Below are 125,990 nucleotides of genomic sequence, written 5' to 3' on the forward strand. Positions count from 1 at the left end.
GGAAAGGCAACATGACCAGGCTGCCCCGCCTCCTGGTTCTGCCCAAGTAAGTCACAACCGCTATCTCTCCCACCCACCCACCCACCCCTCTCTCCAGGCTCCCCAAAGTCGCTGCCCCCCAGGTTGAATTTCCCCGATCTGTGACGTTTGCAGGGCAGGGACATGCATGTGTGGGAGGCTGATGGGAAACTGTAGCCTGGGTTTGATTAGGAGTCTTGCAATCATCCCTCCCCCTGTTTCTGCTGGAGGGCAGGGGACAGCTCTTCCCGACCACACCTCCACATTGACTATCCCCCCAGAATACTCAGCAAAAGCCCCCAAAAGGAGAGCCAGAGAAATGAGGGAGGTAGGGGCCCAATCAGTCCACATCTACTTAAGGTGGCCCCACCAGCACTCCTATCCCCCACCCTTTCAAGTCAACATCCAGACAAAAGAAATCACTTCCAAAGACAGAGCAGCTCAAAGCGCAGCTTCTAGCTGGGGTTCCAAGAAAGCAGATTTTTCGAAATCCTTCTGCAGAAGGAAGCAAAGAGATTTTTCGAAATCCTTCTGCAGAAGAAGGCTGGGGCTGGGGAACTCCAGAATTATAGGGAAGCCTCCCACCACGCTCATCCCAAATTTCCAGATGCTACAATGCCAGGCTTGGGGAAAGACGAGAATGTAGTTGGTTAGCTGGTGCATGCTCTCTCACTTGCATCCTCTCTCTTCCTCTTTCCCCACCCACCCCTCGGCTCATAAAAATCGAGGTAATTAGTCGTGCCCTAGTGAGAAGCAGAGAGTGCTCAAAGGCCCCCTGCTTGGGTCCTCTTCAGCGTTAGCTCTCAGAAACACAATCTGCAGAACAGATTTTTGTTCCAACATCCTTGCAGGAGAATTTGCCCTTAGCTTCCCCCGCCCCAGCCAGGCTGAATAAAATTATGCTGAAACTACTGTCTTATTTGAGGAAAGTAATTAGTCATAGGTGGGAGGGGGCGGGGAGATTGCAGAAGAATGTTCATGAATATTAGGATTTCCAGCAATAAGGAGGACTTTGTAAACAGCTTTAGAAAAAGAACGAGGCCGGCTGGGCGCTGTGGCTCATACCTGTAATCTCAGCATTTGGGGAGGCCAAGACGGGTGGATCACTTGAGGCCAGGAGTTCAAGACCAGACTGGCCAACATGGTGAAATCTTGTCTCTACTAAAAATACAAAAATTAGCCGGCCATGGTGGCAAGCGCCTATGAGCCCAGCTACTCGGGAGGCTGAGACACGAGAATTGCTTGAACCCGGGAGGCGGAGGCTGCAATGAGCTGAGATCACACCACTGCACACCAGCCTGGGGGACAGAGCAAGACTCTGTTTCAAAAAAAAAAAAAAAAAAAAAAAGAAAGAAAAGAAAAGAAAAGAAGGCCGGGCCCTGTGGCTCACGCCTGTAATCCCAGCACTTTGGGAGGCCTAGGCGGGTGGATCACGAGGTCAGGAGATCGAGACTATCCTGGTGAACATGGTGAAACCCTGTCTCTACTAAAAATACAAAAAAAAATTAGCCAGGCATGGTGGCGGGCTCCTGTAGTCCCAGCTTCTCAGGAGGCTGAGGCAGGAGAATGGCGTGAACCCGGGAGGCAGCGGAGCTTGCAGTGAGCCGAGATCGCGCCACTGCACTCCAGCCTGGGTGACAGAATGAGACTCCGTCTCAAAAAAAAAAAAAAGAAAAAGAAAAGAAAAAAAGGAAAGGAAAGGAAAGGAAAGGAAAGGAAAGGAAAAGAAAGGAAGAGGAAGAGGAAGAGGAAGGGAGGGAGGGAGGGAAGGGAAGGAAAGAAGGGAGAGGACCAGGCCTCCCTCTCCAACCTTCACCTCCATTCCTATTCTGGCCACTTGATTTGGGGGACACCTGGTAGGGGACGGGGAAAGGTGCAGGCTGCCAGCCAAAGGGGACCCCAGCTTGAGCAGCCTCTTACTGCTATCCGCAGGTTCTCCCTGGAGACTGAAGTTGACCTCAGGAAGCCCCTAGAGAACCTGGGAATGACCGACATGTTCAGACAATTTCAGGCGGACTTCACGAGTCTTTCAAGTAAGAGGACCTTCCTTTGCTTTTTCTTACCCCAGTGGAGTGCGGGCCCCTAAGAGGAAAAAGGAACCTCTCCTTGAGAGTGGCAGCTGATCTAATCCTGTGTCCACATCTGTTTCAGACCAAGAGCCTCTCCACGTTGCGCAAGCGCTTCAGAAAGTGAAGATCGAGGTGAACGAGAGTGGCACGGTGGCCTCCTCATCCACAGGTGAGTCTGGCTCAGGTGAGGCTCCATGGGCCTGTCACCTCCATCACCCTTCAGGATAACTGGTCCCCAGACCCAGGAAGGACCCCGCATCCCTCTCCACACAGATCTCTCTGCACAGAGCGGCTCGGTCTGTGCTCAGCCATCACCCGTTCCCCACCTGTTTCTCAGCCTGGAAAACAGGCTTGGGACCATGGAACCCTGTTTCCTCACCTGATGGCTCCTAAGTTCCCTGACTGTGAAAAGGCCTCCTAAAGGAAAACCCAAGTTGTTCCCACAGTGGGAAGTAAACTTAAGAAATGTGCTTATCAGGCTGGGCGTGGTGGCTCACACCTGTAATCCCAGCGCTTTGGGGAACCAAGGCGGGTGGATCACTTGAGGTCAGGAATTCGAGACCAGCCTGGCCAACATGGCAAAACCCTGTCTCTACGAAAAATACAAAAATTAGCCAGGCCTGGTGGCGTGTGCCTGTGGTCCCAGCTACTCGGGAGGCAGAGGCAGGAGAATCACTTGAATCCAGGAGGCAGAGGTTGCAGTGAGCCGATATCACACTGCTGCACCCCAGACTGGGCAATAGAACGCAACTCTGAAGTAAGAGAGAGACAGAGAGAGAGAGAGAGAGAGAGAGAGAGAGAGAGAGAGAGAGAGAGAGAGAGAGAGAAAAGAAAAGAAAGAGCTTATCAATAAGCCCTTAAAGGATTTAGATAAATGTGTGTAAGGGAAGAGCTGATCCATTGCTACCAAGCTCCTGGAGGAAACCAGGTCTCAGAGGATGTCCCTAAACTTTTAAGGTTCATATTCAGGAAAACAACTTCCAGCTGGGCTCAGAGGCTCACACCTGTAATCCCAGCACTTTGGGAGGCTGAGGCAGGAGGATCACTTAAGCCCAGGCATTTGAGACCAGCCTGGGCAGCATAAGGAGACCCTGTCTCTATAAAAATTAGAAAAAAAATTAGCCAGGCATGGTGGCATGCACCTATAGCCCCAGCTACTTGGGAGACTGAGGTGGGAGGATCACTTGAGCCCAGGAGTTCGAGGCTGCCGTGAGCCACGAAGGCACCACTGCACTCCAGCCTGGGCAACAGAGGGAGACCCTGTCTCTTAAGAAAAATGGTGGGGGGTGCCAGTGCCAGCATCCCTCTGTTCTAAGGCATTGTCCCTTCTCTTGCAGCTGTCATAGTCTCAGCCCGGATGGCGCCTGAGGAGATCATCATGGACAGACCCTTCCTCTTTGTGGTCCGGCACAACCCCACAGGTGAGCCTGGAACCCATCATGTTCCACATCCTCCCACCCATCCTTTCTCTTAGGAACTAGTCCCGACAGATGCAGACATCTCTCTACCCCTGAGAGGGCTCTGGGCAGAGAATCCATAACCCTACCCTGCTTCCTGTCCCAAGAGGAGGCCACCTTTTATCACCCACAGAGAGTGCCGGGCCACCATCCCTGCTCTGTCACTCAGGCAGCTGAGACTCCAGACAGCTCACTCATCTGCCCAGATCTCAGTCCTTCCACCCACATCCAGCCCGATGAGCTGTCCCACTCCTTCCGCTTCTCAACTCCCACGGTTCTTCCATCCTCAGGAACAGTCCTTTTCATGGGCCAAGTGATGGAACCTTGACCCTGGGGAAAGACGCCTTCATCTGGGACAAAACTGGAGATGCATCGGGAAAGAAGAAACTCCGAAGAAAAGAATTTTAGTGTTAATGACTCTTTCTGGAGGAAGAGAAGACATTTGCCTTTTGTTAAAAGATGGTAACCCAGATCTGTCTCCAAGACCTCGGCCTCTCCTTGGAGGACATTTAGGTCAAAATCCCTAGTCTCCACCTGGAACCCCGGGAGAGAAGTTTGAAGCACAACTCCTTTAAGGTCTCCAAACCAGACAGTGACGACTGTGGGACCATCTGGGGCACCTGCTTCCGCCTCTCTCTCTGCCCACTCGGGTCTGCAGACCTGGTTCCCACTGAGGCCTTTTGCAGGACGGAACTATGGGGCTTACAGGAGCTTTTGTGTGCCTAGTAGAAACTATTTCTGTTTCAGTCACATTGCCATAACTCTTGTACTGTCTGCCACTGTGGAGGAGGCTGGTGACAGGCCAAAGGCCAATGGAAGAAGCACCCTTTCATCTCAGAGTCCATTCTGGCACTGGCCACCCCTCCCCAGTACAGGGGTGCTGCACATGGCAGAGTGAATGTCCCCCATCACGTGGCCCAACCCTCCTGGCCTGGCTGTCTCCCTCCCCAGAAACAGTGTGCATGGGTTATTTTGGAGTGTAGGTGACTTGTTTACTCATTGAAGCAGATTTCTGCTTCCTTTTATTTTTATAGGAATAGAGGAAGAAAGGTCAGATGTGTGCCCAGCTCCTCACCCCCAGTCTCTTGGTGGGGAGGGGTGTACCTGAATATTTATCATATCCTTGCCCTTGTGTGCTTGTTAGAGAGAAAGAGAACTATTAAGGAAAATAATATTATGTAAACTTGCTCCTAGTGTTTCTTTCTGGTCTGTGTCACCGTATCTCAGGAAGTCCGGCCACTTGACTGGCACACACCCCTCGGGACATCCAGCGTGATGGAGCCCACACTGCCACCTTGTGGCCACCCGAGCCCCTCGCGCCCCTCTTGTCCTCGTCTTTCTCCCCTTGATGGAAATTGACCATTCAATTTCAGCCTCCTTCAGGGGACCAAAAGGACGGAGTGGGGGAGAGAGACTCAGACGAGGACAGAGTGGTTTCCAATGTGTTCAGTAGATTTAGGAGCAGAAATGCAAGGGGCTGCATGACCTACCAGGACAGAACTTTCCCCAATTACAGGGTGACTCACAGCCGCATCGGTGACTCACTTCAATGTGTCATTTCCGGCTGCTGTGTGTGAGCAGTGGACACGTGAGGGGGGGTTGGTGAGAGAGACAGGCAGCTCGGATTCAACTACCTTAGATAATATTTCTGAAAACCTACCAGCCAGAGGGTAGGGCACAAAGACGGATGTAATGCACTTTGGGAGGCCAAGGCGGGAGGATCACTTGAGCCCAGGAGTTCAAGACCAGCCTGGGCAACATACCAAGAGCCCTGTGTCTTTAAATATATATATTTTAAATATATTTAAATATATATTTCTAATATCTTTAAATATATATGTATATATTTTAAAGACCAATTTACGGGAGAATTGCACTTAGATGTGAAATGAATGTAATCTAATAGAAGCCTAATCAGCCCACCATGTTCTCCAATGAAAAATCCTCTTTCTTTGGGGTTTTTCTTTCTTTCTTTCTTTTTTGATTTTGCACTGGACAGTGATGTCAGCCACATACAGGATCCACAGGGGCGGTGTCAGATGCTATTGAATTGTGTTGAATTGTATGCTTTTTCACTTTTGATATATAAACATGTAAAAATGTTTCAAAAAATAATAAAATAAATAAATATAAAAAATATTTCGGGACAGTCACTGCCCTCACCTTCTCCATTTCACACCATACAAGAAATCAGAAGCCTAGGCCAGGTGCTGTGGTTCACGCCTGTAATCCCAGCACTTTGGGAAGCCGAGGTGGGTGGATCACCTGAGGTCAGGAGTTTGAGACCAACCTGAACAACATGGTGAAACCCCGTCTCTACTAAAAATACAAAAATTAGCTGGGCATGGTGGCATGTGCCTGTAATCCCAGCTACTCAGGAGGCTGAGGCAAGAGAATCACTTGAAGCCAGGAGGCAGAGGTTGCAGTGAGCTGAGATTGCACCACTGAACTCCAGGCTGGGTGACAGAGCAAGACTCCCTCTCAAAAAACAAACAATAACAACAACAACAAACCCAGAAATCAAAATCCTGTTGGTCCATAGAGCTTATGGGTGGAAGGGAACTTCCTACATCCAGGTTGACCCAACATGGGGGTGTCCATGAAATGGTCACCTCAGCTCTACCACAAGCCCCAAGGATACGTTGATTCTCTGCCCCTGGGAATCATCTTCAAAAAGGAAAAAAAATGCTCCCCTGCCATAAACTTTCCACTTATCCAGATGGGCCTGCTCATAAGTCACCGTCCCTGTGGGTTCCCAACTCTGTTCATGCCACTTCCTTCCAGCACCAAATGCTTCCCACTCCCCATTCTTCAAACCCAGCTCAAGTTCCAGTTCCTCCACCTAGCACTTCCCATGGATCCAGCCAATATCATTACTATCAGGCCCGGAGCAGTGGCCCACACCTGTAATCCCAGGACTTTGGGAGGCTGGGGCAGGAGGATTGCTTGAGGCCAGGAGTTTCAGACCAGCCTGGACAACAAAGTGAGACCCTTTCTCTAAGAAAAGAAAGAAAGAGAAAGATAAAGAGAAAGAGAGAGAAGAAAGAAAGAAAGAAAAAGAAAGAAAGGAAGGAAGGAAGGAAGGAAAAGAAAGGAAGGAAGGAAGGAAGGAAGGAAGGAAGGAAAGAAGGAAAGAAAGAAAGAGAAAGAAAGAAAGAAAGAAAGAAAGAAAGAAAGAAAGAAAGAAAGAAAGAAAGAAAAGAAAGAAAGAGAGAGAAGGGAGGGAGGGAGGGAGGGAGGGGAGGGGGGGAGGGAGGGAGGGAGGGAGGGAGGGAAGGAAGGGGATGAAAACATCATCACTCTCAACTTGACACTGAGTTTTCTTCTCCCTGGTCTGTAACAGTGCTTGGATTGTCCAGTGTTCTTTAGCTTTGCCTGTGTGTGTCTTACCCTCCCCAAACCCATCAAGGTATCAGGTTTCTTGAAAACAAGGCTCTCTTGTTATATATACTCTAGCATCTTCCTGAAAATGGCTTCCTGAAAAGTCTTTTATTATCTTCCTGTAGCATCTTGAAGGCTCTTGGCAGAGGTACACTTCCCTCCATTAGTTTCTGTTCAAATATTCAAAAATAATTTTTTAAACTGAAAAAAGACCAATAACCATCTGCCAAACTTGTATACTGTCTAACTCCAGAACCCTGAAGATAGGATTCAGAGATGTGGCCCTCTGAACACCCAGCTCATTTCTATTGCTTTTTAAACTTTTTTTTTTTTTTTTTTTTTTTTTTTTTTTTTTTTTTTGTAGAGACGGGGTTTCACCATGTTTTGAACTTCTGGGCTCAAACAATCCTCCTGCCTCGGCCTCCCAAATTGCTGGGATTACAGGTGTGAGCCACCATGCCCAGCTTGGCCCAGGTATATCTTTCAACCTCCTTATACCCTGTAAATATGACTAATTCCAGGCCCTAGGCTAGTGGCTGAAAAGTTACCCGTCTGTAACAGATTTGCTTGGAAAGCTAAACAGCCTCTTTTTGCACAAAATGCTTCAAAAAGCAGAACAAATTAGCCCCAACTCTGCAGTATACAGTTCAAACACTGCCCGCCCATGCTGAGATGGCTCTAGAGGAAAAAGAGTTCTTCAAAAAGCCCCCTCACCACAGAGGAGGCTTGTTCCAGGAAATACCCCATGTAACAGACTGTCAGCTATTGTGAGGATAAAAATGATGTAGACTCACAGCACGAGACCTGCCCAGCCCTGTTTGACTTTGCCTGGCCCTGTTCCTTGCCTGTTCTAAGTTTGTCTTCCCTTCTCTATTTTTTTTTTTTTCTTTTAAGACAGGGTCTTGCTTTGTTGCTGAGGCAAAAGCACAGTGGCACAATCTCAGCTTATTACTGCCTCCATCTGCTGGGCCCAAGCCATCCTTGCACCTCAGCCTCCCGAGTAGCTGGGACCACAGGTGTGCACCGCCAAGCCCTGCTAATCTTTGCATTTTTTGTAGAGATGGTGTCTCACTGTGTTGCCTGGGCTGCTCTCAAATTCCTAGGCTCAAGCAATCCACCTGTCTCGGCCTCCCAAAGAGCTGTGATTACAAAGTGCTGGGCCACCGTGCCTGGCCTGCTATTCTTTAGGGATGAGAAATTAACAAGATCTCCCTCCAGCCTCCGTTATTGTAGATTTCTTGTAAACCTTAAACAGTGGAATTATTTATCTGCTCCTGTGTGGGCAAAGAGTATGAATGTTGTAAATCCCTTGATGGTAAAAATATTCTATCAAAGGAAATTTGTCAAGGAGACACCATCTGTTTTTGAAATCATTTTTTTAGGTGGTTTCTCAAGTAAGGTTTGTTGAAATAATAGTAGCAAGTGGCCAGGCACGGTGGCTCAGGTTAATCCCAGCACTTTAGGAGGCCAAGGTAGGTGGATCGCCTGAGGACAGAAGAGAAAGAAAGAAAGAAAGAGAGAAAAGAAGGGCTCAGATGTGGTCGAGTATAAAGGTGCTGGCTGTGTGGTGGCTCATGCCTGTAATTCCAGCACTTTGGAAGCCCAAGGCAAGTGAATCACTTGAGTCCAGGAGTTCGAGACCAGCCTGGGCAACAGGCGAAACCTTGTCTCCACAAAAAAATACAAAAATGAGCCTGGCGTGGTGGTGGGAGCCAGTAGTCCCAGCTACTCTGGAGGCTGAGATGGGAGGATCGTCTGAGCCAGGGAGGTCGAGGTTGCAGTGAGCCAAGATCATGCCACTACACTCCAGTCTGGGGTGACAGAGCAAGACCCTGGCTCAAAAAAAAAAAAAGAAAAAAGAAAAAAAAGAAAAAGAAAGAAAGAAAAGAAAAGAAAAGTGCTGCCCTCATGTGCAGCAGCAGCTTCTGCATTGCCACCAGCCGCCTGGCCAGCCCGAACACTCGCTTGCTGAACGGGGTCTTTGATCCACTCGCCACCAGAGGTCGCTTTTGCTCCAGTGGAAAGCTCTTCCCTGACGCAAAGCAGCTGTGGCTTCCACCAAAATCTTGCCAAGTTGGAACTCCATTCAAATTAATGAGTATTTATTTAAAAGCTGACCTTTAGACCGGTACTGGGAAGCACTAAAAAGAAAGTGCCAGCTATTCTTCTTCTTCTTTTTTTTTTTTTGAGACGGAGTCTTGCTCTGTCGCCCAGGCTGGAGTGCAGTGGCGACATCTCGGCTCACTGCAAGCTTTGCCTCCCGGGTTCAGGCCATTCTCCTGCCTCAGCCTCCCAAGTAGCTGGGACTACAGGCGCCCGCCATGACACCCGGCTAATTTTTTTTTTTTTTTTTTTTGTATGTTTAGTAAAGACGGGGTTTCACCATGTTAGCCAGATAAGTCTATCTCCTCACCTTGTGATCCACCCACCTCAGCCTCCCAAAGTGCTGGGATTACAGGCGTGAGCCACCGCGCCCGGCCAGCTATTCTTCTTAATAGCAGATATCTAAGGACAAAGGACATCAAAAAGCTGGGCAAAAAAGCTATGCTGGCCAGGTGCACTGGCTCATGCCTGTAATCCCAACATTTTGAGAGGCCAAGGTGGGAGGACCACTTGAGGCCAGGAGTTTGAGATCAGCCTGGACAACATGGCGAAACATTGTCTCAACTAAAAATCAAAAAACTTAGCCAGGCATGGTGGTGCATGCCTGTGATCCCAGTTACTCCGGAGGCTGAGGCCAGAGGATCACTTGAGCCCTGGGAAGTCGAGGCTGCAGTAAGCTGTGATTGCATTACTACATTCCAGCCGGGGCAACAGAGCGAGACCCTGTCTTGAAAAGAAACGGAAGAAAAGCTATGCAAGTCACTGCAAAAATAATTGAAAGGAACACAGTATAAATGATCACTATAGTCTGGACTAGAATGTAGACTCATTAGAGGAGGGGCTATTTGAAACCATAAAGGATAAATCAGATGGGTTTGCGTCTATAGGGAGGGAATGGCAGGGCATTCCAGAAAACAGCATGAACAAAATCCCGAAGGAAAACGTATAGCAACGCAGATGCAAGGGACACTTGAGAATGAAGTCTCAGATCTCCAGCTGGTTTCAGCCTGTCCCCTCGTCCCTCCTCTGATAACCCAGCCATTCCTCTCTAGGCCCTCTCCTAATCTAGTCCAGCAAGTCTTCCCTAGGGCCCTTGAATAAGCCACAATTTCGTGTCACCCGTCTCATGTCCCAGGCTTACAGCTCACAAGGCTAGAAAAAGGCAGTGACATCAACCACAGTGGGAAACCAAGAGGGGATAATTTCAGGGGAAGGAAGTGGCAGCACGTTTTTGGCAAGTGAAGTTTGAGATGACAATGGAATACTTACTTTATTTCATTTTATTTTTTAAAAATGGAAACTGGCTGGGTGCAGTGGCTCACACCTGTAATCCCAGCACTTTGGGAGGCCGAGCAGGTGGATCACCTGAGGTCTGGAGTTTGAGACCGGCCTGGCCAACATGGTGAAACCCCATCTTTACTAAAAATACAAAAATTAGCCCGGCATGGTGGCGGGCACCTGTAAACCCAGCTACTCGGGAGGCTGAGGCAGGAGAATTGCTTGAACTCTGGAGGCGGAGGCTGCAGTGAGCCAAGATCATGCCATTGCACTCCAGCCTGGGCTCCAAAAAAAAAAAAAGGAGAAGGAGGAGAAGGGAAGGAAGGAAGAAAAGAAAAGAAAAGAAAAGAAAGGAAAGGAAAAGAAAAGAAAAGAAAGGAAGGAAATTGGGCAAATCAGAAATCGCCAGGGCAGCCAGAGAACCAAACTGGAGGGAGGTCTCACACTATCGCACTAGGAACAATGCTCCACATCATACCTGTGCCCCTACCTGTCCTGTGGACACAAGACACTGCCATTAGCGCCACTCTACTGCCACCCTAGGAACTTGATCCTCTGTCCTTCTGCCAGGGTCTTAACTACCCTCCATCTCCTAATGCCCACCCCAGTCTCTCCTGGAGCAAAGTCTGGGAGGTGCACAGATGGGCAGAGTCCAGCTGACATGCCCATGCTATGCCCAGAAACAATGCTGCGAAAGTGAATATCTGGAAATTGCAAATGCTACTCTGGGAGGTTGGTCTATCTCCTCCCTAGATTCGTAAGACAGGGGATTCCCACACTCCAAGAAGCAGGGTTAGAACCTGAGTGCTGAAAGAATGACAAACATCAACCACAGAGAGTGTTCCAGCCGGGTGTGGTGTATGGGATTACGCCTGTAATCCCAGCACTTTGGGAGGCCAAGGCAGGAGGATCACTTGAGCCCAGGAGTTTGAGACCAGCCTCGGAAACATAGCGAGACCTGGTGTCTACAAACACTTTTTTTTTTAGACAGAGTCTCACTCTATTGCCCAGGCTGGAGTGCAGTGTCGAGATCTCAGATCACTGCAACCTCTGCCTCCCGGGTTCAAGCAATTCTCCTGCCTCAGCCTCCCAAATAGCTGGGATTACAGGTGTGCACCACCACACCCAGCTAATTTTTGTATTTTTAGTAGAGACAGGGTTTCACCATGTTGGCCAGGCTGGTCTTGAACTCCTGACCTCAAGTGATCCACCCACCTCAGCCTCCCAAAATGCTGGGATTATAGATGTGAGCCACCGCACCCAGCCCTACAAACAAATATTTAAAAATAGCTAGGTATGGTGGTGCGTGCCTACAGTCTCAGCTACTTGGAAGGCTGGGGCAGGAGGATCACTTGAGCCCATGAGTTTGAGGCTGCAGTGATCATGATCACAGCACTGCACTCCAGCCTGGGGAACAGAGCGAGACCTTGACTCTTAAAAAAATGGGAAAAAAAATGGTGGGGAGGAACATGGATCATAGACTCACAAATATGAGAGGCTTCAGAAGCCATCTGGCTACCCTCTCAACCACCACAGGAACCACCTCTACAACCACATGAGTAAAGGCATGGGGAGGTGTCAGTGTGGTTTATAGAATGACAGTACAAACACCATTCCTAATGATGAAGATAAATCTCACCTTTTCAACCAGGTGCGGTGGCTCAGCCCCGTAATCCCAGCACTTTGGGAGGCCGAGGTGGGTAGATCACTTGAGGTCAGAAGTTCAAAACCAGCCTGGCCAACATGGTGAAACCCCACCTCTACTAAAAATACAAAAATTAGCCAGGTGTGGTGGCGTGCGCCTGTAATCCCAGCTACTGGAGAGGCAGAGGCAGGAGAACTGCTTGTACCCAGGAGGCAGAGTTGCAGCGGGCTGAGATCTCGCCATTGCACTCCAGCCTGGGCCACAAAGCGAGACTCCATCTCAAAAACAGAAGAAGAAGGAGAAGAATAAGAATAAGAATTCACCTCTTCCATGTTTCCGTTTATACAAGTGGCACCACTAACCCTCCAGGATTTTTCTCCTTTCCTCTCTACTTAGATGATGATCAACTTCAGATCACCAGCTCCTTTGAGGGATCTCTCTAATTTGTCCCTCCCATTTCATCCTGGAGCCAGGATTCCCAAAACTCTCAGACAATCTTTCAGCTCTCCAGTTGTCCTTTCAAATTCTCCTACATATGACTATAAGATTTTTTTTTTTTTTATTCTGAGACAAGGTCCTGCTCTGTCACCCAGGCTGGAGTGCAGTGGAAAAATCATGACTCACTGCAGCCTCTACCTCCTGGGCGCAAGCGATCCTCCCACCTCAGACTCCTAAGTAGCTGGGACCACAGGCACGTGCCACCATGCCTGGTTAATTTTGTTTATTTTTTTCTAGAAACAGGGTCTGTGTTGCTCAGGCTGGTCTCAAATCCCGAGCTCAAGCAATCCTGCCACCTTAGCGTCCCAAAGTGCTGGGCTTACGAGCATGAGCCACCATGTGCCTGGCCAAGATTAACTTTCTTAACACTGTTTTCACCAAGTTATTCACTAGTTCACACAGCCATAATGACTCTCAACTGCCAACTGCATCAAATCTCAATTCAGCTCCATGCACAAGCTGTATCGGATCCACTAACTCATAGATCCTCCACATTCATCATTCGCTAACAAAGAAGAAATCCCAGTTGGGTGTGGTGGCTCATGCCTGTAATCCCAGCACTTTGGGAGGCTGAAGCAGGTGGATCACTTGAGGTCAGGAGTTCGAGACCAGCCTGGCCAATATGGTGAAACCCTGTCTCTACTAAAAATACGATAAAATTAGCCAGGTGTGGTGATGCACGCCTATCGTCCTAGCTACTCAGGAGGCTGAGGCAGGAGAATCACTTGAACCTGGGAGGCAGAGGTTGCAGTGAGCCAAGATCGCACCACTGCACTCCAGCCTGGGAGACAGGGCAAGACTTTAGTTTCAACCACTTGAATTCTATGACTCCCTACAAGCAAAACCCATATTTCTTTTTCATTTGTAACTTATTTAATTTTTTGAGACAGGTTCTTTCTCTGTCATCCAGGTTGGAGTGCAGTGGTGAGATATCGGCTCACTGCAACCTCCACCTGCCAGACTTAAGCGATCCTCCCACCTCAACCTCCTGGGACCACAGATGTGTGCCACCATGCCCAAGTAATTTTTGTAACTTTTGTAGAGACAGGGTTTTGCCAGGTTGCCCAAGCTGGTCTTGAACTCTTGGGCTCCTGCAGTCCTCCCACCTCAGCCTCCTGAAGTGCTAGGATTATAGGCGTGAGCCACTGTGCCTGGCTGCAAAACCCACATTTCTAACAATTCTCTCACGAAGCCTATCTTTCCTGCAGTTACGCATATCACATTGAGGCAAGGAATTTTAAAGAGTGTCGGCTTTCCAAGAAGTGTAGGAGTTGATATCTCTAGAGCTTCCAAACTTCTGCAAGCTGCTGCCTGGCCCTCTGCTTTATTTCTTTTTCTTTCTTTCTTTCTTTCTTTTTGAGATGGAGTTTTCTGCTCTTGCTGCCCAGGCTGGAGTGCAGTGACGCAATCTCGGCTCATCGCAACCTCTACCTCCCAGGTTCAAGCAATTCTCCTGCCTCAGCCTCCTGAGTAGCTGGGATTACTGGCAGGTACCACCATGCCCGGCTAATTTTGTATTTTTAGTAGAGACGGGTTTTCTCCATGTTGAGGCTGGTCTCGAACTCCTGACCTCAGGTGATCCGCCCGCCTCAGCTTCCCAAAGTGCTGGGATTACAGGCGTGAGTCACTGTGCCCAGATTTTTTTTTTTTTTTTTTTTTTTTTTTTTTTTTTTGAGGCATAGTCTTGCTCTGTAGCCCAGGCTGGAGTGCAGTGGTGCGATCTCTGCTCACTGCAGCCTCTGCCTCCTGGGTTCCCGCGATTCTCCTGCCTCAGCCTCCTGGGTAGCTGGGATTACAGGTGCCCACCACCATGCGTGGTTAATTTTTGTATTTAGTAGAGACGGGGTTTCACCATGTTGGCCAGGCTAGTCTCCAACTCCTGACCTCAGGTGATCCGCCCACCTCAGCCTCCCAAAGTGCTGGGATTACAGGCATGAGCCACCAAGCCTGGCAGCTAAGGTGGAGAGAGAGGAGAAAAGGAAACAAAAGCAAAAGGAAGAAGAAAAAGTAAAAGAAGAAAGAAGTTGGGGCCGGGCACGGTGGCTCACACCTGTAATCCCAGAACTTTTGGGAGGCCAAGGCAGGCGGATCACTCGAGGTCAGGAGTTTGAGACCAGCGTGGCCAACATGATGAAACCCCCATCTCTACTAAAAATATAAAACTTAGCGGGGTGTGGTAGCAGGTATCTGTAGTCCCAGCTACTTGGGAGGCTGAGGAAGGAGAATTGCTTGATCCGGGGAGGTGGAGGCTGCAGTGAGCCGAGACTGTGCCACTGCACTCCAGCCTTGGCAACAAGAACGAGACTCTGTCTCAACAACACCAACAACAAAAAAAAAAAAAAAAAAAAAAGAAGAGGCTGGGAAGAGGAAATGATAGGTACCATTATGAAGTGTTTACAGATACTTTCTATAATTACCTCCAATCCTCAGAACCAGAACCACCTTGCAAGATAGGTACTGTTGTCCTCTTTTTTTTTTTTTTTTTTTAAGACAGAAGACTGAGTCAGGAGGCTGAGTCAGAAGAATCACTTGAACCCAGGAGGTGGAGGTTGCAGTGAGCCAAGATTGCGCCACTGCACTCCAGCCTGGGCAACAGAGCGAGACTCCATCTCAAAAAAATAAATACATAAAATAAATAAATAAATAAATAAAGTGGAGACAGGAAGTGAGGCCTTACCAACAACTGCATCAGATGCTACTAAAAAATAACAGCACGTTAGTTGCCAACAATGATCTATCATTAACTTTTCTGCATGACAAAATTTAAGATTTTCCCTTATCCTTCTATCCAGACCTCTTTGCTTTATCACTTGTGCTAGGGAAGCAGGGGCCTCAGAGAGCCAGTCTAAAACCATTTTAAGTTCAGCTCCATCTTGAAACTAACAAGGCACATTCCTTGTCAGTCACAACCCATACCTGTTTACAGTTGGGTAAACAGTTTAAAGATACCTGCAAGGACAGACTCCTCCAACTACAGAAAATCCAGATGTCCCAATACCCATAACAATATATGCTTTTAAGATAATTATAGTTCTGGCTGGGGGTGGAGGCTAAGGCAGGAGGATTGCTTGAGGCCAGGAGTTCGAGACCAGCCTGGCCAACATAGCAAAACCCCCTCTCTACTAAAAATACAAAAATTAGCTGGACATGGTAGCACATGCCTATAATCCCAGTAGTGAGACCCCATCTCTACAACAAAATATTTTTGTAATTAACTGGATGCACTGGTTCATGCCTGCAGTCACAGCTACTTGGGAGGCTGAAATGGAAGGATGTAACTGTAATCCAGCTACTAGGGAGGCTGAGACACAAGAATGGCTTGAACCCAGGAGGTGGAGGTTGCAGCGAGCTGAGATCACACCACTGCACTCCAGCCTGCGCGACAGATCAAGACTCTGTCTCAAAAAAAAAAAAAAAAGGAAGAAAGATAATTATAGTTTTGCTTTGATGTACTTACCTACTAGAATGTCAAGGATAGTTAAATCAACAGAATAATAAATTTTGTCATGCCATTGGCCCATCTGCACATTGACTCAGCTTAGTTTAGTCTGTACAAAAACAAGACCCCTATATAAGAAAAACTTGGCGGGCCGCGGTGGCTCACGCCTATAATCCCAGTACTTTGGGAGGCCGAGGTGGGCGGATCACGAGGTCAGGAGACTGAGACCATCCTGGCTAACAGGGTGAAACCCCGTCTCTACTAAAAATACAAAGAAATTAGCCAGGTGTGGTGGCGGGCACCTGTAGTCCCAGCTACTCAGGAGGCTGAGGCAGGAGAATGGCTAAACCCGGGAGGCGGAGCTTGCAGTGAGCTGAGATCGCGCCACTGCACTCCAGCCTGGGCGACAGAGCAAGACTCTGTTTCAAAAAAAAGAAAAACTTAAAGGTCAGGGGCGGTGGCTCATGCCCGTAATTCCAACACTTTGGGAAGCCGAGGAGGTTGGATAGCCTGAGCCCAGGAGTTCCAGACCAGCTTGGGTAGCATGACAAAACCCTGTCTCTACAAAACATACAAAAATTAGCTGGGTGTTGGGGGGGCACGCCTGTAGTCCCAGCTACTTGGGAGACTGAGGTGGGAGGATCGCTGGAGCCCAGGAGGTGGAAGCTGTAGTGAACTATAATCATGCTACTACACTCCAGACTGGGCAACAGAGTAAGACCCTGTCTCAAAAAAAGAAAAAAGAAAGAAAAGGAAAAATTAAGACAGTGTGTTCCTCTGTTTGCTTTCTGAGGACGCCCTACTCCGTAAGGGGACAGCTTTCAATAAACTCTCTCTTCTCATAGCACTCTGCGGCTTGCTTTGAATTTCTTCTGCATGAGATACAAGAATCCTCTCTTGGGGTCTGGATCAGGACCCCTTTTTCCAGTAACACGTAGACACACACACACATTCAGTTTAAAAGCCCATATTACAATGTACATCCACCTCATCTTCACACTGAGATTTGGGTTACATCTGTCCCTTTTTGAGTTTTGACCCAAGTTAACCTTTTAAGACGCTCTTTATTTCTTCCCCTTTTGCCTCAATTCACTTTCCTCCTCCTTCTCCTTACATGCCTTTTATAGCAGCCTCTCCTTTTCTCTTTTATTCATTTTCTACACATTTCTCTTACTTTAAGATCAGAAGTCAGGCGCGGTGGCTCACACCTGTAATCCCAGCACTTTGAGAAACCAAGGCGGGAGGGTCTCTTGAACCCAGGAGTTCGAGACCAGCTTGGGCAACATAGTAAGACCCCTGTCTCTACAAAAAAAAAATTTAAAAATTAGCTGGGCATGATGGTGTGCGTCTGTAGTCCCAGCTACTCAGGAGGCTGAGGCGGGAGGCTCGCTTGAGGCCAGGAGTTCAAGGCCGCAGAGAATCACGATCTCACCACTGCACTCCAGCCTGGGTGACGCGACCAGACCCTGTCTCTAAAAAGAAAAAAAATAGAGGGGTGTATCTATCACGCTCTCAATAGATATTTAGCTTGAGTTCTATACTTTTTTCATGACCGTTTGTCTCCTGTTTTTCAGGTCCTTCCTCCTCCCCTACACTCAATTCCCACCCTGCTCCCTCTTCACAGCTCACGCCCCTTCCAGGGGTCCTGCCTGCTGCCTCGAACTCCAATGATCGTCCCATTCACCTCTCACCCCTTTTCCCGCCTTTTTGCCCCACAAGGCTTCAAAGCGCGAGGATCTCATTGTCCTCCTCCCCCATCCTCCAACCAGCCCACAGGACAGCCGCGTTACCATGACGACCGGGCTCCTAGAAGCTGCAGTCAAGGACCTGGTTGCCATGGTTTCCGCTTCTCCGCCTCCAGCCCCGCCCGCGCTCCCCGCGGCGTCGGCGCCTGCGCAGTGTGTGGCGTGTCGGGAGTCAGAACCTGGGCGGGACGGGGCGGGGCTTCGGCCGAGAGGGAGGGAAGCCGGAGAAAGGATAAGAAAGGGAGTGGGACTGGCGCCTACGGTGGCCGAAGTGGGACGCGCCGAGCCGGAGGCTGCAGGATGGTAGGCTGTGCGAAGAGGGAGGGGAGGGGGAAGCGAGGGGCGTGGGCTGCACCTGCGGGGGTCCTCGGGGGCCGCCCTCGGGGTGAGCCTCTCTGTCTTCCCTCTGGTCCTCAGAGGCCTCCCTTGCCTCAGCTGGTGGGCGAGCCGGGCTCGGGAGGAAGAGTGGGAGGTGGCATTCGGGAGAGGGGCGGGGAGGGGGTGCATTTGCAGGGCGAGCGTGGGCTGACGAAGGGGCGGCGGGGCAGTCCCGAGCCGGGAGGGGCGCTTGGGTCTTGGCTCCCGGGGGTCCCTCGATCCCCGCCGCAGGGAAGCAGCCTAAAGCAGAGGGTTGTGGGGGTCTCTTTGCGGAGGGAGGGAGTGGGGGTCACCGAGAACCCCTTCCCGGGCGGCACGGGCGGGAGCGGGGACCCCGGTGGGGAAAGGGGTGTGGGAGGGGAGTTTCCGGGTCGGAAAAGAGAGCGCCCTATTGGGTTCGTGGCGGTGCTTGCCTAGAGGCTGGGCCCAGGTAAGGAAGAGAGGTGGACTCGTGGTTTTGCTCCGAGGGACCCAGGCTTTGGGATCCCGGGCTCCAGGGCTCTCTGCCCCCAATCCCACTCTGTTTCCGGAACCCAGGCCTTCCGTCTTCCTGCTCGCTCCCCACCCCCCTATCTGAGCGCCGCACGAGGCTCCCCGGCGCCCCTCTTTTCCCCTCCACCAAAAAAATCAGTTCTCCTGAATTCTGATTTTTCACCTACTAAGCTATACAGTGCCACACACCCAGGGATTCCAACCCTGGGCATGTCCATGAATAGGAGAGCTGCTGGGGGAAGGAGAAGACTCCAGGATGTGGCCCAGACCCCCTGGAACTGGGAAGCTGGGGTGCACTGGGCAGTGAGGGTTCTGTCTTCCATCCCACTTGACCCAGCTTGCTGTCTGTTCTGCAGACATTCTTCAGGGGAACCCCCTGGGTGGCGGGGCCCTGAGGGAGATTGGTCACCTGGTGTCTGGGGAGGAGTGGGCGCTTAGCAGGAGGCACCCTAAAAGGGAGAAAAGTTAAAGAGAAATGTCAAAGACATCTGGGTACCCGCAGAGAGGAAGGTGGGATTTGGGCATCTCCATACCCTGTGTGGTGTTGGAAATACATACTGCAGAGGAGGATACCCCTGGCACTGGAGGGTGGTGTGTTTGGGATATCATTAAGATCTTATGGTTATGATGGGGTGGAAAATTGAGGTAGCTTCTCCAGGGACAAAATACCAGATTTCAGCACGGTGGTGGATAGAGAGAGGGTGGAAGAGAACAGGCATTTCTTTGGCATTGGTTACTGGTTTCTTGTCGCTCTGCTAGGCATTTTACTTACCTTTAGAAAGCAGAACCAGTAAGCAAGAGGTCAGGGAATCATGGTAATAATAATAGTAACTAACAACCGGGTGCAGTGGCTCACACCTGTAATGCCAGCACTTTGGGAGGCCGAGGTGGACGGATCACCTGAGGTCGGGAGTTCGAGACCAGGGCCTGGCCAACGTGGTGAAACCCCGTCTCTACTAAAAATACAAAAATTAGCTGGGTGTGGTGGCACATGACTGTAATCCCAGCTACTCAGGAGGCTGAAGCAGGAGAATCACTGGAACTCAGAAGGCGGAGATTGCACTGAGCAGTGATCGCACCACTGCACTCCAGCCTGGGTGACAGAGAGAGACGACAGAGAGAGACTTTGTCTCAAAAAAAATAATAATAGCTAACATGTTATACTGCCTGCCTGTGCTAGGGACTTGCATATATTAACTCATTTAGTCTCAACAACTGTGCAAGGCAGGTACGATGTCCATTTTACAGATAAGGAAACTGAGGCCCAGAGACTTACAGTAGTAATTGGCCCAAGGCCCTGCATAACTAGTAGAGCCAGGATTTGAACCCAAATGATGGACTCAGAAGCTCTGACTTCCCCCTGCTGGTGGAAATACCCAGCATTGAGAGCAAGGGGCTGGATGTTGGAAGAAAGTAGAGAAGAATTAGCCGGGATGAGTTTGGGGAATATGTGTTTACCCTTGGTTCTGCCCTCCCATCCCCCGCAGATGCGATTCATGCTGCTATTCAGCCGGCAGGGAAAACTGCGGCTGCAAAAATGGTACCTGGCCACTTCGGACAAGGAACGGAAGAAGATGGTGCGGGAGCTTATGCAGGTTGTCCTGGCTCGCAAGCCCAAGATGTGCAGCTTCCTGGAGTGGAGGGACCTCAAAGTTGTCTATAAGAGGTGACTCCCCACCTACTTTCAGACCTGCCTAGATTCGAGTTGGGCAGTGGGTTAAAATGGCTGAGAAATGGTCATCCTTTAGGTCAGGGAGACCTGGGAGCTGAGGACCTCTGGAGGACAGTGATGAATGTCAGCTTCCTTTTTTTTCCCCCCCAAACTCTTAAATAAGTTCTTGTTTACCACTTGGTTTTGCTCACGCGCAACACCTGCCTCACTCACGTGTCCCTTTGGGCCCTATCTTGCCCCACCGCACATGTCCCTTGCAGTCGGTCCTGCCCTACTTTTCCTAACACACACACGCACACACCCTTTCCAGTTCCTTCTCTTCGGAGCAGGTAAATTACTTGGCTCAGGTTTTTGCTGAGTCAGACTTAGGAGGTCAGAGGGCAGGAAGGAAAAAGTGTGCATTCTTTGAGTGTTTTAAAGACAGCACAAAGAGGCAAATGAGTTACTCTTTACATGCCCTGGGGCCACCCCACCTGTGGCCAGCCAGGGCACAGACCACCCCCAGGCTGGTGGGAGGTTTGAGCCCAGAATGCCTGGGTCCTGAAGCAAGCTTGTAGCATGTCTCATGCATTCCTCTCCGCAGATATGCCAGCCTCTACTTCTGCTGCGCCATCGAGGGCCAAGACAATGAGCTCATCACACTGGAGCTGATCCACCGATACGTGGAGCTCTTAGACAAATACTTTGGCAGTGTAAGTCTCCTCTGCCCACCAGTTTCCATTCCCAGCAATCCCCTTTGGTAATCTACCAAACTTTGAGGCACCTCCAGTCTCTGCTCTGGAAGTCTCAGGGGAGAGGTGAAGTTGGAGCAGTAAGAACAGTAATTAATTTCCCTTTTTAAGCTTTAAGCCTATTAACCATGTCCCATAATCGTCCCTGAGTGGGGAGAGTGGGGGCAGGATCAGGCAGTTAATCTCCACTTAGAGCTTAGCTCGGACTTTTCACACAGAGACCAAGTTCAGATTTTTTGTTTAGTTTAAATTTTTATTTTTTTAGAAACAGAGCCTCACCCCGTCACCTGGAGGAATGCCTCCTATGGCTGGAGTGCAGTGGCACAATCATAGCTCACTGCAGCCTTAACCTCTGGGCTCAAGCCATCCTCCTGCCTCAGTACCCTGAGGAGCTGGGACTGCAAGTGCACACCACTACGCCCAGCTAATTTTTGTATTTTTTTTTTTTTTAGAGATGGGGTCTCGCTATGTTGCCCAGGCTGGTCTCTGGGGCTCAAGTGATCCTCCCACCTCAGCCTCCCGAAGTCTGGGATTACAGGCGTGAGCCACTGTACCTGGCCCCATATTCAGATTTTTATCACTGGTTCCTGATCTTGGATTTGCATTGGAATTTTCTGGAGAATTTTTTTGAATAGCAATGTCCACGTTCTACTATCAGAGATTCTGAATTAACTTATCTGAGGGATAGCTCAGATCTTAGATGGGGTGTAGTAATAACTCCATAATTTGTGTCCCACTTAACAATTTATAAAATGCTTTTGGGTCCTCTTGTTTGCTCCTTATCCCATCCTAGCAGTAGGTGTTGGTATCTCCATTTTTGAGGCCAGAAAACTGAGACTTAGAGATGTTTAAGGACATGTTTAGCTAGATGGTTAGTGGCAGAGCCCTGCTTGGAACTCAAGTCTTCCACCCCATGATCCAGAATTCTCTCCTTCCCTGCCCTGTGGTGTCTAGGAAGCGGGGCTACTGCAACCTTTGGTGGGAACAACGTCACAGATTTTGTGGGGAAGGCAAGGGGAACCACAGGCAAGGGTAGATAAAGCAACTAATGTTTCATGATCAGGAAGAAAGAGGCAAGAGGAAGAGGGAAAAAACTGATCCAAGGCAAGGTGCGGTGGCCCATGCCTGTGATCCCAGCACTTTGGGAAGCCGAGGCAGGTGGGTCACTTGAGGCCAGAAGTTCGAGACCAGCCTGGCCAACATGGCAAGACCTTGTCTTTACAAAATATTTTAAAAATTAGCTGGGCATGATAGCGTGCTCCTGTCATCCCAGCTACTCAGGAAGCTGAGGCAGGAGGATCACTTGAGCCCAGGAGTTCGAGGCTGCAGTGAGCTATGATCATGCCACTGCACTCCAGCCTGGAAAACAGAACAAGAGACCCTGTCTCTAACAAAATAACGAAACAAAACAAAAAAAGTGAAAAAGCTGAACCAACTACTAAGGCTTGGGGGTTGAGGGCAGAACCCAAGGTGGGAGGCATTGTCTAGAAAAGGAAGTGGCTCCAGTTGACCCTCCATGCTCAACTCAGCCTCTCCCCGCCCTCCCAGGTGTGTGAGCTGGACATCATCTTCAACTTTGAGAAGGCCTACTTCATCCTGGATGAGTTTTTGATGGGGGGGGATGTCCAGGACACCTCCAAGAAGAGTGTGCTGAAAGCCATCGAGCAGGCTGACCTACTGCAGGAGGTATGGGCCAGGGACAGTGAGGAGGAGGAGGAAGCTCACAGTGGTGGACAGGGCCTTCCCTCCCCTGGACGCCCTGCCTGTCCTGCCCATCGTCACCAAGGGCCCCCCCTCCCTGTGGTATCTGACCCCCACTACGCCCGGCTCTCCAGCTTACCCTCAAGCCCTGACCCCATGGGGTGGGAGGTAGGGTGGCAGATAGCCCACCTGTGCACCCCTCATTCCAAGCTCTGTCCTTCCCCCAAGCCCCCAGATGTCTCATGGCCACCCAGTCTCCTTTGTCCAATTCTCTGAGCAAGGCTTAACGCCAAGGGGTTAAGGGTTTGCTTTGGAGTTAAGGGTTGCTTGGAGAATTGGAGAAGGAGCACCTGGTAGGTCATTCTTTTCTTCCCTGGTTTCTTCCCCTACCCCTCTTTTTTTTTTTTCAACACACACATACTCCAAAGCCTCTGCATCTCAGGAGGAAAAGGCTATGGGGATTTGGGGGCTGGGGCAGAGGGCACCTGGATGTTGGTTCTCCCTGCTCCCCAGCGCCCCCGCTCTCACCCCATTACTGCCTGCCCCCTCTCTGCTGTGCCATCACCGAGCCCTGGTGCAGGGAGATGAGTCACCGGAATCTGCAGTGATGAGCGAGCCCGGCCTGAGCTGGCTCTGAGGAGGGGGAGAGATGGGGGGTGAGGGGGGGGCTCATCTCTGCAGTGGGAGAGAGGGCAGAGCTGAACTTGCCACCTCACTGGTTGAGCTTCACCTTCCCACACACTCGCATATACGCACCCTGGCACACACACACACGGCCTGGCACACACACCCACCGTGTCACCAGTGTTGCGCTCAGACCCTAATGACGCATCTCCCTGCTGCCTCGTTCACCTTCCCTCAGGGACCTGGCACTCACCTCCCACTGCCTCAACCGACTCTGAAAAACAGGACCCAGCCATCTGTACCCCCCAGGGCCCCAGAAAGATCCCCCACCTCCTTGTCCCGGCTTCACTCCCTTTACTCCCAGGTGTCAAGGCGGGGCCCCTGCTCACCAAGCTCCCAGCTTTGGGCTCTCTGGGTGGTGACGCCCCCTGAAGGGCTCGCTGGTCCAGCCTTGGGCTCACATTGGCTTCTCTCCCCCTCCCCCGTGTCTGTGCCTCCCCCGTCTGACTCTTCCTCGTGACTGCTGTCTTGCCCACCCTGTCGGCCTCTCCTGGTGTCTGTGCGTCACCCTCTGTCTGTCTCTGCCTTAGGAGGATGAGTCGCCGCGGAGTGTGCTGGAGGAGATGGGTCTGGCATAGCCCCCGCTGGGCTGGGGCATGGCGATGGGGTCCTGGCAGCATGGCGGGAACGGCTGCTTCTCCTCTGCCCAGGGCCCTATTCTTGGTGGGACTCGGCTGCCCCTCCTCTGCTGCCTCACCTTCTTTCAGAGTGAGCTGTGGGCTCAGGCCCTTCAAACATTCCCTCCCTCCACCCCCTACCTCCACTTTCCCCTTTACCCACCAAAGGTTTTAGGAGCTAGGAGGCAGGAAAATGTGACCCAGATGGGGGTGCTATTTGGCTTTTATTCCCTGCCTTTGCAGAACTGATGTCATCCCAGACGTCCTTCCCTCCCTAATAACTGTAAATATATAAATATGTCAGGTTAAAGGGAAAAGGTTTTCAGGGCACTTCTCTTCCTCTCTGCCCCGTAACCTACCTCCACCCTCCCCCTAGCCAGCCAGGGCGGCTTCTCTGCCTGGGAGGGGAGCCAGACCCCTCTCTTTCTCCTTGGCTGCAGTGGGGCTTCTATCCAGTGCCAGGGAGGAACAACATAGTTAATTTTTTTCTAACCTTGCCACTTTGAGGGAAGGAAGGGTTGGGGGAAGGGCGAGCTTTATGGGACCCTGGTCCTGGCCTTGTCCCTCTTTCACTCCAGTTCTGGGTGAGGCAGGAGCTGGGAGGGGTGGGGAGGGGGAAGTGTCTGCCTTTATTTCCTTTCTTCTGAAATAAAAGGAAAAGCATTTCTGGACTTTGCTGGCCTCGGGCTCCATGAAGGAAGGCAGGGCTGCTGGCATCATCGGGAGGCCAAGGGGATCCTGCCAGCCTTGGGAAGAAAGGGAGAGCACGCAGTTAAATGAGAATTTCAGATACACAAATCATTTTGGGGATACATGTGTCCCAGCAATGTTTGGGACACATTGAACTCTAAAACTTCATCCGTTGTCTATCTGGAATTTCAAATTTCCATTTCCTGTATTTTATCTGGCCACCCTACCTTAAACGGATTTTAATGCCCAATGAGTCTCCAAACAGGCTGCCCCCAACTCCCTGAGCTGCCTTTACGGAAGGAGGAACAACTCTTCAGGATGCGGGTCTGTTATGGGCGATTTCATTTGCCCGGTTTAGTTTTATTTGAATCAGTTCACAAGTACCTGTGATTAGAAAAGGCTTAAGATGGGAGGCCAAAGTGGGCAGGTCGCTTGAACCCAGGAGTTCCAGACCAGCTGAGCAACATGGCAAAACCCCATCCCTACAAAAAAAATACAAAAATTAGCTGGGCATGATGGTGCACACCTGTAGTCTCAGCTACTCAGGAGGCTGAGGTAGGAGGATCACCTGAGCCCAGGAAGTCGAGCTTGCAGTGAGCTGTGATTGCACCACTGCACTCCAGCCTGGGCAACAGAGTGAGATCCTGTCTCAAAAAAAAAAAAAAAAAAAAGCTAAGAAGTGGCTTTAGCCAGGGTGTCCCTGTGGCTGCCACCCCCTCCTCCCCGCATTTCTTGCAAAGTACCTAGGACCGGGAGTTTAGGGAGCAGTAGAGGGAGGTGGGTGGGTGAAAACAGGAAGCTCTGGCATTAAACCCGTGTGGCCCCAGGATCTTGGGAAGAAGGAGCCGAGTGGCACCCAGAGCTGTGGCACCTTCTGCGGGTCGCCTTTTTCTTTTGAATCAGAGGTGGCTGGACTCATCGCAGACAATTGGCTCTTTTATTGCATTCCGCTGGGCCTCTCTCTGTCAAGCCCTGGGGAAAGATGACTTTCCCACCATCCCCCAAGCTGGAAGTGGAATTTCGGGTTTTTTAATGGGTGCAAGCCATATCCTCCTCTAAAAACAGTTTCAGACTTTCCCCACTTACCCCTCGCCTTAGTTTGGGGGCAGGAAGCAGGAGGACATGGGGACTGTGGCTGGCGCTTCCCTCACCGCCCCTTGGGAAGGACCACACAGGCCCAAGGGGACGGGTGAATAACCGAGAACAAAGTCCTAATAAAATAGTCACTTTTATTTCTTAGCAAAACTATTTCCTCCGTGAGGGGTATTTACAACAGAGAAAGGAAAGAAGGGGTCAATTCACAGCGATTTGGAGAGGCTGGAGGGGCTCGTGGGAGGCCCGAAGGGCTGGAGACAGACACTTCACACAATTAACTGGAACTGCTTTTTTCCGGTTTCGGACGGGGACGTCCCCAGAGGGACTTGATGGGGCTGGGGCCCCGCGTGGGGAGGGAACTCGCACAAACCACCCGCCGTCCTGGGCTGGCCCCGGGTCACCCGCAGGTGAGCTCTGGGAGTTCGGGCTCTGGACCCGGGAAGGGGGTCTGGCAGGTCCCGGCGCAGCCCGGGGACGGGGGCGGGGCCGAGGGGCGGGGCCGGGTCGCATGCAAACACCGAGGGGGAGCGGGCGACACGGAGGGGGGCGGCGGCGCGCGCGGCGGGGGCGCGCGGGGGCGGGGCCGGGGGGGCGGTCACGGGCGCCGGAGCAGCACGTGCTCGATGTAATTCTCCAGCTCTTCCTGCTCCTGCAGCCGGCGCTCCTCAGCCTCCGCCTCCTCCTGTGCGCGCCGCGCCTGGGCCTCCCGGCCGGGATAGTGGCGCGAAGGCGGCAAGGCGTGGTGGTAGTGGCGGCGGCGCAAGGCCGAGGGCGGCTGCAGTGTCCGCGGCCGGATGTAGTTGGGGAAAGGGTGGTACGGCCCTGGCGGGTACACCTCGTCCTCCTCCCGATCCCAGGGCGGGAGCACCTCGTTCCAGTCCGGTAGCTCGTCTCTAGCGGGGGCGGGGGCCGGGGGCGGGGGCTGCGGGGAGCGGACGTGGGTGGGGGCGGGGGCGGCACGGGGGGGCGGCACGGGCTCAGGAGGGGCGTTCTTCTTCCGCTTCCGCTTCTCCTCCACCTCCTCGATGATGCTGACCACGTCGTCCGCTGGCAGGTGGAGTTTGGTGGACAGCTCAATGAGGCTGTCGATCGTCTGCGGGTCCATCTCCTCGTCGTCGTCCTCCTCCCCGCCCTCCTCTGCCCCCTCGGCCTCCTTCCGCCGGTGGCCCGGCGTCTCCTCCTGGGAGCGCTTGTCCTCGGCGCCGGCTTCCCCGTCCTCCTCCTCCGCGAACAGGAGCGCGTTCTGCCGCGCCCTCTCCGCCTCCTCCGCCTCTGCCTCCGCCTCCGCCGCCTCCTCATCCTCTTCCCCCACCCTCTCCTCCCCGCCGCGTCTCTCCTGCTCCGCCTCCTCCTCCTCCCTTGCGCTCTCTCGCTCCTCTGCCGCCTCCTGCAGCCCCCGACCCCCGAGGCCGCGCTGCCGGGCCCCGCCCTGCAGCAAATACTGGAGCAGCAGGTCCGAGGCGAGGTCGGCCAGCCGCTCTTCCTGCGCCGCGGCCTGCCGCGTGGCCTCCGCCTGCCGCCGCCCGGCCTCCACCTGCGCCAGCCCTTGCTGGAGAAGGCGCTCGCCCGCCTCGGAGCCGCCAAGGAGTGCGCTCTCCGGCCGGCGCGCCTTGGGGAACGGGGCGGCCAGGCCTTGGTACGCCTTGGACAAGGGTGCCAGTGCCTCGCCTAGGTGTGTTTTGGGGGAGGACACTCCTTCCCCGAACTTGTGGGTTTCGGGAAGGGGCCCGCTCTCGGGCATACGCGCCTGGAATTGCGAGGGGGCCGGGGGCGGCAGGGGCGCGCGCTCCGGGACACGCGCCTGGAACTCTCCCCAGGAAGCACGCCACACGCGCTCTGGCCCCGGGCTCTCCAGATTCACTCGGGTCAGCGTGTGCGTGCGGGTTTCCGTCTCTGCTGCCGCCGTCTCCTGCTGGCGCTTGGCGCTACTTGGACTGAAATCTCGCAGTTCCTGGAGCAGGGACGCTAGCGCCTCGAGCTCCTCGGAGGGATCGCTCGCCTCGGGCCCATTCTCCGGAGTCTGAGGGCGAGGCGGAGCCGCGGGCTCCGGGCTCTCCGGCGCCGGGAGGCTGTGGGTCTGGCTGCGCACGGTCTCGGTCAGCAGAGCTTCAGCGGCTTCTTCCGCCGGTCCCTGCTGGGAGCCGCTTGGTGCGGGGGGCGAGGCGGGGCGGTCGAGTGCCTGCAGCAGCACCGCGGCCAGCGCCCGGGGATCCACGCCCTGGAAAAGCTCTCCCTCGTCCTGCGGCTCGGAATTCCGAGCGGCTCGGACCTCTGGGGCGCTGCCATCCTTTGGCCCGGGCACTGCGTCCCCGGCTACCGGCTCTTTATGCTCAGAGCTGAGGGGAGGAGGCTGCGCCTCAGGGCGACCCGGGGGTGCTGCCCCTAACCCCTTGATCAGCAGAAGGCAGAAGAGGGCCGAAGCCGACAATCTGAGGGCTTTCATGACCAAGGGGCTGCCGGAGACTGAAAAATAGAAGGGACCAAAAAAAGAGGATTTCTGTAAGAATTCCCCTCTCTAGGTCTACGTTCCCTTCCCCCACCTTTCAGCAGGAAACCCGGGGCTTCCCTGATCCCCCAAACCTTACCCAGAAGAGGAACGTTTAGGAGCAAAGGAGGAAGATGTTGTGCCGATCTCTGGAGCCGTGTAAATGGGAAAATAACCACTGAAACCCTCGCTTACCCAGGGTCTCCTCGCCCCCTTCCCTGAGCCATCTCACTGCCATCGCCCACGTACTAAGCAGCAGCAATATGGGGGAAAAAAAATCTCTGCTCCCTCCCCGTAGGACTCCCCGGATGGTGCGTGGGCGACTTCAGCAGCGAGAGAAAAAGCTGCGACTCCCCCGTTTACCGGGGACCCTTACCAGGGGGCTCCCTGCTGTGTTTGCAACACCCGCATCGAGAGGAGAGAGAACCCTCCCTCACGCCCACGGCTGCCGAGGGTTTGAGGGACGGACAGCGGAGTATTTACCAGCTGGTGTCACGACGCGAGAGGTGGAGAGGAGGGTCGGGGCGGGGTGGGGACAGGGGAAGATCGGGACGCGTCCGCCTCGGCTCGGAGCGGTGGCCGGGATACGAGCGACGGTCGAGGTCTGGCGTCCCGTGGGCTGGGCTCAGCTGGGTCGGCGCGGCTTCGGGCGGCTCGTTCGCTCCGGCTTCAGCACGCTGGACAGCGCCCGCGCCTCCACCGCCTTATAAAGGGGAGCGCGCGGGGTCACGTGGGCGCGCCCCTCCCCATTGACGTCAATGTTCATTCATGGGGAAGCGGGCGGGCGCCCGGCGGAGGGAGGACGCCCTATGATTGGAGGGTGCCTGCCTCTCCCGGCCTGCGCCTGCGCGCTCGGGCCTTCGGCTGAAGGGGTGTGCGCTAGCGGAGCTCCGGGAAATGAATGAATGAATGAATGAATGAATGAAATGCTGAAGCGGGCAGGGCGGGGGGCTATGAATGAATGAAGGAGGGACGAAGAGAAAAGGATGAATGAATGAATGGGAGAATGAATGGAAGGGTGGATGCAGAGGCGCTGGAAGGCGGGAGGGTGGGTTGCAGAGCAACTTGGAGCTGCTGGATGGAGCCCGCGTTGCTGAGTGGAATAGAAAAAGGGCAGCCCCAGCGTCTGACTGGACACCAGTGGGAGATCAATACTGGGGAGGGGAAGGATAAAGATTCAAGAGCCGAGGAGGGGGCGGGTTCCCTACCCCAAGACCACGCGCCCAAGGACGGCATGAACCTGAGCGCGGAGGGACAGATCTGCGCGCCTGCAGGCGCTGTCCGCGGATCAGCGGTGCGGGTGGCAGCCCCCTGGCAGGGTCAGATGGGTGGATCTTGCGGTTTTGGTAATCCCATCGGGAAGGGTCCGAGTCGGAAGAGAAGGGGGAAAGAATGAGCATGTGTGTGCCTCTGGGTCGTGTCTGTTTCACGACCCGTGCTGTGTCTGGAGAAAAAGGTGTGTCTGTCCTTCTGTCCCCTGACTGCCGCTTGTGTCAAGGCCCCCTGCTGTGCCTCCTTAGCCCATCTCTTCCCACCCTCCCCCGTCGCTTTCCCTCCTGCCGCTCCCCTCCCCCAAGGACGTTTGGAGGGCGAGACCAGACCAGGTGGGGAGGGGGTTGCGCAGGTGGGGGGTGACTCAACTCCAGCTCTCTCCACCGCTTAAAGGGAAGGTTTGAACGCGATGGGAGGGGGGCCTGCAACGTCAGAGATAGCCCCTCTCTGCCGCCAGCCCCTTCGACCGTATCTCCTGCCAGAGAGGTTGGGGCTGGGGGCTTGGACAGCTAGAGGTTCCGGGGGTGGGGGGCGATGACGCACAGATTTGCGCAAAGAGAATCCATCAGCGAGCTGGGTCCGGTGAAGGGAGACCAGCCGTGGGCGGGGGTGGGGGGGAGGACGGAAATGGGGAGGGGGCAGGGGAGAGGAGAGGGTGGCAAGGGGGGCAGCCACTGCAGGAATGAAGGGGAGGGAGGGAGGAAGCCTGGAGGGGGCTGCGGTGCTGGCAGAGAGCGGTGCGGGGGCGTGGGCAGGGAAGGGGGGAATGACAATGACACACGCCAAACACACACGAACTGCGGACACAGGGGTGCTCGTGGGCACACGCAGGGCACCCGCACCCTGAGACTCTGGAAACCGAGGTCAGGGCTGCCTGTCAGGGGCTTAGAGACTCTTTCAGAAATGGTCCTCGCCCCCCTCCTCACCTCTTCCTGGCACTGACCCTCCTTCTAACCTCCCCCTCCCTACACACACACTCACGTGCTTTCTCTCTATAACCAGCAGTGGCTTCTCGCTTCCATCAGTGGCTCGACTTTCCCAGAAGAAAGCCCATCAGCTCTGCGGGGAAAGAAATGGGGAGGAGTGGAGAGGGAGAAAAGAGAGAAGAGATGGCAGGGGAGGAGGAAGGAATGAAGGGATCTGGAACAGGTAGAAGGAGCAAGCTAAAGGAGAAAAAAAAAACTGAGAACCAAGGTGACAGTGGAAATTCCAAAGAAAGGAGGGAAAAGAGGGGATAGGAGACCCCGAGGCAATGCCTCCCATCCCCACACACAACTAGCCACGGCCTCCCCTCCTTCCTCTCCCTGCCCCCCATCTCCCCTTCATCTTCCCAGCCTGGATACAGAGAGCAGTGGGATGGGGAGGGGGTCACGTTACCTTCCTGAGGAGGATGAATCAGAGAGAGATGGCTCAGACATCTGGAGAGGGGGAGGGGAAGCCATCCAAGAGAGAAGGGAGAGGGGAGGGAGCCAGCCAAGGGGGCTGACTGAGTAGCTGATGGGGATTAGAGACCAAGTTGCAAGAGGAGAGGAGACAGGCACCTAGAGAAACTGTATTTGCCTGTGGGCTTGTGTGTGCACACACACCTGCGTGTACATGTACATGGCTTGTGCATGTGTGTTTATGTGTGTGTGGAGATGAATGAGATACATGGCTGGGAGTGGGGAGAAAAATAAAGGGAATTGGGGGAAGCAATTGTGCATTTAATCAGATCAAGAGTGGATGGGCATGGTAGTGTTTCCAATTTAACTACGTGATGTTCTCTTCCGGTCTGTGTGGCTGTGATTGTGTTTGCTTCCAGGTGTGTGTGCATGTGTGTGTGTGTTGGGGGGTTCTTATCTCTTCTGCATGCCTGTATGCCCGTGCAGTTTGGAGTCTTTGAGCACACCCAGTTCTGGGCATCCGTTGGTGTCCAAAAAGTGTGCCTGGCTTGGTGGCACACAACAATGTATGTGTAAGCACACACACGGCCCCACTCCCCATCCCTCCCTTCCTGCACTTAAGTTCAAAAGCCCAGGAGAACTTCTCAGAAATCAGCATCCTCAAGGCTCCAGTCATCCTGTGGTGAGGGACGGGGTGGATGTGAATGCCTGGGGCACCAAAAGCTTGGAGATTCCACAATCTGGGTCTTGACTCTGTCTGCATGGTCTCTGGACTCATTCTGTTTCTGCCACTCTCCATCCCAGTTCCCTACTGGGTCAGCTCATTCACACACTCCCCCCCTCTACTGGGGGTGAGCTGTGCCCTTCATACCCTGCTGCCTCTAGGGGCTTCTGGACTGGGCACAGGTTCTTGGGATGGGGAAAGGAGGGAGACAGTAGAAAAAGAGAACTGAAGAGAGTGGGAGAGACAGAGTGCTGGAAAAGGCAGAGCCGATATGGGGACCTGGTTGGGGATGCCTGGTATTGGCTCTGACTTGTTTGTGTGAATCCATCATCTCTCTTTGTATTTGTTTCTGAATCTCTCTCCAAGAGGGTAGCTGGAGAAGATGGGATCCAGCATCATAGGAATCCAAGCTGAAGATTTGGGAAACCAGGAGAGTGAGGAAGAGCACTGGGTCTTTCCTCTGGGAAGGTCTGGGAGAGAAAGAGAGAGCAGGGGCTTGTGGACCCCGAAGCTCACCGTTCCCCTCTTCTCCTCCCCCTCCCCCCAACCGGTGACTCACCTCTGCAGCCTTTAACTGCGTCAGCCATGGTGGAGGGGCAGGCAGGAAGGGGCCACTTTATGAGAGGGGAAGGGGTCTCCACTTTGAACTTACAGAAGATGCTGAAGGCCCCCTGAAAATTGCCCCATTTAAAATCTTGCCCTATCTCCTCCCCATCCCAGAGCTGGGGAGTCCTGGGGAAGGGACTGAGGGGTGGGCTGGGGGCTATGGGAGGGTCTGGAATTATGAGTGATGGGAAGGCGATGCCCACCCTGATTTTTAGTCCCTAGGTCCCACTCGCCCTCAGACCCCCACCCACTCCTGAGTGGGGGAGGGGAGACCCAGCAAGCGGGGGAGGGCAACGCCGCAGAGATGAGTCACCAAGAAAGAGAGAGAGAAAGAGACAGAGATGGGGAGAGACACGAGGAGAGAGCCACTGGAGAGACACACACACACACACACTCAAATACACACAGAGACACACACACACCATCAAGGTGGTACCCACCAAGAGAAAGAAAACCACTTCAATCATCCTGAACCAGCCTCTTGCAACTTCTACCTGTCACACACACAACACACTGTCCTACAGAATCACACTGAGATTCGGAGACACACCCACTTACACAAACACAATGTCACACCTAGCCTAGCAGTTACACAGACCTAGGCTGGAGATGTGTGCAGGGCAATGGAGATGTGCTCTAAGTGTTCTCATTCATTCCTTTTACCAGGTGGAGGGAGGGGCGCCAAAAACCCTCAAGGAATGCGACTTCAGAAATGCAAGACGCGGTTGCAGGGACTCACAGGCTGCGCTGTGCACACTCGACAATACACACAAGTCGCCTGCCTCCCCGTCCACACGTACATAGTAACATATCAAGCATCGTCCTCATCAAAAAACAAACAACAGAAAAAAACCACTTGAGGTACCTGATTCTGGGGTACACCAGGCACGTTGTCCCGAATCCATCCCACCCAGACACCCCCTGACTCGTGCACACATGTACAGAAACGCAGACACACAAAGACGCCCACGAACACACTCACACGGACGAAAACCACCTTGTGCTGCCTCGCCCGCGTCCGCGCACGTCCTGGCGCCCCCGCGTGTTACTTTGGGGGATCGCAGTCTCCGCAGATCCAGAGCAGGCTCGCGGGGGCGGTGCCCAGGCTCTCTCCACCTCCTCCACCCACCACGGGTTGCCCACCTAGAAAAGGGGAAAGCAAGCCCGGCTGGCCACGGGCGAGTCTGGAACTGGGGGGTTAGAGGCCTGGATCCTGGCTGATGGAAGCTGGTCTTGGATGCCAAGAGGGACTTGGATGCCACAGAATTGGGTAGCCGCCGACTCCCAGGTCCAGGGAAAAGCGAGGCCCAGGGCAAGTCAGGAGGCCGCGCCGCTGCCCACCTCGGTCCTGAGCAGCGGCTTCTTTCCTCCACTTGGCAGGGGTGGGGTAGGGGCGCACAGCCGGCAGCCCTCCCCAGAACCCCTCCCCACCTCGCCCCTCTCCCTGGGGAGTCATTAGCCCCATTGCCACAGGGCTTAGAGATCCTCTCTGATACAGGCTGCTGGGGAAAAGGGAAGATAATGTGTCTCATTCCTCTTCACTGGGAAGTGAAACAGACACAGAGGGTGACCAAAAGGTCCATTTTATTGTCATACAGTCATGGTCACCTTGACAAGGAGGGTGGCAGCGTGGCCAGGCACAGGAGGCAGCCAAGCAGAGCAGCACAGTAGCAAAACCAGAGCTGGGGCAAGTGGTGAAGCGCGGTTGCCCCTCCTCCCCCACCTTGTCTACATTCTTCCACCTGCTGGTGTCCACCTCTGCCCACATCTTGGATCCCATCCCCAGCGAACCCCGAACTCACTGCCAACATTCTCCTAGCACCTATGCATTGCTCAAGCTAACATCATCACACAGAGTGAAGTTCTAGGTCATGCTCTAGGCTTGGGACACCTGGGTTCTTTTCACTGGGAGGCTCCTAGCTACTATGAATGACTTAGAAGTCACTTTGATCTTTCCCAGCCTTCTGTTTTCTCCCTCTGCCTTTGATGTGGGGAACCAGTATTGGAGACAGCGCTGTGCAGATGCAGCTGTTACTACTTGCAATTAAATAGAAGACTCTCAAAGTTCTAAAAGCATAAATGATCCAGAGGAAGGGAGTGGTGTCCAGAAATACCAGGAGGTGGGGATTCCAGTTGCACTAGAAGGCGGCCTGGTTGGAACCAGGAGACAGCCCCTATGCCAGGCTGAGGGACCTGCCCTCCACTGTACCAAACTCTCCAGCCAGAACCACACCACCCCCGCGCCCGGGTGAGCTGGGGCACGGGGGAGCCTGCGAAATAGCAACGTTGTGCAAAGCTGGAGGGAACCCCAGTGAGAGAGGCAGGCTCAGAAAGTGCATCACAAGATGAACAAGGACTCAAATGGGGGAGCAATCTAAATACATTTCATTTTACAGGATCTCTCTCTCTCTCTCTCTCTCTCGATTGCACACTAGGCTGGTGATAGGAAGAGAAACAGGGACAGAAAAATGGGCACTGTGATGTTAAGCATCGTAGAGATCCAGAGAGGATGAGGATGGGAGGCTAGAGAGAATTGGGGAGAGGGCACTGATCTCTGGCACTTGAGCGGGGGGAGGGGCTTGAGGTGGAGAGGGCAGTGCAGGGCCAGTTTTTAGGGCTTTAGAAAGGGCAGGAGGAAGAAAAGAAATGTGAATTGGCATCCCACACAATCCTGAGCGCTTCCACCCAGGAGGGGGCAGAAGGGAGAAGCCAGGAAAGGGGGAGTTCACGCCCAGGCTGAGGTAATGGAGAAGGAAGGAAGGACTCTGAAGCCTGTGCAGGGACCAGTTCTTTGGGAAAAGGGTGGATAATAGCAACTCAAGGCCCCCACCTCCACCCCACACCCAATAGTTGGCAAGTTCAGGTCAGGGAATGGGCAATGGTGTTTGGGGGAGCTAGAGGCAAGATAGTGAGGGGAAAAGGGACAGAGTAGGGGGACCTGCGCCGGTAACGGCAGGAGGGCAAGACTCAGAGGGGACTTCCCAGGGGATGCAGCGTCGGAAATGGCAGGAGAGAGGCTGGTGGGGGAAACTGTGGAAGGGGGCGAGTCCAAAGTACTTCTTTTTCCCATTCCCCGCCAGAGGAGAGGCCTCAGATGTCGGCCTCCAGCAGGTACTGTTCAGTATAACCCTTCACCAGCTCCAGCCCCAGCCCGGCCTGGCAGAAGTCAGCCAGCTGCGACCACAGCTGGGGCTCCAGGAAGAGCTGGCACATGACGTTGAGGCCGGCGAGGCGCGGGGCCTGGCGCTGCAGGTGCCACAGCAGCTGGCTCTGCACCTGCGCGCCGTCGCTGCCGAAGGCGTCGATGTTGAGATAGCGCCAAGTGCCGTCCCCTCCGTGCGGGATGGGGAAGGGGCGCGTGCACAGTGTGAGCACGCGCGGGCGCGCGCGGCTGTCCACGCGCCACTCCAGGCCCTTGGCCGCCAGCAGGCGCAGGTTGCTCTCGCTAGGCCGGTAGGGCTGCCAGTCCTGGATGATGGTCCCGCCCGGAAGCACTTCACGCTGCACGGAGGGCGACAGCAGGAGGCGTGCCACGTCGCCGCCTGCCTCGGACACGGCCTCGGTGGGCAGCGGTGAGAAGGTGCCGGAGGTCCGCAGAGCAGCCAGCCGCGCGCCCAGCCCGGCCAGCAGCGCGGACGCGTTGAATCGGACCAAAAGGATGCCCTGCGGGGGGCACGAGTGAGCGCGGGGCCGGCGCGGGAGGGCTAGCGAGCCCAGTGCCTCTCGGCAGGCATCTTCACTCCCAAGTTCACGGCCACAGGCTCCCACCTGCGTCCCTCCGGAGGAGCGACTGTGAGGGCTCCGGGCCGAGTAGGGTATGGGAAAGCCTGGGTTTCAAGGGTACCAGACAGGGACCAGGGTCACAGGCTCCCAATACGTGGATCCCCAAGAAGAGGTGGGATCAGTATGGAGTAGCCAGGGAACCGAGGGTGCGGGTCCCCGAGTCTCCAGGGACTTGAAAGCCAGGGAGGCCGATCAGTCAGTAGGATTGGAGAGGCGCAGAGGGAGGACAAAGGCTCAGAGGAGGATGCTTGGGTCCCTGAACAGAGGCAGGATCCTAGGGGAGGCAGGGTGCCCGAAGTTGGGAAGCGAGGACTAGGGTTTCAAGCTGGGAGTCGGGAGTTTGGCTTCCCCTGGGTCAAAAGGTCTGGTGAGGACTGGGAGTCCCAGGGCAAGGCTCAGGGGCCGCGCCACTCGGTAGAGCCCACAGAGAAGGCAAGCCCGTGTTCTGCTGGGGGTGGGGAGGGTCTCCTCGTGTGCCCCAGCAGAGAGGCCCAGCCATCGGAGTTCCCCGTCCTTCTCACCTGCTTGGTGATTAGGCGGTATTTCTTCAGCTCCCGGGGGCCCAGCTGGTCGTCCCGGGTAAGCCGTGCCACCTTGACCCCCGGGTGCTGTCGCTTGACCAGCTGCGAGCAGAAGCGCTGCAGCAGCCCGGCCACGCCCTTCCCGCGCTCCCAGGGCGCCACGCGCAGGCCCTCCACCAGCGCCGTCTCCCCGGCGTCGATCACGTTCACCGACTCCAGCGCGATCTGCGGACCGAGGCCGTTAGCCGGGGGCCCTCCCCGCCTCCGCCCCTGCCAGGGCTGTCGGCTCACTGGGCTCTCCACTTCCCACACGCTGAGCACTCCGTCGTCACCACTCGGGCACCAGGCCAGGCCTGAGTTGGCACGGCCCTTGGGCCTCAGATTACAGAGCCGGCAGAACAGTCAATCGCCAGGGCCTCGTCCAATTTTTTTTTTTTTTTTTTTTTTTTTTAATTTAGGACAGGGTCTCCTCACCCAGGCTGGAGCGCAGTGGTGCGATCACAGGTCACTACAGCCTCAAACTCCTGGGCTCAAGCGATGCCCCCCACACCCAAGCCTTTCTAGTAGCTGGGACCACAGACACGCACCCCTACTCCCGGCTTTTTCTTTATTTTTATTTTTTAGAGCGGAGGTCTCCCATGTTGCCCAGGCTGGTCTGGAACTCTTAGCCTCAAGTGATCCTCCAGCCTCGGCCTCCCAAAGAGCTGGGGTTACAGGCGTGAGCCGACGCTCCCGGCCCCTTCTACCTTGTGAGATGCTCCAGCTCCGAGTGTGTCATGGACCGCTAGCCACGCCCCTTCTCTGGCTCCTTCCGGGGGAGTTTACCACGCTCCACCTCCTCTTAGCTCCTCCCCCAGCCCAACTCTAAGCTCATCCTGCTCCCACCCTTAGCCTACCCTGTCTCTCCTGCTCCCCACCTCTTTTGCTTTTACCCCCAGAAAAATCCTCCAGTGGATCCTCAAACTTCCAAGTGCTCACCTGTCCCTCTGGTTCCTCTGCTTTAGGAGTCCTCCACCCCACCCTCACTGACATAGCCCCTGGATCCGCGCTGCAAGCCCTGCGCTTCCTCAGCATCCGGACGAAGGCTGGGGAGAAGCTCTCATCCTCCTCTTCCTAAGGTCCACGCACCCGCAGGTGGCTTCACCCCATGTCACCTGGGCCCTGCCCCCGGGCTCACCACGCCTCCGTTGCGCTTGGCCAGCACCACCGTGCGGTCGGGGTCCCGGAGCCAGCTGTGGTAGCGGCTGGGAAGGTAGTCCAGGCCGCCGTAGATGCCCCCCGAGATGGCCAGCACTTCCTCAAACTCCCGTTCCGTGGCTACCACGAAGTCCAATGGCTCGGCCTCAGCCTCAGGCCCCGATCTGGACCCAGGCTCGGCCCCCGACAACTCGGCCTTGGCCTCAGGCCCTGACTCGGCCCCCCGGGGCTCAGCCTCAGCCTCAGGCCCCCATCCGGACCTGGGCTCGGCCTCCACCTCCTGTGGCCGGGTTTCAGAGCTTGGCTCTGCATCTCGGGCAGCCTCCTTTTCTGGCTTAGTGACCTCTGAGGTGGCTGTGCCACAGCTGGCTTCCAGCTTCATGACCCTGCAGAAAAAAGAGAATGCAGCAGGTGGATCAGAGCCCTTCGTTTCCACATCTGGGCCCCTGCACACAAACGGTCCTAATGCCCCTTCCTACACAAATACCCTTTCTTTTTCTTTTCTTTTCTTTCTTTCTTTTATTTTTATTTATTTATTTATTTATTTATTTTTTGAGATGGAGTCTCGTTCTGTCTCCCAGGCTGGAGTGCAGTGTCGCGATCTCGGCTCACTGCAATCTCTGCCTGCCAGTTTCAAACTATTCTCCTGCCTTCGCCTCTTGAGTTGCTGGGACTACAGGCACGGTGCCGCCATGCCTGGCTAATTTTTGTATTTTTAGTAGAGATGGAGTTTCACCATGTTGGCCAGGCTGGTCTTGAACCCCTGATTTCAGGTGATCTTCCCACCTCAGCTTCCCAAAGTGCTGGGATTACAGGCATGAACCACCACACCGGCCCCTTTCTTCACTTCTTCTTATTATTTTTAAATACAGATAGGGATCTCGCTATGTTGCCCAGGCTGGTCTCAAACTCCTGGGCTCAAGATCCTCCCACCTTGTCCTCCCACAGTGCTGGGATTACAGGTGTGAGCCACTGTACCTGGCCCACAAACACCCTTTCTTTTCTGCTGTCCACACAGACCCTGGGAATGGAGGGCTCCCAGCTCCCTCCCTCTTCCCACCAGTTTCCAGAAATCTCAGCTCTACCCACTCCACTCTTATGGGATGCTCCCTAACAGTCAGAAACTTAGAACCCTGTGAGCTCCCCATAGACCAGCCCCAGATCTCCTCCAGGCCCAGCCGGCAACCAGGGACCCAGGCAAAAGAAAAAAGGCATTTGGGGGTAGTTAAAAAAAAAAAAAAACACAAAACAAGAAGGCCGGGCACGAAGACTCATACCTGTACTCCCAGCACTTTGGGAGGCCAAGGCAGGTGGATTGGTTGAGTCACGGAGTTTAAGAACAGCCTGGGCAATATAGTGAGACTCTGTCTCTACAAAAAATACAAAAAAATTAGCCGGGCATGGTGGTGCCGTGGGCCTGTAGTCCCAGCTGCTCTGGAGGCTGAAGTGGGAGGATCATTTCAGCCAAGGAGGCAAAGGTTGCAGTGAGCCATGATCATACCACTGCACTCCCGCCTGTGTGACAGAGAGAAACCCTGTCTCAAAAAAAAAAAAGAAAAGAAAAGAAAAAGAAAAAGAAGGAAAAAAAAAGAGGCACACTCCTTCAAGGACCCCATAACCACTCTAAGACCTCTGCAAGGACAACATGAGAAAGAAACTCCCCTCTGTACACAAGAAAGTTCCCAGAGAACAGTGGAGGATTCACCCCCACCCCCATTTCCTGCCACTGCCAGTTACAATCCCAGCCAGGGCAAAGGGAGGAGAGTGTAGACCCCAAATATCCTCCATATTGCTGCCCCAGTTCCCCATCCCCCCACCTCCACCTCTTGACATACACATTCAAATATAAGCAAGATAGACAGCTCCACTAGAAAATGTCAAGGCAGCCTAGCACGGTGGCTCAGCCAAGGTGGGTAGATCACCTGAGGTCAGAAGTTCGAGACCAGCCTGGCCAGCATGATGAAACACCATCTCTACCAAAAATACAAAAATTAGCCGAGCATAGTGGTGGATGCCTGTAAGCCCAGCTACTAGGGAGGCTGAGGAACAAGAGTCACTTGAAGCCGGGAGGTGGAGGTTGTAGTGAGCCTGAGCCAAGGTTGAGCCACTGCACTCCAGCCTGGGCAACAGAGACTCTGTCAAAAAAAAAAAAAGAAAGAAAAAGAAAAAGAAAATGTCGAGCCATTCCTTCTAAGCCAATCAACCCCCACCCCCACCCTCCTTTCCTTCCTTCTGCCCCTCTTCCCCATAGGGAGACTTGGGCTCTGTCCACTCCAGGACTAGGAACCATTTGAAAAGGGTTCTGTCCGAGTTCCATCAAAACGAAAGAGAAAGCCCCCTAACCAAGTCCCAGCGACTTCTATTTCTGGGCCTGTCTCTTCCAGATCAGCCAAATCGACCAATCAAATCCCCCCTCTCTCTTTCAGCCAATGATAATGCTCACCTCAGATAACCTACATTAAGCCTCATTAACCAACATCCCAAGGGCACAAAGACCAGCTACTCTGTGGGGGTGATACTGACTTAACTGGAGTTTTATTTTGGTTTTTTTTTTGGTTTTTTTGTTTGTTTGTTTGTTTTTTTACAAAAGCCTGACCTAGGTTCCTAGGTTTGGGGAAGGTTGACCAGCAGTGGGACCAAGGAGTGGTTTGCACTTCCAAGTCATAAACAGAGCTTGCCTAAACACGGTATGCTCGCTATACAAACCAAGCTTCAAGACAAGAGTTCCATCTCCCTCTTTGCTTTCTGATTCTTTCTCATCTGATTCCAATACCTGGAAGTTACCAGGATATGGAGCCAGAATTATCAGAGGAGAGGAGGAAGCCAAGCTCAGAGGATTTAGATCCCCTGCTGGGGCCATTAGAGACCATCAGTTTCAACCCATTGTTTTCACAATCAAGGAGATTACCCTTGATTTCACAATCAAGGAGATTAGCCTTGCCTGAGGTGACTCAGTCTGGGTAGAGCCAGGCTAAAAGTTAAGTTTCCTTGGCTTCCAGGCCAGGGGAGAAGACCTCTTATTATTATTGTTGTTGCTTTTTTGTTTATTTTATTTTATTCTTTGAGTCAGGGTCTTGCTCTGTCGCCCAGGCTGGAATGCAATGGCATCATCATAGCTCACTGCAGCCTCAACCTCCTGGGCTCAAGCGATCCTCCCACCTTAGCCTCCCGAGTAGCTGAGACTACAGGCGTGTGCCACTACACTTGGTTACTTTTTTAAATGTTTAATTTTTTTAGAGATGGGGTCCCACTATGTTGCCCAGGCTGGTCTTGAACTCCTGGGCTCAAGCGATCCTCCCACCTCCACTTCCCAAAGTGCTGGGATATTAGGTGCGAGCCACCATGCCCGGCCAAGATCTCTTTGTAGTGTATCTGGATCTCTGAACTCAGCCTGAAGAGCAAGGAGGGGAACTACTGGGTCCTTGAATAGGAGTTGAAGGGCCCAGGTGGGATAAGATGATGAAGAACCAGAGATGGAGTTGCTGGGAACTCCCTCACTGTCTGACCCACAAGGTCAGCAATCCCTATGCCAACACACAAGCCTCCACGCCTGGGACCAACCCAAGCCCCAGACCTCTTGCACCACACTCTGGGGACAATGCGACCCAAAGAAGAGCAAGTTAGCTTCTGACTCCATCTGCAGCTCCAGGCAACATGAAGCAGCTCTTCATGGCTCCCAGGAAAATGCAAGCTGGTGGTTCAGTGGTGCCTCCAGCAATACCCTCGCTGCCCCCAAAGGTGATGAGGTGTGAGCAACGGGTAGACTGGAACCCACCGGACTCATTCAAGACATTCGGCTCCAGTCTCCTTCCCTTGCTTACAGTGGGGAGACCTTTTCCAAATGGTATTTCTACATCTCAGATAAGGTTGTTTGTGGCAGGAGGTAAGGGTAGGGGTGGACATGGGGAGTTCCCAGAGTCACGGGGAAGGAAGAACTTTCCAACGCATCCCCCATCTTTCAACCTAGGCACCACCTCTACCCCATTCCCTTTTTGGGGACATGAACAAAGCTTCCCAGGTCCTTAAACCTTGGAGGAGGTGAGTAATAAAACAGGTCAGGGATTCCAGACCAAGCCAAACCTGTGGGCTGGCCCGTAACCCTTGCTTCACATGCTGACCGCTTCCTACCCTCCAGTCCAGCACCCTCTAGCCTGGTTCCATGGAACTCTTAACTCTCATCAGATGTCTAGGCAGAGGTGGAGGCAGCTGGTGAGTCTAGGGCACTGTCGGGGACGTAGTCCAGGTATCTCCTGGACCAAACACCCTCCTAAAAGAGGAACAGCATTTCTTGGCCCGGCAAGGTGGCTCATGCCTTTAATCCCCGCACTTTGGGAGGCTGAGGGAGGCGGATCATCTGAGGTCAGGAGCTGGAGACCAGCCTGACCAACATGGAGAAATCCTGTCTCTACTAAAAAAAAAAAAAAAAAATTAGCCTGGCGGCTGGCGCATTCCTGTAATCCCAGCTACTCAGGAGGCTGAGGCAGGAGAATCGCTTGAACCCGGAAGGCAGAGATTGTGGCGACCCGAGATTGTGCCATTGCACTCCAGCCTGAGCAACAAGAGTGAGATGCCGTCAAAAAAAAAAAAAAGAGGGACAGCATTTCTTTCTTCATCCCTATCCCCACATCCTTGGGGACATTCTTTAAATCTCATAAATATGAATGATTGCTTTGGGGAGGGGGTGATCCGAGTCATAGCTGGGCATGATCGGAGTCAGAGCTGGGAATGCCGGGAGCCCACCCACCCGCACCCCACTCCCACCGCACCCCCACACACCTGAAATATCGATGCCCTTGAGGCTGATGGCTTCTTGACACTGGGGGAGGGAGCAGAGGGAGGGAAGGGAGAGCCCAGTCGCCGGGGAGGCGGAGACAAAGAAGGCGGCTGCACAAAGCGCCCAAAGATGAGAGCGAAAAGAACGGGAATGGAGGCAGAGAGCAAACAAAAGCAGACAGGAGATGCGGCCGCAGGGGACAGGCCGGGAGGCTTCGACACTGAATCACAGACATGACACCTCGTGACTCCGGGCCCAGCAGATTAAAAAAAAAAAAATCCTAGCACGCACCCCCTCCCCTGGGACACTGTAAATAGAAAGGAGCGTGACACACCCCCTTCGCCCCGGGGTGTGGAGGGCGGGGATCCGGGGGCGGAAGGGGTCAAGGGGAAAAGAAAGTCAGAAAAAAGGCTGGAAGAGAACAACCTTGGAAACAGAGACAAGGGAGAGGCGATGAAGTGGAGGCGGAAGGGAAGGCCTAGGGAGTGGGCAGAGGCAGGGGCTGAGGAAGTTGGCCCAGCGAATAGGGGTGGGGACCCCAGAGGGCCATAGTCGTGGAGGAGGGGGGCTGTCCTGGAGGGTCTTCCCGAGTGAGGGTCATCCCCCTGCCTCTATCCCGGAGTGGGGGCTTGGGCTTGGGCGAGAGGAAGACTGCGAAGGGAGCGGTCTGTTTGGCGAGGGTTCCCCTGGGCACCGGACCCTGGGGACAGGTGGGAGCGACATGGCAACAGAGGGGGGCGGGGGAGCCCTTCTGGACACCTGAAGCGCAGCCTCTGACTCAGTTTTCTGGGTCACCGGACTGGGAGGGGTGGGCAGAAGGGGGCGCAGCCCCTTGGTACCCCTGGGGGGCGGTGGCCTTCTGCTGCCCCATTCTGCGGTGAAGGAGCACGCTAGCCCCCTCCCAAGTCCCCAGGCCCGGCCGCCCCCCTACCTCGCCGGAGCCGGAGCTGGAGCCAGGGCCGAGATGCCGCAAAGCCAATCGGGGCGGGCGGCGGGCGCAGACACCCCCGGTGCCAAGCGAGAGGTCCCTTTGGAGCCCCCAAGAGTCAAAGGAGGATGATGCTCGGGGACTCCGCCGCGCTGTCGGAGCCCGACTCGAACGTCGAAGGTCAGCTCCGGGGCTGCGCCGCAGCACCGTTGGCGACGCGGGCCGGGGCGCCCAGCGGTTCAGGGGTTCGGGTGGCACGCGTGGCTCCCGCGGCGACGCTTCGGCGGCAGCTTAGAGGGGCGGAGACCCCGGCGACACGGGAGAAACCCGGGACGGATCCGGAGCGGACTCGTGCCCTGCTGGCGGGCCGGGGGTCGGGGTGCGCCCTGGGCAGCTGGGTGGCCTCAAGCCCTACTGCCGAGACTCCGCCCCGTATCCCGGCTGGGGAGTGGGACTGGGGATCGGGATGTCTCGGGTTTTGGTGGTGGTAATGCTGGAGTTGCTGGCTTAGTTATCTCTCCACCCCACGCCTAGCACCTCTGTTCTCTGTCTGGGGGGTCCCCCATTGCCCCGAAGTCCCCCTCCTCCAAGAGCCACCCCTCGATGAAATCTCCTGCCTCCATTGTAAGAGCGGCTGGGAAGGGGGACTCGAGCCTTCGTCCCCGGAAACTGATCGAGGGAATCAGAAACCTTAGAACACCGGGAAGGCGAAGAGACATCAAGAGACAGAAGTTGAGAGGCTAAGGGAGGCCAAGACCTCTCCATCTTCTCACCACGGTGTGGGCGCCCGAGCACCCTGGTCCCCCAGGTGCACAAGGCCCCTCAGTCCACAAAGTACCCCGCGGGGCAGCAGGCAGAAAGACCTCCAGGTAGGCAGCGCACACTGTGGCACATTCACACAGACCTCTGCACGCAGGAGGCTCTGCACTCCATGCTGATCCTGGTAGCTGGGGAGGAAGAGGAAAGTGTGGAGTTGGGACCCGGGTGGGTGCAGCGCTGCCCCTGGCTCTAATAAGCTGGTGGCCCAGGCTCTTAACTCCTACAAGGTTCTCCATCCCACCTATAAAGTGAACTTAAGGCTGGGTGCGGTGGCTCGCGCCTGTGATCCCAGCACTTTGGGAGGCGGAGGCGGGCGAATCACTTGAGGTCAGGAGTTGGAGATCAGCCTGGCCAACATGGTGGAACCCCGTATCTACTAAAAATACAAAAATTAGCCTGGCCTGGCCGGGCGCGGGGGCTCACCCCTGTAATTCCAGCACTCTGGCAGGCCGAGGTGGGCGGATCACCTAAGGTCAGGAGTTCAAGACCAGCATGGCCAACATGGCGAAACCCCGTTTCTACTAAAAATACAAAAATCAGCCGGGCACAGTGGCGTGCGCCTGTAATCCCAGCTACGCGGGAGGCTGACGCAGGAGAATCGCTTGAACCCAGGAGGCAGAGGCTGCAGTGCACCATTGCGCTCCAGCCTGGGCGGCAGAGCGAGAATCCAACTCAAAATAAAATAAAATAATAAATAAATAAAGTGAGATCAGAACACCTTCAGTTCTACCCTGTAAGGAACCAAGAAAGTGATGGACAAAGTAACTGTAAACTGGGTAATGGACATAGTAACTGATGGAAAGATGATGGGAAGTGATGGACGTAATAACTGTAAACTGCTTTGGAGATGCAGGGAAAAATGTTAAGGACTTTCAAGGTCTGCTGGAGTCCTCTCTCCAGGGGCTGCCCAGCTCTCATGCTCCCCCTACCCTCTCCCCCACCCTGAAATTCATTGTTCACTCATCTTATTCCATTTTTTTTTTTCTTTTTTTTTTTTTACTTTCGGAGGTGATAACTTTATAGCCAGGCAAACTGACCCCATTGGATGTGCCAATGTAATAAGAAGAAAGGTCATGTTCCTGGAATCCCACATACAGGAATTCCAACCGAGGGTTAAAGGGCTAAACAGAAATAACACCAAGGGTTAAAGGGATGAGAATCAGGACTTCTAGGCTGAGGCAGGGCGAAAGGCAACTGACAAGTTATTTAACCTTTTGATAATAGGACTTCCCCCATTTCTGATTTCTGAAAGGGCTAACACACTGTGCGTCTCACCAAACTGCAGATTGCAGTTAAGGTGCCATATGCTTCACAGTGGGAAAGAACTTCAAAAAGTTACAGATTTCAAGGAAAAAATCACTAGTGGCCAAAGGGAGAGACCATCATATGCTAATCCCGCCCCTTTAGCCAGAAGCCACACCTTCCACCAACAGAAACTCTTGGATTGGTCCAACACTCACACACTTCCAGTTCCATCAGCCAATCAGAATCAAAAGTTTCCCAACGTTTCGACCCCTCCCCTTAATCCAAGCCACTCAGAAGCAACTTGTCGCTGTAAGTCCCGCCTCCAAACCGCTCACTGGACCAATGGAAAGCCATCTTGTTCCAGGCTTCATTCTCAGACATCTAGGAGAGCCAGTTTCCCTCTCAAAGAACAAGTGGCTTTCAGCTTCTTAAGTGTTCGGAGGATGCAGGGAGGCGGCCTACTCTGGGATGGAGGAGAGCTCTGGCTGAGAGGAGACAGCCCTGGAGTGGCTGGCCTCGGTTCCAGGACTACCCTCTACCCAGTACTGGTGGTGATGTGGTGAATGTTTACTAAGCACTGTAGCTGAATCTTCATAACGCTGTAGGGGAGGGGGGATTGTTTAGCCATTTTACAGAAGAGCAAAGTAGCTTCTGAGAAGGCTATGGACTAGATCCCATAGGATTTATTTTATTTTATTTTATTTTTATTTTTTATTTTGAGAAAGAGTCTCGCTCTGTCGCCCAGGCTGGAGTCCAGTGGCGCGATCTCGGCTCACTGCAGCCTACGCCTCCCGGGTTCAAGCGATTCTCTGGTCTCAGCTTCCTGAGTAGCTGCACCACCACGCCCAGCTAATTTTTTTTTTTTTTTTTTTGAGACGGAGTTTCACTCTTGTTGCCCAGGCTGGAGTGCAGTCTCTTGATCTTGGCTCACCGCAGCCTCCGCCTCCCGAGATCAAGAGATTCTCCTGCCTCAGCCTACCGAGTAGCTGAGATTACAGGTATGCGCCACCACGCCCGGCGAATTTTTGTATTTTTAGTAGAGACTGGGTTTCTCCATGTTTGTCAGGCTGGTTTTAAACTCCTAATCTCAGGTGATCCGCCCGCCTCGACCTCCCAAAGTGCTGGGATTACAGGCGTGAGCCACGGCACCTGGCCATGCCCAGCTAATTTTTGCATTTTTAGTAGAGACACGGTTTCACCATATTGGCCAGGCTGGTCTCAAACTCCTGACCATAAGTGATCCTCCTGGCTCAGGCCTGTAATGCCAACACTTTGGGAGGCCGAGGCAGGAGGATCTCTTGAGGCCAGGAGTTTGAGACCAGTCTGGGCAACATAGTGAGACCTTGTCTCTACCAAAAATAAAAAAATTAGCCGGGCACGGTGGCATGCACCTGTGGTCCCAGCTACTCAGGAGGCTGAGGCGGGAGGATCGCTAGCGCCCTGGAGTCTGGAGTTGCAATGAGCTCTGAAGGTGCCACTGGGTGACATCCTGGGTGACAGAGGGAGACACGTCTCTCTCTCTCCCCCCCCACACGTATGTATATATATATATACACACGTGCATCTCTATGTATATGTATATATATGTGTATCTACGTGTGTGTATGTGTGCGTGTATATATATACATACATATATATACACATACATATATACATATATACACATACATATATATATATAGAGAGAGAGAGAATAAAGCACCAATCAAGTATTAGTGCCATTAATACTGGAGACAGGCTGGGTGACGTGGCTCACGCCTGTAATCCCAACACTTTGAGAGGCCAAGGCGTGTGGATCACTTGAGGTCAGGAGATCAAGACCAGTCTGGCCAACATAGCAAAACCCCTTCTCTACTAAAAATACAAAAATTAGCTGGGCATGGTGGCACGTGCCTGTAATCCCAGCTACTCTGGAGGCTGAGGCAGGATAATCACTTGAGCCCGGGATGTGGAGGTTGCAGTGAGTCAAAATGGTGCCACTGCACTCCAGCCTGGGCAACAGAGCGAGACTCAGTCTCAAAAAAAAGAAAAAAAAAATTTTTTTTAAGAGACAGGATCTTGGCCGGGTGCGGTGGCTCAAGCCTGTAATCCCAGCACTTTGGGAGGCCGAGACGGGTGGATCACGAGGTCAGGAGTTCGAGACCATCCTGGCTAACACGGTGAAACCCCGTCTCTACTAAAAAATACAAAAAACTAGCCGGGTGAGGTGGTGGGCGCCTGTAGTCCCGGCTACTCGGGAGGCTGAGGCAGGAGAAGGACGTAAAAACCCGGGAGGCGGAGCTTGCAGTGAGCTGAGATCCGGCCACTGCACTCCACCCTGGGCGACACAGCGAGACTCTGTCTAAAAAAAAAAAAAAAAAAAAAAAGAGACAGGATCTTGCTCTTTCACCTGGAGTGGAGTGGAGTGGCACAATCATAGCTCACTGCAACCTCAAACTCCTGGGCTCAAGAGATCTCCCACCTCAGCCCCCTGAGTAACTGAGACTACAGGCACATGTCACCACACCCAGCTAATTATTGTATTTTTTGTAGAGGCAGAGTCTTGCTATGTTGCCCAGGCTGGTCTTGAACTCCTAGCCTCAAGCCATCCTCCTGCCTTGGTCTCCCAAAGTGCTGGAATTACAGACATGAGCCACCTCTCCAGGCCATAATAAGCCACCTTGAATCTTCATACTCAGCAAGCTGAAAGCCTTGGCATCTCAGGATTCTGGTGAACACTTCTTCCTCTGGATTTTTGCTTTTGAGTGTTTTCCTCTTAGACCCTGCTTCTCCCTGTCCCACTGTGAAATCAATGCTAAGTCTTCTGCCATCCCCCTTAGCACACCCTATCCAGTGACCTCTCTCTCTCGACAATTCCCCAATCTACAAATCAAGTCTTGACCTCCCAGGCTGTCTCCAGCTATCTATGGAACATCTATGCTGTGATGACAGCAGTGAAATAAAAGATGTGAATGATTTACAGGAAATGACCTGGACCTGGATCCCTCATAGGCTTTTTCTCTTTTTATTTTATCTTTTAAAGTTTTTGTAGACACGGGGTCTTGCTACATTGCCCAGGTTCGTCTCACACTCCTGGCTTCAAGTGATCCTCCCACCTTGGCCTCCCAAAGTTCTGGGATTACAGGCATGAGCCACCACCTCTGGCCAATACCTTGTATGCTTTACAACCTTCACAATCAGCTCCTCTTGCAGACAAAGGAAGGAGACCAGAGATGAAAGGGTTAAGTAATTGGCCCCAAGTCACAGAGCCAGTGAGCGCCTAAAAGGCTTACTCAGAATGATAGACTAACAGGAATCATCTAGATCATCCCACAAGGCAGATATCAGAGATGCCACACTTTCCTGGTGAGTCATGAAGTCACGGCTTTCTCAGTCTCAAAGAGGACATAGCACCCAACTTCCAGTAAAGATTAAATAAGGTAATGTGTGTAAAGTGCCTGGCAGAGCATTCCTGGCACAACATTTCAATTGACGGTAGGTATTATTATCCAGCCAACTGGAGCAGCAATTCTCACATGGGGTGTATAACAGCCTGTACTTTGGAATTCAGGCATAACTGAAGCCTCTTGTTTATTCTGCAGTCAGGACTGTCAGGGCTCGAGGAACACCCACAGGAGCTTCAGGAATCAGGCAAGAAGAGAAAGAGGGAAAATCACTACGCGTGATCATGAACTGTTTCATTTGATTTTTGGAGACAGGGTCTTGCTCTTTTGCCCACGCTGTAATGCAGTAGCACAAACACAGCTCACTGCAACCTCAACTCCCGGGCTCAAGCGATCTTCCCGTCTCAGCCTCCTGAGTAGTTGGCAGCACAGATGCACACCACCACGCCCTGCTAATTAAAAAAAAAAAAAAAAAAATTTGTAGGGCCGGGCGCGGTGGCTCAAGCCTGTAATCCTAGCACTTTGGGAGGCCGAGACGGGCAGATCACGAGGTCAGGAGATCGAGACCATCCTGGCCAACACGGTGAAACCCCATCTCTACTAAAAAATACAAAAAACTAGACGAGCGAGGTGGTGGGCGCCTGTAGTCCCAGCTATTCGGGAGGCTGAGGCAGGAGAATGGCGTAAACCCGGCAGGCGGAGCTTGCAGTGAGCCAAGATCCGGCTACTGCACTCCAGCCTGGGCGACAGAGCGAGACTCCGTCTCAAAAAAAAAAAAAAAAAAATTTGGCCGGGCGCGGTGGCTCAAGCCTGTAATCCCAGCACTTTGGGAGGCCGAGACGGGCGGATCACGAGGTCAGGAAATCGAGACCATCCTGGTTAACATGGTGAAACCCCGTCTCTACTAAAAAAAAAAATACAAAAAACTAGCCGGGCGAGGTGGCGGACGCCTGTAGTCCCAGCTACTCGGGAGGCTGAGGCAGGAGAATGGCGTGAACCCGGGAGGCGGAGCTTGCAGTGAGCTGAGATCCGGCCACTGCACTCCAGCCTGGGTGACAGCGCGAGACTCCGTCTCAAAAAAAAAAAAAAAAAAAAAAAAAAAAAAAAAAAAATTTTGTAGAGGCAGAGTCACACCCTGTTGCCCAGACTGGTCTTGAACTCCTGGGCTCAAGTGATCCTCTCGCCTCGGCCCAAAGTGCTGGGACTACAGATGTGAGCCACCGCACCCAGCTATAAACTATTTATTTATTTATTTATTTCTCTATTTCTCTATTTATTTATTTAACAGAGTTTCGCTCTTGTCGCCCAGGCTGGAGTGCAATGGCACTATCTTGACTCACTGCAACCTCTGCCTCCTGGGTTCAAGCAATTCTCCTGCCTCACCCTCCCAAGTAGCTGAAATTACAGGCATACACCACCACACCTGGCTAATTTTGTATTTTTAGTAGAGAAGGGGTTTCACCATGTTGGCCAGGCTGGTCTCAAACTCCTGACCTAAAGTGATCTGCCCACCTTGGCTTCCCGGCCTGTTTTTTTTTTTCTTTTTGAGACAGTCTTCCTCTGTCCCTCTGTCCCTCTGTCGCCCAGGCTGGAGTGCGGTGGTGGTGGGATCTCTCAGTTCATGGCAACCTTTGCCTCCCGGGTTCAAGCGATTCTCCTGCCTTAGCCTCCTAAGTAGCTGGAATTACAGGCACCCGCCACACACCGAGCTATTTTTTTTTTTTTTTTAAGTAGGGACGGAGTTTCATCATATTGACCTCACATGTTTCATCACATTTAGTAGAGACAGGGTTTCATCATGTTAATCATCACCTGATCTCAAGTGATCCGCCTACCTGGGCCTCCCAAAATGCTGGTATTACAGGCATGAGCCACCGTGCACCCTGATTCCCAGTATCCTAATCCCAAACCAGTCCACAGCCCAGCCTCACACTACACTTCTGAAGGTTAGAAGTGTGTGACTATTGTGCTTGGATGTACGTGAAGTTTCACATCTGTGCTCCCCCAGTCGTCAGCTTCCTGTTTCCCATGCACATAAACCAATACTGGCTACAATGTCTGCTCATTTATTCAGCAAGCATTATTGTCATCTTCTAAGGGCCTGGTTAATTCCACTTCTTACAAGTAGCTCACTTTAGCTGGCTATTAAACATACACTGTTTTGGGCCAGATGCGGGGGCTCACGCCTATAATCCCAGCACTTTGGGAGGCCGAGGCAGGTGGATCACGAGGTCAGGAGATCGAGACCATCCTGGCTAACATGGTGAAAACATGTCTCTACTAAAAATACAAAAAAAAATAATCCGGGTGCGGTGGCGGGCACCTGTAGTTCCAGCTACTCGGGAGGCTGAGGCAGGAGAATGGCGAAAGCCCAGGAGGCAGAACTTGCAGTGAGCCAAACTCGTACCACGGCACTCCAGCCTGGATGACAGAGTGAGACTCTGTCTCAAAAAATATATATATACAGTTTGATTTTTTATTATTTAATTTAATTTAATTAATTTTTTTTTTTTTTTTGAGATGGAGTTTCACTCTTGTTGCCCAGGCTGGAGTGCAATGGCACCATCTTGGCTCACTGCAACCTCCGCATCCTGGATTCAAGTGATTCTCCTGCCTCAGCCTCCTGAGTAGCTAGGATTACAGGCATGCACCACCATGCCCGACTAATTTTGTATTTTTAGTAGAGACGGGGTTTGTCTATGTTGGTAAGGCTGGTCTCGAACTCCAGACCTCAGGTGATCCACCCACCTCAGCCTCCCAAAGTGCTGGGATTACAAGTGTGAGCCACCATGCCTGGCCTAGGCTAGACCAGCCTGGGCAACATAGCAAGACTCTGTCACTACAAAAAATTTTAAAAATTAGCCGGGTGCGGTGATGCACACCTGCAGTCCCAATTACTCAGGAGGATGTTGTAGGAGGATCTCTTGAGCCCAAAAAGTCAAGGCTGCAGTGAGCCCTGATCATGCCACTGCACACTGCAGCCTGGGTGACAGAGTGACATTCTATCTAAAAAAAACAAAACAAAAACAAACAAACAAAAAAACCCACTTTTTTATCTGGAGAATATTTAACATACACAAAATCAGAGAGAATACATATTTCAAAGCATCACTTTGTATATGATAAATATATATAATTTTAGCCAGGTGTGGTGGCTCATGTCTGTAATCCCAGCACTTTGGGATGCTGAGGCGGGTGGATCACTCGAGACTAGCCTGGCCAACATGGTGAAACCCTGTCTCTACTAAAAATACAAAAATTAGCTGGGCATGGTGAGGCACACCTGTAATCCCAGCTACTTGGGAGACTGAGGCAGGAGAATACCTTGAACCTGGGAGGTGGAGGTTGCAGTGAAAATGTACAGGACAATCTCATTTCTTCCACAAATAAGTTGGAAGAAGAGACAGAGAGAGATGGAGAGGAAACCTACAGATTAAAAGAAAATTAGGCTGGGCACGGTGGCTCACACCTGTAATCCCAGCACTTTGGGAGGCCGAGGCAGGTGGATTGCTTGAGATCAGGAGTTCGAGACCAGCCTGGCCAACAGGGTGAAAACTCATCTCTACTAAAATTTTAAAAATTAGCTGGGCCGGGAGCGGTGGCTCATGCCTGTAATCCCACCACTTTGGGAGGCCAAGGCGGGCTGATCATGAGGTCAGGAGTTCGAAACCATCCTGGCCAACATGGTAAAACCCTGTCTCTACTAAAAATACAAAAATTAGCCAGGCATGGTGGTGCGTGCCTGTAATCCCAGCTACTCAGGAGGCTGAGGCAGGAGAATCACTTGAACCCGGGAGGCGGAGATTGCAGTGAGCCAAGATCGGGCCATTGCACTCCAGCCTGGGTAACAGAGTGAGATTCCATCTCAAAAAAAAAAAAAAAAAAAAAAGGCCGGGCGCGGTGGCTCAAGCCTGTAATCCCAGCACTTTGGGAGGCCGAGACGGGCGGATCACGAGGTCAGGAGATCGAGACCATCCTGGCTAACACGGTGAAACCCCGTCTCTACTAAAAAATACAAAAAATTAGCCGGGCGAGGTGGCGGGCGCCTGTAGTCCCAGCTACTCGGGAGGCTGAGGCAGGAGAATGGTCTAAACCCGGGAGGCGGAGCTTGCAGTGAGCTGAGATCCGGCCACTGTACCCCAGCCTGGGCAACAGAGCAAGACTCTGTCTCAAAAAAAAAAAAAAAAAAAAAAATTAGCCAGCCGTGGTGGCATACACCTGTAATCCCAGGTACTTGGGAAATTGAGACAGGAGAATTGCTTGAACTCGGCAGGCGGAGGTTACAGTGAGCCAAGATCCCACCATTGCACTCCAACCTGGGTGACAGATCAAGATTCAGTGAAGAGAGAAAGGAAAAAAGAAAAGAAAGAAGGAGAGAAAGAGAGGGAGGGGAAGGCAGGGGCAGGGAAGAAGGGAAGGAAGGAAAAAGGAAGGAAAGGAAAATTTAAAAAAGAGACTCCTGTGGCCAAATGTGTGGGGTTTTTTTCCCCACACACCAAGTAAGCAATCAGTTCTGCAGCCTGGTGTCTCAACCCAGTCCAATCTGGACACTACCTGGTGTAGTGACAGATCCCACAGGTGGAGGCTCAGTCCCACAAGACTGTCCCCTACTACCCATGCCACTCACAAGCCTCAGGTCATTCTACCTGCTCTTCTGACTGACTGGCTATATACTGGGGGTCCCATGACCCCCTTTTGGGTTCAATTAATTTGCTAGAGTGGCTCACAGAACTCAAGGAATCACTCATTATATTCACCTGTTTATTATAAAGGATATTACAAAGGATACAGATGTGCCAGGTGTGGTAACTCATGCTTGTAATCTCAGCACTTTGGGAGGCTGAGGTGGGAGGATTGCTTGAGGCCAGGAGTTAGAGACAAGCCTGGGCAACACAGCAAGACCCCATCTCTAAAAATAAAACAAACAAACAAAAACAAAGGATACAGATTGGCTGGAGGCAGTGGCTCAAGTCTGTAAGCCTAGCACTTTGGGAGGCCAAAGAGAAAGGATTACTTGGGCTCAGGAGTTCGAGACCAGCTTATGCAACATGATGAAACCCTGTCTGTACAAAAAATACAAAAAAAATTAGCCAGGCATGCTGGTGCAAGCCTACAGTCCCAGCTACTTGAGAGGCTGAAGCAGGGGGATTGCTTGGGCCAGGGAGGTGGAGGTTGCAGTGAGCTGTGATGGTGCCACTGCACTCCAGCCTGAGTGACAGAGTGAGAGCCTGTCTCAAAAACAAAAACAAACAAACAAAAACAGAGCTGGGATCATGCCTGTAATCCCAGCCCTTTGGGAGACCAAGGCAGGAAGATCACTTGAGGCCAGGAGTTCAAGACCAGCCTGGCCAACATGGCCAAACCCCCTCTCTATTAAAAATATAAAAATTAACCAGGTGTGGTGGCACATGCCTGTAATCCCAGCTACTTGGGAGGCTGAGGCAGGAGGATTACTTGAACCCAGGAAGCGGAGGCTGCATTTCAGCCTGGGTGACAGAGTGAGACCCTGTCTCAGAAAAAAGAAAACAAAACTATACAGTTGAAGATGCGCCTAAGGTGAGGAACGGGGAGTGGGGTTTGGAACTCCATGTCCTCCCAGAGTGCACCACCCTCTGAGAACCTCCACATTTTCACCGATCCAGAAGCTCACCAAACCCAGTCCTCTGGGGCCTTTCACAGGGGTTTCCTTGAATAGGCATGATTGACACCTGTGTGGAAATGTGATTGAAAGCCGGGCGCGGTGGCTCACACCTGTAATCCCAGCACTTTGGGAGGCCGAGGTGGGCGGATCACTAGAGGTCGGGAGTTCAAGACCAGCCTGACCAACATGGCGAAACCCCGTCTCTACTAAAAATACAAAATTAGCCGGGTGTGGTGGCACATGCCTGTAATCCCAGCTACTCGGGAGGCTGAGGCAGAAGAATTGCTTGAACCTGCGAGGCGGAGGTGGCGGTGAGCTGAGATCACGCCATTGCACTCCAGCCTGGGCAACACAAGAGCAAAACTCTGTCTCAAAAAAAAAAAAAAAAAGAAAGAAAGAAAGAAAGAAAGAAAGAAATGTGATTGGACAAAAGGGGTACGACCTAATACTAACAGACCGAGTGGGAAAACCCAGCCAGGCCTGTCTGTTCAGATTCTCCTCGGCCTCTCTCTGTGTAGTGCTCCTTCCTCCAGGGCAAGACCCCTTCTGAAATGAGGGTCTCATAACCCATAAGCGGACAAGGTAGGTCAGAGCATCTCTTAATAACCAGCTTCAGACAGAACGGCGGGGGAAGATTCCAGTATATTTTTAGTTTCTATGGCCTGCCTAGGTGAGAAAAAGGAGCAGGAGAGAAGAGGCCAGGAGGAGGTCAGAGACAGAAAGATTGTGTTTTCTGAAGCCTGCTTCTGAGGTCAAAAGTGCCCCCGTTCTAACAAAAGACCGTCTTTCACTTTTATCGCTCTGAGGCTGTTCCCAAGTTGCTTCGGGAATTGAGGACATAGGCCAACTACTCTAACAAGAGAAGGGCTGATTGTTTTAGTTACTTAGGAAATAACAAGGGCTTTGGGAGTTATGAGCCGAGAACCTCGGACCCATATATAGGATCTATAAATGGATATATAGATAATAGCACAGTGCCCTTAAAAAAGAGACCTGAGAGAGACCCTCCTCCCTTCTCCGTGTGAGGTTAGGGCGAGAAGATGACACCTGTGATGAAGTGAACCCTCTCCAGACGCCATTTCAGCTGGTGCTTTGATCTTGGACGTCCCAGATTCCAAAACTTTGAGAGAGAGAGAGAGAGATTTTTTGAGACGGAGTTTCGCTCTTGTCCAGGCTGGAGTGCAATGGCGCGATCTCGACTCACTGCAACTTCCACCTCTCGGGTTCAAGTGATTCTCCTGCCTCAGCCTCTCAAGTAGCTGGCATTACAGGCAGGCGCCGCCACACCCAGCTAATTTTGTATTTTTAGTAGAGATGGAATTTTGCCATGTTGGTCAGCCTCTTTGCTCTTGTTGGCCGGGCACGGTAGCTCACTTTTGTAATCCCAGCACTTTGGGAGGCCAAGGCAGGTGGATCACTTGAGGCCAGGAATTCGAGACCAGCCTGGCCAACATGGTGAAACCCCGTCTCCACAAAAAAAAAAAAAAAAAAAAAAAATTATCTGGGTGTGGTGGCACATCCCTGTAGTCCCAGCTACTTGGGAGGCTGAGGCAGGAGAATTGCTTGAACCTAGGAGGTGGAGGTTGCAGTGAGCCGACATTGTGCCACTGCACTCCAGCCTGGGCAACAGAGCCAGAGTCCGTCTCAAAAAAAAAAAAGAACCCATGGATTGAAGCATGTTTAATATGTCTCAATCCAATGCAGTTGCCTTTCTTCTTTTTTTTTTTTCAGATGGAATCTTGTTCTGTCGCCAGGCTGGAGTGCAATGGCACAATCTCGGCTCACTGCAACCTCCGCCTCCTAGGTTTAAGTGATTCTCCTGCGTCAGCCTTCCGAGTAGCTGAGACTACAGGCGCACACCACCACACCCAGCTAATTTTTCTATTTTCAGTAGAGACGGGGTTTCACCATGTTGGCCAGGATGGTGTCGATCTCTTGACCTCATGATCCGCCCACCTTGGCCTCACAAAGTGTTGGGGTTACAGGCGTGAGCCACCACGCCCAGCCTGAAGTTGCCTTTCTTACTGATGTTCAAGTTATTTAATTTTTTGATAAATTGCTGTTTTAAAGCAACACAGAGGGCCAGGTGCGGTGGCTCACACCTGTAATCCCAGCACTTTGCGAGGCCAAGGCAGGAGGATTGCTCCAGCCCAGGAATTCAAGACCAGCCCGAGCAAAATGGTAGAACCACTGCACTCCAGCCTGGGTGACAGAGCTAGACCCTGTGTCAAAAAAACAAAATAGCAAAACAAACAACCAAAAAGCACAGAAATACGTGATAGTTTTTTTTTTTTTTTTTGAAATGGAGTCTCACCCTGTCATCCAGGCTGGAGTGCAGTGGCACAATCTCTGCTCACTGCAACCTTCGCCTCCTGGGTTCAAGTGGTTCTCCTGCCTCAGCCTCCCAAGTCGCTGGGATCACGGGCACCTGTCACCATGCCCAGCTAATTTTTGTATTTTTAGTATAGATGGGTTTTCGCCATGTTGGCCAGCCTGGAGAAGGTCGTGGTAGACCTTTTTTTTTTTTTTTTTTTTTTTTTTTGAGACGGAGTCTCGCTCTGTCGACCAGGCTGGAGTGCAGTGGCCAGATCTCAGCTCACTGCAAGCTCCACCTCCTGGGTTTACGCCATTCTCCTGCCTCAGCCTCCCGAGTAGCTGGGACTACAGACGCCCGCCACCTTGCCCGGCTAGTTTTTTGTATTTTTTAGTAGAGACGGGGTTTCACCGTGTTAGCCAGGATGGTCTCCTTCTCCTGACCTCGTGATCTGCCCGTCTCGGCCTCCCAAAGTGCTGGGATTACAGGCTTGAGCCACCGCGTCCGGCCCGTGATAGATCTTTAAGCAGAGCTATGCGGATGGCGAGGAGGGCCCTGGACCAGCCCGGCAGGTTGGCAGGTTGGGGAAGGTGTCTTGGAAATGGAACCGAAACTGAGTCTTGAAAGTCCCCTTCCAGATAAGAGGGGCTGGGTCCCTCAGGTGGGAGGAGACAGCCTGAGTAACGCCCAGGGCTGAAACACAGCCTGGTTTGCAAGAACAAGCAGTTCTGGGTCGTCTGCCCCGGGTGGGGCCGCACCTTGGACCCAGCCTATAGGCAGAGGCTGGCTAGCCGTTCCCAAGGACTTCAAGGAAGAGGGACAGATTTGCCTTCTGTGTAGAGACCGCCCTCTGGTGGCCACATGGAGGATGGCAGGAGAGAATAGCCCCGAAAGAAAGCGACAGGCTGAGCTCATAACGCCGCCAACGCTGCTGCTTCTTCCCCTTTTTTAAAAGACAGGATTGTGCTCTGTTGTCCAGGCTGGAGTGCTGTGGTGCAGTCTTGGCTCAGCCTGTAACTCCTGGCCTCAAGCGATCCTCCCACCTTGGCATCTCAAACTCTGGGATGACAGATGAGTACTACCACACCCAGCCCATCCCCAGTGTCTGGAAAATGTGCCCACTAGAGAAATCTATTGGCCGGATTGTGACTGGTTGAATGCTCCCACAGCAGGAAAGAGGGAAGAACAAGTGGCCACGTCGAGGCCTGCCTGTACTCCAGGGGTATCCAGGCTGAGGTTACTCAAACCCAGAGCTGATTTATTTTTATTTTTTGACAGAGTCTCACTCTGTCGCCCAGGCTGGAGTGCAATGGTGCTATCTTGGCTCACTGCAACCTCCGCCTCTGGGTTGAAGCGATTCTCCTGCCGCAGCCTCCAGAGTAGCTGGGATTAGAGACACCCACCACTATGCCCAGCTAATTTTTGTATTTTTGGTAGAGACAGGGTTTCACTATGTTGGCCAGGCTGGTCTTGAACTCCTGGTCTCCGGTGATCCTCCTGCCTCGGCCTCCTCAAGTGCTGGGCTTACAGGCATGAGCCACCGTGCCTGGCCTGAACGAAACATTTCTATGCTCCAACTTAAAATGAATGTAGAACTTATTATCTGAGAATGACCCAGGGAAGTCATGGGACTGCCCAGATTTTCATCCAATAAAGGGAAAATTATTCCCACAAATAAATTTTACAGGATGGTAGAAGCAAATACAGGACATTCCAATTACATTCCAATGAGTTATTCTTGATGAAGTCCTGAATACACAAAGCCAGCCAGCAAATAGGATTGACCAAAGTTGGCGGATACTGTGACCACCCCAGGGCTCTTTTTGTTTGTTTGTTTGAGACGGGTCTCGCTTTGTTACCCAGGCTGGAGTACAGTGGTATGATCTCAGCTCACTGCAGCCTTGACCTCCTAGGCTCAAGAGAGTCTCCCATCTCTGCCTCCCAAGTAGCTGGGATGACAATCATAAGCCACCACATCTGGCTAATTTCTAGTATTTTTCTTCTTTCTTTCTTTCTTCCTTTTTTTTTTTTAGCCGGAGTTTCGCTCTTGCTGCCCAGGCTGGAATGCAATGGTGTGATCTCGGCTCATCACAACCTCCGCCTCCTGGGTTCAAGCAATTCTCCCGCCTTAGCCTCCTGAGTAGCTGGGTCTACAGGCATGTGCCACCACGCCCAGCTAATTTTGTATTTTTAGTAGAAACTGAGTTTCTCCATGTTAGTCAGGCTGGTGTGGAACTCCCGACCTCAGTTGATCCTCTCGCCTTGGCCTCCCAAAGTGCTGGGATTACAGGCATAAGCCACCGCACCTGGCCCTAATTTCTAGTATTTTTCGTAGACATGGGGTTTCACTGTGTTGCTGAAGCTGGTCTCAAACTCCTGAGCTCAAGTGATTCTCCCACCTCAGCCTCCCAACATGCTGGAATTACAGGCGTGAGCCACCATGTCTGGCCACACCAGGGCTCTTAGACCATTTAGTCTCACCCCTTCACTTTACCAGTACCGTGCCTATAAGGATGATAGTGGTGAGGATGATGATACAAATGCTGACTGGCTCCTATTTTGTGCCAGTCTTTGTTCTAAATCCTTAGATCTTAATTAAGATTTAATCTTCATTTAATCTTCATAAACATCTGTAATTTTGAGCCAAATGCTAAACTCAAATACTGAGCAAAAAAGAAAGAAAGAGAAAAAAGAATGCTGTCTTTTTTTTTTTTTTTTTTTTGGAGACGGAGTCTCCCGCTGTCACCCAGGCTGGAGTGCAGTGGCCGGATCTCAGCTCACTGCAAGCTCCGCCTCCTGGGTTTACGCCATTCTCCTGCCTCAGCCTCCCGAGTAGCTGGGACTACAGGTGCGCGCCACCTCGCCCGGCTAGTTTTTTGGTTTTTTTTTTTTTAGTAGAGATGGGGTTTCACCATGTTAGCCAGGATGGTCTCGATCTCCTGACCTCGTGATCCACCCGTCTCGGCCTCCCAAAGTGCTGGGATTACAGGCTTGAGCCACCGCGCACGGCCTTTTTTTTTGTTTGTTTTTTTTCAGAGTCTCACTCTATTGGCTAGGCTAGAGTGCAGTGGCATGATCTTGGCTCACTGCAACTTCTGTCACCAGGGTTCAAGTGATTCTCCTGCCTCAGCCTCCTGAGTAGCTGAGACTACAGGAGAGCACCACCACGCCCAGCTAATTTTTGTATTTTTAGTAGAGACAGGGTTTCACCATGTTGTCCAGCATGGTCTTGATCTCTTGACCTCATAATCCACCTGCTTCGGCCTCCCAAAGTGCTGAGATTACAGGCATGAGCCACGGCGCCTGGCCGTAAGCTGTGTTCTTAACTCTATCTTTCCTTCACTGGCGATGGTACCATTTCCCCGTCCTGTTAAGTGTCCTTCACGGCTCTTACCTTTAGCTCTTGGAATTCCACCATCTACCCTAACTTCACCTCCACCTAAATCCTGTTCACTCTTCAAAGCCTGCCCCTCCACAGATCCTCCCTCCTAACTCCACCTCAATGCGCAACAGCTCTTTGCTAAGCAGATGCCTTTATTTATGGACAAAGAAGTAAACAGGCAAAAGGAAGAGGCTTGTCCAAGGTCATGCCACAGACTGAACTCTCACTGGGAGGACAGTTCAGGGTCCTGATACCCGACCTAAGGCAGCGGCTTTGCAGCACATCAGGATGGGGGTGAGTCATGCCTGGCCATTTTCACTTCCAGAACGATTATAGATTTAACAACTTTTTTTTTTTTTTGAGATGGAATCTCGCTCTGTTGCCCAGACTGGAGTGCAGTGGTGCGATTTCAGCTCACTGCAACCTCTGCTTCCTGGTTTCAAGCGATTCTCCTGCCTCAGCCTCCCGAGTAGCTGGGATTATAGGCATGAGCCACCATGCCCGGCTACTTTTTGTATTTTTAGTAAAGAGGGGGTTTTGCCATGTTGGCCAGGCTGGTCTTGCACTCCTGACCTCAGGTGATCCACCTGTCTCAGCTTCCCAAAGTGTTGAGATTATGGGCATGAGCCACCACACCCAGCCTACTATAGCTTTAACAACTTTTTTTTTTTTTTTTCGAGATTGAGTCTTGCTGTGTTGCCCAGGCTGGAGTACAGTGGTGCGATCTCAGCTCACTGTAACCTCCACCTCCTGGGTTCAAGCAGGTCTGCCTCAGCCTCCCGAGTAGCTGGGATCACAGGCACATGCCATCATGCCCGGCTAATTAGCAATATTATTTTTTAATTTTTGTAGAAATGAAGTCTCACTATGTTGCCCAGGCTGGTCTTCAACTCCTGGGCTCAAGCGATCTTCCCACCTCGGCCTCCCAAAGTACTGGGATTATAGGCATGAGGCACTGCGCTGGGCCCAGAACTACCTTTTATTGGAGGCATGGAGTCCACAGTGGATGGAGGTCTCAGTGCCTTAGGCTCAGGGGCTCAGCATAAGGCCTAGATGAAGGTGAGGCAGGTGGAAGCGGGGACCCCACAGCTTTCCTTGTGCTCCTCAAAGAGCTGCTCCAGGGCCTTCATGTAGAGGGCATGATAGTGATTGACTTCCTCCTCAGTGGGGCGGAGGCGCTGGGGGACCGGGATGGGGCGGCCCACTGCAGGGAGAGGGAGACATAGGTGGGTGAGGGGTCCCTGATGCCCACTCAGCGGCTGGTGGCTGTCCCCCGGGAGGTGGGCACTCACCCACAGTGGTGATGGGCGCAGCAAAGGGCAGCAGGCCCCAGGAGGTAGCTGAGAAGAGGCCGCGACCCCAGAAGATGCAAGGAGAGAAGCCCATGAGCTTCTTGAAGGTGAGCTGGCACCAATGCTGCCAGGAGCCTGTGGCAAAAGCCTTAAGTCTAAAGATGTCATTCTCCCCAAAGGAGTACACGGGCACCAGGGACGCCCTGGGAATGAGCAAGAGAGAAGAGGGGGCTCAGGCTGCTGGACTGCTCCCAGATGGGCACCCCCAGAGGCTGCAAGTCCCTCCCACTACATCCAGATGCTACTTTCCAGGGCCATTCAAAGCATATGACTATGGCTACAAAGAAAGATCTAGAAGACAGGACTCACGTTTCTTTCTTGTTCTTTTTCTTTGTTTTAGAGACAGGGTTTTGTGACTAACCACACCTGTAATCCCAGCACTTTGGGAGGTTGAGGGGAGGCTCATTTGAGGTCAGGAGTTGGAGACCAGCCTGGCCAACATGGTGAAACCCCCGTCTCTGCGAAAATATAAAAATTAGCCAGGTGTGGAGGTGCGTACCTGTAATTCCAGCTACTACAGAGGCTGAGGTACAATAATTGCTTGACGCTGGGTACGGTGGCTCACGCCTGTAATCCCAGCACTTTGGGAGGCCGAGGCGGGTGGATCACAAGGTCAGGAGATCAAGACCATCCTGGCTAACACGGTGAAACTCCGTCTCTACTAAAAATACAAAAAATTAGCCGGGTGTGGTGGCAGGCACCTGTAGTCCCAGCTACTCGGGAGGCTGAGGCAGGAGAATGGCGTGAACCTGGGAGGTGGAGCTTGCAGTGAGCCGAGATCGTGCCACTGCACTCCAGTCTGGGAGACACAGCGAGACTCCGTCTCAAAAAAAAAAAAAAATAATAATAATAATAATGATTGCTTGAACCTGGAAGGCAGAGGTTGCAGTGAGCCAAGATCGCACCACTGCACTTCAGTCTGGGTGACAGAGTGAGACTCTCAAAAAATAAATAGCTATACGCGGTGGCTCACGCCTGTAATCCCAACACTTTGGGAGGCCCAGGTGGGTGTATCACCTGAGGTCAGGAGTTCAAGACCACCCTGACCAATATGGTGAAACCCCATCTCTACTAAAAATACAAAAATTAACCGATGTGGTGATGTGCACCTGTAATCCCAGGTACTTAGGAGGCTGAGACAGGAGAACTGCTTGAACTCAGGAGGTAGAGGTTGCAGTGAGCCAAGATCGCATCACTGCACTCAAGCCTGGATAACAGAGCAAGACTCCATCTCCAAAAATTAAAAAAATTAAAAATTAGAAAATTTAAAATAAATACATAAATTAAATTTTTAAAAAAGAGACAAGGCCTTGCTCTCTTGCCCAGGCTGGAGGGCAGTGGTACAATCATAGCTCGCTGCAGCTTCAACCTCCTTGGCTCAAGTCATCCTCCCACGTCAGCCTCCCAAGTAGCTGAAACTTCAGGCGAGCACTACCACACCTGGCTAATTTTTTTAAAATATATTTTTGTAGAGAATGAGGTCTCCCTATATTGCCCAGGCTGGTCTTGAACTCCTGGCTTCAAGAGATCTTCCTGCCTTGGCCTCCCAAAGCACTGGGATTGCAGGTGTGAACCACCACACCCAGCCAGGACTCACTCTTCTTGAATTGTGTAGTGGGCCTTCTCATAGTCATTTTCTCTCAGTCTTTGCAATAACAACATTGTGGCAAGGTAGGTATCAGCCCTCTTCACAAGTAAAGAAACAAGTCTGGCTGGGCATGGTGGCTCACGCCTATAATCCCAGCACTGTGGGTTTTGTGACTAACCACACCTGTAATCCCAGCACTTTGGGAGGCTGAGGTGGGCGGATCACTTGGGGTCAGGAGTTTGAGACCAGCCTGGCCAAAATGGTGAAACCCCGTCTCTACTAAAAATATAAAAATTAGCTCGGTGTGGTGGTGGGCGCCTGTAGTCCCAGCTACTCTGGAGGCTGGGGCAGGAGAATCACTTGAACCGGGGAGGCGGAGGTTGCAGTGAGCCGAGACCACGCCATTGCACTCGAGCCTGGGCCACAGAGCCAGACTCTGTCTCAACAACAATAACAAAAAGAGAAACAAGCACAAGGTTTTGCTTTTGAGATGGGGTCAGAGAGGGAAGACAGGGCTTCTGAGCCCGAGGGCCCTGCTATTTGCATTATGGTTTTGTCTCCACGGAGGTGGAAGGGAGGCTGGGGTAAGCCGGCCCCATGTTTGGCACCGAGTCATGCCCTGGAGAGCCCACGTGGGCCTCGGTGCAGGGCACGGCGCTGGTCTCTGGGGACCCAGATGCCCCCTGCAAGGACCTAGATGTCTGGGGACTGAGAGAGGGCATAAACCAGCAGAGAACTGACAGGTAGGGCCTGCCCGCGCACTCACCCGTGCCTCAGCGCCAGGCGCACGAAGCCTTTGCGCTTCTGGAGCGTGAGGCAGTGCTCCCCGGGGACTGAATACAGGGCCTCGTGCGCACCCCCCACCATGATGACCACCGCCTGCCCGAGCTGGGGCTGGGACAGGATGAAGTCCAGGCTCTGGCGGCTTACGGGACAGAGTCCTGTGGGCAGGAGGAGGTGGAAAGTAGTCCTCATCTGCCTCCACGGCACCCCCGCCCCTCACCCAGCCTTCAGTTTAAAGCCATCCCCATCTCCAAGGCAGGGAACCTACCCAAATTCTCACTGCAAGTCTGGCCAATGCTCAGGCTGGCCCCTGTCCTGGGTGGGGGACTTATTATGGGGGGGGATCCCAGGTGGGCTGGGGAACATCTGGTTAGGAGTCGCCTCCTCCCATTGGGCTCACCAAAAGACATGATGTAGTCGCGATAGACCGGGAGGTAGAAGAGGCCAGCCAGCACGGCTAACCGGGGCCGGAGCCCTGGGAAGAGCTGGGAGAAGCCATTGCTCTCGGTGGAGAAATTACAGAGGAAGCCTGTACACATGATCCCATGAGGGTGGGCGCCTAGCACGTAGTTCTGATCCGGGGGCAGCTCTGCCGTTTTCACCAGCTTCCGGGTGTTAAGCAGGATGAATGGAGGATGGAAGGCAAGACACTGGTTGAAAAGAGGGGCCCTCCACCCCAACAGAGTTCCCAGTTAAAGGTTCTTCAGATACGGTCAAGGGCCCAGGTTTGTTTTCTGTTTGTTTGTTTGTTTGTTTTTGAGACGGAGTCTCACTCTGTAGACTAGGCTGAGGTGCAGTGGCGCGATTTCGGCTCACTGCAACCTCCGCCTCTCCGTCCAGGTTCAAGCTATTCTCCTGCCTCAGCCTCCCTAGTAGCTGGGATTGCAGGCACGTGCCACCATGCCCAGCTAATTTTTGTATTTGTATTTTTAGTAGAGACGCAGTTTCACCATGTTGGCCAGGTTGGTCTTGAACTCCTGACCTTGTGATCTGCCCACCTTGGCCTCCCAAAGTGCTGGGATTATAGGCTTGAGCCACCGCACCCAGCCTCTTTTTATTTTTTATTTTATTTTTTTAGGGACAGGGTCTCACTCTGTTGCTCAGGCTGGAGTACAGTGGTGCAGTCATGGCTCACTGCAGCCTCTAACTCCTGGGCTCAAGCGATCCTCCCACCTCGGCCTCCCAAAGTGCTGGGATTATAGGTATGAGCCATGGTGCCCCACCAAGGGCCCACTCTTGAACATCATCTACTCCCAAGTCGGGCGCGGTGGCTCATGGCTGTAATCCCAGCACTTTGGGAGGCCGAGGCAGCTGGATCACTTGAGGCCAGTAGTTTGAGACCAGCCTGGCCAACATGTTGAAACCTGTCTCTACTAAAACTACAAAAATTAGCCAGGCATGGTGGCGGGCGCCTATAATCCCAGCTACTAGGGAGGCTGAGGCATGAGAATAGCTTGAACCCAGGAGGTGGAGGTTGCAGTGAGCTGAGATTGTACCACTATCCTCCAGCCTCCGCAACAGAAGGAGACTCGGTCTTAAAACAAGGCTGGGTGTGGTGGCTTATGCCTGTAATCCCAGCACTTTGGGAGGCCAAGGCAGGCAGATCACGAGGTCAGGAGATCGAGACCATCCTGGCTACCATGGTGAAACCCCATCTCTATTAAAAATGCAAAAAAATTAGCCGGGCATGGTGGCGGGCGCCTGTAGTCCCAGCTACTCGGGAGGTTGAGGCAGGAGAAAGGCATGAACCCGGGAGGCGGAGCTTGCAGTGAGCCGACATCGCGCCACTGGACTCCAGCCTGGGTGACAGAGCGAGACTCTGTCTCAAAAAAAAAAACAGAAAAACAAAAAAACAAAAAAAACCCCACCATCCATTCCCTGTCCCCTGCCTGAGTTTAGGCAGCAAGGAGCTCAGGCCCCAGCACAGGGAAGGGCTCCTAGGTGTGGGAGATGGGGAGAGGGAGGAAGCAGTTTCTTCAGGGTGACCCATCACCTTGACAGGATAATAGTCCCTTAGTTGTCTCCAAATTGCCTGGTTCCTTATCCACTCCGAACGCCTTCCACCTGCAGACAATGAGATACTGGTGGAAGAACCCCTGGAGCCACCTCCCCTTAACCCCCATGTCCCCACCATCTCTGGCTACCTGGGCCCCCATCCGGAGCTCACCTTGGTTGGGTGTGTCCCAGTCCACGTAGAGCCACACCAAGTAAACAACAGAGAAGGTCCAGAGTGATGTGAAGAGGAGGACAAAGACAAGAAGGGAGAAGAAAGGGCCTGGGTGAAGGATGAGGAAGAAAAGAGTTCACTTCTGAAACTCCATCATTCCCTCCAGCTGCTCCCTTCCCTTCCTCCCCTTCAGATCAACCAGGCCCTCTCCCAGACCAGTCACCTGCTCACTGTCCTTAGGCATGCAAGCCAGCAGCCCAGCCACTCTCCCTCCAAGGCCTACTCCCCTGGCAGACCCCAGGCACCCATGCCTCCCCTGCTCTCACCCATGAAGAGGAAAGTGAGCACATATTGGTAGGCGCCCACTGCTTCTAGATACTGCTTCTGTAGGGTTTTGGAGGTGGTGGGGGGCGGCAGGGCCGTGGCAACTCCCATTGTAGAAGCTCCCCTCTTCCAGCAGGACCCTAGAACCCGGAGGACAAACGATGAAGGCTCGGATGTGGACCTGGGCAGACTTTCTCCGTACAGCAGCCCAACCTTGGGGGCCTGGCTAAGTCGCAAATCACCTCCCGGAGTAGCGTGTGTCCCCAGGTGTGTGAGTGGGGAGACCTTTGGATTCAGAGCCCCAGATGTCACTGGGTTTTTTCTCAGCCTGATCTTTGAACTTCCTGTCAGTTACCAGCCTGGGCTGGCTGCTGGGTGGGGCTGGGAGGTGTAAAGGGTGTGCAAGGGAGAGGTGACACATGAGTGTCCCAGGAATTGATGTTGGAGTGGACAAGAGTGATCTGGCTAGCCCAGCCATTGGGTCCCAGGCTCTGGCAGGGGCCATGAGCCCTGCTGAGACTATTTGACCTCTAGTTGGGGGGCAGGGCCTGGTCCACATCTCCAGGAATTACCCCTACCTGGACCTCCCCTGCTGTGCAAATACACACACATAGGCTGCAGGTCTGTTTCCCACATTTAATTCTTCTTCTTCTTCCTCCTCCTCCTCCTTCTCCTCCTTCTCCTCCTCCTCCTTCTTCTTCTTCTTCTTCCTCCTCCTCCTCATCGTCCTCCTCCTCCTCTTCTTCTTCTCCTTCTCCTCCTTCTTCTTCTTCTTCCTCCTCCTCCTTCTTCTTCTTCCTCCTTCTCCTCCTCTTTTTCTTCTCCTCCTTCTCCTCCTTCTCCTTCTTCTTCTTCCTCCTCCTCCTCCTCCTCTTTTTCTTCTCCTCCTTCTCCTCCTTCTCCTTCTTCTTCTTCTTCCTCCTCCTCCTCATCGTCCTCCTCCTCCTCCTCCTCCTCCTCCTCTTCTTCTTCTTCTTCTTCCTCTTCTCCTCCTCCTCCTCCTCCTCCTCCTCCTCCTCCTCCTCCTCCTCCTCCTCCTTCTTCCTTTTTTTGAGATGGAGTCTCACTCCGTCACCCAGGTTGGAGTGCAGTGGCACGATCTCGGCTCACTGCAACCTCCATCTCCTGGGTTCAAACGATTCTCCTGCCTCAGCCTCCTGAGTAGCTGGGATTACAGGCGCGCCACTATGTCCGGCTTTTTTTTTTTTTTTTTTTGTATGTTTAATAGAGATGGGGTTTCACCATGATGGCCAGGCAGGTCTCAAACTCCTGACCTCAAGTGATCCACGTGCCTCAGCCTTCCAAAGTGCTGGGATCACAGGGGTGAGCCACCGCGCCCAGCGGCCAGTCTTTAATTTCACTCCTCCACCCGCAGTCACCCAGGGGACAGGCGAGGCCAGGCGGTGGGGCGCGCCTAGGTGGAGGACCATGTGCCTGTCGGCGGGGACACCATAGCGCGCCTTGTGCGCCTCGAAGACTGCGTGAGTTGCTCCACGTAGCTTGCTTGCAGCCAGTCCACCTGGGCCGGGCTGGGCTGGGGGCTCTGGGGCACTGGAATCGCCGCCCTCACAGCGGGCGGGACCGGACGCGATCGGGGCTGGGATCCCCGGCCCGCCCCCTCCCCTCCCCTCCCCTCCCTTCCTCCTTCTCTCCCTTCCGCCCGCGGGGATCGGCGGGGACAGAGTTCAGGGCTGGCGCGGTGGCCAAAGGCCAGTCTGGGTGGCGAGGCACCAACGCGGGACGGGGAGGGAGCGGGCACAGGGCAGGAATCGCGGGACAGAGGCAGGGGCTCACCGACGGTGCGGATGGGCGCGCGGAAGGGCAGCTGGAGGCCCCGGCGGCCAAGGAACAGCGGCAAGGCCACGCTTAGCAGCGGATGCAGCGCCTCCTTCGCCCTCCGCAACACGAGCCCGTCGGGTTCGGGAACTGCTGGAAGAGCTCGTTCTCCCTGGAGAAGACAGGCATCAGGGAGGCCGCGGGGGAGCAGGGCGCGGCTGACTCCTGGCCCCGGGGTCCGCGGGTGGCGCCGCTCTCCTCCTCCCCGGCCCGGCATCCCTGGCGTCCCCACCGGGCCACGCTCGGGTCCTCACCCAAGTTCCAGAGCTGACTTAACGAATCCCTTCTGATTCCGAATCCGAAAGCTCTGTGCTCCGAGTTTTGCCACCAGCGCCTCCAGGGGCCTTCCCACGGCCAGGACGGACACCTGGCCACCCCTGAGGCAATGCTGGCCTTGTCAGAGGAGACCAGACCTGGGGAGAGGGCAGAAGTTGGGGGACTCGACGCCTGGGTCTTATTTATTTATTTATTTGGGGATGGAGTCTTGCTCTGTTGCTCCAGCTGGAGTGCAGTGGCCTGATCTTGGTTCTCTGCACCCTTGACCTTCAGGGCTCAAGTGATCCTCCCACCTCAAGCCTCCCAGTAGCTGGGACCACAGGTGTGTACTACCACACCTGGCTAAATTTTTGTTTTTGTTTTTTGTTGTACATGTGGAGATAGGGTTTCACCGTGTTGCCCAGGCTGGTCTTGAACTCCTGGCCTTAAGTGATCCTCCCAAAGTGCTGGGATTACAGGTGTGAACCACCACACCCAGCCAAAGCCTAGGACTTGGGAAGAAGAGCGGAGAGGGCATGGGGAAGAGAGAACTGGGTCCCAGAGCCTCCCAGGAGGAAGATGGTGGGACAGCAGCAAGGTCCCCCTCTTCTCACCACCTGACATGATGTAGTCCCAGAAGAAAGGGAGATGGAACCAACAAGGCAGCATGAGCGGGTGTGGCCGGAGCTCGGGGAAGAGGCAGGAGAAGCCCGTGGGCTCTGTGCAGAAGTTGGCGAAGGCTCCCACAACCAGGACCCCGTGAGGGTGGAAGCCAAAGGAGTAGTTCCAGGAGGGGTGCAACTCTGCAGTTTTAACCAGCTGAGGAGCAGAGGGGCGCACCCCACCCCAACAGTGAGATTGCACTTTGGGAGATGGTGGTCCCAAGAGTCTATTCTGAAGCCCCAACTGCACCCAGTACCCCACTGCCCGAGGTCCTCACCAAGAGGGGAAAGTAGTCACGGGAATGTCTCCAAACTGCCCAGTTGCGAACCCAGGCAGATCTTTGGCCTCCAGCCCTGGGTGTGTTTCTATCCCAATAGAGCCAGGCCAGGTAGAGGACCACCAGCATCCAAGCCTGGCCGAGGAATGCAGGGAGCCAGGCTGCTGGGCGTACCTGGGCTGGAAGACGGGGCAGGGGGAGCTCACAGTACAGGTGTGTAAACCTAAGTCTTCCCTCTGCCCCCTTCCATCCCACCTGCTCCCCAGACTCCCTCCCTACCCCTCCTCCCTCGGGGTAAAGGAAAACAGACCACCAGCTGCTGGGGCCCTGCCCAGATCCCCAGGCCTTGGGGACTCATGCAGCCCTAACAAGGAGAAAACCCATTGCAGGACAGCAAACACTTGGAGACCCCTTTGGAGAAGGCTGGAGGAGGCCACCATATTCTGGAGGAATGTCACACAGGGGCCCCCCCAATCTCTTAAGCACACCTCCTTTTGGCCCAACACACTGGCCCTGACCCTTGACCTTGGTCCCGCCCCCATTTTCCGCCCCCTTTGCAGCTCTGCACACTGGAGCCCATGCTCCCAGGGAAGGAAGGGTTAATCACTACCTGGGCTCACAGGGCTATGATCAATGGGACCAACAGAGATGACCAGGGGTGTGGCCCGGAGCCTGGGGGAGGTGTTTGAACTCTGCAGAAGTCAGGGGGCTGGTCAGTTTCGGTGGCTCAGACCTATAATCCCTGCACACTTTGAGAAGCCAAGGATAACTTGAGCCCAGGAGTTCAACCAGCTGGGGCAACAAAGCAAGACCCCATCTCTACCAAAAGAAAAAAAAACTCAAAAAACATTAGCCAAGTGTGGTGGCACATGCCTGTAGTCTCAGCTACTTGGGAGGCTGAGATGGGAGGATTGGTTGAGCCCAGAAGGTTGAGACTGCAGTAAGCCATGATTGTACCACTGCACTCCAGCCTGGGCAATAGAGGCTGTCTCAAAAAACAAAAACAAAACAAAATGAAACCAGAAAACACACACACACACACACACACACACAAAAACCAGGACCCTCTGGGAAGGAGAGAGGTGGTCTGAATGGGGTGTCCTATGAAGGGCAGGGTTCCCGCATGAATCGAAACAGCCTGAAAACCTGCTAGTCACCGAGGCTGGTCCCTGAGGCCCAGGACATGCAAGAGCAGCATAGGCCTCTGTGGGAAAACACTTGCCAAGAGGTGTTTTCTCCTGTCCCTACTCAGTTCACCGCCATCCACAGGACATGGGACAAGGATAGTGGGGCCCAGGGTGAGATGGGTTCCAAAGTCTGGCCAGAATGATGCTCAATCCCATGGAAACGTAACCAACCAGATAATCAGCTCCACCTAGCAGGAAGGAAGGCTCCTTAAAGGAGGTTTTCCCTGAAGACTAGAGAGGAGAAGGAAAAGGGATTCCAGGCCAGCCATGGAGGCTCACATCTGTAATTCCAGCACTTTGGGAGGCCTAGATGGGAAGATCACTTGAGGCCAGGTGTTCGACACCAGCCTGGTCAACAGAGTGAGACCCCCCCATCTCAAAAAAGTCAAGATAAGGCCAGGCACGGTGGCTCACACTGGTAATCCCAGCACTTTGGGAAGCTGAGGCGGGCAGATCACTTGAGGTCAGGAGTTCGAGACCAGCTTGACCAACATGGTGAAACCTTGTTTCTACTAAAAATACTACAATTAGCTGGGCATGGTGGCAGGCGCCTGTAGTCTCAGCTACTCGGGAGGCTAAGGCAGGAGAATTGCTCGAGCCTGGGAGGTGAAGGTTGCAGTTAGCTGAGATTACACCACTGCACTCCAGCCTGGGTGACAGAGTAAGACTCCGTCTCAAAAAAAATAAATAAAAAGGCTGGGCATGGTGGCTCACACCTCTAATGCCAGCACTTTGGGAGGCTGAGACGGGTGGATCACCTGAGGTCAGGAGTTCAAGACCAGCCTGACCAACATGGAGAAACCGCGTCTCTACTAAAAATACAAAATTAGCCGGGTATGGTGGCGCATGTCTATAATCCTAGCTACTCGGGATGCTGAGGTAGGACAATCACTTGAACCCGGGAGGTGGAGGTTGCCGTGAGCCGAGATGGCACCATTGCACTCCAGTCTAAGCAACAAGAGCGAAACTACATCTCAAAAATAAATAAATAAATATAAAAATAAAAAGTAAATTAAAAAAATAAGAGGATTATAGATGTGGATGGTGAGATGTTGGAGGCAAGAGATGTCTTAGGAGAGGTGAACAAGCTTGTTTGATATATGTGTGTGTGTGTGTGTATATATATATATATACACACACACATATATATATATTTTTTCCCCAAGATGGAGTCTCGCTCTGTGGCCCAGGCTGGAGTGCAGTGGCACGATCTCGGCTCACTGCAAGCTCTGCCTCCCGGGTTCACGCCATTCTCCTGCCTCAGCCTCCTGAGTAGCTGGGACTACAGGCGCCCGCTACCACACCCAACTAATTTTTTGTATTTTTAGTAGAGATGGGATTTCACTGTGTTAGCCAGGATGGTCTCGATCTCCTGACCTGTGATCCACCTGCCTTGGCCTCCCAAAGTGCTGGGATTACAGGCGTGAGCCACCGCACCCGGCCTATATATATTTTTTGAGTCAAGGTCTCACTCTGTCACCCAGGCTGGAGTGCAGTGGCTCAATCATAGCTCACTGCAGCCTCCAACTCCTGGGCTCCAGTGATCCTCCCACCCGAGCCTCCTGAGTAGCTGGGACTACAGGCGTGTGCCACCATGCCCAGTTAATTTATTTTTTTAATTTTTTTATTTATTTAGAAACTGATGTTTATTTTCCATCAACTTTATTTCCATGTTGCTTAAGAGCCCATGCAAGGGCCGGGCACAGTGGCTTACGCCTGTAATCCCAGCACTTTGGGAGGCCAAGGTGGGTGGATCACCTGAGGTCAGGAGTTCGAGACCAGCCTGGCCAACATGGTGAAACCCCATCTCTACTAAAAATACAAAAATCAGTCGGGTGTGCTGGCACACGCCTGTAATCCCAGCTACTCAGGAGGCTGAGGCAGGAGAATCAGCTTGAACCTGGTAGGCGGAGGTTACAGTGAGCCAAGATTGCGGCACTGCACTGGGTGACAGAGCGAGACTCCATCACAAAAAAAAAAAAAAAAGCTCTTGCAAGAACAGCTTAAGACCATTCAGTGGTTGCTCCTACCCATCCAGTGGCCTTAGCAGTAGGAGCTGCAGACCAGTCTTCCGTGGCAGTGCTCCAGTCTTCAGTAGGGAACTGCTGGATAGTCACAGAGGGCACGTATACACCTTCAGACCAGTCTGCAACCTCAGGTTGAGTAGCAGTGAACTCAGGAGCTGGAGCAGTCCATTCACCCTGAAATTCCTCCTTGTCACAGCCTTTTCAGCAGCAGCCTGCTCTTCTTTTTCAATCTCTTCAGGATCTCTGTAGAAGTAGAGATCCGGCATGACCTCCCATGGGTGTTCACAGGAAATGGTGCCACGCATGCACAGAACTTCCCGAGCCAGCATCCACCACATCAAACCCACGTGAGCTCCCTTGTCATTGCTTGGGATGGCAATGTCCACATGGCGCAGAGGAGAATCCGTGTGACACAGAGCAAGGTAGGTAGGTTAACGTAAGATGCCTCTGTGAGAGGCTGCCGATCAACCCTGGGGTGAATAAACATAAGAAGCCGTGGCTCCCGGAAGACTGCCTGGATCTGGTTGGTGAAGGTTCCAGGAGCGAAGCGGCCAGCAATTGGAGTGGCTCCAGTGGCAGCAGCTAACTTCAGCACGGCCCTCTGGCCAGTATTCCTGGAGGACGTGATGCTGACATCAGCGGGGTTTTCAGTGGCAACAATGCCACGAGCTGCCAGAAGAGGCTTCTCCCAGGTCCTCTTCAGATTTAGGATGTAGGTGCCATCACTTTTCCTTTTATACATGTACTGTTTCATCTGTAAGTCAAGACTGGTGCCACCTAAGTGGGTTCCTGCTGCAAGGAAATTAAGGACATCTTCCTCTTTCATTTGCAGGAGGGACATCAAGGGCTCCGGATGCTGTGAAACTTTGTTACAACAGGAATCCAGAACAACGCCAGATGGACCCCTCTGTGGGTAGCATGGAAAGCTTTTTTTTGTTTGTTTTGAGACGAAGTCTTGCTCTGTCGTCCAGGCTGGAGTACTGCGGCACAATCTCGGCTCACTGCAGCCTCCACCTCCTGGGTTCAAGCAATTCTCCTGCCTCAGCCTCCCGAGTAGCTGGGATTACAGGCATGTGCCACCACGCCCAGCTAATTTTTGCATTTTTAGTAGAGATGGGGTTTCACCATGTTGGCCAGGCTGGTCTCAAACTCCTGACCTCAGGTGACCTGCCTGCCTCGGCCTCCCAAAGTGCTGGGATTACAGGCATGAGCCACCACGCCTGGCATATTTTTTTGAGATGGAGTTTCGTTCTTGCTGCCCAGGCTGGAGTGCAATGGCACAATCTCAGCTCACTGCAACCTCCACCTCCCAAGTTCAAACGATTCTCCTGCCTCAGCCTCCCAAGTAGCTGGGATTATAGGCATATGCCACGCCTGGGTTTTTTTTTTTTTTTTTTTTTTTTTTTTTTTTTTTTTTGAGACAGAGTCTTGCCTTGTCACCCAGACTGGAGTGCAATGGTGCGATCTCAGCTCACTGCAACCTCTGCCTCCTGGGTTCAAATTATTCTCCTGCCTCAGCCTCCCAAGTAGCTGGGATTACAAGTGCCCGCCACCATGCCCAGCTAATTTTTGTATTTTTTAGTAGAGATGCGGTTTCACTGTGTTGGCCAGGCTGGTCTCGAAATCCTGACCTTGTGATCTGCCTGCCTTGGCCTCCCAAAGTGCTGGGATTACAGGCGTGAGCCACTGTGGCCAGCTTAATTATGTATTTTTTTTAGTAGAGAAAAGGTTTCACCATGTTGGCCAGGGTGGTCTCAAACTCCCAACTTCAGGTGATCCATCCACCTCAGCCTCCCAAAGTGCTGGGATTACAGGCGTGAGTCACCACGCCAAGCTAATTTATTTTTTGTAGAGATGGAGGTCTTGCTATGCTGTCCAGGCTGGCCTCGAACTCCTGGCCTCCAGTGATCCTCCGCCTGCCTTGACCTCCGAAAGTACTGGGATTACAGGTGTGAGCCACTGTGCCCAGCCTGGGAAGTCCTTCTTTTGGTCTGTGCCCTCTCACACACTCTTTCCAGCTCAGCCAATACAGGGGAAGGGGAAAGTGGGAGCCAGGGAAGCTTCCAGGTTCCCACAAGGGTCTAACATTCTGCCTCTCCCTTTTCCTCTCATCTTCCCTTTTCAGGGTCTCTCCCTCTATGCTGGTGGCAGGAGGGGAGATGGGGTTAATGGGCAGACGAATGGACTCAAGACTTACAAACTGTCCTTTAATGGCACTGAGGCTGAGGAACATTAATAATTTATCACACGGGAGCCCCCAGAAGCCCTGTCCCCATGAACCCCTGTGGGCGGAGGAGAGAGGCGGGGACTCCGGGTGCTTCCTGAGAGGGCCGTGTGTTGGGAGCAAGATGACATATTCAGTCCAGGCACACGGAACATGCACTCAGGAAGCGGGGAGTGAGAGAGACCCATCCCCCACTCCGAGGATGGGGGCCAAGCCCCCTAAAAAGGCACAGTGGCAGGGCAGGTTTGGCAGAGTGGTTGAGTGTCAGGGGTCGACAAAGGACACCATGATGTAGCGTGTGCCCCGGGTCGTGGGCAGCCCCTCGTGGTAGTGGGTGAGGCGGCCGGGGTGCAGGAGCGCCCAGCCCTTCCTCGGGGACGAGATCACGCAGTCGTAGCGCAGGAAGCGGCAGCCGCCTCCCTGAAAAGAGAAGGGAGAGGAAACATGGAGTGAGCAGACATGGGGCCTGGGGAGCAGGCAGATACAGGGGGCGGGGCGGCCAGGTGAGGGGACACGGTGCGGTGATAGACCAGTGCAACAAGGGAGAAGGCAGATATGGGGGGCTGGGGTGCCCGTAGACAGGAAGATCCAGGAGAAGGCTGAGGCCGCCTGCCCAGAAGAGATCTAGGAGCTGACACCCACAAAATCACTGGGGAATGGGCAGGGCGGGGAGCCGGGGGTGCATGCAAGGGCTCTAGGTGGGGACCCGAGGGTCCCGAGGTGAAGCATGGGTGGGTGGTGTGGCTGGGGCGCACCTCATAGTCCAGGCCCTTGTGGTTGAGGGCGACGTTGAGGGTGAAGGTGGATGAGTCATGGTGTGGCCGCAGAGATGGCTGCTCATCTGGTCGGTAGCGAACCACAAAGTTCATCACCGCCCGCGCCTGGGAGAGAGGAGAGAAGACGCTGCGGGGATGGCTGCGAGCGCAGGATTTTTTTTTTTTTTGTATTATTATTATTATTATTTTTGAGACAGTCTTGCTCTGTCACTCAGGCTGGAGTGCAGTGGTGCGATCTCGGCTCACTGCAACCTCTGCCTCCTGGTTTCAAGCAATTCTCATGCCTTAGCCTCCCGAGTAGCTGGGATTACAGGCATCTGCCACCACGCCCGGCTAATTTTTGTATTTTTACTAGATGATTAGGTTTCACTATCTTGGCCAGGCTGGTCTTGAACTCCTGACCTCAGGTTATCCGCCCACCTCGGCCTCCCAAAGTGCTGGGATTACAGGTGTGAGCCACCAACACCTGGCCATTGCAGGGGATCTTCAGGGAGATGATGGTCCCTGCCCAGGGAGGGGAGGGGCGGCAGGATTCCTGCATGGGAGAGTCTCACTGCTCACTGGCATTAGATTAGGGCCAAGCCTTGCCCCAGGTCTCAGCCTGGCTCCCTCCCTCCCCTGGGCTGCCTCCTGTAGCATCTCATTTCCCTGGGAACTAAAGTGCATGGAGCCCAAATGCTGCGGGGGCCAAAAGGGGTCTCTGTGGAGACTTCCAGCCTGGGACTGGGGTGGGGAAGGTGGGGAGGCAGCGGGCAGATGGGCAGCGCACCTTGGTGTGGTAGCCGGGAAACAGGCTCTCGGTCATGGGGCCCACATACGTCCGCAGCAGCTGCAGCCATTGGTCCTCGTACCCCACCTGCTTCATGTGGATGTCCACAGTGGGCACATTCTCGTAGCCTCCAGCCAGCCTTGAATCCTGGGGGCGGTGGGCACTGAGCCACCCGCCCCTCCAGCCACGGTGCCCCCCCCAAGGGGCAGTCCAGCCTCCTTCCTCCTGTGCCCCAGCCTTTACACCTGTGCTCCTCTGTGTGGAGCAGTCTTCTTTGCTACTTCTCAGCCTGACTCACTGCTCCCGGCCCTTCAAGTCTCAGCTAAGATGTCACCTGTCCTGTGAAGCCCCCTAGTCCTCCCAAGTCTGGGTCAAGGCTTCCCCGTGGCTTCCACAGTACCCAGGCTGCTCATCGCAGCCTTAGAAGCTGTGTGGCGGCTGCTGCTCACAGCAGGGCAGAGCTCGGCCGGCACGAGGCATTCCTGCAGTGCAAGCTAGGACAGTGACCCAGAAACTTTCCTTTTTTCTTTTTTTAGAGACAGAGTCTTGCTCTGTCACCCAGGCTGGAGTGTTGCGGCATGATCATAGCTCACTGCAGCCTCTAACTCTGGGGCTCAAGTGATCCTTCTGCCTCAGCCTCCTGAATAGCTGGGACCACAGGCACATGCCACCATGCCTGGATAATTTTGTGTTTTTAGTAGAGATGGGGTTTCTCCATGTTGATGAGGCTGGTCTCGAACTTCTGACTTCAGGAGATCCACCTGCCTCGGCCTCCCAAAGTGCTGGGATTACAGGCGTGAGCCACCATGCCTGGCCCAAACCCAGCTAATTTTTAAATTTATTGTAGAGACAGGGTCTTGCTATGTTGCCCAGGCTGGCCTCAAACTCCCTGGCTCGAGCAATCCTCCTGCCTTGGCCTCCCAAAGTGCTAAGATTACAGGCAGGAGCCACTGCGCCCAGCAGTAAATATTTCTTAAATACATGAATGAATGCAGTTGTGACCCCAGGGTCTGTCTCCCCCTTGGGGTTTTAGTAGAGAAAAAGGGAGTTCCCCCTCTTTGCTCCCATTTTCCTGATTCCATTGTTCCTTTACCAGATCCCGCACCTCCTCCTCCCGGGAGCCCTCTGCCTTCCTCACCCAGGCCCTTACCTCATGCCGGCCGCCTGACCACTGGCCATAGTGCTCCATCTCCGCCACCAGCTCATCACACATTTGTTCTGACAGCAGTGGGAACCAGTACACGTCCGGGCATGGCTGAGGACGGGGCGGGGGAGAACAGGGCTAGCTGATGCCACAGAACGGGGAAGGGGACAGGCAGTGGGCAGAATGGGAAGGGGCAGGGAGGAGCAGGGAAGGCTCTGTGAGAGCAGCTGGGGACCTGCCAGGTAGGGCCTGGGGGAGTGGCAAGGCTGAGAGCCGGTATCTGGCACAGCAGAGGTGGCAGAGGGTCCTGGAGCCCCTTGTGCTGGGACAGGGGTTTCCAAACTTCCATAACAGTGCATCCCTCTTTTTTTTTTTTTGAGATAGGGTATTGCTCTGTCACCCAGGCTGGAGTGCAGTGGCACAATCATAGCTCACTGCAGCCTCGACCTTCTGAGCTCAAGCGATCCTCCTGCCTCAGCCTCCCAAGTAGCTGGAACTACAGGCACATGTCACCATGCCAAGCTAATTTTTTCTTTTCTTTTTTTTTTGAGACAGGGTCTCGCTGCGTCACCCAGGATGGAGTGCAGTGGCATGATCTTGGCTCACTGCAACCTCCGCCTCCCAGGTTCAAGCGATTCTCCCACCTCAGCCTCCAGAGTAGCTGGGACTACAGGTGCGCGCCATCACATCTGGCTAATTTTTGTTTTTTTTTGTTTTTTTTAGTAGAGACAGGGTTTTGCTATGTTCCCCAGGCTGGTCTCAAACTCCTGACCTCAAGTGATCCGCCTGCCTCGGCCTCTTGAAGTACTGGGATTACAGGCATAAGCACCACTCCTGGCCTAATTTTTTATTAAAAAAATTTTTTTTTGTACAGACAGATTCTCGCTATGTTGCCCAGGCTGGTCTTGGACTCTTGGCCTCAACCCATCTACCCACCTCGGCCTCCCAAAGTGCTGGGATTACAGGCATGAGCCACCACGCCCGGCCCCATTCTTCTTTAAAGATGTGATTTCAGCCAGGCGCGGTGGCTCACGCCTGTAATCCCAGCACTTTAGGAGGCTGAGGTGGGCGGATCACCTGAGGTCAGGAGTTTGAGACCAGCCTGACCAACATGGTGAAACCCCATCTCCACTAAAATACAAAAATTAGCTGGGCATAGTGGCATGCGCCTGTAATCTCAGCTACTTGGGAGGCTGAGGCTGGAGAGTCGCCTGAACCTGGGAGGCGGAGGTTGCAGTGAGCCGAGATCATGCCATTGCACTCCAGCCTGGCAACAGAGCGAGACTGTCTCAAAAAACAAAACAAAAGAAAAAAAAAAAACGATGTGATTTCATTCGTAACACCAATATACCCAATACACAGGAGAGGAGAGGCCATCTGATCAATGCCAGGTTTGGGATCAAGAGTCCTATCTGCTCGGCCTTTGCCTTCATCTTGCCTGAACAGAAAACCCTCAGGCCCCTGGGGAACTCAGTGTGAAAACTTTGAATCCAGGTGGGGGCCCCCAAGAGGTGATGGCCATGAGGGCGGTGGGGGCTGCACGGGCTCACCTGCTCCACGATTCCCGCCCCTTCGAGGGCCCGGCTGTAGTTCTCGTGGATGTACTGCTCCTTCCAGTCCTGCGGGAGGGTGGGGGGTACAGCAGATCTGTGGCCCCCTCACTCCCAGCCCTCAGGGGACCGCCCCCTCCCGCTCAGCATCCTGCGCTGGCAGCAGCCATCACGTTTGGCGTCTTCCTTAGCACAGGGCGGGGAACCTGTGTGCTCTGGGCGCGGGGGGTCCTACTCACGACGGGGTTGTCGAAGATCTGCCAGAGGTCGGGGTGCAGGTGCTCCGTGTCGTATCGGGAAGTGGCCAGGAGCCGGCCAAATTCATGCTGATTGCTCAGATGGAGGAAGATGCCCTGTAGTGGGGTGGGGGTGTCCATGATGCAGGCCATGCCCACAGTCCGGGATGCTGCCCCCAGGCCACACCACGCACCCGCGCTCACCTTGTCTCGAAAGCTCTTACAGAAGGCCATGTCCGGGTCCGTGTCACTGCCTGAGAACACGTCCCTCTGGGGCAGCTCCGTCCGCAGCGTATCCCCCCGGATCACATAGGCCTGCGAGATGTATGGCACGTTCCACACGCCCCTGGAGGCACCGACAACCGTGGTCAGCTGGGAGGGCGGCCCCCCAAATTCTGCCCAGCTCATCCCGGGAAGTCCTTCTTCCCTTAGAGTATCGCAGTCCCTGAACATAAGGCTCCTGCATGTCCCTTGTCAAGCACTGCTTGTCACAACAGCCCCATCTCCCAAAACGCAGTCAGTCCCTACCCCAAGCTGTGGCACTTCTTTTTTGTTTCTTGTTTTTGGCTTTTGAGACGGAGTCTTGCTCTGTCACCCAGGCTGCAGTGCCGTGGTGTGATCTTGGCTCACTGCAACCTCTGCCTCCCAGATTCAAGCAATTCTCCCACCTTAGCCTCCCAAATAGCTGGGATTGCAGGTGCCCACCACCATGCCCAGCTAATTTTTGTATTTTTTGTAGAGATGGGGTTTCACCATGTTGGCCAGGCTGGTCTCGAACTCCTGACCTCAAGTGATCCGCCTGCCTTGGCCTCCCAAAGTGCTAGGATTACAGGCATTGAGCCACCATGGCCGGCCCTTGTTTTTTATTTTCTTGAGACAGGGTCTCCCTCTGTTTCTAGGCTGGAGTGCAGTGGTGCAAACATGGCTCACTGCAGCCTCAACCTCCCAAATTCAAGTGATCCTCCCACCTCAGCCTACGTAGTAGCTGGAACTACAGGCACGCACCACCGTGCCCAGCTAATATTTTAAGTTTTTTGTAGAGACATGATCTTGCTATGTTGCTTAGGCTGATGTTAAACTCCCAGGCTCAAGCAGTCCTCCTACCTCGGCCTCCCAAAATGGTGGCATCAAAGGTGTGAGCCACTGCACCCGGCCTCGTGGCACCTCTGACTGGTGACCACTCCAAACCCCTGAGAGTGGGGGCCTTGGGTCTACCCGGGCCCTGGGTCGGAGGAGGCAGGGGGCTGCAGGCTGGCGGGACTCACACTCGCTTTCGCTGCACCAGCTCCACGTAGTCCTCGGAGCGGGCGTAGTACTCATCGGGGCTCAGGGCGCCCCAGAAGTTGGACCACAGCTTACCGTGGCGGGACAGCATGGGGGCGATCACCTTCCTACAGACAGGCAGGGGTGAGGGCTGGGCAGACGGGAGCAGGCCTGGGGAGCCCCGTACCCAAGGCAGAAGTGGGGTTCCCAGGGCCTGTTGGGGTGCCCTCAGGTTGAGGGGAGAGGGGGTAAGCCACCTGTTCTCCTCAATGAGGATGCGCAGGGTCTGTAGGTTGGTGAGGACGGCGTCAGCGTCCAGGCTGAAGTAGAACTCACACTCGGGGTCCTGCCGACACATGTCCCTGGAGGTAAGAGGCGAGCTGAGACAGCGGCGGGTGAGGAGGCAGTGTGGATGGGGGGACTGGCCCACGCCCCCATGAGAAAAGGAGGGAGGCAGTGTCTATCCTTCCTTCCCTAGGCTCTCTGCTGTCTGGGTGAGCTGGTAAGGGCGGGGGTGACAGCGTGGGGGCTGCAAGGACGCGAATGGGGAGGCTCAGGAGGGGCTGGACGGGTGACACGTGAGGTGAGGGCCAGGCATCAGGTGGCAGCAACCCCCACCCTGCACCCTCATCCCACCCCCTCCTCCCCGCAAGCACCCGCTCACATGGCCATGTCCCTGGCCTCTCCTGGGCTCAGAGCCTCCTCCGGCCCTACCAGCTTCACGACTGCGAAGTGGTCCTGGAGCTGTGGCCAGGAGTCAGCGATGTGGGGCTCATGGAAGACCTCCTGGGAGGGGATGACATAGGCGGATGGGCTCAGAGGGCAGGGAGGCGGCACCTGAGGTATGGGGGGTGCTGCGGGAAGGAGATGGGGGTAGGGGCATGGGAGTTCTGATCAGGGCAGGGGAAGGGTGCCTCGGGAGAGGCTCCAAGATCGGGGCGGGGGGGGCGGTCTCACGTTGTTGTGCAGAAAAAGGGTGACCCTGTCAGGGGGATAGTCCAGGAGCAGCAGCCGCTGCAGGAAGCGGGGCAGAAACGGAGTAGGCTGTTCCACAAACACGGCCAGAAACACCCGGGGGGGAGGCTGGAAGATGCACCACACATGGGCTCAGAGGGAAGCCTGGACTTCTCCGTTGCCCCCACCCACCCTCCACCCTGACAGGTGCAGGGACCCGCGAGCGGTGGCCCCACCACCACCCAGCCCACTGTCCTTGCACCTCCTGCTCAGCACGCTGCCCTCTCGTGCCCCTCCCTGGCACCCCCACCTCACCTGCCCCCCCGGGAGTGTCCTCCGGTCCCGGTTGCAGAAGCCACAGCCTCCCTCGGGAGTCCAGCCATTGGGGACGTAGTTTCCCAGGTAGTTGAGCTGCAGCTGTCGGGGAGAGACTGAGGCTGAGTGGCTGAGGCCTCCAGGGGTGGAGGTGGGGATCAGGCACCTCTGGTATGGGGGCTGGGAAGGGCTGGCTTCTCAGAAAGGTTGGAGGTGCCCGGGGGTTGGGGCAGGGCAGGGCGGCGGTTGAGACCACTGGTGGCACCTTAGTGGGACCGTTTCCGTGGACCACAACGGGGAGCGTGTCATAGGCCACATTCCGGATACGCACACGGTTCCGATCAAACTTTAAAACCACTTCATCTGGGGAAGAAAAAGGTCAGGCTTCAGACTCCCTTTCTCTGGGAGCTGCCAAGCAACATGTTCTAAATACGGGGTCCCATATTCTCCAGGGAATAAAGGGACACCAGGGCCATCCTAGAGTGTCCCTCATTGTGGGGCAGGAACCTTTGGGTTCTGACCAGGCTGCTGGCCCAGAAAGCTCCATTGCCTACTACCTGCGTGATCATGTCACAGCTGGGTGGAAGGGGAGGATGAGCTGAACTGGGGTCCACTAGGAGCTCAGCATCCCTACCCCTCCTCATATTCTCCCTCTCTCCTTTTTTTTTTTTTTTTTTTTTTTTTTTTGAGATGGAGTCTCACTCTGTCGCCCAGGTTAGAGTGCAATGGTGCGGTCTTGGCTCACTGCAGCCTCTGCCTCCTGGGTTCAAATGATTCTCTTGCCTCAGCATCCCAGCTAGCTGAGACTATAGGCACATACCACCATACTTGGCTAATTTTTGTATTTGTATTTTTTGTTTTTTATTCTCAGATGGAGTCTCACTCCTATCACGCAGGCTGGAGTGCAGTGGCGCGATCTTGGCTCATTGCAACCTCCACCTCCCGGGTTCATGCGATTCTCCTTCCTCAGCCTCCCAGGTAGCTGGGATTACAGGCACACACCACTACACCTGGCTAATTTTTGTGTTTTTAGTAGAGACGGGATTTCGCCATGTCAACCAGGCTGGCCTCGAACTCCTGACCTCAGGTGATCCACCTGCCCTAACCTCAGGTGATCAATCCTGCCAAAGTGCTAGGATTACAGGCATGAGCCACCACACCCGGCCTAATTTTTGTATTTTTAGTAGAGACGGGGTTTCACTATGTTGGCCAGGCTGGTCTCAAACTTCTGACGTCATGATCTGCCCGCCTCGGCCTTCCAAAGTGCTGGGATTACAGACATGAGCCACTGCACCTGGCCTCCTTTTTTTTTTTTTTTTTTTTTTTTGAGGGAGTCTCTGTTGCCCAGGCAGGAGTACAATGGCGCAATCTTGGCTCACTGCAACTTCCGCCTCCTGGGTTCCAGTGATTCTCCTACCTCAGCCTTCTGAGTAGCTGGGATTACAGGTGCTCGCCACCATGCCCGGCTCATTTTTGTACTTTTTTTTAGTAGAGACGGGTTTCTGCTATGTTGGCTAGGCTGGTCTCGAACTCCTGACCTCAAGTGATCCTCCTGCCTTGGCTTCCCAAAATGCTGGGATTATAGGCATGAGGCACCGTGCCTGGCCTCTCTCTCTCCGTTCTCCCCATCCCCTGAGGCAAGTCACCAACCCCTCCACAAGCTGCTTTCCTCATCTGTATGAGAAGGATAACCAGGGACCTTCCCTTTGTTAAACGAAATCACAGAGTAGGCCGGGCACAGTGGCTCACGCCTGTAATCCCTGCACTTTGGGAGGCTGAGGCAGGCGGATCACCTGAGGCTGGGAGTTCGAGACCAGCCTGGCCAACATGGTAAAACCCTGTCTCTACTAAAAATACAAAATTAGCTAGGCGTGGTGGCGCATGCCAGCTACTCGGGAGGCTGAGGCAGGAGAATCACTTGAACCCGGGAGGCGGAGATTGCGGTGAGCTGAGATTGGACTATTGCACTCCCGCCCAGGCAACAAAGCGAAACTCCATCTAAAAAAAAAAAAAAAAAGCCCCTGGCCTGGTGCCCAGGTGCAGCATGTGTGCAACAGATGCCAGACACATTTTTTCCTCCCTTGCTTCTAGTACCATCAGCACAGTGCAACTCACACAACCAGCCACTCAGACGCCCAATAAAACCACATAGAGGTGGACTCAGATCAGCCCAGCTCCTCCAGAAGCCTCTCCCAGCTCAAGACCCCAAGCTGCAGAGGCTGCGCACTGCCCACCTGCGGCTGTCTTCCTCCTCACCTAAAGCCCCGTTGAGGTTCTGAAAGATCCGAGACTTATGATCCAGATTAAGGCTGAGTTTCTCCTAAACGGAATGAGATGCGATAGAGTAGTTAAAATGGAAGGAGTGGGAAGGACATCATTTCTCTCTTCTCTCTCTCTCTCTCTTTTTCTCTCACTTTTGTTGCTTAGGCTGGAGGGCAATGGCATGCTCTCAGCTCACTGCAATCTCTGCCTTCCGGTTCAAGCGATTCTCCTGCTTCAGCCTCCCAAGTAACTGGGACTACAGGAGAGTACCACCATGCCTGGCTAATTTTTGTATTTTTAGTAGTGACAGGGTTTCACCATGTTGGCCAGGCTGGTCTCAAACTCCCGACCTCAAGTGATCCACCAGCCTCGGCCTCCCAAAGTGCTGGGATTACAGGCGTGAGCCACCGTGCTTTTTCTTTTTTGTGAGAGACAGAGTCTCATTCTGTCACAGAGGCTGGAGTGCAGTGGTGCAAAACATCCTCAAACTCCTAGGCTCAAGTGATCATCCCACCTCAGCCTCCCAAGTAGCTGGGATTACAGGTGTACACCATGAAGTCTGGCTAATTTTTTTTTTTTTTTGTAGAGATGAGGTCTCAACTATGTTGTCCCGGCTGGTCTTGAATTCCTGGGCTCAAGCAATCCTCCTGCCTAAGCCTCCCAAAGTGCTGGGATTACAGGCATGAGCCACCACGCCCAGGCACACATTTTTCTCTTTACAGCTCCCTTTGCCCCTCCACTCCCATTCAGCCTGAGGCCTCCACTCCCACAGAGGTGTGGGATGCACCCACTCCTCTGTCTTCCCTACCCTCAGTCCTGGGTCCAGGTAGAGCCGTGTGTAGAACAGCTGGTCATCGTCATCATCCTTGTACTTCCACTGGCGCACGATCTGGTGGATGGTGGTGGCAAAGCCGATGAATCCTGGTGAGGAGGGGAAGTGTTGACCCCGAGACTCCCAGGGTCCCAGGGCCTGTCCCCCAGGCCCTCTCCAGCCCTCAGGCACCTTTAACACTCTGTCCCACCGCTCTTGGCCCCTCTGCCTTGGGCACCTTGCCACTCACCACCAGAGTTGAGGAAGCGCTTCCCCGTGCCCACCTCAGGGTACTGCTCCGCCAGCCCCCACTCGGGCCAGCAGAAGCTCTCCGCAGAGAAGAGCAGGCGGCTGCCACTCTGGACGAACTTCTTCAGCAGCTCTGAGGGGCTGCCGGCCAGAACCACATCGTAGCTGGGTGAGGAAGGGGAGGATGAGCAGGGGTCCACTGGGAACCTCAGCATCCTTACCTTGCTCCCTATCCCAAGCCCTGTTACCTGTCCACAAACATGATGATCGTATCCTCCCTGTCAGCGTATTTCTCCATTTCCTTCTTGAGCCACCGGACCTTCTGTCCTCCACCGACTGTTCGGGCCACATCACCCCCTCGCCACTCCTCTCCCAGGCCCAGGGTCTGCGGAGAAGATGCCTCATGCCAGGCAAGGGGTGGGGAGTTGTCGGGGGGGAGGGGGGGAGCTCCTGACCAGGCTCACCGTGGGGACCTGGGCATCCAGACTTCAGCCTACCCCTCCTGCTGGGACCCCCTCCCAGAGGCTTTTCCCTCTCCTCACCCGCACGGTGTAGTTGAAGAACTCCGCAGAGCGCAGGAAACGCAGGTACCCCTCGGTTTCAGCTGTGGCCACAGTCATCACCAGCAGCTTCTCTGTTACCAGAGGGAATTGGCACTTGGGATCCACCGCCCAGCTCCGGGCCCCACGTGCTTTGCTGTCCTCCCTCTCACTCGACTTCTCTCCCTTTCTTCCTTCCCATTCTTAAACTCTTCTCACCCAGGAACACTCTGACCCCAGGGAGGACAGGGTGGGAGTGGCGCCCAGGAATTCCGAGTCCGTTTGCACAGGGAGGCTGGAAACCTCAGTTCAGGGTGGTAATGGGCAAGGGGCTTGGCGCGACTCAGCCCCAAGAGCACGCTGGGCGGCGGACGGGACAGACACCTCCTCGAGCCCCCGACCCTCTCCGGGCCAGGATGGCAGGCACGTCAGCCTCTGCCCCCTTGGCCGCGCCGGGCCTCCCCGGGATCTCACCTGGGTTTACCGGGTCTCGGCCCCGGGGCCGGTCGGAGGCTGAGGCCGCAGGGGGCAGCAGCAGCAGCAGCAGCAGCAGGAGCCGGAGTCCTGGCCCCGAGGAGGTCATGGTGGGGAGCGGGCCCAGACAGCACCCAGGATCCTGGGACCTCAGCTACGCGCCTGGATCCCAGCTCCGGAGGGGAGCTCCGGGAAGGGGGCGCTCGGGCTGCTGTGCAGCCGCCGCGGGGAGCAGCTGGGCTGGGGCCACGCCCTGGAAAAAAGGCGTATCCGGAGGCTGCAGAAAGCTCCAGATGCCGGCGCCGCAGACAAGGCGAGGATTGTCCCGGGCGCACGGGAGGCGGGGGAGGGGCGGCAGCTCGGGCCGGCGGGCGGGAGACAGCGACTCTGGGCCGAGCCCTCCGCTTTACACATGTGGAAGCTGAAACCTGGACAGGGGAAGTGACCCCTGGCGGTGGGTCCGGAGGGACGCGGGGGCGGGTCCTGGCAGCAGCCCTGCCGGGAGAGTGCGGGCGGAAGACGGGGAGAGCTAGGGGGTGGCGGCGACAGGGAGGGAGGAAGCCCAGGAGTCCGCCGCGGGACGGAGGCCTGGGGGAACTGGGAGCTGAGCTTTCTGCAGAGGGCCACTAGGAACCTCGGATTGCCCACGGAAGCCAGTCCGCTGGGATCAAAGCCACTTTCTTTGACAGTTCGGCCCACTTCCTTTTCTGCCCGGGGAGAAGCTCCAGGGTCTGCCTTTGTGATCAGAGCATCTTCACAAGGACCAAAGGAAAATAAGGTTTCTCGTAAGAACACCGTGAGCACATCTTTAAAATGACCCATTTCGTGGCTCCTACAAGATTTACACCTCCACACTGAGGCCGGAAGTAGTTTTGCCCCTATAAAACATGGCAAAAAGCTTTCTTGTCTCCAAGGAAACGCCACGTAATGAGTCAAAGCGGTGGCGCACGCGCGGAAGTACAAGCCACCGGAAGTGATGGCGCCCCTACCAACGCCGTGGGTTTAGTACGCGTGCGCAGCAGTCTCTTCCGACAGTTGTGTTGTGCAAATGGTGGAGAAGAAAACTTCGGGTATGTGAGCCCCCGCGGTTCGCCCCCTTCCCCTTCCCAAGTCCAAACCAGTCCTAGAATTTTCTTACCTATTCATTCCTCTTTTTTTTTTTTCTTTTGAGACGTGGTCTCGCTCTTTCACCTAGGCTGGAGTGCAGTGGCGTAGTCATAACTCACTGCAGACTCGAACTACTGGGATCAAACCATCCTCCCATCTCAGCCTCCCGAGTGGCTGGAGCTGAAGGCATGAGGCACCACGCCTGGCTAATTTTTAATTTGTTATGTGATGACGGGCTCTCGCTGTGTTGCCCAGGTTGGTCTCCAACTGTTGGCCTCAAAGCGATCCTGCCGCGTGGGCCTTCCAAAGTGCTGGGATTACAGGCGTGAGCTGCCGCGCCCGGCCCCAGCTATTCCTCTTAAATCCCTTCCTTAGCCCTCGGGTCCTGGCGTTGACCATTCACGTTTTATTGATGCCTGCCCCAAACCGGGCGCTGGGGATGAAGAGGAGAAAGATCCCTGTTATCCAAGCATTGGCTTTTTTCTGGAATGGGGACAGAAATGCAGACTTACCACTGTATTTCACTGTGATTTGTGCTATGGCAGAGGGAGGCACAGCGCCTGCGAACAGGGAGGCGTGGCTTCTAGCCCAGGTTCTGGGAGGCAGGGGACTGTGAAACCTTGAAGGAAAAACGAAAAAGCTTGAATTGAGTCTTGAAAGTCTAGTTAGGGTTTCCCTTAGTGGGAACCTCACGTGCAAAGGCAGTAAAACAAGAAAAAACCTAGTCCCTTAGGAAACCAAGTCCACAGTTTGGATTTTACAGAGTGATAAGAAAGGATGGAAAACTGGGGAAAGGTTACATTTTGAAAGGCATTATACACACTGCCCAGGAGTTTGAACTCTGTGGGGAAGCATTGGAGAGCTAGCAAAGGCTTTTTTTTAGATGGAGTCTCGCTGTGTCACCCAGGCTGGAATGCAGTGATTCTATATAGCTCACTGCAGCCTCAACCTCCCACGCTCAAGTAATTCTTCCGCCTCAGCCACCTGAGTAGCTGGAACTACAGGTGGGTGCAGGCCACCATGCTGGGCTAGTTTTTATATTTTTTGTTGAGATGGGTGTCACACTATGTTGCCCAGGATGGTCTTGAACTCCTGAGCTCAGATGATCCTTCTGCCTCAGTCTTCCAAAATGCTAGGATTACAGGCATGAGCCACTGCGCTTGGCCCTTTCAGTTTTTCTTTTCTTTTCTTTTTTTGAGATGGAGTCTCGTTCTGTCCCCCAGGCTGGAGTGCAGTGGCGCAACCTCGGTTCACTGCAAGCTCCGCCTCCTGGGTTCACACCATTCTCCGGCCTCAGCCTCACAAGTAACTGGGACTACAGGCGCCCGCCACCACACCCAGCTTATTTTTTGTATTTTTAGTAAGGACGGGTTTTCACCGTGTTAGCCAGGATGGTCTTGATCTCCTGACCTCGTGGTCCGCCTACCTCAGCCCCCCAAAATGCTAGGATTACAGGCATGAGCCACTGCACTTGGCCCTCGGTTTTTCAAAGGCATCGCAGTCTCCCAGCCATTACTGTTTTCATGTTGGCCTCAAGGCCTGAAACACCCTGCTGTCTCCCCTGAGCCAGGCCATTCACCAGTTAGGCCTTAACCTAGACTTACCTTCTTCTGGGAGGTCTTCCCCGACTACTCCAAGGCCAGGTTGGGTGTTTCTGTCCTGGGCTCCGCAGCACTTTATACTTCCGTATCCTAGCCTACCCCATGCCGTACTTTCTTTGTTTGATTAATCATTTGTGTTGGCCACTGGACTGTAAGCTTTTGTATCCCTAGAACCTAGAGCACTGCCTGGCATTTGGAAGGGAGACAGAGTAGTACGGTGATCACAATCATGGTTTTTTTGTTTGTTTGGTTTTGGGTTTTTTGGTTTTTTTTTTTTGAAACAGGGTCTTGCTCTGTCGCCCAGGCTGGAGTGCAGTGGCACAAACACAGCTCACTGCAGCCTTGAGCTCCTGGGCTCAATCAATCCTCCCGCCTCAGCCTCCTGAATAGCTGGGACTACAGGTGTGTGCCACCACGCCCGGCTAATTTTTGTATTTTTTTGTAGAAACAGGGTTTTGCCATGTTGCCCAGGCTGGCCTCAAACTCCTGGGCTCAAGCCATCCACCCACCTTGGCCTCCCAAAGTGCTGAGATAACAGGCATGAGCCACTGCACCTGGCAAGGTCATGCTTTTTGATGCTGGGCAGTTCTTTGACTTCTGACCTGGCCACTTGCTAGCTGTGTGAACTTTGGACACATTTCTTTTTTTTTTTTTTTTTTTTTTGAGGCGGAGTCTCGCTCTGTTGCCCAGGCTGGAGTGCAGTGGCCAGATCTCGGCTCACTGCAAGCTCCGCCTCCCGGATTTACGCCATTTTCCTGCCTCAGCCTCCCGAGTAGCTGGGACTACAGGCGCCCGCCACCTCGCCCGGCTAGTTTTTTGTATTTTTTAGTAGAGACGGGGTTTCACTGGGACACATTTCTTAATGTCTGAATGTTGGTAAGTTGGAGATGGAATGATACTGTCCCATACAGTTGTGATAAGGGTTAAACGGTTCAAGCGATGGAAAGAGCTGAGCACGGTGCCTGGCTCATAGTAAGTGTCCAACAAGTGATAGCTACTGGGGCTGCTGCTGTTATTATTATGGTTAACAGGTGGGTAACGAATAAAGAGATATATTATGTAAAATTATCAGAATGTGGCAAAGAGCTGATAAGGCAATGAGGAAGAAGTTTTTTGTTTTTTGTTTTTGAGACAGGGTCTCGCTCTGTCGCCCAGGCTGGAGTGCAGTGGCACGATCTCAGCTCACTGCAACCTCCACCTCCCAGGTTCAAGCGATTCTTGTGCCTCAGCCTCCCGAGTAGCTGGGATTACAGGCATGTGCCACCATGCCCTGCTAATTTTTGTATTTTTAGTAGAGACCAGGTTTCACCACATTGGCCAGGTTGGTCTCGAACTCCTGACCTGAAGTGATCTGCCTACTTCAGCCTCTGAAAGTGCTGGGATTGCATGGGTGAGCGACTATGTCCAGCCGAGGAAAGAGGTTTAAAATAACTTCTACGTTTCTAGTTTGGATATCTGCATAGATGGTTCTATTCGCTTAGAGGGAATCTGCAGGAGAAGCAGATTTGGATGGGAAATTTTTTTTTTATTTTGAGTTGCAGTGTCCACGGGGCCAGTCAGTGACTTTTTTCTTTTTTTCTCTCTTTTTTTTTTGTTTTGGGGACAGTCTTGCTCTGCCAGTCAGGCTGGAGTGCAGTGGTGTGATTACAGCTTGGTGCACACTGCAGCCTCAACCTCCCGGACCCATGCAATCCTCCCACCACAGCCTCCCAAGTAACTGGGACTGTAGGCGTGTGCAGCCACGCCCAGCTTATTTTTCAATTTTTTGTAGAGATGGGATTTGTCTCTGCTGCCCAGTCTGGTTTCTAACTCCTGGCGTCAAGTGATCCGTTAGCCTCCCAAAGTGCTGAGATTACAGGCGTGTGCCACCACGCCCGGCCTCACCAAGCGCTGGCTGCATGGCCAGTTCTGGAGCCCGGGAGCAGGTTCTGGGTTGAGGGAGTCACCCTGGGAGTTATTTGCTTGTGGGTGATCATCAGAGCCCTTTGTTTGGGTTCGAAATCCCAGGAAGAGTGCGTAGACTGAGCAGAGAAGAGGGCCAGCCACCTCCATAGAGGCAGGGAGAGCAGCTGAGCTGGAGCCGGAGGATTGCTAGATGTGGAGAAGGCCTGCAGTCTTGTCACAGAAGCAAGCAAAGGGTCTCTTTCTACTCGATGAAGGTAGTCAGCACCGCCACAGGGTGGACAGGGCTCAGGTCCCCGGAGGAGGAGGAGGAGGAGGAGGAGGAGGAGGAGGAGGAGGAGGAAGGCACACTGGAGCCTGGAGTGTGGGTGGTCCCCCTGCAGGTGTCAGATTTTGGGGGTCGAGGAGAGGATGGGAGGTGAAGAAGCAACACTGTCACATGAGTTATTCTGAAGGAGAAGGAGCCGTGAAGCCGAGTAGACACACGAGTGTTACCAGCTTTTTGATGGAAAGGAAAGTGCCAGTTGAGGAGAAGGGGTTGAAGATGGAAGATGGAGGGAATGGGCTGGAGGTGAAGGCTTGGGTTCAGTGGTGGGACTTAGGGGGCCCCGGGGCAGGGGTGTGCCCACTTGGCATCATGTTTGCGGGTGGGTGGCCTGGAAGATGAGCGTGTCCAAGCATGGGTGGCCCCTGGTTCCTTTGAGGTAGGAGGTGAGATGTTGAGCGTGAGGGCCATGTGCATTGAGGGCTCAGGACAACCTGGAAGCCCCAGGGTGCCATGACCTCCCCAGTCTGCAGTGAGCTGTCTCCAGGAGGGGGCTCCTGGAGAAAACAGGCAGGAAAGACTGAAAGGGTCTCAGCTGGCGGGACAGGAAGCATGGGCCCGGAGGCTGGCCTGGGAGGAGACGAGGGGACCCAGGCCTTGGCGATGGGGATGAGATGAGAGAGCTGCAGCTTCCACCCTGGGTGCCTTCCTTGCCCTGCCCAGAGCGGCAGCCACACTGCTCTTCCTCAGAAGCCTTGTAACTTTGTGTGCCCTGCCCCATCCAGTTCGCTCCCAGGACCCCGGGCAGCGGCGGGTGCTGGACCGGGCAGCCCGGCAGCGTCGCATCAACCGGCAACTGGAGGCCCTGGAGAATGACAACTTCCAGGATGACCCCCACGCAGGACTCCCTCAGCTTGGCAAGAGGCTGCCTCAGTTTGATGATGATGCGGACACTGGTGAGGTGGATGGAGGAGGAAGCGGGGGATGGGACTGAGAGGAGGCAGGAGAGTCTGCCCAACTCAGGCTGCGGGAGGACCCAGGAGCTCCTGGTGCCTCTGCCAGTGACTGGCTCCCATGGCTGTGAGCAACCACACCCCCTTTCTGTGCCTCAGTTTCCTCTCATGTATGTGAAATAAACAAGAGAGACTGGATGAGCTCTGACATGAGACCTTAGGCTTGGGGGCATGGAGGTGACGGTTGGCTGGGATTGGAGAATTGGGGTGGAGGGCAGAGGCTGGTAGCGAGAGACCGACTTAGAGCCAGGAGGGCAGGGCCAGGTGTGGTGGCTCACACCTATAATCCCAGCACTTTGGGAGGCTAAGGTAGGCAGATCACTTGAGGTCAGGAGTTCAAGACCAGCCTGGCCAACGTGGTGAAACCACATCTCTACTAAAAATACAAAAACAAAATTAGCCAGGCATGGTGGTGGACACCTGTAATCCCAGCTACTCAGGAGGCCAAGGCAAGAGAATCACTTGAACCCGGGAGGTGGAGGTTGCAGTGAGCCAAGATTGCACCACTGCACTCCAGCCTGGATGACAGAGTGAGACTCTGTCTCAAAAAAAGAATCAGGAGGGCACATGGGCACGGGGAGTGATGAACCAGAGAAAGCTGCTGTCTTTCTGGGCAAGTGCCAAGCAACTGATCGCCTTTGACCCCTAGGAAAGAAAAAGAAGAAAACCCGAGGTGATCATTTTAAACTTCGCTTCCGAAAAAACTTTCAGGCCCTGCTGGAGGAGCAGGTGAGAGGAGGGTCGGCCTGGGAGGACCTCACAGGGAAGGGGTGAGCCTGGCCCCAGCAGGTGTTTGCTGCGCGGGTGGGTGGAGGAGTCTTAGAGCCGGCCCCTTGTCTCTGCAGAACTTGAGTGTGGCCGAGGGCCCCAACTACCTGACGGCCTGTGCGGGTCCCCCATCGCGGCCCCAGCGCCCCTTCTGTGCTGTCTGCGGCTTCCCTTCCCCCTACACCTGTGTCAGCTGCGGTGCCCGGTACTGCACCGTGCGCTGTCTGGGGACCCACCAGGAGACCAGGTGAGTGTGAGACCTGCTGTCCACACCCACTGCCTCCTTCCCACAGCCTCCCCAGACCTCTCTCCCCTCATCCTGGCTTCCTCTCTGTCTGCAGGTGTCTGAAGTGGACTGTGTGAGCCTGGGCATTCCCAGAGAGGAAGCGCCGCTGTGCACTGCCTGGCCTTCAGAAGGACAGTTTCATCACCCAGTGGAGGGGGAGCTCTTCCTGGACCGAGGGAGGAGCCGCTCATTCACCCAACAAAACTGTGTCTTATCTGCCAGGAAAGAGCAACCTCACTCCTGGGAACGGTCTGGCAGGTAGGCTGGGCCCCCAGTGCTGTTGGAATAAAGAGCCTCGTGCCGGAAGCCTGCCTGTTTGGTCGTGGTGTGTTTGAGGTGATGGCGATGGGTCACCTGTCTCTCCTGCTCATGGCTCCGTCTCTTCCTCCTGCCTCCCACTCACCCCTGCCACTGTCTGCCCCTCTGTGTCCCTGATCATGAGAGATTCTGTCCCATTCTCCTGCCACCCCCGAGCCCCTGCCCTCCTTGGCTACTTCTCGTAAGTCTTTTTGGTTATTGATTTAGTTGTTTAAACTATTTTATTTATTTATTAGAGACAGGGTCTCACGCTGTAACCCAGGCTGGAGTGCAGTGGTGCAGTCTCGGCTCACTGCAACCTCCGCTTCCCAGGTTCAAGGGATTCTCCTGCCTCAGCCTCCCAAGTAACTGGGATTACAGGTGCCCACTACCATGCCCAACTAATGTTTTTGTATTTTTAGTAGAGTTGGGGTTTTGACGTGTTGGCCAGGCTGGTTTCGAACTCCCAACCTCAGGTGATCCACCTGCCTCGGCCTCCCAAAGTGCTGAGATTATAGGCGTGGGCCACCGCACCCGGCCATGATTTTACTTTGTATTTCTCCAATTGCTATATTTTCAAAGTACAGCTAGGCTCCAGGGATGGGTGACAGGGAGGTGGCGGGAGGACTGTGGAACAGGTGCAGAATGGTACCCCGGAGGGAGCTGGGCCTGTCTTTGTCTTAAGGTACTTAAGCAAAGGGGAGTGGTCGAGTCCTTATCCTTGGTGCTGCCAGACCGAGGGAGCAGTTGTCCTTAGGAAGCCCGTTACCAGGAGCTGCAGTGTGTGAAGTTATTAGCAGTATAGAAAACCCAGAAGTTTCTGGGAAACATGACAGAATTCATGGTATAGATCTAATTTGTCCAACCTGCAGCCCACATGTGGCCCAGGATGATTTTAGTGCAGCCCAACACAAATTCGTAAACTTTCTTTTTTTTTTTTTTTTTTGAGATGGAGTCTCGCTTTGTTGCCCAGGCTGGAGTGCAGTGGCCGGATCTTAGCTCACTGCAAGCTCCGCCTCCCGGGTTTACGCCATTCTCCTGCCTCAGCCTCCCGAGTAGCTGGGACTACAGGCACCCGCCACCTCGCCTGGCTAGTTTTTTGCATTTTTTAGTAGAGACGGGGTTTCACCATATTAGCCAGGATGGTCTCGATCTCCTGACCTCGTGATCCGCCCATCTCGGCCTCCCAAAGTGCTGGGATTACAGGCTTGAGCCACCGCGCCCGGCTCGTAAACTTTCTTAAAACATTATGAGATTCTTTTGCGATTTTTTTTTTCTTTTAGCTCATCAGCTATCATTAATGATAGTGAATTTTATGTGTCTCCCAAGACAATTCTTCTTCCAGTGTGGCCCAGGGAAGCCAAAAGAGTGGACAGCCCTGTATTAGAGGTCCCTGGTCTTGGTGGCCCTGGGTGCTGTGACACATGTGAACTTCTTATACCTATCCCTTGTCTGAATGAATTGCAAACTGTAATCTCGTAAGGTCCTTTTGGTTGCTGAACCCGGTTAACCTCATAGCAAAGCAAGTGCTTAGTAAGTATCCGTTGAACAGATGACCTCATTAAGATATTAGAGAGATCCAGCAAAGTCAATGTTAGGCACCATCTTTCTTTTTTTTTTTTTTTTCCCTGAGATGGAGTCTCGCTCTGTCGCCTAGGCTGGAGTATAGTGGCACCATCTCAGCTCACTGCAACCTCCACCTCCCAGGTTCAAGTGACCTCATGCCTCAGCTTTCTGAGTAGCTGGGATTACAGGCACCCACCACTATGCCCAGCTAATTTTTGTATTTTTTTGTAGAGATGAGGTTTCAACTTGTTGGCCAGACTGGTTTCGAACTTTTGACCTCAGATGATCCACCAGCCTCAGCCTCCAAAGTGGTGGGAGTACAGGTGAGAGCCACCATGCCTGGCCAGTCACCATCTTAGGCCTTCACTTTTGGGTTCTTTCCTGGGGGTTGGCTCAAGTATTCGCCAGGGTTTTCCTGAGGAACTGCCTCCCTTTCTCTGAAGACTTGCAGCTGGGCACGCGGTACTGGTTTTGGTGTTAGCTTCATGTTGCGGGGCTGATGTCAGGATTCAGAGACAATCCAGGTGAGGTGGTTTTTCAAGATGGCTCAAAATTCTTTGTCCTCCCATTAGAAAGTGGAGTGTTATGGCTGGGCGCGGTGGCTTACACCTGTAATCCCAGCACTTTGGGAGGCTGAGGTAGGCAGATCACTTGAGGTCAGGAGTTTGAGACCAGCCTGGCTGACATGGTGAAACCCTGTCTGTACTAAAAATGCAAAAATTAGCTGGGCATGGTGGCGTGTGCGTGTAGTCCCAGCTACTCTAGAGGCTGAGGCAGCAGAATCGCTTGAACCTGGGAGGCGGAGGTTGCAGTAAGCTGAGATCGCACCACTGCACTCCAGCCTGGGCAACAGAATGAGACCCTGGGTAAGAACAAAAAAAGGCCAGGCGCAGTGGCTCACGCCTGTAATCCTAACACTTTGGGAGGCCAAGGCAGGTGGATCACCTGAGGTCAGGAGTTTGAGACCAGCCTGGCCAACATGGTGAAACTCCATGTATACTAAAAGTACAAAAATTAGCCAGGCATGGTGGTGGGCGCCTGTAATCCCAGTTACTTGCGAGGCTGAGGCAGGAGAATTGCTTGAACCTGGGAGGTGGAGGTTGAGCTGAGATCTTGCCACTGCGCTCCAGCCTGGGCAACAGAGTAAGACTCCGTCTCAAAAAAAAAAAAAAAATAGCCAGGCATGGTGGCATATGCCTATAATCCCAGCTATTCAGGAGGCTGAGGCAGGAGAATAGCTTGAACCCGGGAGGCGGAGGTTGCAGTGAGCTGAGATCGCACCATTGCATTCCAGCCTGGGCAACAGAGTGAGACTCCGTCTCCAAAAAGAAAAGAAAAGAGGCCAGGCGCGGTGGCTCAAGCCTGTAATCCCAGCACTTTGGGAGGCCGAGACGGGCGGATCACGAGGTCAGAAGATCGAGACCATCCTGGCCGACACGGTGAAACCCCGTCTCTACTAAAAAATACAGAAAACTAGCCGGGCGAGGTGGCGGGCGCCTGTAGTCCCAGCTACTCGGGAGGCTGAGGCAGGAGAATGGCGTGAACCCGGGAGGCGGAGCTTGCAGTGAGCTGAGATCCGGCCACTGCACTCCAGCCTGGGTGGCACAGCGAGACTCCGTCTCAAAAAAAAAAAAAAAAAAAAAAAAGAAAAGAAAAGACTATTTCAGGGCTGAACAACACCATCTGTGCTTCTCCGTGGCGTCCTAGGCCGGGATTCCCGTCCAGCTTGCACTGTCAGCACAATCTCTTTGGATTCTTTCCTAACTTAGCTGACTGTTTCATATTTTGTGGTTATAAAAAGAGGCACATTGGTTCTGCTCAATGTAAGATTTCTCTCCCCAGTGACGTACTCTGCCTTCTAAAATGACCTTGAGAGGACAGGGCTGGACCCTGAGGGCCTCTGGTTGCTCTCTGATGCCATCCATGACATTCTCTAGGAAGCTGAGTCCAGGGTCTTTGCACCCCCATTGAAAAATCATAATTCGGCCGGGCATGGTGGCTCATGCCTGTAATCCCAATAATTGGGGAGCCCGAAGCAGGCAGATCGCTTGAGGTCAGGAGTTCGAGACCAGCCTGGCCAACATGGTGAAACTCAGTCTATACTAAAATTACAAAAATTAGCCAGGTGTGGTGGCTCACGCCTGTAATTCCAGCTATTCGGGAGGCTGAGGCAGGAGAATTGCTGGAATCCAGAAGGCAGAGGTTGCAGTGAGCTGAGATTGCACCACTGCACTCCAGCCTGGGTAACAGAGCAAGACTCAGTCTCAAAAAAATGAAAAGGCCGGGTGCGGTGGCTCAAGCCTGTAATCCCAGTACTTTGGGAGGCCGAGACGGGCGGATCATGAGGTCAGGAGATCGAGACCATCCTGGCTAACACAGTGAAACCCCGTCTCTACTAAAAAATACAAAAAACTAGCCGGGCGAGGTGGCGCGCGCCTGTAGTCCCAGCTACTCGGGAGGCTGAGGCAGGAGAATGGCGTAAACCCGGGAGGCGGAGCTTGCAGTGAGCTGAGATCCGGCCACTGCACTCCAGCCTGGGCAACAGCGCGAGACTCCCTCTCAAAAAAAAAAAAAAAAAGAAAAAAAAAAGAAAGAAAGAAAACCATAATTCCCCAAGGAGAGCCTGAAACAATTTTGCCAGCTTCCTTCGTGAAGGAAGATTTTTTCCTACCTTGGGAGACACCTGGTCTTTGGGAAATCTGTACTATGCTAGAAGGTTCTAGGAGGTAAACCTAGTGTCATGAGATAGGGGCAGCACCACCCTTTCCTGGGAGCACAGAGGAGGAAGAGGTTGGTGCCAGGATTTGGAAGTCTGGACACTGGGGCGGTTACTCCTAAGAACCTCAATGAGGCTGGGTGCTGTGGCTCAGGCCTGTAATACCAACACTTTGAGAGGCTGAGGCAGGAGGGTCTCTTGATCCCAGTGGTTCAAGACCAGCTTGGGCAACATACAGAGACCCCGTCTCTACAAAAAAATTTAAAAATTAGCCAGGTATGGTGGTGTATGCCTATAGTCCCAGCTACTCAGGGGAGGATGGCTTGGGCCTGGGAGGTTGAGGCTGCGGTGGGCAGTGATCACTTTACTGCAGTCCAACCTGGGCAACAGAGCGAGACCCTGTCTCAGAAAAAAACAACAACAACAAAAAAGATCTTGATTGTAATTGATGTGAGTTAGGAGAGCCAAGAATTCTGGGAAGCAGGACAGTTGTGTCTTCAGTCTTGGAGAAATCCTGGTTTGAGTGCTTACTAGTGGTGTAGCTTGCACAGGTCACTTCACCTCTCTGATTGTGTTGGAGCCATGCTGCAGCTATTGCAAGGATTCAGTACACACCTAGCCCGAGGCCTGGCTTCCAGTGCGCACGCAGCAAATGAGAGCCCTTGATGATACTGCCAAGACCTAAAGCATATTGTTGAGTTTTTCACAGCCAGCTCCCTGGGGACTAACCCCAGCACCTGGCCCAATTGTCAGGTAGTCAGCAGCTTACGTTTCTCTTTTTGAGACAGAGTATCCCTCTGTCGCTCAGGCTGGAGTGCAGTGGCGTGATCTCGGCTCACTGCAACCTCCACCTCCCAGGTTCGAGTGATTTCTTGTGCCTCAGCCTCCTGAGTAGCTAGAATTACAGGTGCCCGCCCCATGCCCCACTAGTTTTCAGATGTTTTTTTTTAATTTATTTTTTGTTTGTTTTTTGAGACAGAGTCTCGCTGTCTCCCAGGCTGGGGTGCAGTGGTGCGATCTCCACTCACTGCAAGCTCCGCCTCCTGGGTTCATGCCATTCTCCTGCCTCAGCCTCCCGAGTAGCTGGGACTACTGGCGCCCGCTAGCACTCCCAGATAATTTGTGTGTGTGTGTGTGTGTGTGTGTGTTTTTAGTAGAGACGGGGTTTCACTGTGTTAGCCAGGATGGTCTCGATCTCCTGACCTCGTGATCCGCCCACCTCGGCCTCCCAAAGTGCTGGGATTACAGGCGTGAGCCGTGGCGCCCGGTCATTTATTATTATTATTATTTTTTGAGACAGAGTCTCACTCTGTCACCCAAGCTGGAGCGCAGTGGCGCGATCTCAGCTCACTGCAACCTCTGCCTCCCTGGTTCAAGCAATTCTCCTGCCCCAGCCTCCTGAGTAGCTGAGATTAAAGGCACCCGCCACCACGCCCGGCTAATTTTGTATTTTTGGTAGAGATGGGGTTTCATTATGTTGGCCAGGCTGGTCTCGAACTCCTGACCTCAGGTGATCCACCTGCCCCGGCCTCCCAAAGTGCTGGGTTTACAGGTGTGAGCCACTGCACCCGGCCAGTGGTTTACATTTGTGTTTGCTCCTAGGCTGTGGGTTCTTTGAGGGCACAGGCCCACTCCTGCTTCTAGCAGGAAAGCAGCTCAGTATGTGTTCTGAAAAAGGGCAAATGTCTCCATAACCCTTTGTAGTCACGTGACCACCCAGGAAGAAATCAAAACTCAACCTAGTGACCATATTAAGGCACACACTTAAATGCTCAGTTGTGAAACTGGGCACAGGTTACTTTCCCTGAAGGGGGAGGGAGTGAGAAGAGGCAGGCTGATGTTGGGAAAAGGAGGTAGATGTGGGGGTGGCACACCGGAGACTTTTGGAAGCACCTGGATGCGTCAGCAGTTGTAATTGACTTTTGTCTTCCTTCACTGTAGGGAGCACTCTCATGGCCTTTCAGGATTGTAAGACACTTTTCGTTTGATTGTTTTTTGAGACGGAGTCTCGCTCTGTCGCCCAGGCTGGAGTGCAGTGGCGTGATCTCAGCTCACTGCAATCTCCATTTCCCAAGTTCGAGCAATTCTCCTGCCTCAGCCTCCCAAGTAGCTGGGATTATAGGTGTGTGCCACCACCCCTGGCTAATTTTTATATTTTTAGTAGAATTGGGGTTTTGCCATGTTGGCCAGGCTACTCTTGAACTCCTGACCTCAGGTGATCCGCCCACCTTAGCCTCCCAAAGTGCTGGGATTACAGGTGTGATCCACTGTGCCTGGCCCTAATTTTTATTTTTTTAGTAGAGATGGGGGTCTCACTATGTTGCCCAGGTTGGTCTTGAATTCCTGGGCTTAAGGGATTCTCCCGCCTTGGCCTCCCAAAGTGCTGGGATTATAGGCATGAGTCACTGAGCCTGTCTTGTAAAAGACACTTTTAAAGGCACCTGTCAATGTGCTAATAAAGCAAGTCACATGGCCCCTGACTTCTCCGTGGTGAGTTACTGCACTAGAGACCCCCATGAGACAGGCTTCCCAGTACTGAGCACATGTACAGTCCCTTCCACGTTGACTCTGGCCTTGGCCAGTGGGACGTCCGCACACTTTCTGCAGACGGTGTGGTGGGAGAGGATTGCAGATGGTCACAGACTTGTTGCCCACAGGATCCTTTATGTAGGAAGCAGCTCAAAAGGTACCAGGGCTTCTGGCCAGGTGCAGTGGCTCATGCCTGTAAGCCCAGCATTTTGGGAGGCTGAGGCAGGTAGATTACCTGAGGTCAGGAGTTCGAGACCAGCCTGGCCAACATGGTGAAACCCCGTCTCTACTAAAAATACAAACAACTTAGCTGGGCATGGGACTACGCCTGTAGTCCCAGCTACTCGGGAGGATGAGGCAGGAGAATCGCTTGAACCCAGGAGGCAGAGGTTGCAGTGAGCCAACATTGCGCCACTGCACCACTCCAGCCTGGGTGACAGAGCGAGACTCCGTCTCAAAAAAAAAAAAAAAAAGAAAAAAAAGCACCAGTGTATCTGGCTGGAGCCCAGCCAAATGGATCCCAGCCCCAATGTGTAGGTGTGTCCAGGGCCCAGGAAGCAGCCTCGTGTGATGGTGGAGCATGGTTTATCCAGAGGAAAGGGAGCAATGGGGATGGAAAGGTGGGCTAGGGCCAGGTGGCATGTCAAGTTCATAACTGGGGCTTTCTTCTAGCGGGGCCAGGAGCTGCCAAGGCGGGGTGGTCAGTGGTTCTCCAGGAGTGCATTAGGAAGACCGTGCTTGAGACGCCCAGTTGGGGAAACCCTGTAGTGGGTGGGCAGGAGAGGATGAGGGCCTGCCCCAGGACCAGGCAGTGGAGAAGGGAGAGAAGTAGATGGGTGTGAAAAACACTATAGAGGGAGAGTCAGGAGGATTTGGCAATGAACAGAGGAGAGGAAATGGTGGAGCAGAGGGGAGGGAGAGGTTGTCCATCTGCAGATAGAGATGTCGGCCATGCTGGTGACAGGGACGATGGGGACTGCAGCTCTGTGGAAAGTGATGAATTCGATGTATCTGAAGCCCATGTAGTAGGAACATACATGCACCTCTGAAGCGCAGGGGAGAGGCACAGGTGGAATGCGGATGCAGATCTCTCCATTCCAGGGGAGAGTTGGTGAGGGCGAATGAATGAGATGAAGGAGAAAGGGGAGGGGGCTGCGGTCAGAATCCAGGACTCCCCAAGGGACTGGCCACTTGTTCGCACGGCAGAGGATAGTGCTGGGATAGGGCTCCATTCCCCACTTCACTGGATACCAGACTTTTTCCTAGCAGCCTCATTGTCTTTTTGTTTTCTCTTTTTCTTTTTTATGAGACAGGATCTCCCTCTGTCGCCCGGGCTGGAGTGCAGTGGTTTAATCACAGCTCACTGCAGCCTCCAACTCCTGGGGTCAAGCGACCCTCCTGCCTTGGCCTCCTGAGTAGCTGGGACTACAGGCATGCACCACCATGCCCGGCTAATTTTTTTTTTTTTTTTTTTTTTTTAAGTAGAGAAGGGCTTTCACCATGTTGGCCAGGGTAGTCTCGAACTCCTGACCTTAAGTGATCCTCCCCTGCCACCCCCCGCCTCAGCCTCCCAAAGTGCTGGGATTATAGGCATGAGCCACCACACCTGGTCTCACTGTCCGGTCTTAAGTGGGTGCTGCTCTGTGCTCAGCACCCAGTGGGCCTGCAGCAAACCCACCCACAACCCAGAACCGTGTCTGAGGTGGACACCACCGAGGTGCCCACACACCCCTGCCGACAGACCTCCAGAGGCTCTTCTGGAAGGTACTGTACCTTCCCCAGAGAAAGTCTGCACCAGTCCCAAGTTAATGTTAAACAGAATTTCAAAAGGCTTATCACTCCTGATAACCATCCACGCTCAGGCCCAGGGCACGCGGCTCTGCACTAGACCAGCGAGGAGAGTGAAAGGAGCAGCTTGGGATCTCAGGCTGGCCAGGGGTCAGCTCTGCTATTTCCAGTTTCCTGGAGCGGGGGCTTCCGGGATCTGCTCCTTGGTGACTCTTACCAGCAATTATGTGCCACTCGCGAAGTCACTTGCAACCCCCTTCTATTTTGATGTACGACACAGCCCCAAAGTGGTGGACAGGGTGACAGTCTGGGGTCCCAGACCTGAACCGACCCCTGGCACCACCCCCCACCCCTTGCTTGGCCGGCCGCTTCTGACATCTTCAAGCCCTGAACGGTCACAATATACATTTATTAATGCATGTATTTATACAGAATACAAACGTGCGGGGACACCTCCGTCCCCTTCACAGCCCAGAACCCAAGGTCAGAAGATGAGGGATCCAGCCTCAGGGGGGGGATATGCGACTTCCCAAGAGCAGTTCTTGACCTGCAGGGGCCGCGGGAGTGCAAGACACGGGGGCGTGGCCAAGGCGGGGCTCCGGGAGCAGGGCGTGGCCGGCCCCTGAGGTTACTACAGGGGAATGGGCCCAGGCCAGGACCCCTCTCCTTGGGGCACTGGGAAGGCCAGTGGGGCCTACGGGCCAGAGCTGCTACACGTAGGCGTTCCTGCCGTATTTGCCAAAGCTGCTGTCGCCTTCTTGGTCCGAGGTGGCAACGGGCATCACGGACACTGGAGCCTGGTAGGGCAGCCGGGCGCTGCGGCGAGAGGCCCGGGTCAGAGCCGGGGCGCGGCCCTCCTCTCCCCAATCCTGCCCGGTCCCAGCCTGTGCCTCTCCCCGCTCACCTGGCGGCGGGGTCCTCGTGAGAGCCGCAGCAGCAGGTAGAGCAGAGGCAGAGGCCACCCAGGATGGAGATCAGGGAGGCGCTCCAGCCCAAGTAGAGTGCGGGGCCCAGTTCGTACCTGCGCACAAAGGCGGCGCATGGGCAGGGGACCAGTGAGGCACCAGCCGGGGGGCAGGGCTGAGTCCCATCCGCTGCCCCGAGGGCGGGGCGGGAGTCCCCTCACTCACTTGGTTCCGGGATACAAGGGGTCGAAGAAGTCCCGGGTGATGTTGAAGGCGTACCAGGAGATGGCCACCATCCCGCAGATACCTGGGGACCGGAGGACGACCCCAGTCCAGGGGGAGGGATAGTGGGGGAGGGGGCTTAGGGGGAGAGGCAGGCAGGGGCTGCCCAGGGTAGGACGGGGGCACCAAGTCCAAGAGCAGCAATTTCACTCAATTCCTTTCTGCCTACCCCGGTTTATAAGCCTTCCTCCTTCCTGGGGTCAACTTCTCAGGGTAGCCCTTAGGCCCCCAACTCCAGCCCACCCAGCTCATCTCCCACTACCTCGACCTCCTCCTGCCTCTTCTCTCTTTGATCCCAGACCTGCCTAGTTCATGCTCACCTCTAGGGCCTTCATCCCATCATCTCCTCACCCAGATAGAGCCTCATCCAAATCCCGCCCACCCTTGAAAGCCCAGCTGGGCCCTGGGAGCCCAGGGTCGTCCTTTCCTGAAGCCAGGAAGACCCCCAGGCTAGCACTACCCTGCTCACTAGGGGCTTGTCCTCCTGCAGGCCTCTTGACCTTTCTGGGCCTGTTTTACCTCTGGAAAGCAGAAATACCCACCCTACCTCGAAGGTTTATTGTGAGGCAATGGGTGCAAATTGAAAAGCAGTGGCCAGATGGCATTGTTTTTGTTTTTTGCTGAGATGGGGTCTCACTATGCTGCCCAGGCTAGTCTGGAACTCCTGGACTCAAGCCAGTTCTCCTGCCTTGGGCTTTTTTTTTTTGGATAGTCTCGCTCTTTTACCCAGGCTGGAGTGCAGTGGCACAATCTTGGCTTACTGCAACCTCCACCTCCCAGGTTCAAGTGATTCTCCTGCCTCAGCCTTCAAGTCGGTGGGACTACAGGTGCCTGCCACCATGCCTGGCATTTTTTTTTTTTTTTTTTTTTTTGTATTTTTAGTAGAGACAGGGTTTCACCATGTTGGCCAGGCTGGTTTCGAACTCCTGACCTCAGGTGATCTGCCCACCTCAGCCTCCCAAAGTGCTGGGATTACAGGTGTGAGCTACTGCACCCGGCCCTGCCTCGGCCTTTCAAAGTGCTGGGATTACAGGCATGAGCCACCATGCCCCATAGTATGGCACTGTGGTTGTGCACTGTGGTTGTGCACTGTGTGTGTGCCGCAGTGTGCACCCTAACTCTGCTCCCCAGCCAGGATGTAAGCTCCCAGAGGCAGCCGCTCACTGTCATCTTTGAAGTCCCTCCCACACCTGGCCGTGGCTGGCCCCTACTGGGAGCTCAAGAAACAGTGCCGTTGGGCTGATTTGCTGCCAGGAGATTTGGGGAGTACGGATAAGGCAGGGGTGAGCAGGTGTCCATGCAGCAGGGCAGGGGAGGTGAGCATGAGGAGCGGGAATTGGAGATGAGGTGAGGACAAAGCAGCCTGAAGTCTGCGGCTGAGGGGGACCCCCGGCCCCCACCACCATGCAGACCCCCGCCCCATCACCTTCCCCCAGTTACCGGCCAGAATGTGGAAGGCCCCTGCAGTGGCCGCCAGCTTGGCTTTCCTGGAGAGCTCCAGGCCCCCAATGTTGGTGCAGCGCAGGCCCGCTATGCCCAGCAAGAGGCCGAGGAAGCCCAGGAGGATGGCGGTGATCATGAGTGCCCGGCAGGCCTGAATATACCCTGGGGGCAGGCACAGTCGTCAGCCTTTTCCCCCATCTCCTCCCCTCTGTGACGGAGCCAGCCCGACAGCCCCTCACAATCCCGGGTTCAAGTGATTCTCCTGCCTCAATCTCCCCAGTAGTTGGGATTACAGACATGCACCACCACGCCCAGCTAATTTTTGTATTTTTAGAGACAGTTTCACCATGGTGTCCAGGCTGGTCTCGAACTTCTGACCCCAAGTGATCTGTTTGCCTCAGCTTCCCGAAGTGCTGGGATTACAGGCATGAGCCACTGCGCCAGGCCCCCCTCACCTTCTTGCTCTCTTGTACCTAACAGTCCCCAAGTCCTCTCCTTCCCCTGGGCTCCTCCAGCCTACACAGTTGCAGTCACCCCTCCCTCCTTCGGCATCTGGACGCTTCCCACCCTGCTCCTCACTCCTCCCATGCACCTGGCATGCTTTGCTTGTGCCTGGATTACAGGTTTCTCCTGGGCACTCTTGACACCTGAGCTGGGTAACTCTGTTCTGGGGGCCGTCCTGTGCACTGTGGGATGTTCAGAAGCCTCCCTGGCCTCTACCCACGGGGTGCCAGTAGCAACCCCCTCCCCACAAGCCATGACAATCATTGTGCAAAGTCACCTGACTGAGAACAGCTGCCCTATCAGGTTGCTCTCGCGTGACTGGGTATTACAGAAACCACAGCTAAGCATCCCTGTCGCCTTCCCCACGTCTGATTCCACTCCAAGTCCTTCCCACTGTCCTAGCCCAGTGCTGGACATTTTGACCTGGTTTCTTCCTGGAATAACAGTTAGGGGGCAGCAGTGCTGTATAGCAGAGGGTCTAGGGCAGTTTTAGAGCCAGGGTCTTGCTTTGTCACCCAGGCCAGAGTGCAGTGGCACCACCACAGCTCACCACTGCAGCCTTGATTGAACTCCTGGGTGCAGGCGATCCTCCTGCTCAGCCTCCTGAGTAGCTCAGGACCACCACAAATGGTCGAGTTTCTGATCTAGGTGGAATCCTGGGCCCAGGACCCATCCAGGTCAGTCTAGCTCAGTCTTTCAGTGCCTCAGTTTCCCTTTTCTCAGGGCTGAAGGAGGCTGCTGGCTCCCTCTTGCTTCCCCCTTCTCCTCCCTTCTCTGTCTTTGATAGTTGCCAAGCATTCCAAGGACCTTGCACCCCTTTCCCGGGTGGGGCATAACCGTCGGTGCTGAAGGGGAAAGGCTGGGCCCCTGCCAGGAGATGCAGGGTGTAGAGTGGGGGGGTAGGCAGGAGGGGCAAAGTTCTCCGGGAGCACTTTCTTCCTCCCAGCCACTCCCTCTGGGGCCGACACGAGTCTGAGTCCCCAGGTGGCTCTGGCAGTCAATGGAGAGATTATGGAAGAGCCCGGGGCACATGGGCTGCATGGCCAGGGGTTGGGGAGCACGGTTGGGAGACACAGTCAGGTCTCTCTCTCAGGACCACCCCAGCCGTGGAGTCTGAATCCCGGCTCCCCTATCCTGCCTGTGTGACTCGGGGTGGGGTGCTGCACCTTGCCAAGGTTTTTCAGCTTCTGTAAAAGATTCCCTCTACTTCCCCACCGTGGAAATAATGTAGGTGGAAGCACCTAGCCCAAGGCCCGGAACCCAGCCACCCTCTACCCCCGTGCCCTGGGGACTCTGGCACTGTCATTCATGCAGTTCCCAGGGGTGCCCCTCTCAGGTGTGCAGGCTTACAGCAGAGCCCCCTCCTCACAGTATGATGTGTCTGGGAAGTGGGTGTAGGGGCTGCCTCCAGTGTCCCTTCTGGCCACTCAGCACTCTGGGCTTCTGGCCCAGATTGTACTCAGCTTTTATAGGGTTTTTTTGGGTGGGGGGAGGGAAGGTGGGGGGGGCGCCAGCCCTGAACATAGTCAGTCCTGGAGAGATGGATGACAACACAAAGCCTCTGCCGCTGCCTCAGAAGGGGCTGGGAGTAGTGGGAGCACAGGAGACCCACCCAGGCCCCCTAACTGCTCAGAGCAGCTCTGACATCCCCAGGGATGAGCTCTCAAGCCCTGCTTCACACCCAGTGTCGCCCTTGGCTCCTTCCCTGCCACACGGTGCCTGGTGAGCGGACTGGCCCCGAGGGACCCAGGAGGGCATGCAGTGGCACCACACAGTCGCCCGCGCTTGGTCTCTGGCATGGGGCAGACGGAAAGGAGACTGCCCTGGAGAAACAATGGGGCGGCCTCATCCTAGCGGGGAGCAGGGAGTGGGAAGCTGCCGCAGCCACAGAAAGAACTGCCCTGGGCCCAAAGAGCTGTCGGCGCCAGCCCTCTAAGACCCCGAAAAGACCCACACACCTGCACACACACCGCCTCCTTAAAGCGGACGCTCAACCTGCAGGTTGCAAGACGCCTCCCTTCACAGGGGCCCTTTAGACATTAGCTGGACAAGGAGACCAGTGCCCCCACAGTGAGGCTGGGGAGGCTGTGGAGCCTGGAAGTTGATCAACCTACAAGAATCCAAGATGGGGCCGCCTCCCCCTGCCCATCCCAGCAATCCCATCCCCAACACATGCTCAACTGTACTGAATGCCTGTGTGTGTTAACATCACATTAACATTCTGCACTTTCTCAGTCACCTGGGAACTGGGACTCTCACCCCGACCCTACAGGTGGGTGAGATGAGGCTGGTTTCATCATTTGCCCACAGCACAGGGCTGGGAAAGGGGGTCTGATTCCGGTGCCTGCACCTGTAACAGCTAAAAGCGCCACGCTAGCACAGGGGGCCACGTGTGGCAAGGTCTTCACTCCAGTTCTAGGCAGGGGCTGTCCCCAGCACTCCTGGCTGCAGGAACCCAGACCCCCAGAGCTTAATCCAGGGCTCCCTGCATCCTCACGGCAGTACCCGCCCTCCCCTGGGGTCTCTGCAGCTTTTCCCCGCCGCCCTCTCCCCCTGGAGCGCTCCCCACCCCATACCAGAGAGGGCCAGCAGGGACGGGAACTCCCAGCAGTTGTAGACGCCCAGGGAGTCGGTGGCACAGCTAAACCAGAGGTTCTCGAAGATGGTGTTGGTGGTGATGACGTTCCCGTGCACGGTGGACACTCGCCAGTAGCTGTTTGGCAGAGTCACCCCCAGCATCAGCAGCCCCACGGCTGCCATGAAGAAGCCAAAGGTTTCCACAGCCATCGACATGGTGGGATGCAGGGCCCTGGGGGGCTGGTGCCCCAGAGAGGGGGAGGGGCAGAACCCCTAGGGAACTGGACGGGGCTGCGGCTAAGGAGAGTTGTCTGGGCAGGCTGGGGTGGAATCAGCCACGGCCTCTGCCTGCGTCTTCCTCGGGCTCAGGTCCGTCTCCACTTTCTGCCTCCAGGTTTCTGCCTCCCTCCCGCTCTCTGGGTTTCTCTGCTTCCTGGCAGGTCAGAGGAATGAGCTAAGCCTGCGCGCGGCAGCTGTTGACGAGATGGAGGGAATAACCGAAACGGGCCAAAAGTCCACCCCCTCCCCCCAGCCTCTGGGCTGCCCCGGGCTCCCCGCCCCACGAGGGTGGGGGGGCAGACTTACCCTGGAGCCACTGACGATACAGCCAACGAGGGGCCCCCAAGGGAGGTACTGGGAACTGAGGGGAAGCATCTGTCTGACTCAGCTTTCATTGGGGGCCAGAGAACGGAGTAAGAGGGACAAGGAGTGAAAAGATGATAGAGACAGACGTGAGAGCAACAAGGGACAGAGACAGAGAGAATGAATAGCAGCCTTCAGTGGAGAAGGATGGAGGGACCGTGAGAACAATCTAAGATACTCGCAGACGGAGGGTTTGGGGCATGTGAGTCTCTTAAGGAAGGTGAAGCTGGAATGAGGGGACGGGAAGCTGGGAGACCCATAGCTCTGGGCTCCATCCAGCCTGGACTGGAACTTGGCCCCACAATCCATTCACCAGGGAACTCAGACAGGGAGTGTTAGTCCCCTGAGCCTGCTTCTGCTCTGTCAATGACAGACCCGACTGCTTACTGCATGGGCTATCCTGAGAACTGGGACCAGGGGTCAGGCACAGTGGCTCTCGCCTGTAATCCTAGCACTTTGGGAGGCTGGGCTGAGAGGACTACTTGAACTCAGGAGTTCAAGACCAGCCTGGGCAACACACTAAGACCTCCTTGGGACCAGGGAGTCAAGCCCCCTGCACATAACCAGCGCTCAGCACCCGGGACTGTCCTGGATGTGAGTGCCGCAGGGCTGAGTGAGGCCACCAGGGAGTCGCTCTCGCCCAAAACTCGAATTTCCTCCTAAGTTGATCTTTGACTCAGCATCGAGCTGGTCCTGCTGCCAAGAGCCTGGAGCGTGATCCTGTGGCTAAGCTCTGCAACCTGTTCCCAGTTATCGGGACTGTCACCCACTCTATTCATTAATGATGATGGATTAGCAGCCTCTGGGTTCCCATCCCGAGCCAGTGCAGAGCACCTGTCCCAGGGTGGACACTCTTATCTCCTGCTCCAGTTCCCTAGGGCTCTGTCCCTGGGGGCCATCAGTGCTGGCTGCACACCTCCCTGGTCCCACAGCCCTACTGGGCTTCTCTGGCCTCCCCTCAGGTGTCTCCTCCCCACTCCTGGCTGAGTTGGCCTGGGCTGTGGAACGAGAGGTATGCAGTGAAGCAAAACAGGCCCATGCTGAGCCTGGCACGAGGGGTCGAAACTGGCCAGGTGGGGCGGAGTCCTGACCTTCCAGCCCACAGGCGAGAGCTGGGGCGTCCTGGGCTCTGACCCCTCCCAGGACCCCCGCCTACTCCATACCAGATGCAGGATTCCTTCCCCCACCGGGCCCCCCCATCCCCGGAGGAAGAGGAGGAGGAGGAGGAGGTAGGAGGTAGGAGGAAGGGGAGGCCACAGGAAAAAAAAGGGAGGAGAGGGGAGGGCGGGGAGGAGGAAGCCAAGGGGGCTTGCTATGGAAAGTCCACAGAGGCAGCTGAGTGGGTCAGAGGAGAACGCAGGCCTGAAGCCCGGCCTGACCCCGCAGTTCTGCCCACCCCTGCTCCAGTCACTGCCTCCTCCCACAACTCTGGGACCAGAGAAAAGCCCCGTGTCTCCGAGCTGCCCGGCACTCTCAAGGACGTGGCTTCAGGAAAGGGAGGAAGGAGGGGTGTGGGCTCTGGGCTGCGCAGTGGACAAAGAACCCTGTGCCAACCTGGAGGGCAGGGGCAGGAGAGGACCAGGAGTGACACCTCCGCCCCCTGTGCCCAGCGTTCGGAACCCACCCCTCCCCTCAATGCAGACACGGGGGTTCCCAAGCCACAGCCCCGTTTTATTTACACTCATCCCAAAGCACATGATTTGGGGCTGAAGAACGGGTCTCAGGGGAGCAGAAGTTAGTTGAAGGCCACAGAGGACAGAGACAGGGGTGCAGGGGGAGAACAGGGAAGGGACAGCGAGGATGGATGGGCCCTCCTGGAGCGTTCTCCACGGGCTCCCACGCCTCCTTCAGGATTTGGACTTGGACACAGCAAGTCCGATGAGTCCGGCCAGTCCCGCCACACCGAGGGCCATGCCTCCCACAATGGCCATGCCCACAAGTCCATCTGGGGAAGGAAAGGGACAGTGTCAGGAGCCCGTCCCCTTCCGCCAGCCCTGCTCCTCAACGGAGGCACACCCCTACCTGGAGTCGCAGGGCAAGGGGCTCTAAGGACTGGAAGGGGCGGGGCTGAGGGGCTGCCTGCAGGGGTTCATTTACAGAGAGACCAAAGCGCCCAGGCATGGGGAAGAGCGGGGCTGAACAAAGGGGCCGAGGCTGTCACCTTTCTTCATGGCCTTGTCAATGAGCCGCTCCAGTTCCTTGGCCTGGTTGTTCTGGGGCTCTGTCTGCAGCAACCCGCGGACATACTTTAAGGCCTTCTCGTATTCCTGCACTCGGGGAAACATGCACACTTCAAACACACCTCAGCAGTTTTTTTTTAAATAAGAGATGCGGTCTTGCTCTGTTGCCCAAGCTGGAGGGCAGCGTCGCAATCACAGCTCAGTGCAGCCTCAAACTCCCAGGCTTAAGCAGTCCTCCCGCCTCAGCCTCCTGAGTAGCTGGGATTACAGGTGTGAGCCACCGGGCCAGCTACACCTCAGTATCCACCACTCCTCCTGCCCACTTGAAGGGCCTTCCCTTCTTCAGCCCTGGGGGCTCCTCCCTCGACCTCCACCCCCTCCCTCCCTCCAGCCCCACCCCACAGAGTAGAGTCCACAAACAACCCCAACTCTGCGGGAGATAACAGTGCAAGGCTGGGGCCTGCACCCAATCTCTTGACGTCACCTTCCTCCCCACACCCTCGCCACTCTGATCTTCCCTTAGAGTCCTCATCTGACACCGCTCTGCACATCTGCACCCCTTCAGCCTTCCTGCTGTCCAGGGATCCACCCTGGAGGACGTAGTAAGAAGGTCCTGTAGCCCCAGAGGAGGGTCAAGGGAACTGGGGCCCCATCTCACCTTGAGCCGGTAGTTCCCCACGGCCAGGTAGAAGACGTAATCCCGCTGTTCCTCCTTGCTCCCTTTGGGCAGCAGCTCTGGGGAGGGGCAGAGAAGAGGGTGAGAAATGCTTCTTTCCTAATACTTTCCTAATACTGTGTCCCAGAGGCCCCTTGCACTCTCTGAATGCCTCTGTGATCCTGGGAGGGTCACGGTCCTAAGCCTCCCTTTCAGATCCAGTCACTCCCAGCACACTAGCCAGAGCTCTGGAGCAGGGTGAACCCCAGCTGCCCCAACACCAGTGACAGAACATCCCTTTAGCAGCATTACAGTCAACTGGTCCATCCAACCGAAATGAGGAAATTGGGGCCCTGGAGAAGCCAAAGGCAGCACGACTCAGTTTTGGCATCTGCTGTGTTTTTTTTTTTGGACGGAGTTTCACTCGTCGCCCAGGCAGGAATGCAATGGCGTGATCTCGGCTCACTGCAACCTTCGCCTCCCAGATTCAAGCGATTTTCCTGCCTCAGTTTCCCAAGCAGCTGGAGTTACAGGTGCCTGCCACCACGCCGGGCTAATTTTTGTATTTTCAGTAGAGATGGAGTTTCACCATGTTGGCCAGGCTGGTCTCAAACTCCTGACATCAAGTCATCTGCCTGCCTCGGCCTCCCAAAGTGCTGCTGTTGTGGTTTTAACTAAACTGCCTGCTGTCCAATTACTGTTAAAAAAAATCCCCCTTTACAAAAATAGCTCAAAACTTGCCTTCAATCAGCCTTCCCCAAAGACCCCACCTGACTTTGTCTTCCTTCCTTTTTTTTTTTTTTCTAAAGAGACAGGGTTGGCTGTGAGCGGTGGCTCAAGCCTGTAATCCCAGCACTTTGGGAAGCTGAGCCGGGCGGATCACCTGGGGTCGGGAGTTTGAGACCAGCCTGACCAACACTGAGAAACCCCGTCTCTCCTAAAAATACAAAATTAGCCGGGTGTGTTGGCACATGCCTGTAATCCCAGCTACTCAGGAGGGTGGGGCAACAGAATCGCTTGAACCCAGTAGGCGGAGGTTGTGGTCAGCCAAGATTGCGCCATTGCACACTCCAGCCTGGGCAACAAGAGTGAAACTCTGTCTTGGGAAAAAAAAAAAAGGAGACAGCGTCTTGCTCTGTCACTCAGTCTGGAGCACAGTAGCACGTCCATGGTTCACTGCAGCCTCGAACTCCTGGGGTCACTGATCCTCCTGCCTCAGCCTCCCAAGTGGCTGGGACTATAAGCACACACCACCACGCCTGGCTAATTTAAAAATTTTTGTTATAGAGACAGGCCAGATGGTCTCGAATTCCTGCCTTCAAGCCATCCTCTGGCCTTACCTTCTCAGGCATGAGCCACAGTGCCTGGCCCCACCTAACTTTCTTAATTCAGAGACTTCCCAGAGGATAACTGTACTCTATGCACTAGAATTTGTTGATAATCACTTAGAGAGGCTGTTTCTTCTACAGCAACACCCTGCTGTAGAATAAACAGGGTGAAAATCTGAATTGCTGAAGTAGACAAACATAGGGTAAAATTATTTGTATCTTTTAAGAAAGAATCTTTTATAGATTTTTTTTTTTCCTTTGAGACGGAGTCTCGTTCTGTTGCCCAGGCTGGAGTGCAATGGCGTGATCTTGGCTCACTGCAACCTGTCTCCCGAGTTCAAGTGATTCTCCTGCCTCAGCCTCCTGAGTAGCTGGGATTACAGGTGCGCGCCCAGCTAATTTTCGTATTTTTAGTAGAGACGGTTTCACCATGTTGATCAGGCTGGTCTTGAACTCCTGACCTCGTGATCGGCCTGCCTTGGCCTCCCAAAGTGCTGGGATTACAGGTGTGAGTCACTGCGCCCGGCCATTTTTATAGATTTTCAATAGGCATCCTTTGCTAGCACAGTTGGCATTCTGTATTCATGGATTCAACGAACATGGATCAAAAATACTCAGGGAAAAAAAAAAAGATAGTTGCATATGTACTGAACATGAACAGACCTTTTTTTTTTTTGCCATTATTCCCTAAACAATACAGTATACTATTTACACAGCATTTACATTGTATTTGGTATTATAAGTAATCTACAGATGATTGAAAGTATGTAGGAGAAGGTGTACAGGTTACATGTAAATACCACACCATTTTATATAAGGGACTTGGATGGCTATTGGTATTTGTGGGGCAGGGTTCCTAGAACCAATCCCCCATGGCTACAGAGGGATGGCTGTACACTGACTGTGTGCTTATAAATGATTACTTGAACAAAAGAAAGGAGGTACAGAGAAATTAAGTGGTTAAGTATTGTGGTCTCTGACAAATGATGACCCACACAAAACCAATGGGAAATAGGGGTCCAATCCAAAAAGCACTATCTGGCTGGACGCGGTGTCTCACACCTGTAATCCCAACACTTTGGGAGGCCGAGGTGGGCAGATCACCTGAGGTCAGGAGTTCGAGACCAGCCTGACCAACAAGGTGAAACCCTGTCCCTACTAAAAATACAAAAATTAGCCGGGCATGGTAGTGGGCGCCTGTTGTTGAGGCAGGAGAATTGCTTGAACCGGGAGGGGGCGGCTGCAGTGAGCTGAGACAGCACCACTGTACTCCAGCCTGGAGAACAGAGCAAGACTCCGTCTCAAACAAAAAAAACAAAAAGCACTATGTGCTCACAATTTTGTAGGACAGTCCTCTGGACCTCTTCCATGCCACAAAAGATTCTCAATAGCTGCTAACTAAGCAACACGGTGGTGGTGTTGGGGGGAAGGGCATGGGCCTAGGTCTCACAAAACGGGAGCTTCTAGTCCCAATTCAGCCATGAACTTATTAGTTGCGTGACCTCAAGTCACTTTCCCAAATCAAGATAGTCCTGGGGGAAATGACAAGCTACGACTCCGTCTGGCAAAACAATGGTGGGCGGTAAGTAGCCAAAAGTTCACTGGGAGACGTCAAGCTAAGTATAGCCCTTGGTGCAGTAAATCTACGGGAGACAACGGAGAGGTGCCTGGACTACGGGGGCCCACATCGTACAGCAGCCCAGATGGCAGCGGGAAGGGGAGAGTACAGCGCCTCACCCTCGAGCAGCACGATGCCTTTACGGATGTCATCATTGTACTTGCTCCGCACCAGGCACCAGGCGTACTCAAACTGCGTGCTCTTGGACACCGAGCCTGCTGCCTTCTCAGACTGAAATTTCTTTTCAAATTTCTGCCACAGGGGAAGAAAGGAATCATTTAGAAATGAAGGGCGTCAACCATTCTCTATCTGGACATGGTGTCAGTCACACCCCATATCCCTGGCTCTGCCTCCTTTCCCTCGTGGGTCTCGGTATCTGGCACCCCAGCGTCTGCTATCTCCATGCACGGGACCCAGGCTTTCGGCTCCTCCTGGCCTGTGGGCCAGCTCTTGGGACAGATGCCCCTGGTCTCCCCTCCCCCCGGCGGTACCGAGCGGAGATGCCACCTGGTGGCAGCTCCAGGCACCGCTCCCGGAGCAGCTGACCCCGGCGGCCAAACAGTAAACACACTGTCAGAACTGCTCAACAACAGCCCACGCGGTCCTCATTTGAGCCTGCTGGCCCCATCCTGCCCCACCCTGCCGGGCCTGGACCTTTTACTGTCCAGGAACAGAAGTAGTGCCTACCTCCTAGAGCTACAAGGACTGAGATCTGGCATGCGATGCCTTAGCACCGCGCCGGACGCAGTAATAGGTGACGCCTTCTGATGGTCACTGTATTCCTCCACCGCTGGAGGAGCGCCCTGAGCTCACAGCTCCTGCATAATCCCAGAACCCGTCAGTCTAACCACTGTCGGGCAACAGGCCCGTACTCTGAGGTGTGGGGGCTCAGGACACTACAACTCCCAGGAGCCTCTGCGGCATAGCGGGCCCTCCGGGCAGGAGCCAGACACTGTGGAGGCTGCCGGGAGCCGTAGTTCGGCTTCCCTCGGCCAAGCCGATGCCGGGAGGAGGGTTCGGCCCATACCTGACTCTCCTCAGGACCCGCCCTCCGACCTTCCCTTTCCCTCTGTCCGGGCCAGGCCTCACCAGCAGGTCCTCCACAGACACCAGCTCGTTCAGCACGGCCTCCATGGCCACTGCCCCCGTGAGCCTCACACTACAATCTACTGTGCCACAGTCTCCATGGCCCAGTGGCAGGGGCGGAGAGCCACTTCCGGCGTCCGGCGGATGCGGGCACGACCTGGCGACGCCCCGCCCCTTCCTCTCAGCGCAGCAGGGCCAGCGAGACGCTAGTACGCAGGCTCCGCCGGCCCCTTCAGCCCGCAGACTGCACGTAGGGAGACTTTCCCCAGATGGGTCTTCCCGGATGCCCTAGCCGGTGCCTTCCTCCGCGGAGGCTTCCCTAGGGAAACTGGAGGCTATGTCTTAGCGGTTAGCCCCCAGGATGAAAAGAGCAAAAAGCGGAGGGTGGGTAGCCAGTCGGAGATCACTTTACATTAGGCTGCCAAGCTGACGCCCCTCAGAAATCTAGGACCTTGGAGGCCACGTGACTTTTCACCGCCTGCAACAAAATCGTAACTAGAACTGGGGACCGAGCCCGTGGCTCACGCCTGTAACCCCAACACCTTGGGAGGCCGTGGCGGGAAGATCGCTGGAGGCCAGGAGTTCAAGACCAGCCTGAGCAACACAGCGAGACCCTATCTTTACAAAATGTTTTAAAAAATTAACCACCGTGGTGGCGTGCACCTGTACTCCCAGCTACTGGGGCGGCTGAGGCAGGAGGATCGCTTGAGCCCAGGAGTTTGAGGCTGCACTCCACTGCACTCCAGCTTGGGCGACTGAGACCTTGTCTCAAAAAACCCACCAACAGCAGCAAACTAGTATCGGGGTTTCTTGGGCCTCTGCTGACTCTCACGATGCAAGAGCAGAGGCAACTGGATCTGTAAACCACACAGCTAGAGATTGGGGTAGTCATAGGAGATACTATCAACAGGAAGTTTTTCAAAAAGCAACGGCCCCATTCTTTGCGGAGAAGGTCCAATCTTTTCAATATTATTTACATAAACCATTTTCTGAGTGCACCCCAGGCGGGAAACCTGCCACATGGGGTCACGGGCAATGGGGAGCTTAGCAGAGACGAGCTATCAGAGCATGGGAAGGAGAAAGGTGTGGACACCTCTGGCTTCAGTTTCTGTGCAGTGAGGGGACTGGGTAGGTAGTAACTTTCTTTTTTTTTTTTTTTTGAGACGGAGTCTCGCTCTGTCGCCCAGGCTGGAGTGCAGTGGCCGGATCTCAGCTCACTCACTACAAGCTCCGCCTCCCGGGTTTACGCCATTCTCCTGCCTCAGCCTCCCGAGTAGCTGGGACTACAGGTGCCCGCCACCTCGCCCGGCTAGTTTTTTTGTATTTTTTAGTAGAGACGGGGTTTCACCATGTTAGCCAGGATGATCTCGATCTCCTGACCTCGTGATCCGCCCGTCTTGGCCTCCCAAAGTGCTGGGATTACAGGCTTGAGCCACCGCGCCCGGCCTTAACTTTCAAATTCTTTTTCCCTTGAGTCACACTGGAGTGTAAGCTCCTTGAGGGCAGAGGCTTATCTTGCTTATCTAGCATCTAGCACAGGGCTTGGCACAGAGTGAGTGCTCAATAAATATGTGTTGAATAAACACGGGAAAAGCAAATTAATTGTAAACAAGGCACTGCACAGGCAGGGGATAATCAGACACCTTCCGCTTTTGCAAAGCCCCTTTAATTTTTATTATTTTTTAGAGATGGTCACTCTGTGGCCCAGGCTGGAGGGTGCAATCATAGCTCACTGCAGCCTTGACCTCCTGAGCTCCTGCAATCCTCCTGCCTTAGTCTCCCAAGAAGCTAGGACTACAGGTGTGTACCACCACACCCAGGTAATTTTTTTTTTTTTTTTTTTTTTTTTTGAGACAGTGCCTCCATCTGTCACCCAGGCTGGAGTGCAGTGGCACAGTCTCGGCTCACTGCAACCTCCGCCTCCTGGGTTCAAGCGATTCTGTTGTTTCAGCCTCTCAAGTAGCTGGGATTACAGGCATCGCCCACCACACCCCGCTAATTTTTGTATTTTTAGCAGAGATGGGGTTTCACCATGTTAGCTAGGCTGGTTTGAAACTCTTGACCTCAGGTGATCAGCCTGCCTCGGCCTCCCAAAGTGCTGGGGTTACAGGCATGAGCCACCGCGCCCAGCCAAGCCTCTTATATATTTTTTCTCTTAATAGTCTCATGAGTTAGAAAGGCAAGAGTTGTTCTTCCCTGTTTGGCTTGGATGGTTGAAATGACTGATACAATGAGCTCTGTAAGCCTTGAGAGAATCCCCAGGTTGGGGAACTGGCTCCCTGATGCCCACTAGCATAAGCCTCAAGGAGAAGACTTCACATTCATTCAGAGACATATAGAGCACCTAATTTTGCCTGGGCCTTGGGATAGGCACAGAGGACACTAGGGCTGGGCGCGGTGGCTCACACCTGTAATCCCAGCACTTTGGGAGGCCAGAGCGGGTGGATCACCCGAGGTCAGGAGTTCGAGACCAGTCTGGCCAACATGATGAAATTCCAGGGCCGGGCGCGGTGGCTCAAGCCTGTAATCCCAGCACTTTGGGAGGCCGAGACGGGCGGATCACAAGGTCAGGAGATCGAGACCATCCTGGCTAACACGGTGAAACCCCGTCTCTACTAAAAAAATACAAAAAACTAGCCGGGCGAGGTGGCGGACGCCTGTAGTCCCAGCTACTCGGGAGGCTGAGGCAGGAGAATGGCGTGAACCCGGGAGGTGGAGCTTGCAGTGAGCTGAGATCCGGCCACTGCACTCCAGCTTGGGTGACAGAGCGAGACTTCGTCTCAAAAAAAAAAAAAAAAAAAAAAAAAAGAAATTCCATCTCTACTAAAAATACAAAAAACTGCGCCCCTGCCCCGCCACCTACCATCTGGGAAGTGAAGAGCGCCTCTGCTGTCTGGGAAGTGAAGAGCGCCTTTGCCTGGCCCTCGCACCATCTGGGATGTGAGGAGCGCCTCTGTCTGGCCCCAGCACTGTCTGGGAAGTGAGGAGCGCCTCTGCCCGCTGCTGTGCAACTCTCCAAGTGTGAAGTGACAGCCTTGTATGTGATCTTTCTGCCCTCCCCAAGTTTGCATTTTGGACACTGAAGTTTACTTTTTAATTGAAAAATAATAATAATACAAAACATTAGCTGGGTGTGGTAGTGGATGCCTGTAATCCCAGTTACTCGGGAGGCTGAAGCAGGAGAATCTCTTGAACCCGGGAGGTGGAGGTTGCAGTGATCTGAGATTGTACCACTGCACTCCAGCCTAGGCAACAAGAGCTAAACTCCGTCTCAAAAAAAAAAAAAAAAAAAGATGGACACAATATGAAGCAGATGACTGAAAACAGTACTGAAGACGGGAGGCAAACACTGGCAAGGCAGGTAACACAGGAAGACAAAGGGGACACTACTTCTATTAGGAGGCTCCTTTTTGGGGGGCAGCCTGAACCACAGTCATGTTTATATTTGCTGCAGCCCTTGGTAGAGGCCTGGTACATGGCAGAAGCACCATCAGGATTTGCTGAATGTCAACAAGGAATGAAGGGAGAGTGATTTACTCAGGTGGCTCAGTTGTGTGCCAATGAAGAGATCCGAAGTCTGTGGCTTTTCCAGTCTAGTTAGCATAGCCATCCACCTTTGACATAGTGATAGGAAGTAGTCCCTGTTAATTTTATACCCAATGGCTGGGCGCAGTGGCTCATGCCTGTAATCGCAGCACTTTGGGAGGCCAAGGCAGGGGGATCACAAGGTCAGGAGATCAAGACCAGCCTGACCAACATGGTGAAACCCGTCTCTACAAAAAATACAAAAATCAGCTGGGCGTGGTGGCGTGCACCTGTAATGCCAGCTACTCAGGAGGCTAGGCAGGAGAATCGCTCGAACCCGGGAGGCGGAGGTTGCAGTGAACCAGTATTGTGCCATTTGACTCTAGCCTGGGCAACAGAGCAAGACTCCGTCTCAAAAAAAAAAAAAAATTTACACCCAATTATGTTCAAACTGGTGTCACCTCTGCCTGGATGACTTCAACAGCTGCTTCACTGGTCTTGTGCCTCCATTTACCCCATTACCATCCATTTACGACCCAGTAGTCAGAAGACTTACAAAGACACAATTCTCTGGCCGGACACAGTGACTCACGCCTGTAATCCCAGCACTTTGGGAGGCCAAGGTGGGCAGATCACCTGAGGTCAGGAGTTCGAGAGCAGCCTGGCCAACATGGTGAAACCCTGTCTCTACTAAAAATACAAAAATTAGCCAGATGTGCTGGCAAGCGCCTGTAATCCCAGCTATTCGGGAGGCTGAGGCAGAAGAATTGCTTGAATCCAGGAAGGGAGGTTGCAGTAAGCCGAGATCGTGCCACTGCACTTCAGTCTGGGTGACAGAGATAAACTCCATCTCAAAAAAAAAAAAAAAAAAAAAAAAAGCAGTTCTCAATTTACATCAAACCCTTTCATGCCTTCTCATTCTTCTCATTGCCCTTAGAACAAACACAGCCTTCAAGGTCTGTTAGGGTCTAGCCATGCTTAATTCTCTTCCTCATCTATCACTGCCTCTCCTGGTATATACTATGTACACCAGCCCTATAGGCCGTCCTTCAGCTCTCAAACCCCCGGTGGCGGGTTTCACCATGTAGTACTACTACGTAGTAGGTGCTCAATTAGTCGCCTACAAATAGTGGCCTGGCACAATGGAAGCTCTGTTATGGAGCTTACATTTTCATCGGGAAAACAGAAAAACATAACTAAACAAATAAAAGCACCATGACATAATAAGAACTATATATCTGGGGCCTGTAATCCCAGTACTTTGGGAGGCCGAGGCGGGCAGATCACCTGAGGTCGGGAGTTTGAGACCCATCTCTACTAAAAATATAAAAATTAGCAGGGCGTGGTGACAGGCACCTGTAATCTCAGCTATTCAGGGGGCTGAGGCAGGAGAATCGCTAGAACCTGGAGACGAGGAGGTTGTGGTGAGCAGAGATCACCCCATTGCACTCCAGCCTGGGCAACAAGAGCAAAACGCTGTCTCAAAAAAATATATATATATACACACACACATATATGTGTATATGTGTGTGTATCTGTGTGTGTATATATTGTATACACATGTGTGTATATGTGTATGTGTGTGTGTATATATATATATTTGGTCTCTGCCCTGGTTCCCAACACAAAGGTCCTAAAATCCTTGTAATTTCCTGAGTGATGGAAGAAATAAGAGCATCTTTTTTTTTTTTTTTTTTGAGACAGTGTCTCACTCTGACCCCAGGTTTGACTGCAGTGGCGTGATCTTGGCTCACTGCAGCCTCGACTTCCCAAGTTCAGGCGATTCTCCCCACTTCGCCTCCCAAGTAGCTGCGACCATAGGCACGCACCACCATGCCTGGCTAATTTTTGTATTTTTTTTGTAGAGATGGGATTTTGCCATGTTGTTCAGGCTGTTTTGTTGCCTAGGCTGGTCTAGAACTCCTGAGCTCAAGCAATCCGCCTGCCTTGGCTTCCCAAAGTGCTGGGATTACAGGTGTGAGCCACAGCGCCTGGCCAGTAAGAGCATCTTGTACAGAGCTTCAAAATCCCTTGCAACATCCTGAGTGACAGGAGTGCCTTTTGTTCTAATGAAGTGACTTGCTGGGCTCCTGGACAGCATCAGGATGAGGGCTGGTCACCAGGAAGACCAAGCCAGGATTTGAAGCTTAGACTCTAAGCTTGAACTTTTAGCCTCCTCCCTCATCCTTTGGGGAAGAGAGAGGAGCTGGAGATTGAGTTAATAACTGATCATGTCTACGTGATCAAGCTTCCATAAAAATCCCTTAAACTCAGCTCGGCACAGTAGCTCACACGCCTGTAATCCAAGCACTTTAGGAGGCCAAGGTGGCTGGATCATTTGAAGTCAGGAGTTTGAGACCAGCCTGGCCAATATGGTGAAACCCTGTCTCTACTAAAAAAAATTAGTCAGGCGAGGTGGAACATGCCTGTACTCCCAGCTACTCGAGAGGCTGAGGCAGGAAAATTGCTTGAACCTGGGAGGTGGAGGCTGCAGTGGGCTGAGATTGCACCACTGCACTCCAGCCTGGGCGACAGAGCAAAACGCTGTCAAAACAAAACAAAACAAAACAAGGCCAGGCGCAGTGGCTCATGCCTGTAATCCCAGCACTTTGGGAGGCTGAGGCGGGCGGATCATCTGAAGTTGGGAGTTCGAGACCAGTCTGACCAACATGGAGAAACCATGTCTCTACTAAAGATACAAAATTAGCCGGGCATGGTGGTGCATGCCTGTAATCCCAGCTACTTGGGAGGCTGAGTGAGGCAGGAGAATCGCTTGAACCTGAGAGGTGGAGGTTGTGGTGAGCCAAGTCTGCGCCATTGCACTCCAGCCTGGGCAACAAGAGCGAAACTCCATCTCAAAAAAGGAAAGAACACAAAACAAAACAGAACAAAAATTACTCCTTTGGGAAAACACTCAATGAAAGAAAAAAAAATGGAGGAAAAGGAAGACATGAAGATATTCATTCCTGCATTATCTGTGAAGGTAAACAAAAAACAAAAATGCCAGGCAATGGTTTTATTAAATGATAATACATCAATATAATGAAATAATATAAAGGCTTAAAGTCACAGTCATATGGATTCTATGCCTGTGGATGGCAATATTCAAAACAAAACAAAGAAGTAGCTACTTCTCAAATTCAGACAGGTGGGTGGGCAGAAAGGAAACTGACATCTTAGGTGGTGAGACTAAGACCTAGAACTGGTGTATATGGGCAGATTCTGGGCTCTGGACCCCTCCCTGGAGTACACCGGCAGCTGGGGCCTATTTTGCACTTTCCGCTTCAGCCTTTTGCACCAGAAGGGCTCAGCAAAAACACCCACTGAACAGGATTCCGTATTTGCGTTCTTCCAATTTTCAGTAATCTGTCTACTCTACTTTGCAGTTCCATCTGCTATTCAGTTAGAAAGTTCTGTCAACTATCAATTCATTCACCCATCAAAACATTTAAGAACCAGCCGGGCGCGGTGGCTTACGCCTGTAATCCCAGTACTTTGGGAGGCCGAGGCAGGCGGATCACGAGGTCAGGAAATTGAGACCATCCTGGCTAACATGGTGAAACCCCGTCTCTACTAAAAATACAAAAAATTAGCCAGGCGTGGTGGTGGATGCCTGTATTCTCAGCTACTCCAGAGGCTAAGGCAGGAGAATGGCGTGAACCTGGGAGGTGGAGACTGCAGTGAGCCGAGATCGTGCCACTAGCCTGGGCGAGAGAGCAGAGACTCCCTCTCAAAAAAAAAAAAACCTACTACGTTTAGGAGGCTGAGGTGGGAGGGTGGGAGGATTGCTTGAACCCAGAAGTTCGAGACCAGCCTGGGCAACACAGCCAGACCCCGACACTAAGTTAAAAAATAAACACATAAAAATCTTACAAAAAGAACCTACCAGCCGGGCACGGTGGTTCACACCTGTAATCCCAGCACTTTGGGAGGCTGAGGTGGGCGGATCACCTGAGGTTGGGAGTTCCAGACTAGCCTGGCCAACATGGTGAAACTCCATCTCTACTAAAAATACAAAAATCAGCCAAGTGTGGTGGCAGGCACCTGTAATCCCAGCTACTTGGGAAGCTGAGGCAGGAGAATCGCTTGAACCCAGGCGGTGGAGGTTGCAGTGGGCCCTGAGATCGCGCCATTGCACTCCAGCCTGGGCAACGAGAGAGAGTCCATCTCAGAAAAAAAAAAAAAAAGAACCTACCATTTGCCAGGCTAGTCGCTCTTCTAAGTGCTGGGTAAGAGAAACGAACTAAAGAGGTAATAGTCCTTGCTCTCATGAGAGTTACATGTCAATGGAAGAGACACAAGACTACTCACCAATAAACACATGTCAGGCCATCCCCGCCTCGATTCTGTCACCATACCCAAACAGGCTACAGACTTTTCCTCCTCAACCCAACCTGGTTACCTGGTGTATTTCGAAGTGTAAATCCAAGCTCATATGTCCAGATTAAAATACCGCCTAGGCTGGCCGTAGTGGCTCACGCCTATAATCCCAGCACTTTGGGAAGCTGAGGCAGGAGGATCACTGGAGGTCAGGAATTCGAGATTAGCCTGGCCAACATGGCGAAACCCGGTCTCTACTAAAAACACAAAAATTTGCCAGTCGTGGTGGCGCGTGCCTGTAATCCCAGCTACTCCGGAGGCTGAGGCAGGAGAATCGCTTGAACCCGGAAGGCGGAGGCCGCAGTGAGCCAAGATCTCGGCACTGCACTTCAGCCTGGGTGACAGCTAGACTCCGTCTCACAAAAAAAACAAAAACAAAAAAACTAAAATACCGCCTAGGTTACTTAGGATCCTGTTTAAATTTCTTATCACGCACACGAAGCCCTCCAGACTCGCCCCTGCTCACCTTTCCAGCTTCAGCTCCAGGCACCCACGCACCCTCCACACGCAGATGTCTTCACGACAGCCACTTTTCTTCTGCTCGGAGCTTTCCTTCTACCCACCATGCTCGGCCAAAAGAAGATCCTCAACCACTAGACACCAGGGGTGTCTACACCGCAGGCTCGGCGAGGCTCCGGGACCGTCCCCTCCTCTACGCGGCCTCCCGCCCCTTCGGCTCCTTGGAGGCGCGGCATCCTGTACCTTGGAAAACAACGCTCATCCAGTCCTACCGTCCTTTAGGTGGACACGGACCGTGCCTCGTTCATCTCTCTGACAAAGGCCGGGAACTCAGAAATCATTTCTGGGGTGAATGAAAGAGTAACAGGAGGAGATCCGAACAGGACGCTCAGAACCTCCGGGCGTCTAGGCTTCCGGGTGGCGGTTTCGTTGGCTCCGAAGAGGGAAGAGGAAGCGTTTCTTCTGGGGCCGATCTAGGAGGAGGACTCGGTGGGCTGGAGGACTCGGAGCAACGCTCAAGGCATCTGCGCAGTAGCCGCCCTAGGCCGGTGCGGGGCACGGGGACCCCACTGGCCAATTAACGACTCAGTTCAGCAGGAGGGGCGGGGAGTGGCGCCGCTCCGCGCCGCGCCTCCTATAAGTGAAAGAGAGTGTCCATCGCTTTTATCAGATTATATTATTTTCAGAAGTTGTCATCTCAGGTACTAGGCTTAGTACTTGGGTGACAAAACCATCTGTACAACAAACTCCCGTGGCACTAGTTTACCTATATAACAAACCTGTACATGTACCCTGAACCTAAGAGTTTTTAAAAAGTACTGATCGGCCGGGCGTGGTGGTTTACGCCTGTTATCCCAGCATTTTGGGAAGCTGAGGCGGGCGGATCACCTGAGTTCGAGACCAGCCTGACCAATATGGCGAAACCCCGTCTCTACTAAAAATACAAAATTAGCCGGGCGTGGTGGCGTGTGCCTGTAGTCCCAGCTACTCGGCAGGCTGAGGCAGAGAATTACTTGAAGTCGCGAGGCGGAAGTTGCAGTGAGCCGAGATCACGCCACTGCACTCCAGCCTGGGCAACAGAGCAAGACACTGTAATAATAATAAATAATAATAATGCATGAAAGAAAAGAATTAAGTATTCTAGGTTGGGCACGATGGCTCCTGCCTGTAATCCCACCACTTTGGGAGGCCAAGGCGGGGGCCATCACTTGAGGCCAGGAGTTTGAGACCAGCCTGGGCAACATAGCGAAACCCCGTCTCTACAAAAATGTTACAAAAAGTAAGTCAGACACGGTGCTGAATGCCTGTAGTCCCAGCTACTCTAGAGGATGAGATGGGACCATTGCTTGAGCCCGGGAGTTCATGACTGGAGTGGACAGAGATTGTGCCACCGCACTCCAGCCTGGGCAACACAGTGAGACTGTCTCAAGAAAAAAAGAAAGAAAGGAAGGAGAGAAAGAAGGAAGGAAGAAAGGGAGGGAGGGAAAGGAAAAGATCAAATAGATATTAGCATGCTCCCTTTTTTTTTTTTTTTTTTTTTTTTTTGAGACCCAGTCTCGCTCTGTTGCCCAGGCTGGAGTGCAGTGGCGTGATCTCGGCTCACTACAAGCTCCGCCTCCCGGGTTCACACCATTATCCTGCCTCAGCCTCCTGAGTAGCTGGGACTATAGGCGCCCGCCACCACGCCCGGCTAGTTTTTTGTATGTTTAGTAGAGACGGGGTTTCACCGTGTTAGCCAGGATGGTCTCGATCTCCTGACCTCGTGATCCACCCACCTCGGCCTCCCAAAGTGCTGGGATTACAGGCGTGAGCCACCGCGCCTGGCCCTTTTTTTTTTTTTTTTTTTTTGAGACAGAGTCTCACTCTGTCTCCCAGGCTGGAGTGCAGTGGCATGACTTCGGCTCACTGCAACCTCTACCTCCCGGGTTCAAGCAATCTTCCTGCCTCAGCCTCCCAAGTAGCCGAGGTTACAGGTGTGCACCACCACGCCTGGTTAATTTTTGTATTTTGAGTAGAGACAGGGTTTCACCATATTGGCCAGGCTGGTCTCAAACTCCTGACCTCAAGTGATCCTCCCGTCTCAGCCTCCCAAAGTGCTGGGATTACAGGCAAGAGCCACTGTGCCCAGCCAGCATGCTCCCCTTTTGCTAAACTACACAAGGGAGTCCAGATGTATTCATTCATTCACCTGTTCATTTAGCAAATATTTATCCAATATGTGCAAATTATTGGTAGAAAAATGAATCTAGAGTTGACTCAGGTCAGCTAAGGACAGCATTCCTACTCTAACCGCTACCTCATGTTCTAAAAGTTAACAATTACAATTGTTATTTTTGATGGTGTCACCGGCATACTTAATGGCTTTATGCACAGTTTTGTTGTTGTTGTTGTTTG

The 125,990-nt window shown here is 53.7% G+C and overlaps 10 protein-coding genes and 1 pseudogene across 19 annotated transcripts in view; 3 read left to right on the plus strand and 8 right to left on the minus strand.

Moving 5' to 3' along the window:
- Nucleotides 1-4,732, plus strand: part of SERPINE1 (serpin family E member 1) — an 11,647-nt gene extending 6,915 nt beyond the window's left edge. Inside the window, exons 5-9 of the mRNA XM_005549284.5 lie at nucleotides 1-46; nucleotides 1,951-2,051; nucleotides 2,170-2,256; nucleotides 3,425-3,508; nucleotides 3,835-4,732. The exon at nucleotides 1-46 is cut by the window's left edge and continues 153 nt beyond it. Coding sequence (XP_005549341.1) covers nucleotides 1-46; nucleotides 1,951-2,051; nucleotides 2,170-2,256; nucleotides 3,425-3,508; nucleotides 3,835-3,872 — 356 coding nt within the window. The 3' untranslated portion in view covers nucleotides 3,873-4,732. The remainder of the gene's footprint in view (nucleotides 47-1,950; nucleotides 2,052-2,169; nucleotides 2,257-3,424; nucleotides 3,509-3,834) is intronic.
- A 13,108-nt stretch (nucleotides 4,733-17,840) lies between these two features.
- On the plus strand, nucleotides 17,841-24,579 carry AP1S1 (adaptor related protein complex 1 subunit sigma 1). 4 transcript variants are annotated; one of them, XM_045389608.3, is made up of 5 exons: nucleotides 17,841-18,018; nucleotides 19,991-20,169; nucleotides 20,759-20,867; nucleotides 22,455-22,592; nucleotides 23,822-24,579. In XM_045389608.3, the coding sequence occupies exons 2-5, from the start codon at nucleotides 19,991-19,993 to the stop codon at nucleotides 23,867-23,869; spliced, it is 474 nt and encodes a 157-aa protein (XP_045245543.1). In that variant the 5' UTR covers nucleotides 17,841-18,018; the 3' UTR covers nucleotides 23,870-24,579. The 4 variants fall into 4 exon arrangements, with proteins under 4 accessions (XP_045245543.1, XP_045245542.1, XP_065397809.1 ...); XM_045389607.3 differs by having other exon boundaries at nucleotides 17,841-17,936; XM_065541737.2 differs by having other exon boundaries at nucleotides 17,895-18,071.
- A 1,236-nt stretch (nucleotides 24,580-25,815) lies between these two features.
- VGF (VGF nerve growth factor inducible) lies at nucleotides 25,816-28,857 on the minus strand. 2 transcript variants are annotated; one of them, XM_045389605.3, is made up of 3 exons: nucleotides 28,662-28,857; nucleotides 28,279-28,327; nucleotides 25,816-28,156 (listed from the first exon to the last, which is right to left on the minus strand). In XM_045389605.3, exon 3 carries the CDS (start codon nucleotides 28,134-28,136, stop codon nucleotides 26,289-26,291), a length of 1,848 nt encoding a protein of 615 aa, XP_045245540.1. In that variant the 5' UTR covers nucleotides 28,137-28,156; nucleotides 28,279-28,327; nucleotides 28,662-28,857; the 3' UTR covers nucleotides 25,816-26,288. The 2 variants fall into 2 exon arrangements, with proteins under 2 accessions (XP_045245540.1, XP_045245539.1); XM_045389604.3 differs by lacking the exon at nucleotides 28,279-28,327.
- Nucleotides 28,858-33,729: 4,872 nt separating this feature from the next.
- NAT16 (N-acetyltransferase 16 (putative)) lies at nucleotides 33,730-43,618 on the minus strand. Of its 2 annotated transcripts, none has more exons than XM_015447191.4 (4): nucleotides 43,369-43,618; nucleotides 37,644-38,049; nucleotides 36,467-36,691; nucleotides 33,730-35,825 (listed from the first exon to the last, which is right to left on the minus strand). In XM_015447191.4, exons 2-4 carry the CDS (start codon nucleotides 38,043-38,045, stop codon nucleotides 35,253-35,255), a joined length of 1,200 nt encoding a protein of 399 aa, XP_015302677.1. In that variant the 5' UTR covers nucleotides 38,046-38,049; nucleotides 43,369-43,618; the 3' UTR covers nucleotides 33,730-35,252. The 2 variants fall into 2 exon arrangements, with proteins under 2 accessions (XP_015302677.1, XP_045245541.1); XM_045389606.3 differs by having other exon boundaries at nucleotides 42,440-43,414.
- Nucleotides 43,619-57,629: 14,011 nt separating this feature from the next.
- Nucleotides 57,630-67,303, minus strand: MOGAT3 (monoacylglycerol O-acyltransferase 3). Of its 2 annotated transcripts, XM_045389609.2 has the most exons (8): nucleotides 66,942-67,303; nucleotides 66,366-66,503; nucleotides 66,040-66,147; nucleotides 65,866-65,936; nucleotides 64,273-64,477; nucleotides 63,856-64,030; nucleotides 61,442-61,644; nucleotides 57,630-61,353 (listed from the first exon to the last, which is right to left on the minus strand). In XM_045389609.2, exons 1-8 carry the CDS (start codon nucleotides 66,997-66,999, stop codon nucleotides 61,199-61,201), a joined length of 1,113 nt encoding a protein of 370 aa, XP_045245544.2. In that variant the 5' UTR covers nucleotides 67,000-67,303; the 3' UTR covers nucleotides 57,630-61,198. The 2 variants fall into 2 exon arrangements, with proteins under 2 accessions (XP_045245544.2, XP_065397810.1); XM_065541738.1 differs by lacking the exons at nucleotides 63,856-64,030; nucleotides 66,942-67,303 and having other exon boundaries at nucleotides 57,630-61,644; nucleotides 66,366-66,658.
- Nucleotides 67,304-67,559: 256 nt separating this feature from the next.
- LOC135969950 (putative diacylglycerol O-acyltransferase 2-like protein DGAT2L7P) lies at nucleotides 67,560-69,974 on the minus strand. The gene is given in 8 exon segments (XM_065541192.1): nucleotides 67,560-67,840; nucleotides 67,843-68,268; nucleotides 68,271-68,311; nucleotides 68,454-68,551; nucleotides 68,553-68,588; nucleotides 68,590-68,630; nucleotides 69,069-69,389; nucleotides 69,920-69,974. Coding segments are annotated over 8 exon segments (1,257 nt in total). The 3' UTR covers nucleotides 67,560-67,601.
- A 2,492-nt stretch (nucleotides 69,975-72,466) lies between these two features.
- On the minus strand, nucleotides 72,467-73,579 carry LOC102117330 (small ribosomal subunit protein uS2-like; annotated as a pseudogene).
- A 1,222-nt stretch (nucleotides 73,580-74,801) lies between these two features.
- Nucleotides 74,802-86,440, minus strand: PLOD3 (procollagen-lysine,2-oxoglutarate 5-dioxygenase 3). Of its 2 annotated transcripts, none has more exons than XM_065541739.2 (19): nucleotides 86,175-86,440; nucleotides 85,704-85,795; nucleotides 85,410-85,546; nucleotides 85,163-85,326; nucleotides 84,910-85,022; nucleotides 84,096-84,159; nucleotides 82,105-82,202; nucleotides 81,840-81,941; nucleotides 81,528-81,653; nucleotides 81,235-81,356; nucleotides 80,828-80,932; nucleotides 80,573-80,698; nucleotides 79,512-79,653; nucleotides 79,311-79,424; nucleotides 79,072-79,140; nucleotides 77,528-77,632; nucleotides 76,378-76,467; nucleotides 75,588-75,713; nucleotides 74,802-75,252 (listed from the first exon to the last, which is right to left on the minus strand). In XM_065541739.2, the coding sequence occupies exons 1-19, from the start codon at nucleotides 86,281-86,283 to the stop codon at nucleotides 75,097-75,099; spliced, it is 2,160 nt and encodes a 719-aa protein (XP_065397811.1). In that variant the 5' UTR covers nucleotides 86,284-86,440; the 3' UTR covers nucleotides 74,802-75,096. The 2 variants fall into 2 exon arrangements, with proteins under 2 accessions (XP_065397811.1, XP_005549352.3); XM_005549295.5 differs by having other exon boundaries at nucleotides 76,378-76,524.
- A 764-nt stretch (nucleotides 86,441-87,204) lies between these two features.
- ZNHIT1 (zinc finger HIT-type containing 1) lies at nucleotides 87,205-93,422 on the plus strand. 2 transcript variants are annotated; one of them, XM_005549294.4, is made up of 5 exons: nucleotides 87,205-87,244; nucleotides 91,835-92,005; nucleotides 92,712-92,791; nucleotides 92,908-93,077; nucleotides 93,172-93,422. In XM_005549294.4, exons 1-5 carry the CDS (start codon nucleotides 87,223-87,225, stop codon nucleotides 93,191-93,193), a joined length of 465 nt encoding a protein of 154 aa, XP_005549351.1. In that variant the 5' UTR covers nucleotides 87,205-87,222; the 3' UTR covers nucleotides 93,194-93,422. The 2 variants fall into 2 exon arrangements, with proteins under 2 accessions (XP_005549351.1, XP_065397814.1); XM_065541742.2 differs by lacking the exon at nucleotides 92,908-93,077.
- An 8,981-nt stretch (nucleotides 93,423-102,403) lies between these two features.
- Nucleotides 102,404-108,174, minus strand: CLDN15 (claudin 15). The gene is made up of 5 exons (XM_065541741.2): nucleotides 107,723-108,174; nucleotides 104,640-104,804; nucleotides 103,143-103,224; nucleotides 102,917-103,033; nucleotides 102,404-102,828 (listed from the first exon to the last, which is right to left on the minus strand). The coding sequence occupies exons 1-5, from the start codon at nucleotides 107,937-107,939 to the stop codon at nucleotides 102,723-102,725; spliced, it is 687 nt and encodes a 228-aa protein (XP_065397813.1). The 5' UTR covers nucleotides 107,940-108,174; the 3' UTR covers nucleotides 102,404-102,722.
- Nucleotides 108,175-110,015: 1,841 nt separating this feature from the next.
- FIS1 (fission, mitochondrial 1) lies at nucleotides 110,016-115,364 on the minus strand. 2 transcript variants are annotated; one of them, XM_005549298.4, is made up of 5 exons: nucleotides 115,236-115,364; nucleotides 114,266-114,398; nucleotides 111,204-111,280; nucleotides 110,527-110,632; nucleotides 110,016-110,310 (listed from the first exon to the last, which is right to left on the minus strand). In XM_005549298.4, exons 1-5 carry the CDS (start codon nucleotides 115,278-115,280, stop codon nucleotides 110,213-110,215), a joined length of 459 nt encoding a protein of 152 aa, XP_005549355.1. In that variant the 5' UTR covers nucleotides 115,281-115,364; the 3' UTR covers nucleotides 110,016-110,212. The 2 variants fall into 2 exon arrangements, with proteins under 2 accessions (XP_005549355.1, XP_045245545.2); XM_045389610.2 differs by lacking the exon at nucleotides 110,527-110,632.
- Nucleotides 115,365-125,990: the final 10,626 nt, after the last annotated feature.

Source organism: Macaca fascicularis, chromosome 3 (assembly GCF_037993035.2).
Source record: "Macaca fascicularis isolate 582-1 chromosome 3, T2T-MFA8v1.1".
Lineage (NCBI taxonomy): Eukaryota > Metazoa > Chordata > Mammalia > Primates > Cercopithecidae > Macaca > Macaca fascicularis.

What these genes read in the sequence shown, in the direction of transcription:
- MOGAT3 (XM_045389609.2), bottom strand. Translation starts at nt 66,999, where the DNA reads ATGTGGGAAACAGACCTGCAGCCTATGTGTGTGTATTTGCACAGCAGG. An exon ending in GCACAGCAGGGGAGGTCCAG is followed by an intron (nt 66,504 to 66,941) that starts GTAGGGGTAATT and finishes TCCGGGTTCTAG; the next exon opens with GGTCCTGCTGGAAGAGGGGA. An exon ending in TGCGCCCATCACCACTGTGG is followed by an intron (nt 61,354 to 61,441) that starts GTGAGTGCCCAC and finishes CTCTCCCTGCAG; the next exon opens with TGGGCCGCCCCATCCCGGTC.
- CLDN15 (XM_065541741.2), bottom strand. Translation starts at nt 107,939, where the DNA reads ATGTCGATGGCTGTGGAAACCTTTGGCTTCTTCATGGCAGCCGTGGGG. An exon ending in GTCCCTGCTGGCCCTCTCTG is followed by an intron (nt 104,805 to 107,722) that starts GTATGGGGTGGG and finishes GCCTGCCCCCAG; the next exon opens with GGTATATTCAGGCCTGCCGG. An exon ending in GGCCTTCCACATTCTGGCCG is followed by an intron (nt 103,225 to 104,639) that starts GTAACTGGGGGA and finishes TCCGGTCCCCAG; the next exon opens with GTATCTGCGGGATGGTGGCC.
- PLOD3 (XM_005549295.5), bottom strand. Translation starts at nt 86,283, where the DNA reads ATGACCTCCTCGGGGCCAGGACTCCGGCTCCTGCTGCTGCTGCTGCTG. An exon ending in CTGGTGCAGCGAAAGCGAGT is followed by an intron (nt 79,654 to 80,572) that starts GTGAGTCCCGCC and finishes CGGTGCCTCCAG; the next exon opens with GGGCGTGTGGAACGTGCCAT. An exon ending in GGGCGGGAATCGTGGAGCAG is followed by an intron (nt 77,633 to 79,071) that starts GTGAGCCCGTGC and finishes CCCCGTCCTCAG; the next exon opens with CCATGCCCGGACGTGTACTG.
- ZNHIT1 (XM_065541742.2), top strand. Translation starts at nt 87,223, where the DNA reads ATGGTGGAGAAGAAAACTTCGG. An exon ending in GGTGGAGAAGAAAACTTCGG is followed by an intron (nt 87,245 to 91,834) that starts GTATGTGAGCCC and finishes TGCCCCATCCAG; the next exon opens with TTCGCTCCCAGGACCCCGGG. An exon ending in AGGCCCTGCTGGAGGAGCAG is followed by an intron (nt 92,792 to 93,171) that starts GTGAGAGGAGGG and finishes CTCTGTCTGCAG; the next exon opens with GTGTCTGAAGTGGACTGTGT.
- NAT16 (XM_045389606.3), bottom strand. Translation starts at nt 42,672, where the DNA reads ATGTCTGTGATTCAGTGTCGAAGCCTCCCGGCCTGTCCCCTGCGGCCG. An exon ending in CCAAGCGCAACGGAGGCGTG is followed by an intron (nt 36,692 to 37,643) that starts GTGAGCCCGGGG and finishes CTCGGTCCGCAG; the next exon opens with ATCGCGCTGGAGTCGGTGAA. An exon ending in ACCGCCTAATCACCAAGCAG is followed by an intron (nt 35,826 to 36,466) that starts GTGAGAAGGACG and finishes TGCCCCCCGCAG; the next exon opens with GGCATCCTTTTGGTCCGATT.
- VGF (XM_045389604.3), bottom strand. Translation starts at nt 28,136, where the DNA reads ATGAAAGCCCTCAGATTGTCGGCTTCGGCCCTCTTCTGCCTTCTGCTG.
- FIS1 (XM_045389610.2), bottom strand. Translation starts at nt 115,280, where the DNA reads ATGGAGGCCGTGCTGAACGAGCTGGTGTCTGTGGAGGACCTGCTG. An exon ending in TGTCTGTGGAGGACCTGCTG is followed by an intron (nt 114,399 to 115,235) that starts GTGAGGCCTGGC and finishes CCCCTGTGGCAG; the next exon opens with AAATTTGAAAAGAAATTTCA. An exon ending in TGGGGAACTACCGGCTCAAG is followed by an intron (nt 110,311 to 111,203) that starts GTGAGATGGGGC and finishes TTCCTTCCCCAG; the next exon opens with ATGGACTTGTGGGCATGGCC.
- AP1S1 (XM_065541737.2), top strand. Translation starts at nt 17,934, where the DNA reads ATGGTAGGCTGTGCGAAGAGGGAGGGGAGGGGGAAGCGAGGGGCGTGG. An exon ending in GGCCTCCCTTGCCTCAGCTG is followed by an intron (nt 18,072 to 19,990) that starts GTGGGCGAGCCG and finishes CATCCCCCGCAG; the next exon opens with ATGCGATTCATGCTGCTATT. An exon ending in TAGACAAATACTTTGGCAGT is followed by an intron (nt 20,868 to 22,454) that starts GTAAGTCTCCTC and finishes CCGCCCTCCCAG; the next exon opens with GTGTGTGAGCTGGACATCAT.